The sequence below is a fragment of the Eretmochelys imbricata genome, chromosome 12 (genome assembly GCF_965152235.1).
Source record: "Eretmochelys imbricata isolate rEreImb1 chromosome 12, rEreImb1.hap1, whole genome shotgun sequence".
Classification (NCBI taxonomy): domain Eukaryota; kingdom Metazoa; phylum Chordata; order Testudines; family Cheloniidae; genus Eretmochelys; species Eretmochelys imbricata.
The window spans coordinates 30344991-30489169 of record NC_135583.1 but is presented as its reverse complement, the minus strand read 5'-3'; the positions used below and the strand labels follow the sequence as shown (position 1 = coordinate 30489169).

General features: G+C 40.9%; 1 protein-coding gene across 1 annotated transcript; it reads left to right on the top strand.

The window, feature by feature from the left end:
• Positions 1-26730: 26730 nt before the first annotated feature.
• ADAMTS18 (ADAM metallopeptidase with thrombospondin type 1 motif 18) lies at positions 26731-123886 on the top strand. Its single transcript, XM_077831142.1, has 23 exons — positions 26731-26853; positions 26992-27091; positions 28909-29225; positions 59535-59817; positions 65274-65473; positions 66488-66571; positions 67447-67606; positions 68621-68726; positions 75071-75208; positions 76529-76682; positions 77763-77858; positions 78793-78941; positions 85598-85770; positions 88880-89010; positions 89142-89265; positions 91008-91252; positions 104725-104866; positions 106283-106409; positions 110728-110932; positions 114064-114255; positions 114866-115078; positions 117024-117171; positions 123771-123886. The coding sequence occupies exons 1-23, from the start codon at positions 26731-26733 to the stop codon at positions 123884-123886; spliced, it is 3726 nt and encodes a 1241-aa protein (XP_077687268.1).
• The last annotated feature ends 20293 nt before the right edge of the window (positions 123887-144179 follow it).

The following is a 144179-nucleotide window of genomic DNA, read 5'->3' as shown; positions in this document are numbered from 1 at the left end:
TTAATTCTTTTTCTAACTATGCATTTTATGTAGCTTTTAAAAAATCCTTTGAATTTATCTCCAGTCATTTGCAGGGGGTTTTAATGGCAAAAGAGACATCATTTTAGATCTCCTTTTGTGGTTCTATTACCTAGGGCACAAGGAGACAGTGCACTCTTTGCCAAAAAGCAGAGAACAATGCCCCAGGGAGGCAGGAACAGACTGTTCTTCCTAGGGATGGTATTTTAAATAAAAGGCTTTTATTGTACTGCATTTTCTGACTGTTTGAGGCTTCTGCTGTGTGAGAATGGGCTGTGTATTGTGTGAATCTGGTTTTCTGCTATTATTTTCCCAGCAATGAGTATTTTCTTTAGTGTCCTGCAGGAATATGTGGATCACACATGGTGCCTAAAGCAAGGAAGAGTTGAATGTGGCTTGGAGAGTGACAGGATGGAAATGGAGTGCATGAAAGCCTATTTGTCTTCTAATGTGGGTTAAGGGGCAAAGCAGAGTGGGAAAAGATTCTTCCCTGCTATTATGTTATATCAGATTATTTGGTGAAAGACTGTTTCTTTTCCTTTTCTCTTTTTCTGTTGCCCACCCAAAAATCTAAACATGTAAAACCTCAGTTTGAATAGCAGAATGTACATTGCATTCTTCTCCTGCCTGGTGGGACAATATGTGGGATTGCTGTGGTCATTATTTATCGACCTTGAGTAATTCTGGGAGCTTATTGTAGGAAATTCCAATGTCATATATTGTGTCAAAACTTTGGTTCATTAATTATTTAAATTAATCAGTGGTTTCTACCCCTCTATCAGTATTGAAGAAAGCTAAGGAAACACTTGATAACAGCATATGTATTTTGCGGGCCACTCTTTTCCTCCAGTGTTTTAACAGAATTTTAAATCGTGATATTTGTTTCAGAGAGAAGAGTTTTCCTCTGCAGCAAAAGCAAGTCTCAGAAATGATGGCTCGTTATAATACTAGGAAATTAAATTAAGAGATAGTATATTGCCAAGCATAGCTGCTGCTTCTGTTGTGTTCCTCTATTGTAAATGCATAACTATCTTTTATTTTTTTCTTTACTGTGACTAAAAACAAACAAACCCTAATTGAACGCCCATTTGTGTAGGAAACATCTTTGGCTGGAGTCTGTTCAAATTTCAATTTTCCAACAACATTTTTCATCAATTTTTTTAACTTTGATGGAAAAAAAGGAAAAATAGTGTTGACATAATTGTCTTGAAATATTTTTCTGTTTTTTGTCACCAGTTACAGAATCATAGAAATGTAAGGCTGGAATGAACCTTGAGAGGTCATCAAAGTCCAGTCTCCGTGCTAACACAGGACCAAGTATACCTAGACTAGCCCAGACTGGTGTTTGTCTAACCTATTCTTAAAAACCTCTAGGGATGGAGATTACACAACTTCACATGGAAGCTAGTCCAGTACTTAACTATCCTTATAGTTAGAAAGGTTTTCCTAATATCTAACCTACATTCCCCTTGCTGCAGATTCAGCTTCTTGTCCTACCTTCAGTAGACATAGAGAACAATTGATCACTGTATTCCTTTTAACAGCCCTCATGCTTGTAGCTGATGTTTTTCAAATTCAAAAATTTGATTAAAATATCAATATTTCAAATTTTGATGAAAAAATGAAGATACACCAAGAGAAAAAATTCCAACATTGCAAGACTTCCCCCCACAATATATACATTTTCCTCTCCCCCAGCTATACGTCTGACTGACACAGCAGAACCCTCAGATAATTCCACAATAGCGCCATATTCTGCTTTGCAGTGGACACATATGGCATCCATTGAAATATGTGAGAATTCCCTCATTCCTATTGCTCTTCTGTAACAGTCTCCTCCAAACTGCCTCTGCCTCAGTTTCAGAACTCATGTAAGGTGGTGAGTCAATTCACTGGCCATTGTGCCATTGACGTTCTCACCACTACCAGTATTTCATTTTCTTCTCCAAGGGATGCACTGACTGTTCAGATACAACTCAGTACCAGTAAAGACAGGTCCTACTTCAGTCACTTTCTCCTAAAACCTCTGCCCCTGCATATAGTGCAGGTATCCCCAGCCAGGTCTTTCCCCTACCTGGTAAGGCAAGCTCCCTTTAAGGTCCTTTCCTTGACTAGGGGTCTCATGCAGGACCCTTCCCACTCCCTGAAACTCTCACCACTAAGTGAGCTGCTTGTTGGCCTTCTATCTCACCAACTGATCAGTTACAGGTGGAGGCTAAGCCCATCTCCCTTAAAGGCTATTCCTTACTATGGCACCTTCTATCCGTTATCTGCAGTTGTAAACTTCATTCTCTTGAGATGAAATCTACGGTACCTACACTTGGAAGAAGGGGGCCAGAGAAGAGAGTTAGGGATCACCAAGTTAACAATCTATTCCAAAGTTGAAAGGTTGGGAACCACTAAGAATGGTCAAGCAGAGGAATTTGCTGTGATCAAATTATTGATGATTTTGCAAATGTATGTAGTCAGATTATTTTTTTTAAATATACAAATTAGACATGATTTTCATTTGCTGTAGTACAGCAAAAAAGGAATGTAATGATTCATATGCATTCAAAGTATTACATAAATGATTTAGAAATTACATCCACGTATCTCGAAAATGTACAACTTTTGTAGTACACGTGGTCAAGTATGGTAGATAATTTAATTCACATGTTTTGTGGTCATTCTTAAACAAACAAAGACCACAAACAGGGAGAGGGGCCTAAATATACCTTAATGATTTATAAGGAAAACTTTGAGCCTGCATAAGCAATACTATAAATCTGACACAATAGACATACGTAAAAACAGACATTTTTGCCTTACAGTTTAATGTAACTGTATCCTATAGCAACAATCTGAAAACTCAAGCAGCTGTTCTTCAAATAAATTATTTCATGAAATATGCTTCTCAATTCTTTTAGTCTTTCGAGGGGAAACATCCTCAGCAGGAATTCCTTCTGAATCGAGCCAACATGGAATACACACATAGTCTCAATGGAGTCGAGAACTGTTTATGAAGTAAGGTGCTACCCATCATGTGAAAGGGGATCAGAATCTGGCCCTTTATCTCTTGAGAAAAAGGAGAAATCAGCTTGTGAATTGGAAAACTGAACTTCTGTTTTGTAGGTTACCCTGTTTCATGCCAATGTCTCCTCTAGGTAGAAAACAAGTGCCTGTTAGCTAAAGAGGCTAAGTCATGGCTGCTGTTAGACATATTAACCTAGGGGTGGATATAAGCTACCTCTGCAGGAGAGCACGCCCAGATGTCCCTTTGGACCTATCCCCTTAAATACTTTGAGTCCAGTCTTGTAGAGCTCATACAGATGGATTTGTAAGGGTTACCAGGCAGATGGTTACACTGCAGCAGAGCCAACACTTTCCCATTACTGCATCCCTCTCCTCCCGGCCACATCCAATGGATTTAGATCTCCTCTCCACTTGCAGACACACAGGGAACAATCACACTTGGATTTTAGTTTCATTACTAGCTGAATATTAGATGTTCAGGTGTGTAGTACAGAATTTTGTTTGAATATTGGAGTCAGTGGGCCAAATTCTGCTCCTAGTTACAACTGACTTCAGAGAGGTTGCAAGGAGGGGCAGAAAATAGAGCCACTGTGATTAAGGGGGACATTTTCTGCACAAAAATAAAAAAGAATTAATCAGATCTGAAGACTCTAGTCTAGACAAATTAAAATTAGCTTCACAGCTTCTCATCAACAAAGTTCCACAACCCTCCTTTGCTCCACAGTTGTAACTGTGACAAGCAGTAAACCATTTTCCCTTTCTTTGGTGGCTAAGAATGCAGCCCTCCAAACCTCCAATACGAAAAAAATTGAGCCATTACCAGTGGATTTAGGGAAATCCTCCAGCATGTTCCTCAGTGTCCTAATACTGTGCATGGAGTGTTGCTAGATAATTTGATAGCTGTGTCTTAAATAGCACCATCCATGGAAAGATACACATCCATGTCTGCCTCTCTGATTTCATAGTAGCAGTCGAGGCACAACAGTGGGATATACAGATCACCCTGGATATTTTCAGGGAAATATATAACAGTGAAGAAGGGAAACATGAAGTGGCCTAATCCAACGCCCTTTGAAGTCAAAGGAAAGAATCTCACTGATGTCAATGAGCTTTGCTCAGGTCCTAAGGGATCAATGGTCCTGAAAATTGAATAAAAATAATAAAGAGCTTTAGATTGTTTTATGGATTGAGGGAAAGGAGGTGGTAAATAACCTCTTAAACCAGAAGGTTTTTTGTTCCATGCCCATTGAAAGAAAACCCTCTCTTGTTGACAAAAATTCACAGGACAAGATGGAGTTAACACAGTCTGTAAAGTTCTGTGTTGCGAGCCATAGATCTACTCAACACCTTTCCATGCCTCCAACATTTTTTTTGAAAAGCCTCTGTGGGCAGGTGGATTTCAAGCTGAATCAGCCAGCTGGGTGTGAAGCCAATTTTTCAAGACCTTGCACACCACTGAAGCTGCAAAATACTTTTGTCTGGATAAAAATCTTGGAGTCTAGTGAAGGTTTTGTTTTTTATGTTTTTTAACCTCAAAAATTAATAAAATGTTTACAGAATCCTAACATCCTAAGAAGGCATGTTGAGACAAGCAAGGAGTTATTTAAGCAGGCAAATTGCAGAAAATGTTTAGTTTAATCCACCTGTTGCTTAATTACAGCTCCCTCAAATATCAAGTGGCAAATACTTTTGGGAAAGATTGTGCAGTTAAATGTTTTTTCATTATATGCACGTACCGGGCTTAGCACCATGTGACCCTCATCCTTGATCAGGAACTCTAGGTGCTGCCAAAATGCCAATAATAATAGTGTTATTGTAGCTATGCTGGTCCCAGGAGATTAGGGGGACAAGATGGGTGAGGATTACTTTTAACTGGACCAACTTCTATTGGTCAGAGAGGCAGGCTTGAAGAAGCCTGAAGAAGAGCTCTGTATAATCTCAAAAGCTTGTATCTCTCACCAACAGAAGTTAGTCTAATGAAGGATATTACCTCACCCAACTTGTCTCAATAATAAATAATTCATTATTAATTACTAAATAATATTTAGTGATAGTTTGTCAGCCACTGCAATCCCCATACTGGAAATATGGGAAATATTCAGCTTACTCTAAAAGAGTGAAACTCACCCGTATTATGAAGACTTAAGTGGGACTAAATGGGATGCAGGCCTTGGTCTGGGTCTCTGTGAAGGGGTGAATTTCATCTGGATTGTGTTAACAGCTAAGCAAACCACGTGCATTACTGTTTCTAGGAGGATATGACAGATACTATTTGTTAAGAGCTGTGTGATCTCAAAGATATTTGCAGTGCACAACAGCAACTTTATTGGTCCTATAAACTAGTCACACGATTGGGCCCTAGCTGGGGGGAGGGCGGGGGGGGGGGGGAACATAGCAAAATTGATTTGTTGATAGACTTTCAGGTTCAAGCAGAGAGAATTTCAGAGATCCCTGGCCTGATTCTTGACAAGTAACGATGCAGTTGCTAAATGGTAAATTTATATTTAGTCTTTCCAAAATATCAACTTGTGGGAAAAAAATTCAGAAAGCTCTAAATCTGGAAAAAACAAAACAAAACAAAAACCCAAGTATTTTTTCTTTAGAAATGATTGTCTGTTTGGAGGAGATGTTTATTTATCAGCATCAGACATCTCTTTCCTGTTTGGCAAATGGGTACCATTTTTTATTCATTTTGATTTGATTAATTAGACCACAATGAAGACCCTGGAATAAAATTGACTGGTTGCTTCTTTTTCTTTTATTTGAAAAATAAACATTTGGTTTGAGATCACATTCTTCCACTAGAGCACATGAGACTATGCTTTCATATGCTTGGATTTTTGAAGATTTATTTGTGAAATGTCAAGCATGTTTCTGCTTAGCTTGCCTTGTTTGCAGTTATGATTTCTTTTTTATTAACATGTATTATTGAACCATGGCTAGTTTTCTTTAGAAGTAATAACTGAACTACTTTGTACATGAACTCGCAGCTCCTGAATGCTCCGTTGATGGGAATACATTCAACAATGTTAGAAGAAGAAAATAATGAACCCATCAAAATAAAATGCTCTTCAGAGACTTTAAACCTTTACATCTTAAAAGTTATAGCTGGCATCTCTAACAATTGTTAGGGATTTTATTTGTTTTGTCTGAAGACTGATTTTGTGCTCTGGATGAGAAAAAAACACTTTTTTGCTGATCTAATGGGAGTCAGTCAGTTCCAGTGTCAGTCCTTCCATCCAAACTTTAGGTGCTCATTCATATACCACAGTGATGATGCCTAGATACTCAGATAATGGAGGGAAAATCCTGACTCCATTGAAGTCAAGTGATTACACGAGAATCTCATTTTTCCTTTAATAATGAAATTAAAAGAGAAGTTTCTAATCCTTGTAGTTGTGGAGAAAAGCTTGAAAATGTGAACCCTAAAGGTTGAAAAAGCAGAAAAATCTATTTTTAAAAAATCTGTGACTTTCAGGGCTGAATTACTGATTTTTGAATGTTTGGCGTAAGTGGATAATACTATAAGATAAATGTGGCATAGACCTCTCTGCACAGCAGTGAATTTCACTCAGAGAGAGTATGGATCTGTAGTTTGTAATAATATCAAAAATTCCCAGCACCAAAATGTACCCTACATGGAAATGCTTCATTCCCTCCAAACAGTAAGGCTTGCACCTAGGCCAAAACGGTAGCCCCAAATAGCTCTGTAACAACCAGTAGATGAAGTTTCCTAAGGTACCTCAGAAACATTTATTCCTAAATAAGGGAACTAGAAAGAGTATGGCTATTTCAGTACATGGACTGCAACTGAATAAAAATGTTACTTAGCCTTGGCCCCTAACAATTCTGCTGATATAGTGTACATGAGTTCTCAATATTTGCTCTCCCAAGGGGATTTGAAAGAAAACCAGAGCTTTGTTCTTAAGAGTTCATCTATCTCCTGATGTTTAGTCCCCAACAGGATGTCATGAAGCTTATTGTGACATTGTAATTGGTTTGGGGACAACTGGCCAGGCCTCCAACATACCTCCAGCCCTCTACCCACGGACAAGAATTGCCTTAGTGTCTTTTGAATTGGTCAAGGTGCTGCAGATTTCCCTACTGTGTGTCCTTAGCTGTTTTGCCCTTCCATTCTTTAGGTTAGTGCTGGAGCTGGCTCAAAGTTTCAAGGTTAAGCCCTTAGAGTAGAAAGACTGATTGGGATTTGGACTGGATCCTAAGTATTAGAACTGTTTCAAGAGAGGTAGGTGGGGCCCTTAGAGAGAAAATATGTCCATCAGTTATCTCCATTTACTTTCAATTATTAATTTCTACTCGTCATCTATATTTCATTAGACTGAAGAAAACCTCAAATCATCACAGCAGCCACTTACATCTCTTAACAGTGTGCAAAATATTTATTAAAATCATAAAGCCCAGTGGTCCCAGTAGCTAATTACAAGAAGTGGATGTTTATGGAAATAAACCCAACCATGAAGATTTAATTTTAATGAGTTCTAAAACCCCCTTTCCTTTGGAGATTTTTGTTTTTCTTTTTTAAAATATATCATGTTGGTTTGTAAAGCTTCCTCATTATTTGGGTAATATTGGCACTGTTGATAATAACAGACACTGTTTGTCTTGGTCAAAGGCCAGTATTCAAAGTATGTATCTAATTTGTCCAGACAGTTTTAGGTTCTCTTGAATTAAAATTATAAATTTAACATAAAGAGTTGTAATCTAATTACAGATTACAATGCCAAAGGAGAAGACTCTAAAGAAATAAACTTTGACATTAAGGGCACTATACAAATGTAGTAAGAAATATAAATGTATGGCAATAATAAAGAGACTCAAATAGAGGTTTCAAAGGATTTGGAGAAGTTCACTGACAATTATTTACTTAGGGGAAAAGGATTCAATGTTCTTTCTTAAGGAGTTCACCCAATCTAAGATCATTAATTTTGCCTACACAACACATCAAAGAACTTGACCAGTAATGCTACTGGCTTCTTGGAACCTCAGAATGAAAAGAAGCTGCATACAGAACCTCATTAATTCATGGCTGCAGATTGCTAGGTTTTGAAAGTTAAAGAGAGATTCTCTCTCCCACACTGAGCAAAACTCAGCTTGGCTGGAGGTGGGGCTCATGTAGCCAGCTCAAACTCCTTGATCCTTGGGGCCAATTCTCAAAAAGAAAAGGAGTACTTGTGGCACCTTAGAGACTAACCAATTTATTTGAGCATGAGCTTTCGTGAGCTACAGCTCACTTCATCAGATACATACCGTGGAAACTGCAGCAGACTTTATATATACACAGAGAATATGAAACAATACCTCCTCCCACCCCACTGTCCTGCTGGTAATAGCTTATCTAAAGTAATCGTCAGGTTAGGCCATTTCCAGCACAAATCCAGGTTTTCTCACCCTCCACCCCCCCACACAAATTCACTCTCCTGCTGGTGATAGCCCATCCAAGGTGACAACTCTTTACACAATGTGCATGATAATGAAGTTAGGCCATTTCCTGCACAAATCCAGGTTCTCTCACTCCCTCACCCCCCTCCAAAAACCCACCCCCATACACACACAGACTCACTCTCCTGCTGGTAATAGCTCGTCCAAACTGACCACTCTCCAAGTTTAAATCCAAGTTAAACCAGAACATCTGGGGGGGGGGGGAGGGGAGGAAAAAACAAGAGGAAATAGGCTACCTTGCATAATGACTTAGCCACTCCCAGTCTCTATTTAAGCCTAAATTAATAGTATCCAATTTGCAAATGAATTCCAATTCAGCAGTTTCTCGCTGGAGTCTGGATTTGAAGTTTTTTTGTTTTAAGATAGCAACCTTCATGTCTGTGATTGCGTGACCAGAGAGATTGAAGTGTTCTCCGACTGGTTTATGAATGTTATAATTCTTGACATCTGATTTGTGTCCATTTATTCTTTTACGTAGAGACTGTCCAGTTTGACCAATGTACATGGCAGAGGGGCATTGCTGGCACATGATGGCATAAATCACATTGGTGGATGTGCAGGTGAACGAGCCTCTGATAGTGTGGCTGATGTTATTAGGCCCTGTGATGGTGTCCCCTGAATAGATATGTGGGCACAATTGGCAACGGGCTTTGTTGCAAGGATAAGTTCCTGGGTTAGTGGTTCTGTTGTGTGGTATGTGGTTGTTGGTGAGTATTTGCTTCAGGTTGCGGGGCTGTCTGTAGGCAAGGACTGGCCTGTCTCCCAAGATTTGTGAGAGTGTTGGGTCATCCTTTAGGATAGGTTGTAGATCCTTAATAATGCGTTGGAGGGGTTTTAGTTGGGGGCTGAAGGTGACGGCTAGTGGCGTTCTGTTATTTTCTTTGTTAGGCCTGTCCTGTAGTAGGTAACTTCTGGGAACTCTTCTGGCTCTATCAATCTGTTTCTTTACTTCCGCAGGTGGGTATTGTAGTTGTAAGAAAGCTTGACAGAGATCTTGTAGGTGTTTGTCTCTGTCTGAGGGGTTGGAGCAAATGCGGTTGTATCGCAGAGCTTGGCTGTAGACGATGGATCGTGTGGTGTGGTCAGGGTGAAAGCTGGAGGCATGCAGGTAGGAATAGCGGTCAGTAGGTTTCCGGTATAGGGTGGTGTTTATGTGACCATTGTTTATTAGCACTGTAGTGTCCAGGAAGTGGATCTCTTGTGTGGACTGAACCAGGCTGAGGTTGATGGTGGGATGGATGTCATTTAAGGCTGTTGACAGGCAGCTTTAAGTTGTCTTTGAGTTCATTAACTGAGTCCTAAACTTGTGCAGGATTGATTTGCTAGAGCAGAGCTATGCAACATCCTGTACCTGTCTTGCTCGCTTTTCTCTCCTCTACATGCCCGCTATACTAGGAAGAAATGGGGGCAGGGGGGTAGAAGTTACTGGGCTTGGATCCCAGTGCATCTGCTCCAGCCTGGAGCTTCCCTCTGACAAAATAATTCTGTCCTTACAAATTGCAGCATGTCTCGGTCTTGTGTTTTCTGAATGGTGCAAAGGTGCCAAAAACTGATTACAAAAGCTAGCCCTTTGGGTGGGATTTTCCAAAGGGTCTTTGCTTTAGATGCTTTTATAAATACAATCCTAAACTCTTCACCACTGAAATCAATGGTAAAACTTCCATTGATATCCGTAGTGGAGGACTGGCACATGAGTGAACAAACCACTACAAAAAATCAAAGGTCCTGCATCCCCCAGCTCCATTGATTCATTTATTTTTACAGGTGTAGTTTAAAGTTTTTGTTATTTATTTGTAACAGTATTTCACAGCATGAAATGGATGCATTAGTAAATACTACCACAAGGTAAATTCTTGTCCTTCTCCACGCCTCAAAATTCAAGTACATGCATAGTTACTGTGACCTCCCATGTGTCACTAGCAGAAGTGTGGATAGGCAGCCTTTGCAAATGAAACTCTCTATTGCAGAACTTTCCCCCTTTCACCATTAGAGGGAGTAGAGAGCTTTTTGCTCTCTGGAGCAGCTGGTCATGGTGCTTACAGGATGTTACAAGTTGTTCGTTGGTGCAGCCAATACAAGATATCTGGGATGGATTTGAATACCCCCTTAAAGTTCTTTGCAATCCCTTACTAAAATTATCTGCTGATTTACATTGCTCCAGCTCCATTGTTTCATCACACACTTGAGCAAGTCTGAAATTCCATGTAGTAGTAGATGGCAGTGAAATGTGACTTCAGTGGAGCTGTACCAATTCACACCAGCAGAGAATTTGGCCCCGTGTTCTCAGCAAAAAGGCTGCAAGGAATGAGGGCTCATTTGGAGCTAGGGTTACAATTTCTATGGGTAGGACTCCCTACCCTAGGGTTTCAGTAATGTGATAGGTTTCAGAGTAACAGCCGTGTTAGTCTGTATTCGCAAAAAGAAAAGGAGTACTTGTGGCACCTTAGAGACTAACCAATTTATTTGAGCATGAGCTTTCGTGAGCTACAGCTCACTTCATCGGATGCATACCGTGGAAACTGCAGCAGACTTTACTCAGCCCTGCTATGAATATCAGATCAGCAATGTGGATCTACAAAACATAAATCAGGATAATTCTCCTGCACAAGGAAACTATGTAACAAATACTGGCATCCTCTTCATACATGTATACAATCCCCATCCATATTAGCAGATGTTATGTGACTGCAGCAAGGGGAGATTAGCATTTCTTGGGGCTACTCTTGAAGTTCTCTTACATGCATTATTGCCAACTCTTGCTTGCAAATCTCATATGTGGTGTTCTTCTTAAAGCCCCAGCTTCTGGAGTCATGTTATTTCATGAAAATCTCAGCTTTCGTTTATTTATATAAAAGCAAGTTCCTGGCACTTATGCTTGTGGACAAAAGCTTGAAAATGTGACCAACTTGAATTTCTAAAGCTCAAAAATCAAGAGGCAAATAAAAAGAACCCCAAATGTGTGTGTCGGGGGGGGGGAAGGGGTGAGTTGTTTGTTTGTAAATCTCAGTATTTTTAAACAAATCTCTTGATTTTGGGGGCCTCAGTCATTAATTTTGAATGCTTAGGATTGGCAATACTGCACTTGCCAAATTTCATGCTGACTTCAATATGAGTTCCAGAGTTGGAATATCTGCAGGATTGAGTCCTCAATTGCTTTGTGTTCAGTGAGACTCTAATGCCACACTTAAATGCAGTGAAGTCATACATGGTATTATAGAACTTCCACGATTAAGAGCAGTCTTAGTACAGTGTGAAAACCTACAAAGCTGAACCAGTACTGAAACTATCAGCAGAACTAAGAAAACAAGACATACAAAGTAAATGCTACAAGCTGAGACAGTGGTTTCAAATAGCATCCTGAGGCTTGAGAGTTTAAAGTTGGAAGACAGCCAATAAAAAGGACAAAAGGTCTTCTATATAATCACCCTTGCAGCTGAATATTTATTAATCTTTCAGTAGAGCCAGTTCACTTTTGATTTTTTTATTATATGTCCATCACATTTTTTTGTCTCTTGCCTCTTTTATAAACTAAATTGAGTGCCTTAAAAAGAACAACAACATGTAACATAAAAACTGGTGTGTAAGGGTTACCAGATGGAATTTCAGACCTGCTCAAGTGTGTGAGTGTGTCGCCCTCTAATGGCTGAATCCTAAACAGGCTAGAAATCCCAGTACTATGGCATGTACTGGAAAGTATCCTTTAAGTGAAGTGTAGGCATGTGATATCTGAGTGGATGGTTGTGAGTTCTTTCCACGCTGACAACCATAAAGTCTGTACAGCCATAGGGTGCAGATGAGGTGATGAGCTAGGCTGGTTGGTTGGTTTTGATTGGTCACGTTAAGTCACGCGGTTGTGGCTTCTGTGCTGCTCCATGCTTTGGTGTGTGTGTGTGTATGAGAGAGATTTTTAGGAAGCATCCCCTTGTCTGCACACTATGGCTAATGACCATTATAACTGAAGTATTACAAATAAGTATTTATACTAACTATTGATGCCTATTTGAGATGGTATCCTACAGCCACACATGGAGTATGTAGGGTACATCAACCATTTCAAATACAATTCTTTCCTTCAACCTAACTCTGGCATTATAGCAATGGCACACTCATGAGCACAGAGTTACTGTATCATTTGAGTTTACCTCCTGTTTTACAATTCACGTTTTGTGAATAGTGGTTGTACGATAGAGATGTGTCAGTCTGCCAAAGATTTCAGCATATGGGACCATGGGAGACTAACTCTCACCTGTGGCATATTTCAGCTGGCTTTGGGCTGATTCTAACTATGAATTAGTTGGGGGGCATTCCTATCTTCCTTGAAAATTTAAGTCTTGGGGTCCATGTTTAAGCCCAAGATTTTTAAAGTTACTGGATGTGAAGAACATCTATTTCCCTGTTTAGAAATAATAAGGCCCTTAGTTTTTGATTTTTTTCATGAAACTGCCACAACACATGTTTTTGCCCAGCTCTTAAACATGAAGGAAAGTGGTGCATACTTGTAATCCCTCTCCACAGAATCCTACTGATGTAAAAGGGACTTCTCCATTGGAGACATTGTGGATTCAAGCCCCTTTGTTCTGATATGGTGAGACTGTCATCATTGGTTTTGTTCAATATCTTCATAAATGATCTGGAGGATGGTGTGGATTGCACCCTCAGCAAGTTTGCAGATGACACTAAACTGGGAGGAGAGGTAGATATGCTGGAGGGTAGGGATAGGATACAGAGGAATCTAGACAAATTAAAGGATTGGGCCAAAAGAAATCTGATGAGGTTCAACAAGGACAAGTGCACTTAGGACGGAAGAATCCCATGCACCGCTACAGACTAGGGACTGAATGGCTCGGCAGCAGTTCTACAGAAAAGGACCGAGGGGTTACAGTGGACAAGAAGCTGGATATGAGTCAACAGTGTGCCCTTGTTACCAAGAAGGCCAATGGCATTTTGGGATGTATATGTAGGGGCATTGCCAGCAGATCGAGAGATGTGATCGTTCCCCTCTATTCGACATTGGTGAGGCCTCATCTGAAGTACTGTGTCCAGTTTTGGGTCCCACACTACAAGAAGGATGTGAAAAAATTGGAAAGAGTCCAGCGGAGGGCAACAAAAATGATTAGGGGACTGGAACACATGACTTATGAGGAGAGGTTGAGGGAACTGGGATTGTTTAGTCTGCGGAAGAGAAGAATGAGGCGGGATTTGATAGCTGCTTTCAACTACCTGAAAGGGGGTTACAAAGAGGATGGATCTAGACTGTTCTCAGTGGTAGCAGATGACAGAACAAGGAGTAATGGTCTCAAGTTGCAGTGGGGAAGGTTTAGGTTGAATATTAGGAAAAACTTTTTCACTAGGAGAGTGGTGAAACACTGGAATGCGTTACCTAGGGAGGTGGTAGAATCTCCTTCCTTAGATATTTTTAAGGTCAGGCTTGACAAAGCCCTGGCTGGGATAATTTAGTTGGGGATTGGTCCTGCTTTGAGCAGGGGGTTGGACTAGATGACCTCCTTAGGTCCCTTCCAACCCTGATATTCTATGATTCTATGATCAGATTTTTCATGGGAATGGTCGGATTGTGATCATGCTAATCAGAATTAATACTTTGCACTAATCCGTTTTAGGTATTGTTGTTAAAATAAGAATAAAGGAAAGTCCGAGGGGTTGAATGAATAAGACATTAATGTAGTTTGTATGTATTGCTTTGGGAATAGGATGGGGACTCCTAAGTCTCAACCTAAGTTTCCTCCTGAGTTTTGCGTTAGTAGGGCTTTCCCTACAGGACCCCACTGTCCCTAGTCCCTTCTGAGTCACTCCAAGCCTTCTTATATTGTGGGTGGGAGCTAACTGCATCCACTTGTTCTGGCTGAGGATGAGTCGACAAAAATGTCTGCTCATTTCAGTGTAGGGTCCTGGCATCTGACTACCTGTTAAAAGCAACTTTCTCAAAACTGGGCACAGATTTCCCACTCTAATACTCTTTCACCTTTTGTAGGAAATTTACCTTGGTATATGTTACTTGAACATTTTAAACGTACCGTATTAAAATGAATCTAACACTTGTTCAGCGGTTTCAGATTACCACATGTGAGAGAATGGATCCAAAGGGATTTTTCTTTTGTTGTATGTTGTAATAAATATCAGTCAGTTCATTCTTTTCTGGTCTATTTTAATTATACAATGTTCGCAGTCACAATGAGGCTACAGGACTCAAGGAAAGTATTACAAATGTGCTGCATTTCATGATCATCATCCATTTCTTTTAAAGTTTACCTCTGCAGTTTTTATTCTCATTATGATAATCACTTATTAATGTAATTAAGGACATTCAATGTTGCAATATAAAATCAAGGCATCTGGTAGGCATTAGTATTGGTAAAATACTGCCCTTTTTGATGCTAGTTAGACAAAACCATGGAGATACAAACCTCTCCAATTGATCTGCTGTGAAGAAAGGAGGACGAATACCATACCAATTAAACTGCCCTTGTAGCACTAAAAAAATTTAGCAATGTTTTCCACTTAAATACTTTTACTTGAAAAGCAATTTGCCTCACAGGGGAAAGTTCTCACATTTACAAGTATCACACATAGCTAAAATCTCCCTTTAAAAAAGATGTTTGTGAGCAACAAAGCTGTTCACATTTGGATCTTAGGATGTTTTTTCTTTTTTTCATTTGAAGGTTTGGTGTATAAGTATGTCTGGCATGGTAGTCTGAAAAGGCCAGCAGTCATGAGGTCCTCTAGTAGTTTAGTTTCTGGGCAGCCCATAAGCAATAGATTAGAATAATATGACTCAAATATGAAAGCCTGAGCTTTAACAAGCATTAGGATAATTCAGGGGCTAGCATATACAATCCACATTTTTTACTTAATAAAAAAGCAAGTTTTAGTCATTAATACTGGGTTGCTCCCTTTACATCTATAAAGATAGTTGTCTTAAAAGTTTAATGTTACCGACACTTTATGAAATCTTTGAATCCACAGAAAATGTATCCTGGTGTGTTTTGTCAGCAACAAAAAAGCTATCACAAAAAACCTCTGAAGAACAACAAAACTCACATACTAATAAAGAGTTAAACTCTACGTAGTGAATTGTTCTAGCAGGTTTTTCCTCAACCTAACAGGGCAAGTGTCTGCAGCTCCAAAATAAAGTGGGAAACTGAAGAAAGCTTTGAATTTCAAACATCTTTCAGTAAGGAATTAGTTTAAAAAGACATGCAACAATAAGCCATGAAATGAGTCCAGACACCATAATTCAGGGATGGAATATGCTATAAAACTGGCAGGCTTCCATCCCAGAGCCAGGTGCCTATTTTGGATTTGATTCAAGTGGCCTTAGGCCACCTAGCGAGCTTTCAGGTAGAATCGGAAAGCTGCTCACCTCAGTATGCCCTACTTTAGTTCTCTTTCAGGTACTTGTAAAGGATTCCCAGATGGCTGGCTCCCATCCAAAATAATATGCTTTCAAATCGCATCATCTATATACTGTGATGAGGCAGGATTGAGAAAGAATGTATCTGGAAAAGAAATAATGAACATGATGCTTTCTTTCTACAGCTTGTAGTGTAGCTGGAGCCTGGGAGTGATATTGTTTACACATGATTACAGTATTTGTAACTCATTATGCCTGATACACATATCATTGAGGAATTGCAAGAGAAATGCAGTTCCAGGGGAAAAAATATAACTAAAGGAACATTGATGTTAAAGAAGTAACAGATCTTTTAGAAACAGGTATCTCTAATTTTGTTACATATACTGCCGTAGATTATTAAAAGGAAAAACATTTTTACAATCTAATTCACATTTTACATTTGTGTTCTTTGTTTACCTATTGTTGCATTTCAGTCCCCTTTGGACAATGAAATTAGGCTAGTCAGTTTCATGTTTGTATCTAGTCAGTTTCAACTTTTGGTTTTCAGGACTTTCCACAGTGCTGTAATGCATTGTTAATGCTACAGAGAAAGGTTTGTAGCTTAGTTTTAATCCTGTCTTTCTTAAAAATAAAATGATTGAAAAGACAATGAAATCACTTCTATTAATATTAGGCTTGTACACAATTCAGCAAGGGAGCAGGACAGGAGTGGTTCCACTGCTTTTTGGGCTTGGTATGTTTTGCAAAGGAGAGTGAGGGGCAAGATTAGGCTATTAGGTCCCAACCCAGCAAACATTTATACACATGCTTAAATTTAACCATGTACATAAATATTTGCACAATTAGGGTCTCATGCTGTGAGACTGGGGTTTTCTAAAGGAACCCATTTGTGCCTAACTCTCTTAAGCACTTTTAAAAGATAAGTGCTGAATGGAACATTTATTTTAACATGTAAGGTCCTGAACTATCACTATAAGACCCATTCTGCTCCCATTGAACTCATTTGGAGAGCTGCTGTTAATTTTAGTGCTGTAGGACTGGGTTCTTAACAGTGGAAACTGATTTTATTTCTTTTTCTTCTACCCTCTGCTTCTTATGAATATTAAGATCTCCGGCTTGTTGAAATAAACATTCACCACCGAATGCCCATGCACCAAGAAATTATTAAATACTGCCATTGCAACACTGAGTTGATAAAATAACTGCTCCAGTCATCAACATGCCAAAAAATTTCACTTTGGAAATCAGCACTGCACAGTCAAGTGATAGTTTTGTTTGTAAATTAGGAATTTAAAGAAATGCTGTGGTAAATTAGAAGCTCTTTGGGAGCAGTGGCCATCTTTTGCTCGGTGTTTCTAAAGTAACTAGCTCAATCAGGTTCTGGTCCTTGACTTGGACTCCTAGATACTACAGTAATGCAAATAAAATATTAATAATAGCATAATAAATAATAATTAATACTACCACTACTAACAACATCCATGGCAAAACAAACTTTGGCAAGAAACTCTCCTCTCTCACAGAAACTAAAAATGAGCCTGATTTAATGGAAGGTCACAGAGCATTATTATTATTTTGGTGGAAAAGAACCAAAATAAACATTTAGAGGCTGATTCTCATTTATAGTTGGGCTCTAAAGTGAGTGTATAGTGGGGCAAAGGGGCCTTAGTGAAAATGACAATCAGTCTTCAATTCAAAACAACTCTGCTTTTCCAATGTCCAATTCAAGTTCCTCTCCATCATAGTAGTGAAAGGGTTTGACTCTTTTGGTACATGACCAATAGAACATCTATGTAGCTGCACCAGAAAAAACTCCCTCTCCATATAGTAGAGGCCAAGAATCCATGTAAGCTGTTGTAACTCATGGGATATAGTAGCAGTTGGGGAACAGCTCTGTGCCATGGTTCATTCCGCTACTTCTTGTGGAACTTCCCTGCACAATTACTAGGAGATCAGGATTTGACTCACAATCCTTAGTTAGCCAGAACTCTTCTGAAAGGACTGGGAGTGTTTCCTGAGTAAGGAATGAGAATGGAGAGTGCAGTCAAAATCTTCTTCCAAAAAGGACACACTGAGAACACATCAAAGCAGCAGAGGAAGAATCACATTCCTATAGGAAACAGACTGCTACTTAACTGAAAAGGGATATTACAGGTTATTTGTGATTACAGCCACTAACAAGTATCTGGGTTGGACTGAACAGACTCATGAACTTCTTTGCAATCTACGTTCCCAGCGAGAAGTTAGGAAGTAACAAAGATTCATTGATGTGAAAGACAGGGAATTTTTTAATAGAAGAATCTCAGGAGCCAGCCAAAGAAGCATTATCTTGTATTTTAAAAAAAAATCTGCAAATGATGAAATTAAGAGGTAAGAGAGAAGCTAATTTTCTTTTTTGCCTGGCTCGTGAAACTAGTACCAAATAGAAGAAAAACCACATGTAAAAATGTTTGGAGACTAAACTCAAATGGCGCTGCAGATTCTCGGTGCTCCTGAAAATCAAGCTGACCGAGGAGAATGAACTTTTCATCCCAGAATTCAGACACCCACACCACTACTCAATAGATACAAGCAGGTCCCCTGCAAGAGAGCACATCAGGCATTCCAGGATGATTCTAGTACTCCAGTATTCAGTGATACTAGGCACTAGACCACATGGCTATTATAAATGGAGCGGGATTGTATAAACTCAGGACAGATCAGGACTTGCCAATCCGGAAATGAAATTGAATAGCAAGATAACAGCTCAACCATGAGCAAGAAGCAACAGAAAGAGTGGCAGAAGTGGATAGGAGAACATTCACTTTGGGCTTCTGTTTGTAGGAAGCAAGAGTATGGGCTACTCAGGGAGGATAGCCATGCCCCCTTTCTGCCTAGAACCACCCATTTTGGGGAATGGGCTGGCCTCCTACATTCAGAAAACTCCCCTGAGGTTTTCTGTCTGGGGTGTCTTTGTCCAGGGTTTATGCTCGTGTAGATACTGGGTGAATGTAACTGAGACACTGTACCTTCTTTCTAGCTACCTTATGCTGAAGCATTTTTGGAAATGATACCAGCATCTTATAAGTAAATTGCAATGTTTGAGCTGTATCTTTGGGACTTCTGAGGCTGAAGAGCCTTCAGTAGATGGTCCAAATCAGTATTTAGGAAAAGTGTTTTCAAAGTGGATCTTTGAGCCTGCTGGACCGCATGGTTTCTCCTGTGCCATTTGGATCCATTGTATAAATACAGAGTTTGGCGTGCGCACGACACTATAAACCGTATAATTGTTTTTATTAGAGTTCTGAGAGTTTGGAGGTACCTGTTCTTTAATTACACTTGGCAAGCTTCCAAGAAAACTCTGCTAAAATGTACTACTTGCAAAGCCTTAACATGGACCACCCACAATGACAGCTTTTATTTTCCTCCTATTAGTGATGGACATTTTTATTTAATTTTTGTCTGCGAGTATGACAGAGCCTGCGTGTACTGAAGCACAGCGTCTCTCCTGTGCCTTTGCTGTCTATGGGATGTGTCAGCATGCTAAGGCAGCAACTTGTGATATTTGGCACCAGTCCAAATGAATGGTATTTGCCCACTTTCTAGGTTGTCTTTTTTGCTTCCTTGGTTTGGAATTCCCCTTTAAAAAAAAAAAAAGAAAAAGTGGTGACACTGGAAATGCAAGTCAGTTAATCTCTTCTAAAATCTAAGCATTAGCCTTCAGCAATCACTGAAAAAAAACTGCAGACGATTGCTTTGTGAAGATTCTGTTTATCAGCCACGAGTACCTGGAAGTACAATCTTAGTTCTGGTCCTGAGCTCAGTTGTCCTGCGTAGCAGGCCACAGCAAGTACAATCCTAATGTATCAGCAGGATGACTGGAACTTTTCTCTCAATGCCAGAAAGTAGGATGTCCAGTAAGCACAAATAAATGTGTAGAACTAATCAAATTAGGATGGACATGCTGTGCAGTACAGTGATATTCATGGAAGCAGAAAATTGCTTTTAATATTTGTAATCAAAAGCTTTTATTCTGGACAGTAACAGCCGAGTGCTACATGCTAGTTAGACAAAGGAAAAATGTAAACACAATCTCTTTGATTCCACTGGGAGTTTGGGGTGCAGTGGGAACGTGGAATCAAGTCCCTTTTCCGGTCTCCGTGATTAAAAAAATATGCAACATTAATTTAGGGGTTTATTTACAGAAACTACTACTGTAAATGGTGGTAAAAACCTATTCCACAGAGATTGCTCTTTGCTGCTTGGAGTTTGTCAGGATTCATAGGATGCAATCCTAGAATTGGGGGTTTAGAGCTCATTCAAGGAAATAGATTCACTTCTCACATACTTTTTGAGGCTTCTGCAGAATTTAATACAGAGATTGGGGAAATGGTGGAATTTTATTCTAGGAATCTTCTGGCCCATCAGGCTCATGAATTAATAGAGGAACCATACTAATTCAACCAGTAGATGTTTTTGTTACTTATCCGGTTTCCATGTCAGCTGAAAAATATAGTTATCTGTAAACAGAATAGCCAGTGGCATAGTGTAGCCCGTGCCATAGGTCACTAAAGAATGCCATTAGCCATAATGCAAAAACAACATTAATACAATGGCTTATGTTATAAATGGTACAATGGCAAGGACTCTTGAAATATGCTTTCTTTGTGCTCTTGTCAGTACACTAGGCTATCTTTTCCCTTTCTCGAGACTTTCATAGATAGATTCAGACTCCATGAAAGTAAACACACAAACTGAAAAAAGCATCGCTCTCTCTAATGAGTACCTCTCTTTTGAAATTCAGGGTGGGAATACAGACTAGAAGTGGATGTGCTCTTGACAAAGAGCAGTAGAACCGAGGGTGGAGGAGGGGGGTCTCCTGCAACTCCTGTACTTTGGGATCATCTGGGGACCATTTGAGCCTGCCTGGTGGAAGTCAGAGCAACTTTAGTGTTAATATGACCTTGGCTGGAGGTGTCCAAAGTCTCTGAGGACATGTCTACACTGCAGTTAAAAACCTGTGGCTTGCCTGTGCCAGCTGACTCAGGCTTGCAGGGCTCCGGCTGCGGGCCTGTTTAATTGCAGTGTAGACGTCTGGGCTTGGGCTGGAGCCCAGGCTCTAGGACCTTGTGAGGTGGGAGGGTCCCAGGGCTTGGGCTGCAGCCCAAACCAGAACGTCTGCACCGCAATTAAACAACCCCAGCCAGCTGACACAGGCCAGCGGCGGGCGTCTAATTGCAGTGTAGACGTACCCACTAAAGGCCATGGCAGCCAAAATGCAGCATGCTCCAGCCACGCCCCCCTTCATATCTAGTGTCTGCCCTTTACGTCTGGGGCTGAGAGATAGGCCAGTATCTTTCTCTCTCTCTGCTGGTGGGGGAACTTCCTTATTCTGGGGACATTCCCCAGTAGAAGATGCCCTAGACCAGATCCCCAGCGGGTATAAATCAGCACAACAATGGAGCTACACTGATTTATATCCACTGAGCATCTGGTCTCCTGCCTTTAAAGTGTGGTATGAAATGGCCTTAGGTAACACTGACTGTATTCCTGGCACTAGCGTTATATCACTGTAGAGCTTTCCTTTCACCTCTGTGCGCCTCAGCTTACTCATTTGTTGCTGGAGTCGAATAATATTTACCTGCCTTGCAGCAGTTTTGTGTGAATAAACTACATAAAGTTTACAAATTGCCTTGAGATTCTTGGATGAAGGGTGCGACAGAAGGGCAAAGGATTGTGATTAGCTGTAGTGTGTATGACTGTGACTGTGTCTCTTCCGTGCTTGTGACACATCACTACAAGGAATCTGGAGGCAGCCCAGCAGAGGTTTATTGAGGGTGGTCATCCCTGGCAGTGGGCGGTGGGAGGAAGAGCACTGACTGCAGTAATCTCATTCAGATCAGCGGCAGGTCCCAGGTAGAAAAAATACCCCAGGTCAAAAAAGGAACACAATAGGCTTAGGTAACAAAGTAAACATAATAATCCCACCTTCCCTCAGGGAGGCTCTGACATCTAGCACAGTGAATCTCAACCAGGGGTCCGGAGCCCCCTGGGGGGGGCCATGACCAGGTTTCATGGAGTCCGCCGAGCAGGGCTGGCATTAGACTTGCTGGGGCCCACGGCAGAAAGCCAAAGCCCAACCACATGGGGCTGTAGCCCGGAGCCCCAAGCCCGCCACCTGGTGCTGAAGCCGAAACCTGAGCAGCTTAGCTTCACGGGGCCCCTGTGGCATGGGGCCCAGACCAATTGCTCTGCTTGCTACCCCCTAATGCTGGCTCTGGCTTTAATATGCAGGAAAAAAGAAAAAGGTTGAGAACCACTGATCTAGCAGTCTTTGGTTGGGTCCTGGCCCCAGCCAGACCTTCCTTCAGTGAGCTAGCACAAGAAATTTGCTCTCCCTCACAGCCTCCTCTCAACTGAGCTGGCTGTCTTCTTTTAATGCCCCCCTCCAAGCCTGACAACTCTTGCAGACAAAGCAGGATGGGGCTGATTGAGCCCAGGGCATCTCATTAACCCTTCCCTGGCTAATGTGGGGTTTTTACACTCTATATCACACACTTTCCCCTGCATAAAAGTTCCCAGGATCAGTTCTCCTCCCTACACTTCTGGGTGAAATTCTCTGTTCTGTGTTATGCAGGAGGTCAGACCAGATTATCAGAATCACCTTCTGGCCTTAAAATCTATTAATCTATGAATTGATTATAAAGAGAATAATTTTCAAAGACTTCACTTTCCAGGATGTCTAGGAGAGTCTAGACTAACACGCTGCTCTGTGCAAAGGGCTTGAATCTGCAAGTGGCTGGAGCCTAAGAGTGCTCAGCACTTCATGAAAGAACCTCTCTCCCTGCAGAATCAAGCTCAAAGAGCTCTTAGAGAAACAGCTGGGAGAATACCTCAAAAAGTTCTCCCGGTATATTGCCCTTTTGAATACAAAGCCCACTTGCTTTAGCATTGCTCATGCCCTGGTTGTGTTTGACTACCAGGAATATTTCAGCCGATGTGTTTCCTAGTAGGAAATTATCATGAAAACAGCTGATTGTAAGTAAAATTTGCAGAAAACAAATGCTGAATTAGCAAATGCCAGTCTTTGCTCTGATTCTAATAGTTACACTCCTCCATTAAGGAAACAGAAACAATACTATGTGACTTATGCGTCCAATCATAAGTAGCCATCATTGCCTCATTTTCAAATTTCATCACATCAAACTAATCACAAACGAGAAGAACAAAAATTAATGGTACAAGTAATCCAAACAGATTCTGAACAACAAATACACATATGAAAAAAAAAAATCAAACTCCCAGATAAACTGCTGAAAGAGGAAGAGGCTAAGACTGTAAAATAATGGAGTGCTATGAATTATCACTCAGCTCCACTCAGTGGCAACAAATGTGTTATATGATAAAGAATTTGCTCAAACAAAGAAGCCAAAGCAAACACAATGGCACTTATAGTCAGGACATATTTGTTCTGCATGCTTGTCAGTCCTGTTGCTGTTAATGTGAGTTCTGAATGTGTTTACAGCCCCTTATCATTACCCGACTGCTAGCACTCATGGATTCTTAGGGGAAGCGTTAAATAAGCAAAAAGTCAAGAAAAAGGAATAGTCAAAAATGAGGAAAAAAGAACCAATAATTTAAAATGAACCAACCAACCAATCCAATTGACTCTAGACTGTGACTTGAACTGTCTTTGTACACAAGGAAATATTTAGGAGTAAGAATCCCCTTACACCTCTGCATTGGCTACCCAAAGTATTGGGTGTGGGTGTGTAAGAGTAGACAGAAGAGCTACTTGGAAAATTTTGATCACAACAGTTTTCTGTGGGAAAATTCCATTTTGACAAAACCAAAATTTTTCACTAAATTGCGCTGATTCTGATGAAACTGCATTTAGAAAAAATGTTCTTTTTGAATGTCAAAATAACCTGTTTTGACATTTTCAGAATTAAAAGTTTTTTATTTTTTTTAATGACTTTTCATGGTGCAGTTTACTATATTTTATATTATTGTGTGTGTGTGTGCTTAGAGGTCACTGTACACACAGGCAACAAAAGATAATTCCAGCCCCAAAAGCACTTACAATCTAAATGAGAGACGAGACAACAGGTGAAGACAACAGTCGGGGGAAACCCAGGTAGTAATGAGATAAAACCGGTCAGCATGAAAAGTAGTGGTAACAGCACACCAGCTGCTTAAACAGAATAACAAGTTCAATAACTGATTATATCATCATACACCGCATACAGTTCAGATATGGGGAGAATATGGGCTGACGATACGAGTTGGAAATTACTGAATAGTCACTGAAAAAGTGTAGTGAAATGAATATCAAGGGGTTAACTGAGTTACTAAGTGTATTACATGTTGGAGACATGCTCCACCCTTCCCTTATTTGAACTTCCTGTTTGTTTAGTTGGATGTTTGTAGTTCAGTAAAGCAGCGTGTTCCCAACCTGTGGTAGTGTGTGATTCCTGTGCATTGGGCAGTCCCTTTACAAAATGAAACTGGTATGTGTCCTTAATTTCATTACCCCAGACAGGGGTAGGTTTAGCAAAGTGCATCATTTGGTTACCTTGAGTCACAACGTGAAGTTTTTCTTCTCTACCTTATTATATGGTAACTCTGTTTGCCCTAATTCCTACTAATATTTGGGGAAATTTTACATACAGTCACACAAGGATTGAATCAGTTCTCTTCTTTTATTACTATTATAAACCGAATGTGCTAAATCCCCCAGGTGAAATCCTGTCGCCATTTACATAAATGGCAAAACTTCAGTGGGGCAAAGATCTTGCACCTAGCGCTAGCAGTTATAGGTTTTTATCAATTCCCCTGCCTCCTGCAAAAATTGTATTTTTTAACTCTTTAAATAAAATGAATGAAATTCACAGCAACACAACCTACTGAAAACAACCAAACACGCTTGTACAGCCAGAAGACACAGTAGGTAAAGGGATAGTTGTATATAACTGGTCAAATGTATATCTTCTTCCATAGGCCCTCTTAAGTGAGGCACTTAAGAATGTTTTTAAAGTGATTTTCTGAACTGGGGCCAAGGAAAACTTGCATCCAGAGAATTCTTTTGAATGTTCCCAGCGGGAATTACAGAAAGATCTTGAAGGTTCAGACAGAAGAAAAGACTGTGTGGTAATATATTTAGCAAGGTGACAATGCAAACCACTGGGAAATATAGAGAGGTGAAAGGGAAATTACATTCCCTGGCTGGGGAGTTATGTAATGTTCACAGACAGGAAACAGTTGGGGATATCCCCTTGGTCTGTGTGTCCAACCTCCCAACCAATTACAAAGGAAGCTCTGGTGAAGAGGTAGATAAAAGGCATGTCTTCTCAGATGTGAGTTTTCTCCTCACTATGTATTGGTGGTACGGCCAACACTCACCTCGGACTCCATGGTGCTCCCTAGCCTGCGTGCCAGCCTGAGCAGCTCTTCCTCTAGGATTGGCACAAACTACCAACTGTTTATTCTCACAATGTGATCTTTGAACAGGGCTTGAGTGAGATTTTGGACGTCCCACTGAGATACATGCTGGGAAAACGTCCAGAACAAAAGGAAGATCATGAGATGAGAGATGCTTCTCAAAGTGCAGCCAAACACATCATAAACGAGTTTTGTATCACAAGTCAGCGTCTTTATGGAAATCAGCATTCAACATTACAGTCCTCACTTTCAATATTACTGTTTCAGAGTAACAACCGTGTTAGTCTGTATTCGCAAAAAGAAAAGGAGTACTTGTGGCACCTTAGAGATGAACCAATTTATTTGAGCATAAGCTTTCGTGAGCTACAGCTCACTTCATCGGATGCATACTGTGGAAAGTATAGAAGATCTTACTACAAAAGCTTTTATGGCTATATTTCTCGCCCCTTCCCCCATATAATCAATTAACATATTTATACTGCCTTACAAATGAATGAGAAATAAGGGTATTCGCTCTCCAAATGAATGAGAGGCAGAAAGCTGGATTGTTATTACTGAACTCTTTCTCCTAACCAGTCAGGTTAAGGGCAGGCTTGTGCACAATCCCAGCTCAATGATACCCCCTCCCCCCCGGCCTTTTTTCAAATTTGGAAATAATTACAAATATGGGTGCTAATGCTGATAACGAATAGCCCAGTTACAACCTTCTCTGCCTTATGGTTAGTTATGATTTGTATTACCCTAGCCCCTGGGAGCCCGAGTCAGGGACCCACATTGTGCTAGGGACTGTACAAACACAGAACCAAAGGACAGTCTGGGATTTGCACTGGGTGTAAGGATCATCGGGCCTCGCACCCCTCTGCCCGAGGCTCTCAGGGTGGGGGCACAGCGGGGTAAGCTGGGCATGGCGGGTGAGGATCCAGGCTAGCCCACCCTACTGAAAATTAATGGGGGCGGGGGAAAGGGGCGGTTCCTGCTTATCCAGAGCTAAATGTGTCCAGTGCCTGAGTGACTTGCCGAAAGGGTCACCCAGCAGGTCAGTGCCAGACTCCAGCGGAACCCAGGTGTCCGGGGCACCCGGCGCGGAACTCTCACGCCCCCTCCCCCCCCCCCCCCAGCGCCCTTAGCCCGGAGCACACGCGGCTCCCGCAGCCGGGGCGGGGGCAGCTCGCTCGGCCTCTGCAGCCTCCGGATTGGTCCGCGCCCGCGCTCCCCCTCCCGCGTCCACCCGTCCCGGGGGCTGAGAGCGGAGCCGGGGAGCGGGAGCCGGGGCTGTCATTTGGCGGCCGCAATTTAAAGCCTGCGCGCCGGCCGTGGCTACCTGCGAGCCCCTCCATGGGAGCCGCTGCCCCGGGCGAGGCAGTGGCTCCGCGGTAGCCGACGCGCCCAGGTGACCATGCGGGAGACCCGGCCGCTCCTGCTGGGCATCTGTGGGCGCAGGTAACATGCGAGGTGCCCGGAAGATCATGGACTGGCTCCTGCTCTGCGTGTGGACCGTACCTGCGGCGGTGCTCAGCAGCCGCTCCGTGCCCTTCCCGGCCACCCTGTGGCTGGGCGGCGTTGCAAAGGCAGGTCGAGAGCACTTTCTCTTGCAGTCGCCGGGAGGACCTACATGCCAGGTCGCGGCGCCGTTTCTCTCGGCCTTCCCTTGTCCAGGGACTCTCGCCCAATACCCGCTTGTCTCTTTCTCTCTCTCTCTCTTGCAGACCCTTCAGTTGTGCGGTCTCTGTTGCGTGTCTTTCGCAGCCGCTTTAACCAGCGACGGCGGCGGCGGCGGCGGCGGCGGCATCAGTGGACTGGATCATGGTTTGTATCCGTCTCTCTGTTTTAAAGTCCATGCACGCGTCGTTTTGTGACACGGAACATCCAACCCGAGCCCCAAATGTTGGTCCTTCTTTTCAACGACTTTTCAACGCAACCCAGGCATGCCGCCTACATGCAGATGCCGTGTCTCTGGCGCGCGGGCACAATCAATAGGGCACCAGCTGAAAAATTAACAATAACAAAAGAGACTGTTTTTTAAGTGCCAGGAAAATAAACTAAATTTCCACTCACTTATGGGAAAAATAATAATAGAAAACCAGGGGGAAATAAGCCATGCAACCCAGGCTAAGGGACTGTAACAATCCAGGAAGAAGAAGAAAACTTGTATAACAGGATTATTTTGGTGGTGGTGGTTTTCTGATGTTGTTGCCTATTGGAAGCTTGCAATCTCTCTTTCTATATATTTGCACTTGCTGAGAGTGATAAGTACAGTGCAGTGCACACAGGTTTCAGGAAGGGAAAATACTGCTGCAGTCTATGTTTGCTGGGGGATTCCCTTCTTCCAGCAGCTGCTTGCATTTTTGGCCACCAGCCTGCTTAGTGTCCTGAGCTTCTGCCATTGATTAACACCACTTAAGGAAAGTGAAAGCCCTTGATGTATTGCTTCCACTGTCTACAGCAAACAGAAACCTATCTCTGGCTAAATTTTCAGTGTAATATGCACCCAATAAAATCTGTTCAAAGCAAGGAGATTAATAGTATGCAACATTGGCTACTATATAAGAACATAATTGTATTCCTTATAAAGATGCATTTCAATTTAAGAAAAAAAAACATTTGATTATCAAAGATATGGATATCTTTTGGCATTCTGACCAAGATACACATCAAAAGTTAAGCAGTGTTAGGAAGTAGGCTACTTAATATATGGGTTTTAATGTAAGCCTCGCTGTCATTTGCAGGAGTACCTGCGGTCCTGATTCAGCAAAGAACTTAAATATGTACCTAACTTCAAGGATGTAAGTAGTCATCACCCTGTGAGTAGATTAATGGAACTACTCACATGTTTAAAGTTAGGCACATGCTTAAACACGTAACTGAATCAGGCCCTATATTCTTCTCTTCTCCAGATATTTTGAGTTTATCGTATTTTTCCTCTCCCAAATATGCACAGAATTTCTTTCACATAATTTAGCCAAAACAACTGACAAACAAAGACACTGACATTCAGCTAGCAATGGCTGAATAAAGATTATGAGGTAGTATGTAATCTCTTTCTGCTGAAGGTCAGTTATGATTTGAAAACTAGTCTAATCAAGACATTACAAAAAGATGAGGTCTGACTGTGTTAAGGAATTAACAGATTAATCCTTTAATCCAGTTGAACAAATGGAACAATTCTACAACATCTGTTAAACCAGTACCAAGGTTATAATATTTGCTACACTCTCTTGGAAAAAAACAACAACTACAGACAAAACCCCACTCTTCCCATGTGACAGCAATTAATATAGGGGGAGGGGGGAAATCTATAGACTGGTTAGTGATGACAAATGTCTTCACAAGAATGACTGTGGGAAAGTTCACAGCTATGATAGTCTGTCCCTCTCAGTGGGGCAGAAAGGAAACAAACACTGTATTAGAGTCCGTATGATTTACACGGAACAGCTTGGAGTTGCTTCAGATGAATTTATGCATGCGTTAGATACATGTAGCCCTTGGATTCTAGGTGCCATGCCCTAAACGAGGAAACTTCATGCCACAGTGAAAATCTGCTGCATAAATGAGCGCTATGTTAAAAAATGTCACACTTTATTCATTGAGTACAAAGGCTGATGGTCAACATTTTGCCATTACAGATTACGTATTTGTGACACCTGTCGAAGTGGATTCCAGTGGATCGTACATATCACACGATGTTTTGCACAGCATTAGGAAAAAGAGATCGACTCAAAGTTCAAAAAGTTCCTTGCACTACAAATTTTCAGCATTTGGACAGGAACTGCACTTAGAACTTAAACCTTCTACCATATTTAGCAACAACTTTATTGTCCAGGTACTTGGGAAAGATGGAGTCACAGATTCTCAGGAACGTGAAGTTGAGCGGTGTTTCTATCAGGGATTTATAAGGAACGATAACACCTCCTCAGTAGCAATATCTACATGTGTAGGCTTGGTAAGTGTTTCGTTAAAGCAAATATAGCATTAGATTTTCATATGCAGAAAATACCTATTTTGATTAAGTTATCAGATTCCTGAAACACACAGGATATTTTTCATGCCATGGACCATTTTGCAGATTTTCCTAACATCATTAGCTGACCTAGCATCATCACGTTTAACAAGAGCTCTTTAATGATAGATGATAAACTTTGTCTTTGTCACACTACTGTGTTTTTTCGGGGGTAACTTTTTCGGGGGTAATTTTTAAGAAAAACACAGTTTGATGGCAGATGTGTGTAATAAATTCATGAGAATTTTCATTCATTCTCAGAGAATTCGTGATAGCTATATGCAGTGTCTGATTGCTCTGATAAGGTAAATGCCCTTCTTGCATTTATGAGTAGACCGTATTCTTGCTTCTGTGTTCGGACTACTTATGCAATAAAATTTGCAAGATCATAAAATTATGAGAAAAAATAAACATTATGTCTAGGATTGTCAGGTGCCTGAGGGAGAAATCTGGCACCCAGCTCTCATTGAAATCCAACAGGAGTTAGGTGCTTAGCTCCCTTATATTTCTTTTGGAAGTTTCAAGCCTTCATTGATTAAACAGTCTTAATTGGTGAACCCTGTCCTGAGTGTAAGTATTTTGCTTGCAGTATTTGCTGTTTACCACTGTGTTTTCCAAAATGATGAAAAAAATTTTACTAAAACTTTTTTTTAGACTACATTCTACATTGTTTTATCTCTAAGGAAGTCTTCATTGACTCATTAGTACAATGCAAAAGAACATCCACAGAGTTAAATAGCTCTCGTTATGTCCTAGGATAAAGGTCTTGCTTTCCATGCAATCCTCCTAGAAAAAATGGCTGGTGTGTACCATGGTAAATATTTGGATTGAACAATAACATTCATGGCATTAGAGTATATGAGGGGATACATGGCTTATGAGGTCAGTTAAGATCTGAAATGCAGATGAGGTGTTGAGTGAATCTCCAGTTCCTTCTTTGCAAGGATACTTGGATATATGGCCATCACTACTGTATAACAAGACAGAAGAAAGGCGCATTGAAAACGTTCATTTACTTTGAAAATAAATCCAGTTTCATTTGAAATAAATACTTTTCACATTGGATCACATTCAGCTCCCTGGAAATGGTTGGTCCATAAGGAAGAGCTATAGGATGGTGTTGAGTGCTGCTTGAAATGGGCTGGATTATACTTTGAATGCGATGTTGCTTTTTATTAGTTAGTAACAGCTACTAAAAGGAGTTAGCATCATTTATGTCATCCAACCAGTTGAGACAGAGGCTTTTGCAGCAGGTGCCGGGAGTTGGAATGAAGTTTTCTTTGTTTTTTGTTTTGTTTGTAGTGCTGATGATATCAACAATGACTAAGGTGTTGGGTTTTTTTCTATTAGAGTGGCTTCATTTCTATGATCACCAACTTTCTTCATATTTGTTTGTATACCATTTTCACTTCCCATCATGTTTGTGGTTCCTCTGAGGTTAGATCCCATATCTACTAACAATTATTACATTTTGGATGATCATGGTTGTTTGGGTAAGCTTTGTATTTAACAAATGCATTATTAGAACAATGTGGAATAATGTTTCAATGTGTTTGATTCTTGTCTGGAGAACCAGGGTTCAAGTCTGCCTTAGGTCACAGGGAAACTGAGTTTAGCAATCTTAACTTAGTCTGAAATAGACCTTTGGTCTTATACCACTGTCTTGCTGTACAAAGTGTCATGACTTGCAGTCTTTACTTAGGAGAGACCCAGAATTTGACCAGAAGGGAGAGAATATTGTGATTGAATTGATTTATTTTGGCAGAGCATGCGGTGCTTTCCAGTACCAGGCTGTCTCCAGTCCTGCCCATCACTTTTCTGAATTACAAGGTTCACTAGATTTGCCCTAATAATAGATATTTTAAACTGACAACTTCACTCATTACCCACTCCTAACATGTTATAAAAATTGCAACCAGGCTTTTTTTCCAACCATATAATAACTTCTACACAACCAATGAATAGTAAACATCATCAACAAACTTCTCAGTTCCTGCGTTTACTGGGCTGCTTTGCTTAGAAATATATCATCTGTCCGTCATGAAAATACCAAAATCTTTGATTGCGATCCAAATTCAGTAATCATACGTTAAGTCTGGACGCTGTGCTGTGATCAAGGGTACCTCGTGAATAGCCTCTATATCCTTTTTGCACCAACTACTTTTGTCACTTGGTTGCCCTTCTTTCCTATTTGCTTTGTTCACTGCAATTAAACTGAAAGTGGTGTTTCTTCTATATGGTTGGTAGCACTAATCTTTCCATTGTTCCTTTCATTAGCAGTAGCTTCCCTACAATAAAACTGCAGTGACCCATTCTTTCAAGCCTGGAACACCACAATGTGATTTGGAAGCAATTGCATTTCAATAGACTACAGGGACTCTTTGATCTAATTTTTTGGATGACCTACAGTACTCAGTCATTCAGTTGTCTGTTATGTGCCATTGCCTGCGGAGTGGCAATGGACTGTTAGGTTGAGTGACCCTAGTCGAACAGTAAAAAGGAACAAGGATCCGTTGCTTTGCTGTAGACCTGCTAAGAGAAGTTTACATTGAACTATGTATACCTCAACGAAACCTTGGCATATAGCTTAGCAAGATGCAAGTAATAAAATAGTAGACCCACATTTATTTTTTCATGTTGTTTGTAGACTGTGACCAAATTTTGCCTGCAGAATTAAAGTCAACTCAGGAACATGGATGTGACAGGGCAGAATTTGGCCCATGACCTTTATTCGAAAAGATGGAAACTCCTACGTTCCTAACTTCTTCCTCTGTGACCTCCCCGATACCAACATTGCCCCCATCAACCTTATGCGTGTGTTTTGGCAGAGCATGCAGTGCTTTCCAGTACCAGGCTGTCTCCAGTCCTGCCCATCACTTTTCTGAATTATGGATGTGATTCCCCTGAATTCTGCAGGCAAAATTTGGTCACAGTCTACAAACAACATGAAAAAATAAATGTGGGTCTACTATTTTATTACTTGCATCTTGCTAAGCTATATGCCAAGGTTTCGTTGAGGTATATATAGTTCAATGTAAACTTCTCTTAGCAGGTCTACAGCAAAGCAACGGATCCTTGTTGTGAGCTGTAGCTCACGAAAGCTCATGCTCAAATAAATTGGTTAGTCTCTAAGGTGCCACAAGGACTCCTTTTCTTTTTGCGAATACAGACTAACACGGCTGCTACTCTGAAACCTGTTCGACTAGGGTCACTCAACCTAACAGTCCAAGGTTCACACACACACACACACACACTCTTCAGCTTCGTCCAGCACTCTGATGACATCACTCTGTCTTTAATCCTCCCCCTTTGCTGCCCAGTATGTATATACAGATTGTGTATACTTGTTTGTAAGCTGGTTGGGACAGGGACTGTGTCTGCACTGTCTGAAGAACAGGGAGTTTAAGTGATTCATCTGAGGTCACACAGACAATCAGTGCAGAGTAGAAGAGAATCCAAGTGTTGTACCTGCCAGTCATGTCGTCTAGTGTCATTCTTAGTAATCCTCTATATTTGTCACGTGTGGGCTTACAGAGTAGGACACATTCCCCAGCTATGCCAGCCCCCTTTTTCCCTATAAAGTCAAACCACCATAGAAAGTTTGCGCTGTTGTTCAGTACACGAGGCACCGAAAGTAGGGAAGGTTGTGAATGGATTACTCATTTGTAATCACTTGTCAATTATGTAGATGTTACTTTCTTTGTTGGGAGATACTACGTAAGAGATGCAATGTAAATGCCTCTGGAAGAGAAACCTGGAGAGAGAGATGATTTTATATTCGTGTCTGACTAATAGGAGTTCTCTCACGACTGGTCATTTTGGCAGTATCCCACAGCCAGTTTAAATCAATGAAAAGGCTGCCTTTGACTTCAGTGGGTTTTGGATCAGGACCCTATCCTTGGACCAAATTTAGCCCTAAGCAAGTGTGACATCACTGAGGTCAGAGGAGTTGCACCTGCTTATGCCAGAGCTGAATGTATGCCTTTCTCTCCCTTTTATTTACGTACCTCAATTAGGGCAGAGAAGAGCCAGCTTCATGCATTAGCCAGTGCCCTTCTTTGTTTTTGGTAAGATGTGATTGAATCTTTCATTATGAGGGGCCTCTTTCTCTTGTCTCAAGTTCTGTTGTGTTTGCTGGTGTCTAGTCAAGGGAAGAGAACAAGGAGGAAAGGATGAATCATGTTACAATCACTGAGCTGTCAGAGGAGTCTGTGAATAAAAGGGTTGGTTGTAGCAGTGAGAGATAAACAGGAGATGTATTAATTCAGTGGGAGTTGTGTGTGCATGTCTGAGGGCAGGACTTAGTTCACAGTATCAATGAAGCCACAAAATTAAAGCTTCTCAGTGCAGTCTGGCCACCAAACAGGCACACAGGGAGAGTCATACCCTCGTTCTTCTCAGTCATTCAGTTGCACCCCATATTAGCATTATTGAAATGACTAACAACACCTGTTACTAGTAAAGCTTGCGTTTTATGTTCAGTTAAATATGCTGAGACAAATCCCATGGTACTTGCTCAGTCAAACTGCCAGTGAAATCGATGGGCCAAATTCTGCTCTCACTTATGCTGGTATACACTGAAAGTAACTGTTGATTGTGTGAAGTTGCTTTTGGCTTATACAGGTGCAAAAGGGCAGAATTTGGTCTGGTTGGATGATTAGAAACTGAGCAAGGAACTGAGGATTTGAGTCATTCCCAATAGTATTATTAGTCTATCCACGAGTCAGTAGTAGATACTATAATTATTTCTCCGTTATACCAGAGCAAAGTGAACAATTTGAACTGTGCCTGAAATGTTCACCGCCCCTCTGAATTCACCCCATGCTATAATAGCATGAAAGAGGAGGAAAGAGAGTCTCATTTTTCAGGGAAATCTTCCTGACATTGAATAGAAGCCGCATCCCTGGAGACATTTAAAATTGCACTGGGCAGATCATTAGACAGTGGACTGCAGGGCTGAGGGGGATGAAACTGGCCTTTTCCATCTCTGTGTGCTCGACCCTGCTACCACTGATTTCAACAGTCCAGGATAAGGCACTCTGATTCTTCTACTGCTTTCACGGTGCTTATAACAAAAGTAATTGAGACTTAGGGTTGTGGTAGTGATCTGCCCTCAGTGGGCAGGAGGGAAAAATGCACACTGTGCCTTCAAGGTTGGGGGCACAATGGCTGGGTTACTGGTGTTGTCATACAGGAATATGGCACAATGCTCCATGAAGTTCCCGTTGAGTAGGTGCAGACTCTACATAGGGCTCTACATGGGTAGAGTGGTTCTTGGATATAGCGCAAGTCAGAGGACTCATGCGTAAAGGAACAATTTAGTTCTCTGGACCATATCCTTTCTCCACTACCTTTGCACTGCAGAAATGGCCCAGAGAATGGAAATCAGCTGCAGCTTCTCCTACAGGGGTGTAGAGCAGGCATAACTAACTTCTGTGCCAGTTCCCCTTCAGCTCCCTGAATGTAGGAGGCGTGTTGGGACAGGGAGAGGCCACAGCTAGAGTGCACTGAGCTTCCAGCAATCCCTGATCCATTGGGGGTAACCAGTGTAATTTAGAGCAGCCCTTAGGCTGCTCTGAGTTACACCAGGGACACACTGTTACCATAGCCCCAGGATCAGGAAGCAGCACTGTTCTTGCCCACCCTCTCTCCCTTCAAGAATCTGGCCCTCCGTCTTCATTTATCATTACTTCAGAATACGTGAAGGGGGTTTATATGGATCAGTTTCTCTGTCTAGCCACAAAACAGCAGTCTTTCGCTAGCTGGATCAAAGACTTCCCATGCAACTTTGTTCCCACAGTTTTCCTAGCTAATTTTCAGGGAGATTACACTAAAATACCATATTAAAGGTCAGGAAAGGATGATCTGTCTGGACAGAGACTTGACCTCCTAGTGGCGGGATGTCTTTGATGTAAATGAAGACTTTTATTTTAAGCTGAATTTTTTTTGACATGGACTATAGTACTTATCCGTTGGTCCTGAAACTGGGGAGATATTTTTATCTGCTCTAATTGTATTAGATTTTCAGAAAATACTAAACACTGTTGCTTTTTTTTTTTTAAGTGGCAATTTCTGCAGCTCACACCAATAATTGACCTATACAGGATTTCATTTTTCCCACTTTCAAACAGTGAATTTAGCGCTTGTAAAAGGAGCCAGATTAATAGAATCAGAGAATAAAGCTGTCTATTTCCTCAAAACACAATGACAGCCTGGGAAACAGTAGTTTAAGTTGCCCCTGTCACCCATTTCCACCTCAAGGGCTGTGTAAATGACACACTGTGGTGCATTTTCTGCAGCAGCGTATTGGAGTCATGACCACATTGGTTCTGCTCCGTGCTCTGACTTCAGTCCACTTAATTAAACAGATTTAGTGGTGTCTCCGGCCTGGCCTTGGGGGTAGCCCTTCCCAAAGCATAAGAGGGCAGTTCTTTCCCCAAAGGTATTGATTTTTTAACCTCTCTGTTAAGCCAGTTCATCAATTATGATGCTAGGTTTTTGTGATTTGGACACTTTAATTGAACTGAGAACATAACTTGGTTTCATAAAAGCCACCCAAAAGAGGGCATGGCCAGTCTGTGCTGTGATGGACAGTTCATTACCAACTCCCTGAGTCATCCAGTCCTTTGGGGACTTATTTCTTGTGGTCTTAGTCATAGTTTATGTTTTAGGAATATTTACCATTGCCATCAAATCTTTGGATACATCATTCAAAGCTATACATTGTTGGTAAGCTCTTTGGGACAGGAACTGTCTTTTTGTTGTGTGGTCTGCACTAAACACAGTGGGGCTCTGATCCATGATTGAGGCATCTACAGAAATAGTGTTAAATGATTTATTATTATTATTATTATTATTATTATTCATAAGGTTTGTTTGAAATCTGCAATGTCTGGACATTGTCAGGATAAATCCTGGGACGGATGCCCAGCAGGTGTAAATCAGCATAGTCCGAAAGGTGCTGTATATTTCCTTATCTGTGCTGCTAATCGCACATCTGACTAGTCAAGCTGGCAGAATTTGAAACACCTGATTTATTTGCCATGGTTTAGGCTCATTGTTTGCTGCTTCCACTGCATTCAATAGCAAGAGTAAACAATATAGTAAGTCGTTTCAACACTGTTTATATTTAATTTCACTTTCTGGTTCTCATGGGTAAACTCAATGTTGCTGGTGTTTCCATTCACAACTTCTTAGGGGATTTGTTTAAATAAAAAGAAATCTGTTTTCTATGAATTTGTTTTTCATGATTGCAAGAAAATATTTTTTTTATTGTTGGGCCACATCCTCAGTTGGTGCAAATTGACATCGCTCCACTGAAGTGGAGCTTGTGTTCGCTACAGAATTAACTTGAGTGGTGCCCCAACTTGAGTCCCATCCACACAAAGACCCTTGAGTGAAGTGGCACTTTTCACTTGCATTGGCTGGCCCATCAGGGGGCATAGGCTCAACCTCAAGTTGGCAAACTCGTCAGGTGCTAGTAGAACCACCCTGTGGAGCTCCAGTGAGGCCTGATAGAGCTCTGCTCATTGCCATCATATGAAGATCTGGCTCATTATATTTTGGATTGGGAGAGCTCCATCTAGTTGACAATACCCCTTTAAATAAAACCCTGAATCTGACTTGAACTTTTTTGGATAAATACATTACAAGCAAGGTTTTCCTCTGTCTTTCTGATTATGTCACTGGGTGAAGGAGCTTTGGTTCTTTCTTGCCTTTTCTTATCCCATTTCAATCCAAATTCTGTTGTGGCAGGTCTAGCATAAATTACAATGTGCTAAAGGCATTTCCCGTTGATTTGCACTGACAGTGATTTGACCAGCGATGTGATGGGCTGATGAAAGCAAAATTATTTTTGTTTCAAACAGTAGAGCCTTTTTGAAAATTTAGATGTAGAAATTTAAGGAAACTTGAAATCATAATACTTTGCATTAATAGAGTGTTTGTTAAATTGGACTCTCACAGCAATTTACAAACAAATTAATTAAGCCTCAATACATGCTTATGAATTAGATGTGTTATCTAAGAAGGTAATCCTGGCATATTGTTGTTTGGAAAAAGTCATGTAACATATCTTGCACAGTACTGTAGCTGTGTCAGTCCCAGGATATTAGAGAGACAAGATGGATGAGGTAATATCTTTTATTGGACCACCTCCTGTTGGTGAGAGAAACAAGCATTCAAGCTTACACAGAGCCATTCTTCAGATCTAGGAAACGTACACAGAGTGATCACAGCTAAATAGAAGATGGAAGGGATCGTTTAGCATAAGTAGTTGTAACATATATCTAATAAGTTAGTAACTTTTAATTTACCTCCTCAGAAGTAATTAATATTGAGTGCTGGAGAAATGCAAGCCAATCAGATCATATATTCAATCTTGAATGGCTGCTGCTGAAAACAATTGCCCTATCTTGTGATTCAGAATTATTTTTCCTCACCTTGTAAGTTAATTTATCTTTTATAATGTTCATTTATAAGGAAATCTTTCTAGCAGTTTATACAATAAGATGGAGATTCTAGTCTACCTGTTTGAATGATTACAACACTGAATATATATTATATATATATATATAAAAACAATAATACTTGTCCCCAGTGATGAGCTGCCAAAATCTTAACAACCGGTTCCCTATAAAAAGTTCTGATTTAAGGGATGTGTCCCAGTATGTATTTTTTGTACCAACAGGGTTACCGTACGTCCGTATTTTCCCAGGAGGAATTTTTAAATTTTAAAAATTTTTAAATTTTAAAAATTCCTCCCGGACAGTGATTTAAGAACCAAAAAGCCTGACCTGTTTGGGAAGATACGGATGTGTGTTAACCCTGCTTAAAGTTCTTTTTTAAAAAGATGGGCCTGAACTAGAAATGAGCTCCTTTTCACATGTCCCCGCCACTCCCTGGGGGTGTGCTAGGGTGACCAGATATCCCGATTTTATAGGGACAGTCCCGATTTTGGGGTCTTTTTCTTATATTGGCTCCTATTACCCCCCACCCCCTGTCCTGATTTTTCACACTTGCTATCTGGTGCACATGTGTGGGTCCCAGCTGCTCCCTACCCCCCCCTCATTGAAGCAGGTTTGCAGGGTTACTGCCCTGGGAATTGCAGGGCACCAGTGGACGTGGGGCCAGCTGCAGACAGGGGAGTGGGGCAGGGCTAGCTGGAGGCAGGGGGTGCAGAGCTAGCTGTGGGCAGGACAGGGGGTGCGGAGCTGGCTGGAGACAGGAGGGTGCGGGGTTGGCTTCAGGCAGGGCAGAGGCTGGGTGCAGGGCTGGCTGGAGACAGGGGCGGCTGCGGGCAGGGCAGGGGGTGCAGCAGGGGCTGGTGCGAGCAGGGCAGGGGGTGCGGGGGTGGCTGGAGACAGGTGCTGGCTGCGGGCAGGGTGGTGGGTACTCATGGAGAGAGTAGCAGGACGTAGCTCAGGCCCAGCAGAGCAGCCGGGGACCCACCAGGCAGCATCGGGAGCCCCAGGGCCAGGGAGCAGCAGCAGCAACAGGGCTCCTGCCCAGGGCCAGGCGGCAGCCCACATGGCTCCTGCAGCGCCGCGCCCCCGGCGGTCGGAGGAGGAATTACATCGCTTCCCGGCTGGAGCCCATCAAAGCCTCAACACCCCCTGTAGGGAAGCGGGTTAACAACCGGTTCTAAAACTGCTTCAAAATTTAACAACCGGTTCGCGTGAACTGGTTCCAGCTCATCACTGCTTGTCCCTAAATGGAAATATTGACCAAGGAGTATATCCAAGGTCAAGAAATATTAGTATCTATAGAAACCAGTATGTACTTATTCTAAAACAAATGGAATGCTGCAAGTCAAGTGAGGTGTCTGAAATAGTCCACATCACACCAATGTAAATCAGAAGTAGTTTGGCAACGTGCCATTGGCTGCCCTTGCAGGGCTCTTAGCTATCTAAGCTGGCCCTTATTGGAGTAATGAGGAGCTGGCATATGAGGCTCTTATTGCTTAAGTATACCCATTTAGGAGACGGGCATACTGAGGCAGCGAGGTGATGTGACTGGCACGCTCATATGGTGGGATGTTGTTTTTTTTACCCTTTTGTGGCATTAATGTTTCTTGATTCCCCATCTCTCTCTCTCTCTCTCTCTCTGTTGCATGCACACAGTTTTAGCACATGAGGCTTTATCCTTTGAGGTGTGGGGTCTCTCTGTTCACCATGGGACCACTTTAGTGCATCTGGTTGCCCTAGATATGTTCGGTGAAGCCCTTCTGCATTGCAGCTGATTATTACTATTAATAGAAATGTATTTATAAGACTTTTCAATGGACTTACACAAAACACACTAGACCTACACTAATGTTTTCCTTTTGTTTTTGCAAACCACTGCATAGTATGGCATCCAATTCATTTAAGAGAGTAATAATACATTCTGTGGATAGCAGATACACAAACGAAATATGGATCACTCCTCAGACCTGTTGTCTTTCTGCCACGAGAGAGAATTATTTTATAAAATTGAAATAAAATTAGATTTCCAAAGACATAAAATTAAAACAAGCCTGTTCCAGACATAGTTATTTTAAATGTCTAGAACTTAAATTTTTCACTCACATAATTATATATTTAGAGGGGAAAAAATCAGACCTGTTTTTATGTACCACATCTTCATTATTGCTGTGGGGTTTTTTTGTTTTTTTTTCTAGGAAGTCATTATCAGAACCATAAGTTTTAAATTAATCTAGTCAAAATCTCAGGAAACATTTAAAGTTAATATTGTAGTCAGAAATGTAATACTGTAGGTAAAGATGAAAATGGTCACAGTGAAGGAAATCTGTGAATGACGCAAAACTTCGAGACAGTAGAATGGTGGGAAAGTTTCTTATTTAAAGGAGCAAATTTGGGTTCACAACACTTGTTATATTCACTTTTGACATCTAGGAGTCAGGTGGCCTTCACGGGTTCCCATGAACATCTGTATGGAGATTAAAGCCCCAGTTCTGGAATGTGGTGGAGCCGAGCTTTCTGTAGCCTAGTGGGGGTGGTAGAGAGACAGAGGGGACTGCATACCTTTGCACTTCCCAGACTGTACTGTCTGCAATAGCTCCCTATGTAGTCCTCCTACAGCCCAGGCTAACCAGAGCACTCTCTTCTGCCATCTGGCTTCTCATTGTTAGGAGGGCAACAAAGGGATGTTCTGCTGTCCCTGTGTCATCAGGGATATTGCCCAGTGTAGATAATTGCTGCTTTTATAGCTCCTGTATGCCCACAGAGCTCATCCTGGGTTGCAGAAGACCCCAGAATCAGGGCACTAAATGTGTCAGTAATTATAATTGAATTCCTGCTTGAAAGCTGTGCCATAATGCATCTTGGTTCAGAAGACAGGTCAGGATATGGGTCAGAAGATGGGGGTTGTATTCCTTGCACAAGCACAATCTTGATGAGTAACGTTAGGCAACATGCTTTAATCTTTATAAGCCTGATGTTCAGAGATTCTGAACACCCACAACTCCCGTTGGAAGTCAGTGGGAGAGCTGCAGGTATGCTCCAAACTCAGACCCTAATCTGGCTCAGATTCTCATTTGTAAAGTGGAGATAGTGATGTTTAATACTTAGCAAAAACAACGAGGTGTCCTTGTGGCTTATGTAATAAGCCCAAATAAATATGTTAGTCTCCAAGGTGTCACAAGGACACTTCATTGTTTTTGCTGATACAGATTAACATGACTACCACTTTAAAACTTAGACTGCTTTTCATGTGTAGCTCTCAAAGCACTTTATAAAGGAGTCTGTCATCAATGGTAATTTTTTTGAAGTTTGCCGTGAGATCTTGGATTTGACCTGTACTGTCAGTTTTACCAAAAATAGGGCATTCTTATTGGGACAGTTCCTTAGATGCAAACCTCCACTAGTATGAATTTAAGCGTAAAAATACATTAAGACACAACAAACAATTAAGCAAAGCAGTTATATTTTCTCTGCAGAACAAGCAAGCATGAATTACATTTTCAGAGATAAAAGAAAAGGAGGACTTGTGGCACCTTAGAAACTAACAAATTTATTTGAGCATAAGCTTTCGTGAGCTACAGCTCACTTCATCGGATGTAGGTAGTTTAATAATTCTATTTGCAGTCATAAATATACTGCAGCTATAATTTGGAGATAAACTTTTTTTTAACTTATTCCTGCACTGTACTTTAGGGAACCGTACCGCACTGACTATCTTTTCTTGAATTTTTAGAATTCTGTTTTTCTTGAGCAGGCTAATTCACATACCAGTCACAGTTGTAAAAATATCAGTAATAAATACGTTTCCATGTTAGATTATATGGTATGAAATCAACACTAGCAGGGAAAGTGCATTGGGGATATTCAGTAAAAGGTAACTACAGCCCAGCTAAATTCCACACACAGGAACACACATGGGCCAGATCCTCAGCTGACAAATCAGTATAGCTCCATTGACTATCAGACCATTTGTCCATTAAGTCTGATATCCTACCTCCAGCAGTAATAGCCAGTACTGATCACAAGAGAGGAAGGAAATGAAAAACAAAAAAACCCACCAAACAAAAAGTGCATAATTTTCAAAGATTAGGGTAGGTACCTAAATAAGTGGTCTGATTTCTAGAGCTGCTGGACATCTACAGCTCTCATTGACGTCATCTGATCTATAGCCCCTTCAAGTCAGTAGCAAGACTCTTGTTGATGCCATTGGACTTTGGATCAGGTTCTACATAGGGAAGAGTTTCCTTCTGACCCTGGTGTGATCATGTTACACCTTGAAGCAAGAGATGTACAGTTTCTGTAGCACAGATTATTACCATTATTATTTGGTTTAGCAGATAGACATTGTGCACAGCTGAAAGCATTGCTGACTCATCGAGAAGGTGTGGAATACTGGTAGAAGGACCTGACACAGGAACCTCGTAAATAATCTAAGGTAGCCCCTTATTCTCAAATTTCATTGAATCAGAAGTGAGACTCAGGAAAATAGTCTACTGAAGGACAGGGAAACCCATCTTGCAGGCTGACCCTGTCCTGTTCTCATGGACCTTCCTTACTGACTAACAACAGGGAGAAGTGAAACCAGGCAGGAGGTCAGCCAGCTACCCTGAGAATAGTTGAGGCTGCTGCTATTGGTAGACTACACTGAAATGCTTGGCATTTGGTGCCTGGCCCTGCCAGATACACTTCAGCGCGTTACTGTCAAGTGTATTGATGCTGCAGCCAGAGTATAGCGAGAGCGGAAGGTAAAGGAAATGCACTGAGAACCGCCAGCAACCCTAGGAAGGGAAGCCAAAGAGTAAGTATAATAGTTTACAGGGCCAGATTGTGTTCAGCTCCTGTTCAAATCCCATTGGAGTCAGCACTCCTATTGCTGTCCTTGGCCTTTGGATCAAGCCACAAGTGTGCCAGGGCAAGGAAGGTTTTTAGGAGTTTTGCCGCTGGACAGTTGCACTCACATGAGTACAAGGACTGCACAAGGCTATTATGCATAGCCAGCCTATTGAGAAAATGGAGGAGGCAGGACAGAGCCTCAACATCCTCTTCACAGGCCAGGAGAGCTGGATAGCTGCAGAGGGGAGGATATTGCACCCTCTAAAGGAGTGCTGCAGCTCTGGCATTCAATGCCAGGGAGCTCTGGGTGGCTATTTTACTCCCTGAGGCACAATAGCTCCTGCCGCTTTCTGTGCCCTGGACTATTTCCGTCAGCGTGGTGCCATTCACAAAGAGTACAGAAGCATTCTTGGCCGAGTAGCACGCATTCGGTGCAAGTGTCATTGAACATCATATTGCACCAATCAGATAGTGACAAAGGGCTGCTCTCTCCATAAGCCCGTGTGACAGAATAAATGCCACTGTAAGGACAGTCTGGACTGAGTCAGCGAGAGAGGCTGAGAGACTACAATGGTGAGCTGAATCTGGGGATCAATCACACGGGACGTGATGAGCTCTACATTGCAACCCTTATATCAACATGTTTGTGGCCTTTGGGATGAGTCACCCTGACCGTGGGGGGTTTTTTGTGTGTAATTTCCCAGCCTTTTCTTCTTTTATGGTGTCCAAAATAATAACTTGACAGGAAACAGGATGGCAGTGACTTTGGAGGAGTTGAATTTGGTTGTTGTGGCTCTTCAGATGTATCATTGAATAACTGTAAAGATTTCCAAGGGAAAAAGTAAACATGACACTTTAATAAGTGGAGTGGAAAACCGGAAGGAAAGAGAATATTATTACTGCCTTAGCACTCAGTGTATGAGTGCCTCAGAGAGAAGTACTCTGCTATATAAACCAGTATATATTCCTGATATAAATCAATATACTATATTTCTAAACTGGGTTAAATTTGGGCACATTTGTATGTAGACAAGCACAGGGCATTTGGCTGTAGTGTTAGCTTTCATAATCATCTAAATACACAAAAGCATCTAGAAATCCTGCAAGATGCTACATCCTCTTCGTTACCCATGTGACCACTTTAGTGCCTCTTGATACCCTACACATTCAGTAAAGGTTTAAATGCTAACCCCATATATATATATGCACCTGGTATGCTAATTAATATGAATGGAGATACATATTTAAATGGCACCTAATATACCAGATCAATGCTAATCCTTTACTTTTGCAAACCACAGCACAGTGTTGGTATCCAACCCCTTTAAGACTGTAACATGGTCTGTAGATAACTCCCATGTAATGCTTCTCAGCGCTGTTATCATTTTGCCATTCAACATCATTGGTATTTCACCAGAATAAAATTAATAACGTTTTTAAAAATATTTTTTCTCTACACACAATTATATCTCAGTTAAAACAATGATTTGCTGGGCATAAAGTGCTCCTTGTAGTAACTGAATAGATGCATAGCCCATGGTTAAGAATTTCAAAAAAAATATTACAACTGCTATTACTACAAGGAATACTAAAAATGTATAATTAAAGGAACCATACAATGTCCATGAATTAGTTTGATAACATAGTTAATGGAGTTTCTGAAGAATTAGACATCTATTTAGGAATGGCCAATCCGTATGAGTGCGTAATAATAGAACACATTTTTAAAAAGAATGTGATGTGTGGCCCACCTTAATCCATTTGGTGAATCCAATGTGTAAACACAAATTGGAGTACTGGAGACAGGCAAATACGGTATCTCAGGGCGAAACTTTCAACAGGATGGGGAGTGTAGTTTAAACCTTGTCTTATCTCACTCTCCTCCTACTGCATGATGGTTCTCAGCGGGGAAATTTTTGATGGATTCATAGCAACTGAAGTGCAGTTTAAAATTACACTGCTTTTAATTTGCTTGTTCCTGACAGATAAGGAGGGTGGGCATTTCCTGATTATATGGTATAAATTCAAAGCATTTCAATTCCCTTGGGTGCTATTTGTGACTAATTTACTTCCATAGAACTTTCACATTGCTGGTTTTATACTGTGGGAGGAGTGTATGATGTGAAGAGAGGAAATGTTTCACAACAAGTGGTCCTTCTGGATTTTCCTCTGTTTATGTTACCACCTGGAAAGAAGAAAAGGTGGAATAAATGAGTGATGCTCCAGATGGACTGCCTGAACAGTCACATCTTTAGTCATGACACATTAAGTTGAGTAAATTCATGCTGTGAAGTGGCATGATGGAACAGAATTGCACTTTAACTTCTAGCAGCACGACTAAAGATCACAGAACAAACGCACAGGGGCAAACACTGCTTTGCCTCTCACATGCCAGCAGTCCTACTGAAGTAAATGAGAATGGAATTCACTTTAGCCAGATTAAGACTGAATAATCGGCCTTTGGGTAGGTGACGTGTCGGGTATTAGACTGGGGAAGTGAAATCCATCCAGCACTAACCTGGGCTGCAGGGCAGCTATCCTGTCGTTACTCCAGCCTACAGCTTGGAGTAGCAGTGGTAGCTTCCTTGTAGTGTGTGAGGGCCACTGGATCTGTGCAAACACGGCTCCAGTGGCCTCTCTCCCGCCTTGCTCCCAACCCACCTCCGTTGATACCGGTTAAGCCAGTGCAGAGACCACCACTCTCCACATCCATTCCACATAGTGCCACTGCAGGGCTTAACTGGGGCCTTGAATCTTGACTCACAGAGCCACTGAATTAACAGGACTGCCTGTGTGAGTAAGGCAAACAGGATTTGGCCACAATGATTCCAGGGCCATTGAACTACAATAGAAGGCTTGACATTGTTTTGTTACCTCAGCAATGTTGTGCAGGCACCTAGGCTGGTAGTTTCAAGGGTGCCGGAGGGAATTCAGCACTCTAATCCCAGACTATTACTATGAACACAATAGGTTAAATGATGATCTGTTGTAATTAGACTATGTATTTGAGGTTAAAATTCAGTTTCTTCGACAAGAAATGTTACGGAAGTGTAGTATTTAGTACACACCCAGAGAAGGATGCACAGGTAAAAATGCTGGGGTAAATGTTCAGCTAGGCCTCTCTGAGGTCCCCACATTTGTGAAATTATGCACACACATACTGGCACCCACAGTTTGCAGATGCATATACCCACTATAAAGCCAAACTCTTGCACACTTTAAATATTCTAGCATTTGCACACATAGAAATGTGGACTGACACCTGCAAAACACATGGCAAAGGGTTCTATGAGTAGAAATTCTAATGCTTGCATACACATGGGTTATTAGTGGACTTAAAGTACACATGAAAGTCTTAGACCCTGTCTATATAGAGTTTCTTGCACCAGAGTTTGAAACCAGAATGAGCCACAGCAGTACAAGTCCTTTTTAACAATAGTGTAGCATTCCCACGCTGGGAGTTTGCACTGAAGCAGCTGGTTATGCAGATGTGAGTACATCACTGCACAAAGCCTACGTAGGGACAGAGCCTTAGTTGATGCAGATGTTGGAACCGGCAAAGGGTGGATGCAAATATGTTGTTGTTCAAGTGATCTTTGCAGGCAAAAAGCTGAGTAGAGCCTTTTCCACCTTTAAACTTGGACGTGCAATGTTGTACATGCATATTTTTGACATTTTCTGTCATTTGTAAGGTCACTGGAGTGTTTTGGCACACTGACTTTTTTCCTTACTAGTACACCAAATACACCATGATTCACAGCCAGGTATTGCAGATGTTTCAGCAGCTAGGCCCTGCAGCACTTCTCCAACTGCCTTTAGCTCTCACACTGCTCCAAAGCCTTCCAGAAACCCTTCCTCCTTGACCCACATTCCCCAGCTGCCTGGAACCTTACCCTTCTCCGGACCTATGACCGTTCAGCAGGTGGAAGGTTAGACACTTTGGAAATTTGGTGTCCAAAGTGTTTCTGCTGAAGATTTTTAATTCTGAAGTGTTCTTAAAAGATACATTTTAATACATTTTCAGGGATAAGGAAGATATTGCGTAAAGCAAAAGATGGAATCTCTTCATAGACTGGGAGCACAGAGGTAAAGTTACATGAATTCACATTTTCCTTGTTCCCCTCCATATTAAAGAGTGCAATCAAGATGCAGTGTTAGGATTTGTGATATTAAACAAAAAATGAGGGCTTCAGAATTGGACTCCAAATAATGACATGAGAGATGGGCCCAGACCCCCAGCCTCTGAATACCCACTGAATAGTAAGGATGTTCAGTATCTGAACCTATATCACAATTGTACAATTGGTAGAATATTGTAGGGAGTTTGAAATCTGGATCCTTCTCCAGATGTGACTATTTTGCCTTGAACCCATCTCTTTGTTACATTGGTCCTCACTATGTTAAACTGTCCACAAATTCCACACAAGGTATAGATGGTGTGACCTTCATACATTTGTACTGAGGTTAGAAACCTTTCCAGTAGATCTCTCTTCTTTTTCTTTAGCCCAAACTGTTATTAGAGCTAGGCAAATAATGAATGTCAGCTGACAATTCCGAAAAATCATAAAAAAACCCCAAAACCCAAGCAACTTTTGAATTGAACCCAAACAAAAAATGTTTGGTGAACCAAAAAGTCTAAAAAAAAAAGTACATCTGTTTTGCTCCACCTGTAAATGAAACATTTTGTTTTGATTTTGTGAATTTAATATTTTAAATTAAAAAAAAAATAAAGGAAATTTTGAAATAAAAAGTTGTTTTGAATAAAAAACCAAAATGTTTCATTTCAGAAGTGTCAGCATGATTTCCCGCCACCAAACAAACAATTTAGTGAAACTGACACAAATTTGTGAAACTTTTCAGTTTCACCAAATCTGCATTTGTGTTGGTAGAAAAATGTTGCCCATCTCCACCTATTTGAGAGAGAGATTCCCTTGGAAAAAAAATATTGCTTCCCAACTTTTTCCATATCATTCTCTCTCTCTGTACTGGGAGTCTCCTGCACCATTGCAGGTTCCACAGAGTGGTGGTGGTCCATGTTTTGGGAATATACCAGACAATACATTTAGAAACATTTTACTGTGTAAATGCTTTCATCAAGAAATGCAGTTTACATGCTTGAACCAAACTATCTAACAAATCTTTGCTAGATGCAATGGGAACTAAAGACTTCCCCTCTTGGACTGGCTTATGGACCTTTGTAGAAAAGGGGACTGTTATCTTCTCCACTCAGCTTCTTTTCCATCTTCTGTTCCTACCATCTTGAAATCTCTATAGGATTCAATGTGGCTGATCTCTTCAACTCAGTGAAAGGGAATACATAAATGTTCCCACACAGTTTATCACACTTTTCATAACAACAGTCCCAGCCAAACAGCGTGTTGTAAAAGTCACAGAATGTCACAGACTTATACTCAGTACGATATGTTACACTGAACGTACCCTTTCATTACCATCTTAGTCTTTGGGGCATTTTAAAAAAAACAGGCTATTATATGGATCTGAATCACAACCAGATGTCTGAAACCTGTAAACTTTGAGTGTTAGGAATCCAGAAATGGCTTTAGATCTGAATGATGTGGTTTCAGCCTGTCTCTAGATACTCTGGGCCAGATTCTCAGCAGGGATAGACTGTGCAGTTCAGTTGATTCTAATGAGACTACCTTGATTTTCACCAGCTGCGAACCTGGGCCAATGTTAAATCTAAAAATATTGTTCCAATAACAAAGAGAGTTGCCATGAAGTAGTAAGCAGCTATAAATTCTTGGACAGTCACCATGTGATCAAACGTCTGCCTACTACAGAAGTTGTCGCACTGGCACTTTCTTGAAAATTATTTCTTAGAGAGTTTTCTGGTACACTAATATTAATATTAAATACGTCCTCAGAATAGGCCAAATTTACCCGGGGGTAGCTCAGTTGATTACAGCAAAGTTGCACCAAGGAGATATTTGGCCCATGTCATCCTGTATTTCAGTTATTATGGGTCAATTTTTGCAGACCTGAAGTAGCATCTGTAATCTTGCACCTATGTTTGAATTGTGCCACCGCATCTAATTACTTGCCAGTGGAAGCTACTCGATTCTAGGTAAAAATAAGGGTGAGGTGCCAGAACTCTTCTTTGTGCCCACAAATCACATAAAATTAGGAAGGCATATTTTAGGAGTGCAAATTGTTCTCTCAAAAATTAGGCTTGTTCGTGACATAGAATCAAGATGAAACATGTCCAGTTTAATTTCACCAATAACTCCCTTATTCCAGTTCACGTTTTGTATTAAAATCTGGATGTTATAAGATGTTTCTGTGGCTTACCATACACCTAAAAGATACAGCTGTCATTTTACAGGTTTCTCAGTGTGAAAAGCCATGAGAAAGGGATGAAATCTTATTTTAAACTAGTGGATCTTCAGCAAAATAATGGTGCTGTGCAGTGCAGATTTAGCACAACTTGAATTGCATCCAAAAAGAAATAAAGTTTTACCACTTTATCAGAATTCAAAATCAAAATGGGATTCAGCTGCATCTAGAGTTGTATCTATTTCACATGGGTGATTACACGAAAACAGAGGGAGAGAAAGTGAGGCCTCCTGCACAGATGCCAAGTCAGTAAGCTTTGTGGGCGGGGGGTATGAAGTGGAATAACCTATCTTAGGTACATATATGGTTCCCCTCATTGTAGTATCTGAGCTCCTCACAATACCCCTATGAGGTAGGGAAGTGCCTTTTTACAGAGGGGGAACTGAGGCACAGAGTGGCTAAATGACTTGCCCAAGTCACATAGACTTTCTGTGGCAGAGCATGGAATTGACCTTGGTTCTCTCAAGACCCAGGCTAACTATTGAACCATGCTTCCCCTCAGTGTGTCCTCTGTTCCGGGGAGGCAGGGAGGTGGTAAACCAGGTGTGCTTGTTTTATGGGTGATACTCCAGGCCTATCTGTTCTCCACAGAGTGGCTTGTGGCCATTGTCTGGTGTAACGAACTCATCGCAAGCAGTGTTTCAGCAACAACAAAAATTAAAAGGTTGGGAACCACTGATTTAACCTCTTAGTAAGTAATACACCCAGACACATACATATCACCTGAATCCATAGTCTGGCCTCATTGTTATCGGAGCTGGCTGAACTATTCATAAAAAAATAAAATTAGGTGAGTTTAGTTGGATTTGTTTCATTGCCTGGAATCATTGCAGAGCAGACACTGGCCCAGATTCTCTGCCAACAGCGAGCAGAGTGCCACTCTGGTGCTACACTGCCCACATCTTGCAGCCTTCAGTAAAAAGGATGTAGCTGAGGAAAAGAACATGAGGCCAAAGAACCCTTGTGCTTTGGCAATCTCAGCTGCAGGAACAGCCTCTTGGTGTCGTTGTAGCTGGTGCAATTTAAAGCAGCCCTGAGACTGAGAGCCCCATTGTCTTCGCACTGCCAGAAGCCACCTTTACGGTATATCCAGGGAGATCTAGTCCGAACACTCTCCTGGTCGCGTGTTGTGGGGAGAGAGGCAGCCAAGTCACTTCCAGCTTTGCCAAATCTCACAATCTGATCATGAGTCTCATGACATTGGCTGTCTTTCTTAGACCTCCAGCGGCTGGAATCATGTGGTTACTTGAGAATCTGACCAGTCATTAAAAAAGAAACCAAACAACAATAATAATAATTATTAATAATAAACAGGTACATTTCTAGTCCCCATGGTTGTAGAGAAAAACTTGAAAAAGCCCCTAAAGGCTTGGGAACCAGAAGGGAAATAAGAAGAACCGCTGTTTTTTTAGTTTTAAAACATTTCATGATTTATAAGCCACTCTCATCATTCTGCAGAGCCTGACTCCTGATTATCAATGTCTGGGATTGCATTTCTGATGCAGAAACACATTCCTACTTGGAAACATTAAAGCAAGCATCTGATGAATGCTAAATAGGTATTATGTAAAAGTATTTGCAACTAAGGTCTTTAACATCTGCCAGCAATTCTCTAGCCTAACGTGTTCATTTTCTATTTTATTATTTTCAAATAGTTTTTGTTATTTTTATGTCTATGTCTAAAACACTTATAACAGGATAAAATTCACAAAGAAAATACAACGTTAATAGCACACATCACAAAAATCATTAGGACAGATGTATTCCATCCATTTAAGAATTGTCAGCCATACACACTAAAGAAATATAATCCTAATAATACATTTTTGTTGCACCTTTTCATTGGGGTGGACTGAATAATTCACAGAAAATGCTTTATTGTGGGGGAAATTCAGCCCTGTTCAGAGGTCCAGCACAAGACCTACGCCTCATTTAAGTCCTGTTTGGAAGGCTTTAGTGGGACTTAAATGGTGCACCAGCCCAGTGCTGGAACAGAGGTGAATTTTATCTTCTATAAAAGTTAGTCCCTTGGAAGGTGCTGTTCTAATCACCCTGTCAGCACCACCTATAGGCCCTGATTCAACAAACCACTCAAGCATATCCATAGCTTTAAGCATATGAATAATCCTAATGATTTACTAATGTACATCCTTAAATGGGCTGCTGGATCAGGGCTTTAGCTAACCTGTATCCTTATGTCTAGTTTTCTTGATGCACCACAAGTGTTTAATCAGCTGTTAGACAACACATGACAAATACTGCACTGTCTCCTTTCAGATAAAGTAAGTGAAGCATTAGTACATTCATATAATAATCCCTCTGCTTCCTGTTTGCTTTGTGATGGGTTTCAGAACTGTCATAACTAATAGAATATCTAGATTTTATCTTGTCATCACTGGGGCCTTACTTAAACAGTCCATCCCCAACCACCTGTATAACTGTCAAACCTAACTTGGATCTGTTGCTCATATCTAATTGACTTCTGGATCCATTAGATTAGGACAAGCAAGAGAAAGATAGGTTTCAGCGGGCAAGTTTGCTTGTGTTCAAACTGCTGTGTTGGGCCCACAGTGATAGAATCACTAATGATCCATGTAATCTAGGATGCAACCTGTCAGACTTGTTGACATTTATAGTACAATTTTTGTAATATATATAATGTCATTTCTAATATTTAGTGTTTGCTTGTAAGGCATAAGAGGTGCAGATAGATATGAGCAGGAGTCCTAATTTGCATTTGTGGTAGAGCAATAATCTTAGTATTATTTCTAGAATATGTCATCATTACCCTGCAAAAATTTGTCAGCTTAATATATTTAAACACTGTTGAGGCAGTTCAATTACCTTAACCAGAAAAGCAAATTAGACTATTTCAGTATTTGCTACATGTTGATAGAAGCAGGATGGCACAAAGATGTCTTAAACAAGTTCAGTCAACTGCAAAAATACAAAGGCACTATTCAGAAATAACTTTGCCTTTGTTCATATAGGAATAATTAAAGGAAAGCAATTTTGTTACCTTGGTTCAACAATTGCCAGACGTTCAGAATAATACTCATTTTGTGCAGTTTAACTGAACAGAAGAGTCTTTCATGATGAACTCAGAATGGTTGTTTTAAGGTCCCACTCTCTGTGGACCGTTGATTTGGGATAGCAAAATGCTATGTTGTTAAAATATCTTAACATTTTAAAGTTTAAAAATATAGGCAGTAAGTCAGCTATGTTATGCTTGAAGAGAGAGTTCAGTATTTTTATGATTTATCTGGATTTGAAAGAAAACTTGACAATAGTCAACTCACAATCCAGAATCGGTGGCCAGTGGCTCTCATTTTTCTTTCATTTAAAAATATTTTAATAATGCACGTTGGACATTAAATTAACCTAAATATTCAGAATGGAGGTGGGGGGACAGATCCCCCAAACTACTGGAAATGAGCATAGCTCCACTGAGGTTATTTTCACCAGCTGAAGACCTGGCCTAAGAAAGTGTCTTCTGGCCTTTTTAATTTCCTAATTCTGGTATCATCATCAACAAATGCTACCCACAGTGCAAAAATCTCAACACTTTGTCTGAGGGATGGGTGAATTTGTTTGCATAACATAAAAACTCAGGCAAAGTTTAGTTAACTTACACTCTTTGTTTCTGTGTTTTTTCAGTGCACACATGCCTTAGCATTACCTGGTTTGGCAAGGTATCTAAATGAAAATGAAAATTGAGTGTCACCCATAGAATCTCTGACCTGAGTAAGACAAGTGTACTCTTGGAAATCTCATGAGAGTCCACTCCTACAAAACCCTGGGCCAGATTTCTTGAATAAATTGGTTTGAATACATTCTGAAAAATGATGTATGTGGAGAAATCCTGCCTCCCTCTTCCAGAGGGCAGACACAGGACCCAGATCTGTCATATTTGAGCCAGCAGGGGGTTTGCCTCTGGCAAGGGAATTCTCTGATAAGCAGTTGAGGCCCTTTGTGCCTTCTGAGTGTGCCAAAGGGCCAGAAACTGAGTAGAGATTCAGGCCTTAAAACTACAACCTGAGTGACACTAGGATGAATTGCAGCCAATAGCATTCCCTGAGCTTTCACTCCAGTCTGAGTGAGAAAGCATGCGAGTGTTCTGTGATGTGTCAGTGTCAGATATTATTATGATGGGAATTCCAGGAATGCATGTATCTTCCTAGCTAGATTTCTGCTCATTTGGGATAAGAAAAACTATATATTTTAGATCATCTTTCCTCTCAGGAGGTTTATATTGCAGGGAAGTTCTTCATTTATCTTTTCCTTTTGCTGTAAGCACAACGGAAAGTTGTACTTTTAAGTGCAGTCTGTTTCTGTTATGTGCTGTATCTCTTGTTGTGGTTAATCTGTGTTTGACTCAATATTTTTTTGTAGGAACTGTACGTTGTGGGAAATAGCCCAACAAAAGGCACTGGACTTATGCCCATTGAAGTCAATCGAAGTCTTTAGACTGACTTCAGCTGCCTGTGGAACAAGCCCCAAGTCAACTGCTTTTTGAAACATTGTGTGTAACATTGGAGGACATTTAATGGGTTCAAAAGAGCTCACACTTAACACTCCCTTAAAAAAGATTCTTCACGCTGATTGCATCCATCCCTATGCAATGTTAAATTGTTTATTCACTAAGTGCAGTGGTTGCTGTTAACATATCAGGATTTGCTCACAGTTAAAACAGAGTGGTCATAGGCTTTTTAATAGCTTCAGATGTGTATGCATAACCTAACATCAAATGAAGTGTTATAAGAAATAATTAATGTTGCTTAGAAGGTATTTGTACATATATTTTAGTACTTTGGTACAGTCAAGGTGCTCCTGTTATCATGCAAAGAGTAATTGTACTTGGCATAAGTCTGTGCTAGGTAGTTTTATTTGTTTAGCAGATATTGCAGCTGAGATGTTTGATTGTCCTCTGTGTCCTTAGTTTTGAATTTCACATTGTTTCATTTTTTACCACATTATCTGTGTCTGGATGATGAATCTCATGTAACTCTTAATGCATATGGATGAGCTGTTGCCTGTAATTGAATTAACACATAATGAAGGTGGCTTTATGGAAATATGAAATCCGTAGCCACAATGCTTTCCTCATGTGGGAAAGGGAACAGACTCCATCTCAAAATCTCAGTTTTTAAATATAGACAAGAAAACAACAGTTCTGAGAAGTCCACTCCAGGACGATGAGTCCTTCAGCTACCACTGCAGTGCGTCTCCCTAAGGCCTGGCCTACACCTAAATATTAGATGACCTAGCTATATTGTTCATAGCTGTGAAAACTTTTGCTCCTATGTCACATAGTTAGGAGGACCTAACCTCCTCTGTGGATTCAGTTCAGTCAGTGGAAGAATTCTTCTGTCAACCTCGCTACCATCTCTTGAAACGGTGGGTTAGCTACATGGATGGAACCCCCGCTTCTGTCAATGCAGGGAGTATCTACTCTGCAACAGCTCAGCTGCAGCGCCCTAGCTGTGCTCCTGAAGCACATTCATACCATGGTCCTAAGGCACCTGTGAGACGGTGACCATCCTCCACTCCCTGGGATGTCACAGTGGAAGCGGAGGATGTTTGTAACCCGCAGGAAGTGTTCCATACCTTGCAAGATCAGACAGTAAGGGCGCAGGCCAGCTTCAGTGGGAGTTGATTCAGATTCTAAGCACAGAGAGTACAAGATGTCTTGCATGCTATTTCAATGAGATGCAAATCACCCATTCTTGGAGAGAAAACATTTTAGGATGTGATGTTCAAACACATTCAACTTCCGTCTAACTCTTCTACTGAAAAAAGTGAAAGTTGTACCAATGACTTTAATAGTAGTGGAGTTAGACCAATGTTGAATGTTTTTGAAAAGCCCACTCTTAATCTCTACATAGTAATATAATATCAGTGAAGAAATCCTAAAGCAGATTTGCTTCCTATAATCACCATCTCCAGCTTTCTTTATGAAGTTCCCCTTCCTTTTGAGATTTACCAGGAAAATCTTGGACAAATGCCTTGGTGTTAATACCCCAATGATATAAAATTTTATTAGGAAACATCTCAAACTGAAAATTTCTTTAATGGATCAAAGAACTAAGCAAACAATTAAGAACAAATAATTTATTTAATGAATGTTGTCTTTTTTTGTCTCGTCGTAAATTATCTACAAATAGACTGCAAATTTCCGATTGATTAAGAATTTGCTGAATAATTTCTATGAATGATTCTTGGTTTTAAGCTTGTTCACAAGCTAATACTGGATGCTTGAAATTTGAGCTGTTCTAATTAAACACTTAGGCCAACCTTCCTGCCTTACATATTCCATCCTAAATCCTATAATCTACCTTTCCAAAGGTATGGGAGAGAAGATAGGCCTTACAGTGTTTCTCGAAGGATAGCAAATTTAGGTTCCGGCAGACCAAGGTGGTAGCAATTTTCATTCAAAGACTTTTCCTGGGCCTTGCCTAGGTAAGCATTTTTCTTCAAACTTCTCAAACGGTGCCACTCCCCTCGTGACAGCAACAGTGAAGGTGTAGATCGTCTGCTGGGGTCCAGGGACTTTTCACCACTGTGTTGTTTGGACTTGGTGAAAATGTTGGCACTTGTAACACGGCTTCCTCTGGTGGGGCTATGACAGTGGGAAATTTGAAGAAAAACTGTAGTGTAGACATAGCCATGAAGAATGCCCTGCCCCTTCTCGTCTTAAAGGGTTGGATCTAAAGCACACTTAAGTCAATGGAAAGACTTCCCATTGACTTCAGTGAGCTGTGGTTAAGCTAAGATTGGGTATGCACTTATATTAATGCTGGTCCTGGCAACACAAAGACCTAGCTTCCATTTATCCATAGTAATTTTTACTAATTATACCCACACATCTGCTGAAGTTGCTAATGAGGAGAAACATACTGTATTTAATTCATGACTTCACTTAAACTTCATAGTTCTTTTGAAAAAATTCCAGACTAATAGAGAGATTGGGCTAGAGTCTCTCCCCTTGTTTCTGTCCCCATTGCACTGCTCTGGCAGTGCAAGGTGGCCAGAACCTGCTCTTAATTAGCCCTCTGGGAATTATTCTGGCATGGGAGAGTCTCAGATGGCATAAAGCTAGCATAGCTGGCTCCCCACCTTAACCATTTTTAGGGTATCATATCAACAGTGGGCACATCAGGGGAAGGCATCTGTCCTCATTTCTCAACTGGCATATCCCCTTTGAGGACCATAACCTGCTAACACAAGATTGAGCAGCTCATATGCTGCTCTAATTAACATCAGGTCTGAAGCTAGAGTAGTTGCCACTTGAGAATCAAGGAGCTGTAACCACATACCTAACTGACCACCTGAAATCCAGTCCAGTTTGTGGATCTCCAAGCGGGAGCGATCTGGGCCAATATTTTGTGAATTGTTAGAGATTAGTTAAATATGAATACTGGAAACTTGCTCACAAATTATAGAAATGAACCAGCGGCCTATCTTATAAAGACTGCTCTGTGCTGCAAGACTGCTTGAAACTAGATGTTGTGTTAGAAAAAAGAAAAAGTAGACATTAATTATCCTTCATAACACTTTCCAATTGGAATAATCCTTTCTGATTTACTTTAAAACCCAAAGGGAGTACATCTCATTTGAGGATTCAGCTCTGGTCTCTGCTGGAGAAAAATTTGCAAGGGCTGACCGAATAAGGTTTTTAGGTCACTCACCAGCTAGTTACAGCACATGAAAATCATGCAACAAAATGAATTCAGCACATGGGCCAGAATTCAATTCATCACACATTTCTGGAATTCTCAGTCCACCCTTGTGATGTTAAATATAGAAATTCCATTTGGGACTACAACTTGATGTATATCAGGGACAGTTTCTTACGAGGAAAATGTAGAAAATCCTCTATTCCATATGGTTTGAATCATTTATTAAATGAATCCTGTAGGGGTAATTTCAGACGTGGAAACCTTTAAAATGGAGAAATAAAAAACAGATTTATTATGTTTCTGTTTTCCAATAGAAGGTTGTAAAATCAGTTAGCAGATGCCTAGTTATCAGTGCTGAATAACAGATGATTGCGTGGAAGGTCTCTTCTTGCCCAGAACTGCATTTGAATTGTGTCAGTTCTAAATATCTGATGACATAAATCATAAGGATTAAAATATCAGTTCTCTTCCCTACACGGAAGTGCTTTGTCTTGTCCTATTGTGATGTGACGATTGAAGATTGCCAGTCCATTGAATTGGGCAAGCAAGCTAGCTAAATTCTATATGTGAAGTTCCTCAGTCCTGATCTTTCATTAACTGACATGTTATTGCCTCTTCCTTATAATATGTTGAGCAAATATAGGATGAATGTTGAATGTATTCTGAATTAAGGAAAATGTCTATCACAATATGATCTCTGTTTATGTTCACAGCAACTTTTGGGAAGCAGAAGATCCTCACAATTAGTGTTATAGGAAAGAGTTATTGTTAAAATCCTGGTTGAGTTGTCCATCTATAATAATTGGTAATTGACCACAAAAGGGAAAGCACATATTTTCCCTCTATTTGGAAAAATACAGTAATGAATGTCAATCAGAGGGCTGATGTCTGACTGGTGAGCAGTAAGGACCCATGTCACTAAAATTCCTGATAAATCTGTTTTTTTGTGGATATATCTGATATAAGTGATAGCATTAACTCAGTAGCAAACACTACAGTTAAAGCAATGAGGATTTCATTTACAACTCCCTATTTTCTGAAAAATTCTCCTCCTGGAATGAAGCTCTGGAAGTGCAGAAAGGTCCACAAATCCCAAAGAAACACTCTAGTGAAATCAAGTACTGGTTGAAGTCCCTCTTCCTCTTTATCCTCAAGTCCTAGCCAGTCTGCACATAGGGGCTCATATAAGAAAAAAAATCAATTTCAAGATGGGTGATATGGCGCATATCCAAAATGTGCAATGCTAGGAGCATAGCTCCACCATCTAACATCAGAAAGTATTCTTTGCAAGGAGAGGTGATATCATGGGCTGAGAGAACTAATATATCATATAGCATGGTTGCACTTGCTTATCTGCACATACTTCTGGGAAGCTGTTCATAGAGCTGTGTGGTTCTCGGGGGATGCCACTTTTGGAAAAAGGTACTTTCCATGGGGTAGTGCCTCACTGACCCAAAATAAACTTTGGAAGTAACATTACATATGTACTCATCTAATCAAATTTTTCTTGCCCCACTTGGCTACACACTAATATTTGCTGCATCCATCTCATGGTGAAAAAGAGTGTTTATTTCAACAGCATGAGCTTTCGTGAGCTACAGCTCACTCACGAAAGCTCATGCTCAAATAAATTGGTTAGTCTCTAAGGTGCCACAAGGACTCCTTTTCTTTTTGCGAATACAGACTAACACGGCTGTTACTCTGAAATATTTCAACAGCTTTTACAAAACAAGGGAATGAACAGCGCAACTAGTTTATGACTTGAAAATAAATACTTCCTCATTGCTACCCACATTTCTGATGCTGTCTCTGATCCTGGAAACACTTAAGCATATGTGTAGGTTTATTCATAGTTAAAGCATGAAAAATACAGCGTCTTTCTCCCCAACCTTAACTCTGCCCTCTAGTGACAATGAAAGGGGAAAAATGTGCTAAACACAAAATGTGTTGGTAAAAATACATATGTATTCATTTTTAGTGTACATTGTGTAGCGATCATAGTTAATATTTAATGTGATGATAGTAGTTTAGTGTTGGTGAAAAGGTGATGCACTGACAACCCTGCAACCTGAAGTCTTGTAGTTATTCCACAGAGCTGTAGGGCTCAGGTTGCCGCAGTAACAGCTTTACAACATTGCCTTACTAATAGAGTAGACATATCTTGAAGGATGGAGAGGGTATTCATTGGCCACAGTCCTTCAATCCTGGGTTTCTGCGCTGAGGTTGAAAAAAAGGTGCCAATTAGTGGCAGAGACTTTTCATAGTTTAGGACAAAATTCTGCTCTCTGATCCACCCTAGTGAATACACTTCTGCCATTAGAGATGAAGATTCTGAGATTCTCTGAGAGCAACTGCAGCATTGTCTTGGACTAGAGTCTTCTGGAACACAAGCAAATTGCTGGGGCATGGAGTTCCATGATTAGTCAGAATGCAGTACAGCAAGTGGAATGGAAGCCTAGCCGCTAAGGAAATCTGTTGCTGTCAATTAGAATAGGGAATTCAGAGATTTAATTTACCGGAATCTGATGTCACAGACAGTTGTTTCCTATGGGAATCTGTTAATTGTATAGACCTCTTTTAAGAATCCAAATGGAAAAATTTGCTTTGACAATTTTCCCGGCCATGCTATTTTTTTTTTTTAAAAGGAATGTTGTGCTTCATCTTTGTTCCCTTCTTGTCTATGCAGCACAATCTCATTCATCCTGACCCTATTCAACTGCTGCTGATGACCATATATCCAGAAAACCAGCCTGCAAGCCTGACAATGTGCTAAAAGTCTTCTTTTTGTATAAGAGACTCTGCAATTAAGAGAATAGGTTCAGCTATTTAGAAGGAACCTAGTGCTGAGAAGTGGACACAAATATATTGGTTGTCAAACAGCAAAATATAATGTTCTTTTGTTTAATTTGCTTTTTTTTTTTTAGTCAGGTTTGATAAGGATGCAGGAGAACGAATTCCTTATATCTCCATTACCTCAGCACCTAGCACAGGAACACAACTACACATCACCTGCTGGACATCACCCTCATGTATTATACAAACGGAGAGCAGAGGAGAAAGTGCACCGGTACAAAGTAGATTCCAATTCCAATCACTTTTCCCCGGGTCATCACAGAAATCACACACACCACAAGTATCATGATCAGGCGAATGATTACCACCATGGAAGGTTTCAAAAGCAGCATTTTTGTGGACGTCGAAAGAAATGTATGTAAGGAAACTTTCTCTCTTTGTTTGAGATAGTAGTTCTTAGAGACTTGTAGGTGCTTCTTTTATTGTGGTTTGTAACCACTACTCTGATGGGGGCTGAATTTTTTAAATAGTAGTGCTAACAGAGGAAGTGGAGGACAGATACAAGGAGCTGGATCATGCATTTAAGTTTATGGCACTGTCCATCACTATTATTACAACTCCACCACTAGTCAGTGAGTGACTTTCTTAGGAATGTGGTGCTCAACTTAGAAGATCCATCGCTCTGGTTTTCGTGAGATTGATTTATCTTTTAATGGGCCATTCCTCTTTTTGCTGGTGCTTTAACACTGCCTCTTCTGTACAATTACCAGTTCCAACTCCCTGCTCTATTTTCTCTTAATCTGAGATATGCGATTAGTTTGAAAGATGGAGGAAGGGCATTAGGAATCATTGATTTGGCAAAGGAGGGGGAATAGGTCTTTCACAATCCACCATTTGATAATGACGTTGTCAGCAACTGAGATGATTCAACCATAACCTCCCAAGGAAATTGTTTAAATAAAATTCTGGAGTCACCTCTTAAAAATGTATTGAAACTACATTATCCTACCAACGTCCATTGTGAGGCCATCATTAGGCCCTCAACTTGAAGAATATTTAGGAGCTCCTCAAGGATCCTATAGCTATACTTCTTATGTTCCCTTGATTCTTTTTGTGGGCCTTTATTGAGATTCATGACTAGAGCCCCAAGAATTGAATACAGTAACTGAAAAAGTTGCATCAGCCAAAATATGTCCTGTCCAATTTTTAATTGAGTTTGGGGACAACAAGAGGGTTCCTTTTCAAAAAGGAAAATAAAAAGGGGTTGGGGAACAGAAGGAGAGGAACAAACAGAAGGAAGAGAAGAGGAGAAAATGGGAGGAGAAAATTGAAGGAGGAAGGAGTGAAAGTCTCTGAGCGTTCTGCAGGAAAATATTGATCTGGTTGAAAAGATTGAGAAGTCTTTATATTTTCAATCAATTCATGTTTTTCTTCAATATTGCAGGTCTCTCTGCTACTTTCTTCCCCCTTCCTGCTAAATCTCCCCTAGTCTAAGAAGCCCCAGTACATAATTCTTGTACAAACCGATGGTCATCCTGTTTCAGTCCTTTTTTTTTCTTTTACTGCTATACAATGACTAATGAGAATGGAAGACAGCAGGGTCTACTTTAGAAAGTGAAGTGAGGAATATTGCATTAGCTCATGGTCTTCTCATTTTCCATGACCACCAGGGTGTTTTTTCAAAAGGTTGTTCACTGATTACAAAACCCGTATGATATTGATGGCTTTGATAGAGAGAGTTCCAGGCTCTTCCATGTTGGCCATTTTATCTTATATGGTTCCTATTACTGTAGTACACTAGCACCTCACAATAGTCAATACATTTATCCTCACAGCACCCATTTGAGGTAGGAAAGTGCTGTTATCCTCATTTTACCAGAGGTGCAGAGGGTAGGTGATTTGTCTAAAGTCTCAGAAGGCGTCTGTAGCAGAGTAGGGAACTGAACCCAAGTCTCCCAGCCCCTATGCTAAAGTCCTAATCAGTGGGCCTTTATTCCTTCATGTAAGGGATAGAAAGGACACACAACTCCCTGTACGTTCAAGGGGACAACACAGCAGGAGTAATTTGGACTTGTGGCTAATGCTCTTGCAATTAAAGTTAACTGGATTTTGAAAGTAAAAATGGTACTTTACTGAATCTGTATCCAAACATGGTACTGAAAGAGGACAGGTGGTGCTGTAGGGGGGTTGTTTACACTTTGAAGGTATATAGTTGCTTATATTGCTGAATACAGTTCACTGGCCTTTCTCCTATTTGTTAAAGCAGTGGTTTCTCTACTTTTTCATGTAGCTTGGATATAGATACGACTCCCTCCTGTTTAGCAATATAGGAAGGGTAGGACGGCCATCGCTACTTGACATCTATTTGCGATCCTGGGTTGAGACCCCCTATGTTAAGTGCACAAAATTAAACTTTCAGTTATGTTGACGTTTTTACTAGTGATTGAATTAAATTTAAGACTTTACAAGCACAATGACTTTAATTATGCTGTGTGCAGGAATAAGGCAGGTTACAGGAATCAGGAACAAGACCTTTATATAAATAACACCTGAAAACTCTGTTAAAAGAACATTAAGGCTGCAAAGTCAAGCACTCAGAAGTTAGGAAATGCTAGAATGATAGTTGCTCAAACAGTTATAATCCAGCCCATTGTGCATATGCATTATGATGCAGTCTGTAATTATATGATCACTTGCTGTTTTTTTCCACCAGACCCCTACCTCATTCGTGCACATGATGGACAGTGCCCATTTAATGAGAAGCTATTCGATATTTTGTTTTCTCCTCATTGTTCAATCCAGGGCCCCATGCCTTGTTCACTGTACACTATTCAAACCCTGCTCTGAAGACAGAATTACTAATTTTCTCATGGGTTTTCTATGGTGTTCACTGCTATAGTATCAGAGTGCTTCACAAATATATATTAATCCTCACAACAGCCTCACAATTAATCCTTGTGAAACTAGGTGGTATGACTTTTCCCATTTTGCAGATGGGGAGCTGAGGTTAAAAAATGTCCACTAAGTTTGGTTACCTAAGCTGATGCGCCCACGGCCTGATTTTTCAGAGTACTTGGCACTGTATCAAGCTTTTTATATTCAAAGCGTAGCTTCCATTGACTTCAGTAGGTGCTCAGCTCCATGGCCTCAAGATAGGATTATGTAAAATGAGCAACACACAATTAGTGGCCACCTGTGAAAAGTCTGATGTAAGTAGCTTGCCCAGTATCACACAGGAAGTCTGTGGGAGAGCAGGGACAGAATACAGTTCTCCAGGGCAGCATTCAACAGCCTTAAACACGAGACCTTCCTTTCTCCTCCTGCCATCCCCTGCCTCATTCACTAGAGATCTTCCAACTCCTACAACAAATGAAGCAAGGGGTTCTACATACAATAGCCATCTTCATTATGCAACCCCAGAACAGGTCCATCCAGGGCACTGAATGAGGCAGGGGTCCTGTGAAAAAAAAAATGGAATGTGATCGTACCATTAAAGCCCGTATCATAAAACATTTGCACAAGGGGGCTGAATTAAGGTAGCACAGGCAAAAGTCATGTCACGGGCAGAAGGGCCATGTCCCTGCTCCAACCAATGGCGGTGGTGGCTCTAGAGTTTCTCAATGAAATGGTTATACACATTTTTTTTATCATAGGCAAAACAATGTATTTTTCCTTAACCACATTCTTGGAAACAGGTGAACCATTTTAGCTGAAAATCTCCAAAACATTTCAGTCTCACGTAGACACCTGGCATGGATAATTTCAGCCGCAAAACAAGGTCCTCTAATGAGATGCACCAGGGAGACTTAACTGGAGATGGCCTATACAACAGGGTTAATTAATCCCTAATCCAGAATCTATCCATTTTTGCAGTACAGGAAAAGAGATTATTAGTACGGTGCTGCTTGCAAAGGGATATGCTTGAAGACTTAAAGCTTAACCCTTCTAACTTTCTTTAGTAGCCATGCTGAACATGCAGTTTGTAAGCATGAGCACAGCAGGTAAGCCATCTTTCAGCTATCTCATCACAGGCTAAAAAGTTTGGAGCACAAGAGCTGAACAGATCACCCTCTGTAAGTCATATTTGAGAATAGCTGCTTCTTCTGAATAACTTTTAGTAGTAGTAAAGCAGGTGCAAAAGGGAGGTGAGTCTCGGCGGTGATGAGAGCCACCCACAGTACAGGCCAATATAAAAGAGACTTTTTGTGAATCAAGTGCAAGCCACTTACTTGTGCTGCCTCCTAAACAAGGAATTGCTGTACTTGGGAAATAAATTATGCATTTCGCTGATAGGTGATGCTTGTCTGTACATGCTTTCAGAAGAGGAGACCTCTCTACATTCTTAACAGGATAATAATTCTTGATTGATATTATAACTAAAATATCTTTTATTCATTCATTCATTCGTGTTCTGAAATATAGTTCTGATTAAATGAATTCTCAGAAGTAAATCACTAGGGATATTGCATTGCTACAACTTGTATCTGCTAAATACCAGCATATAGATGCCTACAGCATGTTCACTTAGAATATTAAGGACCAGTCCAGCATTCATTACTATGATTTACTTTTTGTAATATCTGTAGTGCCTAGGAGCTCCAGTCATTGACCTGGACCCCATTGTGCTACTTGCTGTACAAACACAGACCACAAAGACACGCCCTGCCCTCAAGAGTTTACAGTCTAAGTAGCAACTAAACAAGTATAACATTCTAAACACCACAAGCTCTGCAAGGCCGTAGATCAAAGCTCCATCTGAGCATAACTTATTCAGCTTTGAGATGGCCTGCCTTAGAAGACTCTTAAATGAAACTAACTTTGGGTAGACAACTGATGCAAATAAGCTTCCCTACTTACCATCCTGTTTCCCTTGGATTCCTGGTGTCCCCGTGTGACCAAGGAGGAGGTAGATGCCAACCTAGCTCTGTTGTTGGATAACTGTCAGACACAGTCACAGGTAGGGCTTCTAGACAAAGGTGGTTGTTACATTTTTTAATTACCCGAGGCTCCATCACTCATATCATGTTTCATTCCTTTTGCCATAAAGATTTGCAAGGACAACTCCTGTTGTTATCTAACTAGCATTTTCAAATAGTGACTAGTGGGCTGAATTCTGGTTGCCAGGGGCACATAGGCTTATGCAAGAAAAGCCATAAGCAGGAAGAGTATGGAACAAAGGTTTTCTGCCCTAATTCTGGCTTCTTCAAAACCCAGAGAGAGGGTTGACTCTGCAGTCCTTCCCTACACAAGCAGAAGGCATGTCTTGCTTTATTTCTCAGGAAGTATGGACCGCATGTTTATGCACATGGCTTCTGATCCAGCAATGGTCATTATTTTCCACTCTCTGAATTTTGTGCTCCAACCAGGAGTAATCCGTGTGGAGAGTCTCCATGGGGGGCTGTTGCCAGTCAAAATACAGGCACACAGGAACTCTGCTTTTGCAGCATATCTAGTTTCTGTATGTATTTGGAGGAATTTATTAAGGGAGGCAGAATCTGGCCCATACGCTATGTTTGCAGTTGATGCAGGAAGGTGCCAAAATGGTCAAATAGTATATAGCTATTCAGGGAGAAATATTAAGTATTTCTCCCTGCAGTACATGAAACTCATTTTACTAGATTATTTCTTTCCTCTGAATTGCTTATTGTATTCAGGTTTTTTTCTTAAAGAAGAATGAATCAGATCTTAATTAATAATGTATTAGAAGAACTCACCATCTTACAGGCCATATTAATCATTACCTGGCTCTTGCACAATATTGTAAATTCATTTAGGGCTCTATTCCCCAGGCGCTTTACTATCTAACCAAACTGCTCATAAAAATGACCCGTTTTGAACCCTTTCCAAAACCGTGTTCTGTTTGTCTTTAGACACACCTAAGCCACCCACAGAGGATACATACATCCTATCAGATGAATATGGAAGTTCAGCAAGGTTCAAAAGATCAGCTGTTAAAACCCCAAAAAGTGGAAGTCTGAATGTTGAAACGCTTGTTGTGGCGGATAAAAAAATGTTGGAGAAGCATGGCAAGGACAATGTAACCACATATATCTTAACAGTTATGAACATGGTAAGAGCTGGTGTAACTGAAGTGCCATTGGTTTTGTACTCATCTACAGCTGTGGAAAATCTACAAGACAACCAGGAGCTGGGGCTTTAAGAAAAACACCCAACTTGGTGAGACTCATGATAAAATCACAAAAGTTGGCAATACTGAAAACTCCGCTTGTTAAATTGATTTCTGCAAGTCCACATGTGCCAGCCTAGAAATCCCACCCTTGTTTTGTGGTGTGGGTGGAGTTGGGATTTATAATTATTCTGAATGTTTGTGTCAATTTTGCTAATGTAATTTCTTTTAGAATTAGTGGGGTTATATATTGCTCATAGTGTCTTTAATGGCCGGCCTGTAGCTTTACAACCTGCTCTGAATATAGGGTGGTGCATAGCGGACGGGGGCAGATTGGAGACTTCTATCTCAAAGCATCACAGTTTCTCCCTGACTCTCCACTTCCGCTGGAAGGAGAAGTGGGAGTAAGTAACTTCATCCCTACTCTGGCTGATGAGAAGGTGGGGTGAAGCCAGAGCTCCCTCTACTCCCCCCCCCCACTTGTCTGCAGTGGGGAGTAAATAGGCAGATGTCTTGAGTCACAATCTAAGCAGGGCAGTAAAGGGGACCTACTTACTTCCCTGAACAGCTGCCCTAGTGAGCAAAGTGAGTCAGCCAGCTCCTTTTGCCCTATCACAAAAGCTTTGCTTTATTTCCCCTCTTCCCTGCTGCTGGAAAGAGGAGTTATTTGTGTGGGCAGACACAAGAGGATTACCTGCTGTGACTTTGATCCTGCAGAACTGGGGCCTGATCCAAAGCCCATTGAAGTCAGTGGGAATTTTTCAATTAATTTCAATGGGCTATTTGTCGGTCCCTTTGTGCACATTTCTGTTAGATGGAGGTGGGGCTAATCCTGCAATGTGCCGAGTTCCTCTTGACTGTCATTGAAAGTTGGGTCATGATAACTCATTAATTATCTTTAGTCTATTTTTATTACAGATTTATTTATTTATTACCCTCTCCTACATATTCATGCAGGTTTCTAGTCTTTTTAAAGATGGGACAATCGGCAGCGACATAAACATCATTGTTGTGAGCCTTCTTCTTTTGGAACAAGAGCCTGTAAGTGGTGTGTCATTATTCTTTTGTAGCAGAGTGTATCTGAAAGACACTGTTCACAAGGAATATATGGACAAGCCCACACTATGCAAAGGAAATTCCACTGAGGGCTTGTCATGACATTATAAACCACAAGACTCAAGTGTGAGATTTTATGACATCACCAGAACCTTTGATGTTACATTTCCCATATTTTACTGCTCCTAGTTTTTTTTTTTAATAATAGAACCAGGAGTTTAATTAACTCCCCCTTTACCCTTCAGTGTTTCTGACTCTTACTCTAGAATCCTCAAATATTTTATAAGGGCTGTTGCCTTCAGTAGTTATTCATCTAGGACATATTTTTATCAAGAAAACCAAATCAAGAGACCCAAAGACACTTGTACCTCATGCATATTACCAGTGAAAACCAAAAGGGCACAAATTCACAAGTGAAATGATTTCTAAAAGGGGAAGCCAAGCCCCAAAATCATTCAGATTGCAATTAAAGTTTAAAAGAGTTTATGAATCACCTCTTGCTATTGAAATACTGTTGGGGAATTTTCAAAGGCACAGTTAGGTGTCCAACTCCTACTGAAAGTCAGCGGGAATTGGATACCTAAACTCCATCCGTGCCTTAGAAAATATCCCTGGGTCTGAGTTTCTTCAGGTTCATTTTATAATTATGATTGATTGATTGACTTGAAATAGTTATTTCAGGCAGGTGTGTCAAATATATAGTGACATAGGAAATGGAGAGGTGACATTTCTTCACATCTAGTCATATAACTAAAGTAATTCCCCTTCCTCCAACCCCGACCCCAGTTCTTCTTCCTTCAATCACCTTCCTCAGCTGCCGGTAGAAGCATCTTATTTCTGTGTCTATGAAATATCTGTAGGGTGGATTAATGATCAACCATCACGCGGACCAGTCATTAAATAGCTTTTGTCAGTGGCAATCTGCTCTGGTTGGAAAGAATGGAAAGCGTCACGACCATGCCATCTTGCTTACAGGATTTGATATCTGCTCTTGGAAAAATGAACCCTGTGACACTTTAGGTATGGTAAGAAAATATGCTCTGCAAAACTGATGAATGTCAACTGACAGCATCTCGATTAATAAAATAAAGAAATCCCAATTTTGTGGCTAATGAGAATGTTTGAAGATGTGGTAAAGGAACAGTCAAGGTGGAAAGTAACATGTTAATGAGAGGAAGGATGGTCCAGCCATTAGAGAACTAGCCTAGGACTTGGGAGAATCACGTTCAGTTCCCTGCCCTGCCACAGACTTCTTGTGTGACCTTGTGTGTGTCTTTTCGCCTCACTGGGTCCAAGTTCCCCACTTCTGAAATGGGGAGAATTCCCATTTTACAGGTAGGAAACTTGGGCACAGAGAGGCTAAATGCACTTCCCTACGTCACGGAGGTGCTATGAGAATAAACCCATTAAAGACTGTGAGGTGCTTTGAGATCTACTGAAAAGCTCTATACAAGAGTGTTAGTTTTTTCTTTTAAAAACTTTAAAAAACTTAAAAAAACCCATATTGCCAGTATTTTGGCCACTGCCAGAGAGACCTTCAAAAGACATATTTTAGGATCTCTACTGCAGTCAGGAAATTTTCTCCACCACTGATCTCATTTTGCATTTCAAAAATACATCTGGGCCACATGGACCTTCTTTGTTATCCCTGAGTGACCTTCAGAAAGGAGCTGTCCCCTTTTAAATGGCTTTGTCAGCTGACTTGACTGAGGTTGAGTCACCTGCACTAAAAATGAGCCTGTGTTAAAACTTGTGTAGGCCAGCATCTACAGAATGAATTCCTTCTGGATTGGGCCCAGTGTGTGCATATATCGATGTGTGTATAGGCACATGTGTGCACTTCTCTATACAACACTCCCTTTTTTGTTAAACGTAGCTCTGCCTACAATTCCTGGTGCTCCAAAATGAACTGAACTTTCCTCACACATCAAAATAAGCATGTACTCATGAAAACATGTAGTATCCATCACAATGAGATGTATGTATCTTACAGTATTTGAAATAACATCTCTTCTGCCTTTCCTCCTCCCCCAGGCTTTGCCCCTATTAGTGGCATGTGCAGTAAATACCGTAGCTGTACCATCAATGAAGATACAGGGCTTGGCTTGGCTTTTACTATTGCCCATGAATCTGGACACAAGTAAGCTATTTTTCTCGTGAGTCCTTCCCCCTATATATATATTATAGATATATACGTTTATTTATATTATAGATAAATCTTTCCCTCCTGTATCTATATTATGGATAAACATATCAATGAATGGAAACTGAATGTCTGCTGCGATTATGAAAAGGCTGATACACCACTGAAAAATTCTATAGATCATTTACAGAGAGGGGTCATGTGGTTAGAACAGGGGACCGTTAGAGCTCCTGGATTCTGTTCCCATTTTATATATGCATCTTGTTAGAATACAACCAATGTGTCATATTTTGTAATCACCATAAGTCTAAGTCATGATCATCCACTCAGCTGCCGTGAGTTGAGGAGACCCTACTGTGGCATATCTTGCCTGCGGAACACAAAAAGGGGGACCAATGCCACTTGCATGTCGCTGTTCTTACCTCTGTGGGATTCTATGGAATCTCCTCTGCTGAGTAAGAATTAGGGCTCCCTGGGATGTGAGGGGAGTATCCTGGAGTGGTAAGTGGAGGAACTGATGCCCGTGATGCTGTTCTTCCTTCTTGTTGTGGCTATTCTAGTTGATAGCTGTGCCAAAGTGAATCTTGCCTGAAGTGCCTGAAGTAACTGTACAGCACAAGTATACTCCCCCAGGGAGGGAGATCTTGTCCAGGTGGAGGATTGACTGCCTAGGTCTTGCCGTAGAAGGAAGGGACACAGCAGATAGCAGTGTGGAGGAACAGCCCCTTTGTGCGTGATTGAATGATCTCTGTCTCAGCAGATCCTGGGATTCATAGGGTTTAATAGCCATTTCCCTACCATCCTCCTTTGCCTCTTACTCCTCCCCATTTAGGGTAAGATTTGGTGGAAGGTAGTCTTTCTAGAGGTTCTCAGGCCACTTGTCACCTTCTTGCAGGTATTTCCACTGGACTTTTATTTCTATAGTAGGAATTCGTCCCATATTTTCTAACATCTGCTGATCTTCTGCCACTAACATTAGGTGCCTGCCATTGATCTTCTATTCTCTTAGATGTTGACATAGAGTATCTATTCAGAACTTTTCCTTTGTCAATGACAGCGGTACTGGATTCTGCTGTTCAGTTGTTACATGAATCCCTCTGATTCTGCATGACTGAACTGGGGCTATTCAGTTTTCATTGTATAAATATACTTTCCAGCATACACTATGACCTAATGTCTACATGAGCGTCCCTTTCACAGGTTTCTGTACATCTGAAGGGAAATAAGGAATTAGGGAATAATCCATCTCTTAATGAAGTCAGTGGGAGTTTTGCCAGTGATTTCAATGGGACCAAATAAGTAAAATATATAGGGCCTGATTCTCCTCACTTACATCAGCATAACTCTACTGATTTCAGTAGAGTTACTCCTGATATGGCATGCTGTTCTAGAATTATTCTTCTCGTATCTTAATTCTCTTTCCTTCTTGTTTGTTTTCTTCATTCTCTTTTAAATAATATATTTGTAGCTGTTAAGTTTTGCTTGTCATCTCTACTGCTTTTCTAATCTTTATATTCTTTGGCTTCTCTTTGATTACTTCTGTATTTCTGCATCCTGACAGGAAGGATGTCTTTCCAAACTAAATAAATATAGCATCCTGGAAAGATTGCCATCTTTACTCTGCAATAACAGGTAGAAAATTTCCCTGCTGTCATTCATCCAAGCTTGTGTTCCTGAAAGAGCTTTGTATGGGAAAAGCAGAATTTGGTAGCAATGGTGCCTGGAAGCAGACTATCCTTAGAAATATTGCCTGATGATCTTATTGACAATCAGGTAGCAATACTAGGTGGGAAAGTGCATTTGAAACAAATACAAGATTTCATCATATAAATGCAATGGACTTTAATATTAGCAATATTAAATTAAATATTAATAATACTTCCTTCTGAAAATCAAAGTTACTACTAATGTAATCTCAGTTTAATTAACAGCTCCAGGTACACGCTAAAGATTTGCATTTGTGAAATGGTGATTCACAGGTATGAAAAAAATCTATCAATGAACAAGTGTACCTGGTTTAGTTTTACTAATGGGGCTCATGGGCATGCATTGCTTAAAAGTTGCAAAGCTGTGCATTATAGAAACGAGTGGCCTATATCACTGTGTGAAATGGGGCTGAATGCGATTATGTAAGAACAGAATGTGATCCTTTACATATGATTGACCAATGCAATGGAATTTCCCTACCCTGTACAGGGAGAGTACTCCTGTAGCGGGATTTATCAACTTTAGGGCAGGTTTGTACTGCTAGAGAAGTGCAAAGCACAAATATAGCTGAGGATCTGGCCCTGTAATCCGCAGTTTAGAATGGTTTTAAGCAAGAATCTTCATTTATTTTAACATATTATTTAACATTTTAACATTTATATGAAAATTTCCATTATTCAAGACTACTGAGAGCAAAAAAGAAAACAATACCCCATGGGAACGTCTGTAAGTTCAGGTCATTTCAAAGTATTGCTCACATGACAGAGCAGTACTCATTCATAGGAGTCGGCACAGTCCCTTGTGCATTCAGTGTCTTTTCAAGTCACGCAGTATCTGACCCCTCCTCCCCCGACCTTGGTCCCATTGACATTAGGGGAAAGTACTGATCCAGATCTAAGTCTGAACTTTGTTTTTGCTCCTCTCTCTACAGTGAACCTCCAGACTTGGGGAAATTTCAGACCTCTGTCCAAAACCTTCTGCTTTTCTAATCCCTAATGATCCTGACTATAAATACAGGATTCATTAAAGCACACAGTGTGTATCTGATAAACTGGTGTGATTGTTCTGAAGTTGCTGAGGTTTATTGTGAAAATACTAAACTAAGGATTTCTTACTATGTGTATTATATACTCGGTAGATCACACTGAGATCCTTGAGAATGGCTATTATTGTTAAACATTTTTATGGTCTTCTTTAAATAGTTTATGTTTTTACCTAGCGTTTAATAGCTCTTTGGGGAGTCGATGATCTATTGTGTCATTGAGCATTAAATCCGTGGATTCTTTGGCTGCAAAGCAAGTGAACTAAATTTTTATTCCACTAACTATTAATAAAATATTTGCTCAACTGGGATTTTTTGTCCATTTGCTAAGTGAACAATTTTCTCAGCAGGGCCAGATGCTCAGCTGGTGGAAGCGGTCTGGTGACTTTGATGGGCCTACACTGATTTACAGCAGCTGAGCATCTAGTCTTCCCTCCCTCCCCCGCACACACCCATTACATGCTCAAAACTGCCAATGCACGAACTGAAGTAGGAGACCGTGAAATTTCTATTCAAAACACACTGAAATTCTCAGATGTACCATATATAAAATAAATATAAAGTAGAGAATTAGAAAGATGTGAAACTATTAACTTTTGTGTAGCCATAAATTCCACATTTAGCATTTTAATGGACGTTTTATTATTGCTTATTATTATTTATATTATGGTAGTACCTACCATATTCAAATCAGGGTACTATTGCCTAGACATCTGGCAAAACATCTAGTAAGAGACACTCCCTCCTCCAAAGAGGTACAGTCTAAACAGACAAGATGTACTATTGGAGGAATGGGAAAGCAGGATAATGAAAGGAGAAGTGAATCTCCCAAGGTCCCAGATTGGGTCAGTGGCAGAGGCACTCTAAGCTTGGGCTCTGACTCAGGTTTGAGCATAAGTCTCCCTTCCATCCACACACAGATCAGTCTGACTCAGGTTAGCAAGCACTCAGGGCCTGGGTCCTAGGACCCTGTTAGGGGCGTGAGTCAGAGCCCAAGTTCTGCTGTGACTCCGGTCCAAGCCCTGTCGTTTTGCAGCATGGATGAATTAGCACAGCCGTGAGACCTGAATCCAGCAATTGTAAGCCCAAGTTTACCATGCAGTGTGCACGTACAAGCAAGTTCCCAGACCCAAGTTTACAATGTAGTGTAGATGTACCTAAATAGAACAGGTCTTCTGACCCCCAGTCCAGTGCTCTATCCACTAGACACACTGCCTCTGTTGCATTTTGGTTCATATTTGACGGTAGGTGAATATGTTTGGTTACCCCCTCAAATTAGTGTGGCAGGATGAAGGTTCTCTATAAATAGACTGTGAAGATTCACAAAAAGAAAAGGAGTACTTGTGGCACCTTAGAGACTAACCAGTTTATTTGAGCATGAGCTTTCGTGAGCTACAGCTCACTTCATCAGATACATACCGTGGAAACTGCAGCAGACTTTATATATACACAGAGAATATGAAACAATACCTCCTCCCACCCCACTGTCCTGCTGGTAATAGCTTATCTAAAGTAATCGTCAGGTTAGGCCATTTCCAGCACAAATCCAGGTTTTCTCACCCTCCACCCCCTCACACAAATTCACTCTCCTGCTGGTGATAGCCCATCCAAAGTGACAACTCTTTACACAATGTGCATGATAATGAAGTTAGGCCATTTCCTGCACAAACAGGCCTAACAAAGAAAATAACAGAACGCCACTAGCCGTCACCTTCAGCCCCCAACTAAAACCCCTCCAACGCATTATTAAGGATCTACAACCTATCCTAAAGGATGACCCAACACTCTCACAAATCTTGGGAGACAGGCCAGTCCTTGCCTACAGACAGCCCCGCAACCTGAAGCAAATACTCACCAACAACCACATACCACACAACAGAACCACTAACCCAGGAACTTATCCTTGCAACAAAGCCCGTTGCCAATTGTGCCCACATATCTATTCAGGGGACACCATCACAGGGCCTAATAACATCAGCCACACTATCAGAGGCTCGTTCACCTGCACATCCACCAATGTGATTTATGCCATCATGTGCCAGCAATGCCCCTCTGCCATGTACATTGGTCAAACTGGACAGTCTCTACGTAAAAGAATAAATGGACACAAATCAGATGTCAAGAATTATAACATTCATAAACCAGTCGGAGAACACTTCAATCTCTCTGGTCACGCAATCACAGACATGAAGGTCGCTATCTTAAAACAAAAAAACTTCAAATCCAGACTCCAGCGAGAAACTGCTGAATTGGAATTCATTTGCAAATTGGATACTATTAATTTAGGCTTAAATAGAGACTGGGAGTGGCTAAGTCATTATGCAAGGTAGCCTATTTCCTCTTGTTTTTTCCTCCCCCCCCCCCCCCAGATGTTCTGGTTTAACTTGGATTTAAACTTGGAGAGTGGTCAGTTTGGACGAGCTATTACCAGCAGGAGAGTGAGTCTGTGTGTGTATGGGGGTGGGTTTTTGGAGGGGAGTGAGGGAGTGAGAGAACCTGGATTTGTGCAGGAAATGGCCTAACTTCATTATCATGCACATTGTGTAAAGAGTTGTCACTTTGGATGGGCTATCACCAGCAGGAGAGTGAATTTGTGTGAGGGGGTGGAGGGTGAGAAAACCTGGATTTGTGCTGGAAATGGCCTAACCTGACGATTACTTTAGATAAGCTATTACCAGCAGGACAGTGGGGTGGGAGGAGGTATTGTTTCATATTCTCTGTGTATATATAAAGTCTGCTGCAGTTTCCACGGTATGTATCTGATGAAGTGAGCTGTAGCTCACGAAAGCTCATGCTCAAATAAACTGGTTAGTCTCTAAGGTGCCACAAGTACTCCTTTTCTTTTTGCGAATACAGACTAACACGGCTGTTACTCTGAAACCTGTGAAGATTCAGTGTCTCATAAGCTGAAAAGAGACATATGGGGTGAAATTCTGGCCCCAGTTAGTGGGAGTTTTGCTATTGAATTCAGTGGGGCCAGTACTGCACCCAGGGATTTGTGTTGCAGATTTAACATGTCCGCTTGTGAATGAGAGTTCAGTTCACCACTAGCATAACTCAGTCCACAGTAGATGTGTTAGCAATTGCAGTAGGTACTGTGGTGTGAGGAAAAAAATAATCTCCCCTGAGCAGAGGAATGAGGTTGCACCTTATTTTGCATGGGCCACCAAACAGCTGACAATTGTTTCATTAGCAAACTGATGTGCAGGAAGGAGAACTTTATTAAGCAGGCTGAGATGCTGGTGTTACATGCTGATGTTCTGGTGTTTGTGTACTGGCAGCCTGGGGGTTTGATTTATGTTCCTGAACCCCTGATGCCTCGCCAAACTAGATTTCCCCTGAAACTCAACCTTCTTTGTCCGGTTCCATGTACTGTACTGCAAAAATAAATTTCAATCTCTATCAACCTGGGCTTGACTAGTGACCATTGTTGTGTTCATTTATTTCTGGCTTGTACATTTTTTCATCCCTTTGTGGACTTCGTTGATAGAATTATTGCATAAAATAACAGGGTCTCTTTCTCCTTAAAAGCTGTCTCTTGTTTCTGGCATTTTGTTTCTGGTGCCCCTCTCATTTGTGGTTCTCTTTCTAGCTTTGGCATGATTCACGATGGAGAAGGAAATCCCTGTAGAAAAGCCGAAGGTAACATTATGTCTCCCACGCTTACAGGAAACAATGGGGTGTTTTCCTGGTCTGTATGCAGCAGGCAGTATCTCAATAAATTCCTCAGGTAGGTCAGATATAAGTCAGGATCTTCCATAGGAGGGTGGCAACTCTTACAATTGGCTTTCTGGTGCAAATACTCATGATTAGAAATTAAAATTTAACTTTGGTATGGATTTCATCTCTGTGAAGAAGGCCAATACAAAACCAGTGTACCAGATGAGCCCACAAACTTTGGTTTGTATGGGACATAAGTGGTACTATAGGCCTTTGTGCTGGCTCTCTGTGAATATGCTGCAATATTCACTTGCATTTCATTCTTTCCCCAAACATTATTGTCAAACAGGTTTATTAGAATATTAGTGAAAATTGAATATAAGAGGGGTGTTGACTGTGGAAATGAATGAATATTTGTGGATTTTTTCCTGACCTAGTCATAGCTGATTGTCATGCTTTCAATAAGCGTATTTTACAGAGCTGCTGAAAAAAAATGGTACCCCATTATTTCCCTTATGGTACAAACCATGTATGCTGATAAAGGAGCAGCCTTTAGTTCTAGCATTTAGAATCACCAGAATTGCAATCTCTGCAATATAAGTTCTTGCTTTTATTACATGAACCCCACAATGGCATAATATGCATACATTGCCATTGAATATAGGAGTGGACACTTAGATACCAAACTGGTTTACCAGATCAGGGGAAAGGAAAGATGACAGAGTTTGGGGTGATTTTCTCAGCCACAATAAGTAATATTGCTATAGGAAAATTATTAATCCACTTTGGGGTATTCAAGCATTTAGTATGGTCCAACAGACGCATAGTTGGACGACAAACTGTAGATAGATTGAACTTCCATACTCACGGAACCACAAGCACTAAGGAGGAAGAATGATGGATAATAATATGTAATTTTGGTGTTAACGTGTGCCCAACCAGCAAAAAAAACCAAAACAATGCTGATTGATCTCTCAATTAAAACACTGTGGCCTTTTTGTGTGGCCTTTCACATGAAGAATACGCAGAAATGAGACACTGCACATATGGGTTCCACTTCTGGAAAGCGTAGTCTAGGGAGATCTCCTTGCTCTTGGTTACACTCACATAAGGAAGGGAGAATAGGAAATTGACACCATTTATACCTAAAATTACCATAATCCTAGAGCCTGGAAATTCCTGCTTCCTAAAACTTTGCAGGTCAGGCTACCAAGGAGAAGTCAACATCTCTTGGCTCCTGCAGCAAATATTCTCATTCAGTGCATGCCTACAAAGCTAGAGAAAGGTACTGTATGCAATAGCATGTGTTTTTGCTGTTCTCTAGCAAATAAAAGTATTTTTCATAAAAAAGATCAACATCATGATTAATAAATATACATTCTCATTGTAGTACAGCTCAAGCTGCTTGCCTGATTGATGAACCTAAACAAACAGGACAATATAAATACCCTGATAAACTGCCAGGGCAGATCTATGATGCTGATACCCAGTGCAAATGGCAATTTGGAATGAAAGCAAAACTATGCAACCTCAGTTTTGTGAAGGTACCTCTTAATATTTTTTAACAAAGTTAGAACTGACATTAGAAAACTGTAATGTTCTATAAATGAGTGCAAGTAGTACAATGAGCAACAAGGTCTGGATTATTTTTGAACCTGAAATTGCTTGGCATGCTTGTCATATGCTCTGAAGGTTCTAGCCTGTTAGGGAGTTGCACAACCCCAGAGGGAGCTTCAGAAGGGACTGTGCCTCTGAGATGCAAAATCTTTCCAGGATCTACAAGAAGTGCAGGTTGAATGCACAAGCTTCACCATCCATTAGGATGCTACAGCATGCTCTTTTCTCCAGGGACCAGGGTGGTGTGGCTACAACTCAGGGGAAACTAAGTGCTGCAATTGTGTCACTTGTACAGAGGGTGCAAGGAAAGGAAGATTTTATATGCTCCTTCAGTCCTTACGCATTTGCAAAAAGGCCTGGCACAATCTAGCTCCTCATGAGAAGATTATTTCGGAGTAATAAAAATGCAGCTTTCCATCCTTAGCTTTTTGATGTAGGATGTAGTCATATTAATCCAATATTTACGCAGGTGGCTGTTCCAGTCTCTTCGATTTCTTTAAGAAAGGTGTTCTGTTAAAATCACAATATGGCCATTCTGAAGATGTGTTGTCATTATTATTTATTTATTATTATTATTATGGCTCTGCTGCAACATTTGGGATTATTTTATGTTAACCAGCATTTTGCCAGGTGACAACAAATTTTTTCTACACAGTCTTTCCAAACATTTCATGTGTGTTTCAAGAAAATTGATTCCCTCCACATTTTTAGAAGGCCTGTAGAGTTGTTCATGTTGTGCCCTTGGAGTTTTAATAGCTATTTGGTTCTTTTATAGTCTCACTTTGAAAAGACAAGAAAATAATCAGAGAACCAAACTTCTAGAAATATGAAGTCAGTAGACCAGCAAGTAATCATTATGCTATACAATGTAGAACTAGTTCTTTGTTCAGAAATGGGTCTAATTCATAGGGCTTTTGTGACAGCAAAGGAATGCTTTGATGAAGTGTCACTCATGAAAACTTCTCGACATCAGCATACAATGGGGGAATTCTCTGATTTTTTTCTAGGATATATGCAAATCACTCTGGTGTCATAAAGTAGGTCATAGATGTGAGACAAAGTTCATGCCAGCCGCGGAAGGGACAGCTTGTGGCATAAGTATGGTAAGTAACTTAATTAGTGGAGCTACAGTATTCTAACTTGTATTAGAATACAGTGGACCAAGGGCCAACTGCAACTTTCATTTAAGATGCTGAAAAACATCCAATGCTTTTAATAGGAGTTAGATGAAGGCTGCAAATTCAGGCATGCCAGAAGCAGCATATATTTTACTGTAGCTGCTTATGCTGGGAATGCATTTGGCCCATAGTCTATAGATGTATTATCTTTATTGATCAGCCTATTGGAAGGAGTCTGAGTCTACGTTCATTTGCTTTACCATGATACTGTAATTGCAAGTATGAGAGATAATAATAGTTGCTATTAGTGCATGTGATTCAATAATTACTGATAGTTTATTTTACTGTAATTTGTAATTTGTATTAGATATTGTAATTTTCAAGAGCCTGATTTGTTTCCTTGCTATATTTGAGAATCTTTCTTCATTTCCCCCTTTCTCGTATTGCAATAACAGTAAATTAGTAGCTAGAGGGGAAAATGGCTTCTAATTTTTATATGCCCAACTCTGAATGTCTGGGGCTGATTTAGAGGTGCTATGCACCCACAGCAGCTGTTAACATCAGCTGGAGTTTTTGGTACTCATCACTTCTGAAAATCAGACATAGGGTGTCTGGAGATGGCCATCCAAAATTGAAGCACGCCAAATTAGAGACCACTTTTGAAAATGTGGTCCTCAACGTAGGCAGAGTCTCAAAGCTAGACAAGTGCTAGAGTTTTTCTTTGTATGTCATCTTATTTATCTTGGTACTACTCAGGGCCCCAATCCTGCTAACACTTGAATTCAATGGGACTTCTAATTTATATAGAATTAAATGAATACTTAAGGGATGGCAGGATTGGCACCTGGGTCTTTTCTTCTCAGCAGCTTACTAGGTAGCACCAGCTGTGACGGGACATTTGTTGACATTCTTTTGACAGTGGTGTCGAAGAGGTCAGTGTGTCAGATATGGCGATCATGGACCCAAGCCTGTTAACGGCCAATGGGCTGCGTGGTCCGAGTGGTCCAAGTGTTCTCGGATCTGTGGAGGTGGAGTCACCTATCAGGAGAGACACTGCAATAACCCAAAGTAAGACATTGCTGTGGAAAGGTATTATTTTTATAATAATTATTTCTGATATTATAACAAAAAAGGGGAAAGAGTAGATTTTGTTGCAAATTCACATGGGGTCTCCTTCTGAGACTCTCGGAGAGCTCCGCAGCACGCTGTGAGCAGTCAGTTACAAATCAGTAGGGTGGAGAGCTGTGAAAGATGGAGGATATTCCGATATCAGGAACTAAGGGCCTGTCCAAAGCCCACTGACATAAGTGAATAGACACCCATTGACATCAATAGATTTTTGATCAGGCCTGACTGAGTTTTAAATAGAACTGGTTGAAACGTATCAAAATGTTTAGAATAAAAAAGGGACAAAATTTTGGCAAAAAACAACAACCATTTTTTGACCAGCTATAGTTTTAAAGTAGCTCTAATGTCTGTTTTAATATATACATTTTACTGTTATATAGTGTACATGCTCCCACACTGCCTTCCCAGCTTTCACTAATCTGTACCTTAATTGGCATTTCTGTCCAAAAGGCAAAGATTACATTGGCCTGTAGATTGCAAAAACCCTCTCATGGCTTAGAATTGCCAGTTCAGATGAGTGACAAAGGGCGATCAATCCAACATCTTGTTCAAGTATTCAATTCAGTTTAGCTTGCAGGAAAAAAAAATGGTTCACTGGTTTATTCTGGACACATCTCTAGACAGGCATAGACACACATACTCTCCATCGCAGCCCATGAAATGATTATTTAAATCATGGCCAATAAAAAGACAAAGAATGACAGATTTTATATGAAACTGTAAAGTAGCATACACACCTCCTATATAATATGAAAGTAGCAATATTCACACTTCACATTTTATAGTATGGGAACATGTGGCTTAGTGATAACAGTCTCTGTTGCCCTTCAATTAATGGAACTAATCCTTAAAAAATCGTGGCAGGGCACTTGCTTAACTTTTTCTGTTGTGTCTCCGTGTTATTGGATAGACACAGGATTCATGGTATATATGAATTCACAGCAGTCTCTAGACGTGCACAAATGGATTCTCAATGGAGAGTCACATAAACATTTGATTTTTTTTTACATTGGTCCATTTGTATCACAATTTTAATGCAGGTAGATAGATGTTAGTTTTTATGCTGAAGTTTCCATGGGATCTATGTATATACCATCTATCTATCTACTTAGTGCTCTTTTCTCAAGTTCTTGTATGGCTATCTCGGCACAGCATAGAATATAGAAGGGGGACCTCTACTAATTGAAATGTTTCAACTAGCTTGAGTACTTTGACTTACATTTTAGCCAGTGTTATAAGTAAACCATTCCAACTGGAACCGTGTGTGACTGCAGTATATTGTATTTAAACCATAATTAAGAAATGTGTGTTATGGACTCTGGTATGAACACGTTATGTTCAGTGCCAGTACTTGATCTTGTCTCTGCCTACTCTAATTACATTAGGTTAGTGATACTTCACTTAGAGCCAAGAGGACTAACTGTAAAATCTCTATCAGAATTAGACTTATGAAACCCCAACACTATAAAAAACACTGTCTACAGAACATCCTGTTCCAGGATGAACAAATATACATATAGATGTATTTCACATCCCTGACCAATAGTGATTTTAAAATAAAGGTGAATTCATTGGAAAGAGTCTTTAGCTAGTTACACTGTGGAAACACAGTTAAAAACAATGACGACACATTCACTGTATTCTGTGCATGTGCACAGGCATGAAATCCTAATGATTCTGACGTAAATCTTCAAAATTCCCGAAATCCATTTCCGTTTCCCAAATCCAAACTGCGTGTGGAAAACTAAATTTGTTTCTCCCACTTTGATTTTTCAAAGGTTTTGGATGACACCAAGGCATTCAGCGAATTTAGCCTTAACTCTGTTGGTGAAATTCAGTCTTCAGCATCATGAGTATGCCCCACTGAAGCTTCATTTCAGCCCTCAAAATAGGTCTTCTAAATACATGGCCTGATTTTCAAACGCATTGAGTCTCCAATGACTTCAGTAGGAACTACTGGATGTTCAGTGCGTTTAAAGATCAGATCACTTATTTGGAGCTTAAATATGAAATACATTTAGATTCCTGGTTTTGAAAATCTCGTCCTTTGTGCGCGCACACGTCTGTGTGTGAGTATGAGTCTCTTCCTGTAAATAATACCCAACCAATTCAATTTCCTTTTTGTTGATGCTTGTAAGACAGTCACTGTGGTCCTGCTCTACAGTCTGCTGAAACATAGTCTGAATGACTGTCTGAGGTAAGCATGAATTTACAGTACCAAACACCTACTGAGGTCAGCTATAGTATACTGAGAGCTATGCAGATTTGCTAAACTCATTACGCTTGTATAAATTGCCACAGCATAATTTCAGGGATCTGGTTTTCATACATCACAACATTTTACAATTAAGATAGTTTCCCAAGAAATAGATTACATAATTTAATAGTTCAGCTGGTAAAGAGCCTAAATAGTGCCCAAGAGATTTAAGTTAATACCTAAATCATATTGGTGGGATTGTGTCCTTTCCTACCTGCTTCATAATTGTGCACTGGTTGCTAAAAATATTAGAATACAGTTTTAGGCATGTGCGTAATAAAAAGACTAAAATAAGAATTATTTATTAACTAAAACAACTTTTTATTCTTTTGTATTCAATTATTTTAAGAATGATCACAAGCACTGAAAATTTAAAGTAATAATGCAGTTTGAAACAGTAACTAATCAAATTTTATAAGGACCATGAAAGAATTCTGTAGACCATTGACTTCATATAGGAAAAAATGATACTTTAGCATTGTAATACTATTAATAGCATTTAGGCCAATGCTGAAGTGTGCACATCTAGATGTAAACTATTCCAAAATTTGAAGGACTTGGGAGCCAGCACTTCATGGTCTAGTCACCATTATTAATTGTACTGCATTGAACAGCATCTCTGTAAAGAGCAGTGTACACATCATTGCAGTGTATTGTTTGTATTCCATCTTTCAGCTTCAAGTGAGTAGTCATCCCAGATCTTTTAATTACTGTCACATCTGCTCCAACAAGGTATTGACTACATGTCTATTTGTTTTTGTTTTTTGCAGAAGATATGACTTCATAATCAATCATTTAGCTACTACTATAATGATGGAATGTGCATATGGTAACACATATATATACACCGCTAGGGCTGCTTAAAATAGTTTTGGAGTGGAGGCATTGGCTTTGCTATGGGTATTGCAGATGGGCAAATTCATTTAAGCCACACTAATAATATTTTAATACCTTAGGTCTTTTATCAATTGTGTTATTTATTAGTACATTTATTGGAGTCTTTGTGCTTGGACTCTTTGAGATGGTTTATAAATTAGTCTTTGGAGTCTATTCTCTGCAGCCCCAACTTCAAAACTCCTTGCGTGTTTTGGTATCCCCTTTGTTCTTCCATTGTCTGAATCCAGAAAACACCTAGACACGCGAGTAACTTTACTCCTATGTATAAAGTTATGAATGTGTTTGTGTGGATCAGGGCCTTCAATTGTAAGCACTTTGAACAGAGACTGTGCACTCCTATTTGTATTGTGAGGCGTGTAGCAAACTATTTGGTTCTGCTAAATAAATAAAAACAACAACAATAATATGAGTTGATTAGTACATTGAGATTTACATGTAAATCTCTGTGCTTAGCCTCTCCCCATCCCGAACATCCATAGGACAACACAGCCAGCCTTCTTTTTGTAAAGATTACCCCTTCCACATAGTAACAGCGCAGGGTTAGATTGTTTGTAGCCCTTACTTAGCACTCCAGTCCTCTTAGACAGCCCATGTAAGGGCTTCCCACAGGTGAGGGGGTCTTCTAATTAGTTTTTCCCCTCTGGGAGTGACTCGTTGATAAGGGGCAGAGACAGGTGAGGAGAAAGCAGAACCCTACCCATACCCTGCCTCCCGCTTACTCACTGACTAGCAGTTTGGCAGAGAGTGGAGTATACTGCACCATTTAAAGTTCTGTAGCACAAATGGAAAACTAGAATGCTTCTCTCAGTGCTCCTCTAGGTTGGTGGAACCATCCTCAAATGCAGGGCTGGGGCTAAAAGCCACAATCTAACCCTAAATGACTCTGTTATTTTGCTTGTTTGGTGGCTTGTACTTGGGCAGGGACTTGCTTCCTTTCCCCTGCTTACATATAGAGAGTCTTGTTCCCTAGGCCAGAGGAACTAAAAGAAATCATACATGCTGTAGAGGAAAGGTGTCTGAACAGAAATTAGTATGGGCCCAACAACTTTTCCTACTTTACTCAGGCAAAACTGAGTCAACATATATTCTCTCTGAACTGAAGAATAGTTTTGGCTGAACTGAACGGCTGCCAATCAGGATGGGAAGCATGCCCTAATTCACTATAGGCCCAGTGTTAAGATGGCTAGTAACAATTCTAGTCCAGCCCTCGGGTGAGGTCAGTGCAAGATTGTTCCCTACAGCACATTTCCCTAGTGCTCTGCCCAGTTTTAAATGGGCTAACAGATGGATTTCCACCACTTCCTTTGAGAGACTCTTCTGTTGTCCAGTATTCACTAAAGACTTCTGAAAAAGCCAGCTATTGTATTGCCTTCAAAGCAGTAATGCTGATTCAAGACATGAAAACAGACTCCAGCTTGTTTTACAAATGTATGAGGATTAGAATATAGGAATAAGCAAATAGTATAAAAATATAATTGCAAAATGCACCTGGAATCTCTTATCCATATTTTACCTAGTTGTCCCCTCAGCATCACTCCACAATGGATTCAACAGGAAAGTGTGTTAACATAAGTTACAAGATATACTGGACATGGGGTACATTTATAATACAGTGTGTAGGGATTTAAACAAACTACTCCCATTATCCTAGTTAGGAACTGTACAAATACTGCACCAGGTACATTATTCTGAAAGTGTTTCCCTTGATGTATGTGTAACATAGCCAAGCCATTCACTAAAAGACCATAACATACATTCCAAGTGTATATTTTCCCTAACATTTTAAACCATCATTAGACAAATGTATGCAGGTGCAGAATTGGAACAATAGTTCTACTTACATCTTTTTCACTAGAAGCAAAGCTAAGTAGAATAATACAAAATACTTGACAATGGTTAGGCTGCTGGTTTGCTGAGAACATAGCCTATCATGCTGACCAATCCAGTCAGATTGTTTCCTTGTATTCCCCTGTCCATCTGTCTATATCCATCTATTTTCTCTTGTATTATATTTAGACTGTAAGCTTTTTAGGGTAGGTTTCAGAGTAACAGCCGTGTTAGTCTGTATTCGCAAAAAGAAAAGGAGTACTTGTGGCACCTTAGAGACTAACTAATTTATTTGAGCATAAGCTTTCATGAGCTACAGCTCACTTCATGCATCTGATGCATGCATTCAAAGTATGCATCCGATGAAGTGAGCTGTAGCTCACAAAAGCTTATGCTCAAATAAATTGGTTAGTCTCTAAGGTGCCACAAGTACTCCTTTTCTTTTTAGGGTAGGGACTGTTTTTTTGTCCTGTGTTCGTACAGCACCTAGCACAATGGGGTTCTGGTCCATGCCTGGGGCTCCTAGGTACTATGAAAATACAAATAAATAATACTAACAACAACAATAAAATCACATAGTTTTGGGCACAGTGGTATATTGGAAATCTGCAAAATTGTACATTGAAACCATAACATCAGTAGATTTCTATGTAGATCTGCATGGAATAGAGAGGTGACTAAATACAGTAATCAACTGCTCAGCTCTCGCAGGCATTCTGAAAAAAGAGCAAGGCTAACATTTTTAATTTGTTTATATTATACACACCCAATAGCAGTTAAAAATCTAATTATATAATTAATATATGAATAATAGCAAACTAATGATATTGTTTAACTTCGTACTAGTCCAAATTTAGAAAAGCATCACTATTCAGAAGGGTATTCAAGTGCACAATTAAAGTCCATTGAAGTCAGTGTGCCTTAAACATGTGTGTAAAGTTAAACATGTACATAAATGCTTTCCTACATCAAAACAACTGTGCACAATCCCTTGTTCTCCTGTAAGAGTTGAGCTGCTGGGTAACTATTTAAAGGCACATTTCTACATATCGTAGTACTAACAATATCAGAATGCAATTGTTCATTCAATGTATGTTTGATTCGTTTTACGTTATCTGTTACATTTTCCTTTATTAAGCACTATTATGGTAAATAATTATTGTTGCATACATGAGAATTCCTGGATCACGGTAGACTGAAAACTGGCATATAGCAAGTCAGTACATTGATACTATTTACTTCCACAGGTCAATAATTCTGAGATCTGTAATTGTGTTGACCAATCAGATCATACATGCAAATAAAAATATCCTGACTGGCAAGACTTTAATTCAATGAAAACATTATTCACTTCTAGATGGGCACATGGTTAAATAGATATATAATGATCCAAGCAGATAGCGTTTGTTGACTACTTTGCTTGATTTTGGTGATGATTAAAATTCATTGTCTCTTGAGAGAAATAATGACCTTTTGGGTCAATAAGTCATGATATTTAGCTCAACAGAAGTCAATAGAATGATGCTTCTTAATGAACTGTCATTGAATGTATTTAACAGGTGTCAATCATATCCACTTTTGGTTTTGCAAAATATTTTTTTTTCTTTCTTTGCAGGCCACAGTATGGTGGCAAGTTCTGTCAGGGCTCCGGTCGTATTTATCAGCTTTGCAATATTCAGCCATGTCCACCCAGTAGTCTGGATTTCCGTGCCCAGCAGTGTGCGGAATTTAACAGCAAGCCTTTCCGTGGGTGGTACTACAGTTGGAAGCCCTATACTAAAGTTGAAGGTAATTTGGCCATGGTTCTGATTGACAAAATGATTTGCATGAGGCAGGCTACCTCGTTATAATTCATTGATATACTCTGGGCCAAATGCAGCGCCTCAAATGTGTGGAAATCCAGAGAGACTTCTGTGGAGCTGCACATGCTTTCTAGCAAGGTTGAATTTGGTCTTTGGTGTAACGTCATGTGTAAGAGCCTGCAGAGAAGTTGGCTTTGATTGTGAATTTAGATCTCTATCCTCTGTTCCCTGACCATGCTCTCCCTCACTTTTGTTTTATATTGCCTTTTTTTGTTGTTAAAACAAAACAAAAATAAAAAAAACAAAAGGAAACCCGAACAACAAACCACCTTTTCCCATGAATTTCTCTATATGGGAACCACCAACTCCTACAATAACATGCCAGAATCTTAATTCATTTGGAATGTTCTCAGATTTCTAAATGTAACAGTAAATCAACCCTTTCGAGTTTCCTACTGTTATATTCTCCTGAGAATTGTTGCTGGGGCTTTATAAGACTCATGACTCAGTAAATATTCCTTGTCTGTTGCTCAAGTTTAAGTTTATTTTTCCTGCATACGCCTCAATTTTGTAAACATCCAGTATCATTATTAGGATTTTATTGGATAGTTAATAGCTACAAATACTTCCCTGTAGTTTCAAAGCACAGTGAATATTTGTGATTGCTATTTCTTAAATGAAAGTGGTGGGTATAGGTCATATTGTGGCTGCTTTGTCTACAATTCACAGAAGTTGCCTTCAAATACCTTGAGAGGGCATACTTTTATATACATATATATTTTTAAATATGCTTTTATTTGTGGTCTGCTTAAATATTCTTTAGAGGATAGTCAACATTAGCTGGGAATACAGTGATTTAAGCCATCTTTATTTATATAGACATGTTATAAGTAGTTTGATTACTGTTTAGAAGCCTGCATTCTGATATAACCATTGTGGCTGGGAGGAATGTGTAAAACTAAAGAGGAGTGATCTAGTTGGAGTGGGTTTCAGAACTAGGTGGCAATGTCTATTGCATTAAATCCTTCATATGATGTATCTTGTTTAATATTTACGATCATTGTGACACATTTATTTTAAACAGATGGGACAAGATTTTCAAAAATAGGAGCCTACTTTTAGGCATTAACGGAAAAAAATTCAAAAGCACCAGAGGGATTTAGGAGCACAAGTACTGTTGAAAGTAAATAGGATTTACACACCTAAAGCCCTATTTGTGCTTTTCAAAATCTCCCCTGAAGTCTGTATTTAGACTTAAGGAGGTGGGCTGATTTTCAAAACTGCTGAACAGCTTTTACTTTCTATGGAAACTTCTGGGTCCTGAAAATTAGAATACATGGGGTATATCTGCACTGCAAAAAACCACCGACCTCAGTAAGTCTCAGAGCCTGGGTCTACAGATTCGGGGTCACAGTACAGCGCTAAAAATAGCAGTGCAGGTGTTCCTGCTCGGGCTGGAGTTTGAGCTCTGAGACACAGCCCCACCACACACCTCTGGGTTTCAGAGCCCAAGCTCTAGCCCAAGCAGGGATATCTAACACTCTATTTTTAACACCGTAGCATGAGCCCTGTGAGCTTGAGTCTGGAGACCAGGGATCTGAGACTCACTGACGCGGGTGTTTTTTTGCAGTGTAGACATACCCTTAGTTAGAAGCCTAAATATAGATTTAGCTGTCTAAGTTTAGCCTCCTGTTTTTTGAAATCTTGACCATAGTGCTTAATATTGATAGCGAGTGACTCAATAATATTGTCCAGTCTATGAAAAGCAATCATTACAATACAATTATTGAATTTTCCAATATTTAACCAATCAATTCCCTTGTAGGCATAATGTGTGATCTGTGTATAAGAAGGACTTGATTGGCAGCTAACTGTGCGTAGGGATGACCCGAGATCAAATGGCACCCCAAGCGAGGAGTGTCTTTGGTGCCCCTTCCCCCCATTTATTAAATTTTTGAATACCTTATTTTTTATTGCATTTGTAGCCCATTTCACAACTTTGATGCACAACTTTCATGCATGATTTATCCCTGTCAGAGCCTGGAAGATGATAGCTTTACCCATTGTTTTCCAGGGGTGTGCTGGGGTATCCTCATCATCCATTGTCTTCTTAGTGGTGACCATTCTCCTGGAATTCAAGCATTACATTCCATTAACCCTAATATGAGTTAGATCAATACAGTCACACAGGAAATTCTAATAACCCACCATAGTTATACAATAACTTTTCCTGATTGACCACGTCACATGCAGAGTTGATAAAATTAGTACATAGCAGTATTCTTAGATTATTACAGAGCAGCTCCACCTCTGTCACAGTAGTACTTTGTACCCCATTGTGTATCTAAGAACATAAGAATGGCCACACTGGGTCAGACCAATGGTCCATCTAGCCCAGGATTCTGTCTTCCAACAGTGGCCAATGCCAGGTGCTTCAGAGGGAATGAACAGAAGAAAAAGCAATCATTGAGTGATCCATCCCTGGTCATCCACTCCCAGCTTTTGGCAGACAGAGGCTAGGCATACCCAGAGCATGGGATTGCATCTCTGACCATCTTGGCTAATAGCCCTCCATGGCCCTATCCTCCAGGAACTTATCTAGTTCTTTTTTGAACCCTGTTATAAGTTTGCAATGAGTTCCACAGGTTGACTGTGCATTGTGTGAAGAACTACTTTCTTTTGTTTGTTTTAAACCTTCTGCCTGTTAATTTCATTGGGTGACCCCTGGTTCTTGTGTTATGTGACGGAGTACATAACACTTCCTTATTCTCTTTCTCTGCACCATTCATGATTCTGCCATATCCCCCCTGAGTCACCTCTTTTCCAAGCTGAAAAGTCCCAGTCTTTTTAATCTCTCCTTATATGGAGAAGCTGTTCCATACTCTTAATCATTTTTGTTCCTCTTCTCTGCACCTTTTCCAATTCTAATATAATCTTTTTTGAGATGGGGCGACCAGAACTGCATGCAGTATTCAAAGTCAGGGTGTACCATGGATTTATATAGTGACATTATGCTATTTAATGTCTTATTATCTATCCCTTTCCTAATGTCTATCTATCCCTTTCCTAATCTACTTGTCTCTTCATGTTTTCAGAGGAAGATAGATGTAAATTGTACTGCACAGCTGAAGACTTTGACTTTTTCTTTGCAATGTCCAGCAAAGTGAAAGATGGAACCTTATGCTCCCAGAACAAACATGATGTTTGCATTGATGGAATTTGTGAAGTAAGATAAACTGAAGTTTCTTTCAGTAACAATGTCATTTTTAAGTGAACAATTTACTCCATAATAGAAAATGCAGCTGTTACTGAAATTCCCTTGTGTCTGAGTCCTTCACTTCTGCCTTTTGCTTTCAGCAAGTAGGGTGTGACCGTGGACTTGGTTCAAAAGCTGCTTTGGATGCCTGTGGAGTTTGTAAAGGAGATAATTCAACATGCAAGTTCTTTAAAGGCCAGTACTTGATCCAGCACAAAGCTAATGGTAAGGAAAGCTGTTCCACATGATCATCAGCTCATTGCTCTGCTGGATCTCCATGTAGTATATATGGCTCTTTGCTCATTAGGGCAATGGCTCAAGGTCCAGATGTAAACTGAAATTCACGGGGCGAGTGAGTAAGAGTTCATATCTCCATTGTTCCTAGACTACAAGAAAACCATAAGTCTTCCTTAGTTAAACTGCAATTATTTTATTGTTACTTAAGCCACTTTCCACGCTCACCTGTTTGTTTTTCTTTAATGACAAAAAAGAGTTTAAAGCAGTGGTGAGCAACCTGCGGTCTGTCAGGGTAATCTGCTGGCGGGCCGCGAGACAGTGTTTACATTGACTATCCGCAGGCATGGCCACCCGCAGCTCCTAGTGGCCACGGTTCACTGTTCCTGGCCAATGGAAGCTGCGGGAAGCAGCAGCCAGCATGTCCCTGCGGCCCGCGCCGCTTCCCGCAGCTCCCATTGGTAGGGAATGGGGACCTGAGGCCACTGGGAGCTGCGGGTGGCCGTGCCTGCGGACAATCAATGTTAACAAACTGTCTTGTGGCACACCAGTGGTTTACACTGACGGGCCACGTGTGGCCCATGGGCCACAGGTTGCCCACCACTGGTTTAAAGGGTGGAGGGTTCAAGGTCACAGGTGAGTGAAAAATATCTGAACTATTTTGTCTTGAATGAGATTGTGGAAGATATAAAAAGTTGTTCACAGACTAATGACAAACATGCAGGTGCTTCTTGTTCTATTTAGAACCAAAAACAATTTATGTATACTTTGTGATGTACCTTGATTGGAACCTTTCAACTGGGTTCTGTGGATGGGCCAGTATTTAGCGTGCAAGTCTGGGACTCAGGAAAGTCATCTTCAGTTGAGAGAGGAAGGATGGACCAGTGGTTAAGATCCTAGTGGAGGGATTGGGAAACCCAGGTTGAATTCTTTGCTCCCCCACAGACTTCTTATGTGACTTTGGGCAAGTCACTTAGTCTCCTTTAGTTTTGCCATGTGTGAAATGGGGATAATAGCACTTCCCTAGCTCACAGGCATGTTCTGAGGCTAAATACATTAAAATTGTGAGGTGGTCAGATTCTGTGGTAATGGGACCAGATATCGAGATATAGCATTACAATGTTATATTGGGAAATCAAGTGGCCTGTGCAATTACAGAAGCAATACACCACTGGGAGTTATAGTCCAAGTGATTTGTAGTGTGTGACCAGAGTGCAGAATGGGTGAAATTTTGGGTGAGGGCCAGCATAAATCCTTACTGTATGAATAGGTAAAACACAATTTCATTCCAATGGAAATGGCCTGTATATAAGGCAGATCCCCAATAACTGGAAGATCTAGTTCTGTCTAGGACCTTGCACACACACTCTGCATTTTGTTGCATTTCACCCCAAAAGTGTATTGGTCCTGTTAGATTATAGGCATTACAGAGAAAATGTGGTAAAACAACTGAAACAGATTGATTGTTCCTGATATGTATTAAAAAAGAATTTGATTTTCTTGTCTTCAGGAAGAAAAAAATAATAGAATTCCAGGGACTGATTCACCCACTAAATTGCTCTAATTATAAGCTGGTGTAGAACCTTTAAAATCAATGTTGTTACACTATCATAAATCTAAAGCAACAATTTGATGGATCAGGACTGCTGTCTATATAGTCCCTGGTTTACTCAAAATAGGGAACTTTATTTTATTACAATTGGGAAAAATATTGCTTAATTCTTTCATTGTAGACTATTATCCAGTGGTCACCATTCCAGCAGGAGCACGTAGTATTGAAATCCAGGAATTGCACATCTCCACCAGCTATCTTGCAGCGCGCAACCTGAATAAGAAGTATTATCTAACAGGGGACTGGACAATTGACTGGCCAGGAAAGTTTTCCTTTGCTGGGACAATTTTTGATTATCAACGCTCTTTTAATCATCCAGAGAGTCTATATGCAGCAGGGCCAACTAATGAGACACTGGTCTTTGAAGTAAGCTTTCTTCTGTTTATTCTATCATTGATGTCTATTACAGAATTAGCAACGACAGCTTTAGCTCAGTGCTGTAGCTCTCACACAGATTAAAGAATAGCATTGAGTCATGGTACTATTCAGACTTAATTGTATAGTCATGCTAGACTGAAAGGCCTTTCACCAGTTTGTTGAGGTCTGGGATTTAGTAAACTGTCACAAGGCTAGTGAAAAGGAAAATGTGTAAAACAAACTACACCGCGTTATTTCTCAGTTGCCACACAATTGTAATGGAGATTATAGTCTCATTCAATAAATGTTATACAATACAATTCAGTGACGTGCAAACTAAATACCAAACAGCATGGTAAAGCGTAAGAGCCACATTTTCAAATATTTCCTCTGAAGCTATATGCACATACAGGCTTTTGTGCATGAGGATTAGGTCATTGATTGTCTAAACACTACTCGTGGATGCCTAGGCAATTTTCATTCGTGCAGTTTTGTAGCTAACGCCAAGTGGGGGGGGGGGGAAAGATTTTTCACAATCAAGGCACTACCGCCTGGTCTGTCTGCCACGTGTTCTGAGTCAGAGATCAGTACAGCAGAAAGTGAACTTAGTGCTCAGATCATTTTTGATTTGGTTTTGTTTTAGAATTGCAGCACTTTTGCTCTGGGTAAGGAAAATCCTTTCCCTACCCAGTTGCTTTACCAGACTTTCCTTTAATGTGTCCCAGAACAATTGATGGTCAACTGCTAGTTGATGATAATTACAGAGGCCCTAGCTACATTATTTTACTTCTTTCCCTGGAAATCTCTGATAAGTCTCTGGAACCTCTAGCTTGTCCATTTGGCATGTTTTGACTCATCCTTCACTGTCAGAGTGGGGAAGCAGCTCTTCCCTTAGGGAATTCAACTCTTTCCCACCCCGTGCACTAGTGCCCAGATTAGATCACTACCAAATACATTATTTTGCCTTCAGTGCACATGTGGAGGATGACATTCAGTGTTGTACATCTTTCTCTGAGGCAGCCGTGTCTGGTCCTACACCCCATTACATTCAAAATACTTGTAATATGAAAAAAAGTGGTATCCTGCTGAAACTTAGCCGCGATGATTAACAAGCCCAGAGCTTCACATCTCACCTCTCCTTCATTTCTTTGTGCAGGAAAACGAAGCCACAATAAGGTCTCTTTACACCACAGTGTGAAATTTCTGCTTTCTTGGCTTCTTTCAGTATTAGCCAGACCTTTACATTTATTTAGTATAGTTTTTATCTGGAATATTTAATAGTTGAGTTAAGTCTTATTTAGTCTTTAAGGCTCTAATTCAGGGAAATATTTAAGTCTGTACTTAATTTTGTTCTTAAATCCCATCAAAACCAATGGGATTTAAGCCTGTGCTTGAGTGCTTTGCTTTGGGAGGGATTGCTGAAAGGGGCCAAAAGAATTTTCTTGTATTACAGTATATCTTGATATTCTGTGCTTTTTAAAAGCTACTAATTTCTTTCATTCTCTGTATATTTGTCTATTGACATGAACATTTTAGCCTTTAGGAGTGAAACGTTTCAGACGCGAAGCCCAGTCTGTGCAGTCATGTCCAAAATAGCTTTATACCAAAGCTCCAAGTATACGTACAAATACTAAGAAATATTACACTGAAATCTGGGGAATCTAATTTATCGTAATGCAGTGTAATTTGAGCTATATTGTTATAATCTTGCAACTGAAGTATGAATAGTAAATTGACATAGAAAGTGACTTGTTTTGTTGCAGATTATGCAAATACTCTGCAAAAATATTTTTTAAAAATCTGGTTTTAATGCCAGATAACTCGTCTATTTTCATCCTATCAAATTATGCTGAAGAGCTTTGCTTAGGTTTCACATTTAGCTTCAGGCTATTGCTCCTATGAGAGGTTATTTAAACTTCCCATGTATTTTTATTGAAATACCTACACTACTAGCATTGGCAACCAGGGATTTTAATGACTAAAAAAGTTACAGTGCATGTAGGACTATGTATTCCAAAAATATATAATCTATGGACTGTTGTTAATATATATAGATATATTTACCATCTATAATTTAAGTGACATTCAATGGACTTTATTCTTAAGCAATGCGAAGCATGTTGCTTTCAAAGAGGTACACTATTTTGGCTCCATCAATTACTCTAAGCTATGAAAAAGCCAGTCCAAAATCTAAACAAACACAAATCCATTCTTAGAAACCAGGCATGCACCTAAAACGTAACATGACAATTTACTATTTCAGTACAAATGATGAAGCAGATCCTGCTTCAACGATACAGACCTAAGATAGGCAGACAGCATATCACAAGGGGTATTTGAACATGCCCCTGTTCAGAGAAGCATGCACAGCCAGCTTGGGGGCCCAATCCTGCCAACATTTTTCTCACAAAGGTAGTTTTTATTTCCATGAAATAAGCATTTGTAGGATCAGGCCCCTATATAGTGACAACTTTTTGTCTAAAAAATTGGGTCTGCTTTTTAAAATGTATATGAGATGTATACAGATTATATACAGTGTTGTTGTAGCCACGTCAGTCCCAGAATATTAGCAAGACAAGGTGGGTAAGGTAATTTCTTTTATTGGACCAACTTCTGTTGGTGAGAGAGACCAGCTTTCAAGAGACACAAAGTTCTTCCTCAGATCTGGGACAGGTACTCAGACCTTTCCCAGACCCGAAGAAGAGTTCTGTGTAGCTCAAAAGCTGGTCTCTCTCACCAACAGAAGTTGGTCCAATAAAAGGTATTACCTCCCCCATCTTGTCTCTATGATGCTTTATTATTGTCAGTATTCTTCCAAGACCCAAGAGCAATTCAATTACTAGTTTCTGGAGAAGATTTCTATAGGAGGGTACAATGGGTGTCCTTGTAAAAACCCACAGTGCATGCATTACTGGCATTTGCATGTGTAAATTGAGTAAATGCATGCACATATAAAGGAGTGAGGTTCCTACATCTGCCAATGCAAGGTTTTGTGAGTGCACTGGTTGCATCATCCAGTATGATCCTTTGCATGGTAGATTCACATTGCTTGAGTTTACTTATCTGTGCATTCCAGCACTCTCCAAAATGTCTCTATGATATCCAGTTTGTACAGTATGACGCATGTTTTAAGAGGTGGGAAGGTGATTTAAGCAAGATGAATTCATTTTACATTTTTTGTTTGCTGACAATTTTTAAGGTCCCTGGATTGTTTCTCTGTCACATACATACCTTATTTCCCCTTTACTTTCAGGAGATAAAGTATTAAAAATCACTGAAGGCCACATTAATGAATTACCACATTCCCTCAGTAAGGGGCATCACACACTTGCACCATTTGGCCCATAGTTCTCCCTCTTCCTCCAAACGGGAAGTATCTGGGATCAGCCCTTTATCCCATTACCTTAACCAGTGCCTGCTTGGCTGTGCTGGCTGCAGCCCTGTGGGGCCAGATAAAGGTTCCATCCACTCGTTGCCCCTGCCTCCTCACTCCCAGCCAATCTATCTTCTTCTAAGGAGTAGAAGAAATGTGGATGCTGCTCTCCCCTTTTCTTATGACGTGCAAGGAAGCAAGTGGGACCTTATGCTTCCTTACTTCCCTTCCTGGATATGCTAAAAAGTGACAATCTTGCCCTAAGATTCCACTAAATATTTCATGAAAAGTTCACCTAGGGGATTTTGGTTTTCCACCCCGTCAGAGTTCAGCTGAGCACCTCATTTAATCTAAAACTTGACAGTATTCATGAAAATACTATTCAAAAATTGGTGAAAGGCAAGAAAAGCATGATGCAGCACTTTTCATATTTACATTGGAATATTACAAATATATATATAATTACGGGAACCAGTTATACCAAGGAAGGCAAACAGGAGTGAATCTATAATTTAGCTGGGTTGCGGGGGGAAAAATATGAACTTCCATGGCCAACTATTTTTTGGTGGAAGAGAATAAAATTGTGATGAGAACAAGGAATGAAATGTGTGAGGGCAGTGGTGTTTCATTACACGCTTTGTTAAAAGTGCAAAAGCTCAATGAGATTTCAAAATCCACCAGAGCTTTTCCAGATAGGGCAGTGAGTGGAATCTCAGGTGATAAAGTGCAGCAGTTACTCTGTATGCCAGTGCTTCTTGGAATCAGTGGAAAGTCCTGAAGTTACAGCTTACAGTTAGTAATATTTATAGTTTGCTGATTTGGGTTTAGAGAAGCCAATGAAAACTGAAACAACAAAAGCCGAGATTCACTGTGGATTCACAAACTAGCTCCACAAATGGCCAGATTTTGGCTGGATGAAAAAATAGACAAAGCTTTGTGGTGGTAGAAATGTGATAGTTAAATGATAATCTGGGATCAGGAATGAATACTAGGCTTTTAACATATGGTTTTGGTAAGGCAATTGTGTCATCTTAAGTAAAGACATACTAGAATTTTTTTAAATGAAGTTCAGTGCTTGACGCTATTACAATTGTCTGAGATTCAGACATAGGTAATTTAAGGTCACCTGGTTTCAATTTAAAGAAGTTGTCAGCATTTTTCAAAGAATTTAGCAAGAGATTTAGCTCAAGAAAGAATTTATTGTGGGTTCAACACTCCATTTGCCTAGCCTTACAAATCAGGCCTGACAATGGTGGGAAGTAAGCAGTGAAAATATGTTCTCCATATTAGGTTAGCATCAGTAAGCAGAATAGCAAGGAGAACTTGGTCATCAAAAATTATGCAGATTTCCAAAGGAGCTTGCAATGGTCACTGACTTCCAGTGGCTCAGAATACTCAGTCACTCCCCACCATTGGCTAGAATTGTGGGTAAGGGTTTAAACTAAATGCCACTATTTAGTTTAAATTTATCATAGATGTGAGAGAGAATAAAGTAGTTTGATCATGGATTGATAAATTGATTGGAATTCAAGATAATGTAATAACACATTTGCCTATTTATCAGTGAAATGTGCTACCATATCACCTGCTTTATATCCATATGTGAAAGCACAGTGACTTTCTCAGGATGACGTGACATAAAATAATTGGGAACATTAAAGTCTTCAGCAAACATACCTGAAATATTGAATCAAGGAAAAATGAAAACTCTGTGAAAGAAGATGGGTTTATCTCAACAGCAATAACTAACAGATGGATGGGATGTTTTACAAAGAGGCGAACATTCACAGGAAGAGAAGGTGAATGTAGCTTCAAAGCAGGAAAAGATGTCTAATTAAAATCAATAAATCACTTCCTCTTTGTTGAATGGGGAAAAGGGAAAGGAAGCCAGGTGGAACGACTTTACTGATTATCTAACTGCCACTAGGAGACAGGCAGGTTGCAGTTATAAAGCGTTACATTTGTTGTTAGCTACCAGATGTATTGATTTCTCCTAAAGAGAAAGTGAGTTGAAGAGAGCAGAGATGTGCTTATAAGATACAGATGTAGATCCTACAGAAGGGATAAAAGGATCCTGCTTTAGTGAAAAGAGATTAGCTGGACAGTATCCCTTAAAATAGTGCATTTAGCATGTGAACAGTAAAAAGAAGGAGACCCAATAACAAAAGAGGATAAATCTGAAACAGCTGCAAGTAGGAATGAAATCATACAGGACTTTCCAAGGATACCTCTTGTTTATTTTTAAATGACCTTAGAGGAATTGGCTGAAGAGTCCTGATTTCTCATAAGCTAATTGTAAGATATTATGATGCCTTCTAGAAATTTTTAAAAGGATATAAATAAACCCTTGAGTTTCACAGCTTAAGCCAACCACCAAATGACAGGTGGAAGAAAGACCCTTCCTCTTCTGTAGTTGTCCACTCCAGGGTTTTTGTGCTTTCCTCTGAAGCATCTGGTATTAGCCACTCTCAGAGACAGGAAACTAGATGGACCCCTCTAATATGGCATTCCTGTATTCCTAATAGGCTTTTCTGGCAGCCTCCCACAGCATACAGTACATGAGATTCTGGTCTCATTTACACCAATGAAAACAGAGTAAATTCTGTTGAAATCAGTGGAATAACTCAAGATTTATGAAGATGTAAATGAAATAAGAATCTGGCTCAGTATGTTGAAAATGAACAGGAAGTAAAGGTTTTTTTTGTGTAACTAAGCTGCCAAAGAAATGTATTTGATTTGTAACCTACTAGGAATGCCAGTCCATTAAATGTCAGATTGGTTCACAATAGGTGAAAAGTGCAGTGATCTTTCCAAGAACACTACCAGTTCAACAAAATACTAACCTCCCCCACACAGAAGCCTGCAGACTCACTGGTCTGCCATCATTGGTGATACCTCACCTATAGAAATGACCAATCAGTGCCAGAGATGGAAGTGATCACAAAATCTGGATCCATATCTAAAACTTCTCAAAACTTGGGTGAGGTAGTAGGATTCAGAGTTTTGATTCAAGCCCATCTATGAACATTACACAGATGCAGTATGAGAAAATATAAAAAATATTTAGTGATGATTGGTGGTTCTAAAGAGTTGACAAAATGAATGATTATTTCTATAAAGGGCAGGTAGGCAATAAGTATCATGACAGCTTTTTGTGGTTCTTGTTTTAAAATATATTTATTTCTAATGATAACTTTTGTCTACCTGCCCTTCCCAGAAATATTAATTCATTTTCTCGACTAGCTACAAGCACCATTTGTAAGTTGTCCTGTACATCATGCGCTGTCAGGCTTTTATCTTAAGTCAGTGAAATTAATAAATATATTACCAGTGGCTTAATTTATGCTTCTTATATGAAAACCCAGTTTTAAAACTAAAAAAGCCAGTCATGGAAAGGATGTATTAATAGACATTTAAAAGGTTTGACTCACAAATTTAGGTCTTACATGGGAAACCTGGGATAGCAATGAAAAAAGGGCCTTAAACAGAGAAGCAGATGCACAGCTGGTTTAGAAAATTTATTGTTTTAGCTTTGAAATCAAAATTAGCAGCAAAAGAAAAGGTTTATTTACTCAAGAGAATTCAATTTATCCATTGTTTTAACATTTTATGCCCTAAGCAAAAGCTGCAGTCTTCTTTCTTCAGAATAGATTTGGCAGATTCCAGCCAGAGAGCCTGTGGTTTTCAGACTCAAGAAGCTGTAAATTTTATAACTCTGCGCACTGTGGTCCGAGCTGCTGAGTGTTGTGTCTGAAGTCAGGTGGTTGGTGTGTTAAAGGTAGACATTAAACAGTTCTACAGAGGACCTGGAAATGTTTAAGAAGGTTGTTTGCCAGCTGTAAATTTGGGAGCAAATGCCAGTTGGCTGAAAAGTCTCTGGAATGAATCCAGTTAAGTAGACTGAAACTGGAGGTCTTTCCAAATTTGTAGGTCTAACAACTTGGCTATATATGCAGACTTTAAATATTGGGTTATTAAGGAAGGGCTTTATAGAGAATGTTTGAAAATATGATAGAAGAGCTATGTATATGCTTGTTTCTTTGGCAAATTGAAACTTTCATTGATGATAACTTAGATGAGCATTACACAATATGTTTAACATGAATACCATGGAATATAAATTATATTTATGCAATTTTAAGTTGTACAATACCTGGTCTGCAATATTTTAATACAGCTAGATTATTCTCCCGTTACTAGGCTGAGCAGGGGTGTAAGGAGGCATTAGGTCCCTCCCTCCCCTTGCTCAGCATACCCAGCTCTTACATCCAAATCTGCTGCAGAATGCAGTCCCTGCTCTCCCAGTATCTCCTCGTGGGATCGAGTGGTTAAGGAGGGGTTCTAACTTAGGCTGCTTACTGGCCAGAGTAGCTGAGCAGGTATAAATAGGGAATTAACATCTACTCTTCCACTGGCTGCAGTAATTTATTCTCCTTTATTCATCTTCCCCAACAGCTTCTAACACCTATTTTTAAAACCATCAGCAGTCCAAGGCTGCATGTAAAAAAAAATAAATAGACTCATTTGCAAAAGCAAACATTTGTAGAAATAAATAATAGCTAATTAGTATTGGTAGTGTCACTTAGCATCAGAGTCCTATTGTGCTGGGCACAATGTAATTACACCAGTGGACCTGGTCTCGGACTATATATATGTCAGATTATCACTGTGTCACTGGCACCTGTCCTCTTACGGGAAGGTCCGACAAGGTATGATATTGTTACAAAAGGGGCATAAAGCCTTTATGAATCAATTTGCATGTCATATGGCAGCATTTGGTCACCTGAGCAGGGCTAATGAGAGCTATCTTTGGAGACTGCAGTAAATATAAAACATCCCTTTGTGTAAGGTCTTTGGGGCAGGGACTGTCTTCTTTATTTGTAAAACATGTAGCACAGAGGAGTCCTAGTTCATGATTAGAACGCCCATGTGCTACTGCAATAGAGTTAATAAATTATTATTATTGAATTTCTTTTGCATGCTAACAAATCCTTCACAGTAGCCTTTCAGTTTCTTTTATAGGCCAATCTGGTAGCACTGACATATGGCCTGACATGGCCCATTGTGAGACCCTAATTTAGTTGCTTATATCGTTGCCAAACTTTAATAATTTGGGCTGAGGTTTCTGCCTCAGGATTCGGGGGAGGGGAGGTTTGTTTTCTTTTTTGGAAAATTTCAGCCAAAAGAGCTCAGCCCTTTCTGAGAGCGAGGACAGAGGGGGAGAAAATTGATGTTTTGACCATGTTAAAATTTTTTTGGTGACCTTTAATTGGAAAGCTGTAGCACTCCCAGGCTTTGGGGCAGGGATTTGAAATTTGGCAGGGAGGTGGCCTTCAGGTCAGGGATTTTCCCTGTGAAAATCTGCCCGAATTTGGCCACGTTATAAACCTTTGGAAAAAAAACATAGTTTGCGATGCTCAGAAGAGATTTGTCAGAGCACCATAGCTAAACTCCCCAGAGATTCTGTCTGAACTGAGCATGCTTCAGCCCAGGCCTGAGTAGGACTTTCCCTGCAATTGTAACTCTAGGATGCTGTGTGCGGGAGAGGAGCACCAGAACTGAGATCAGGATTCTCGGTGCCCCCTGCTGTTGCCCAGGCAGCAGCATGGTCAGTTGCATATTCCCAGAACACCAGACATTGGGTGCTAGTGGATATGGCATTGGCCTGCCCCTGCTGGCATGACCCCCCATTGGCGTGACCTAACACACACAGTACATGAGAGGTCACACTGCCCAGGGGATGCCATTTTAAAGACCGAGCATACCACTGGCATGGCCATGCACACATGCTGTGCATGAGAGGTCATGGTGGCAGGGATGCAGGAGCGGCACATCGTACATTATGGTGTCCTCCATCTGATAACAGACAAAACCACATCCGATTTTGTCTCAGAACCAGATGGAGGACAAACATTACAAAAGTAGGACTGTCTGGTTTAAAAATTGGCCAGCCTACCAGGCAGCGAGGAGGAGGAAATTGCCTGATTCAAATGCACAGGGGACAAGAGCCAGACCTGGGAGTGGTGGGGGGAGATTGAGTTAGGGAGTCTGGGTGAGGGGAACGGAGACTGCTACTGGAGGTTGACAAGAGTGTGAAATTGGACATAGGAGTTGAGGTGGAGAGTTGGCTTCCAGGGCAAGGAGACTGGGACTGAGAGCCAGTGGGGATGGAGAACATGGGTGAGGGCAACTGGAGGCTTGGGGGCAAAAGAGACAGATTGAATAAGGAGCCTGGAGGAGGGAACTGGGAGTGGTTGAGCATAAAGACTGGGGACAAGAAGCCAGTGGGGCAGGGGGAACTGGGACTGGAATGAGAAGCCTGAGGAGTGGAGACTGGCTCTGGCAAGTGAGGAGAATGGGACTGGGATGAGGAGCCAGGGGTGGGAAAGATACAGGACTGGGACAGTGACAAGTTGGAGGAGATGGCTGAAGGGGTCAAGCTTGGATTAAATGGGCCCACTAGAGCACGCCTCCTTGCAGAGGCTGGAATGGAACCCAAGATCCCTGCATCTCAATTCTTCTGCCGTCAGCAAGAAAACCACTGGAACAGCTGTGTCTCTCATCCCTCTGTAAAGCTGGTCTACATAACAATTTGCAACTTACTATTGCTATCAGTTACTCTGTTAGCTGAGGTGACAGGGATCTTTTTGGTGGATCTAAAGGTTCCAACCCTGCTGGTGGCTCGTGCAGGTGTCAATATGATGGTACATGATAGAATTTCTGTTTATTCAGTTTGCTTTTTTAAAAACCTAGCAAATTATACACCTAGACACATTAAAAGAGCATTATTAAGGTTGCAAAGTCACGCAGTTGAAAATTAGGAAATGCCAGAAATAAGGTTGCCTGGGCAACACTAATTTTTCCCTCCTGCGCCCCACCTCGTGCATGTGCGTTATGATACAGTCTTTAATTACGTGATCACATGCTATCTTCTGACAGGACCCCTGCCTCATTCAGTGCACAGAATGGACCTGCTCTGGGGACGGAATAGGGCTGTACAGTGAAGGAACCTGTTGTCTGTAGGACTTCTGCTTTATTTGTTACAGAAGCTGGAAGGTGTGTAGTGAATGAAGCAGGGTATTGTAGGAAGAAAAAGGGTGGTCTCATGTTAAAGGCAGTAGAATGGTGCCCTGCAAAATTGGATTCTATCCCTGCCTCTGCCACAGAGTTACTGTGTGATGCTGGGCAAGTCACTTACGCCAAACATTTCACAGGTGGCCACTAATGGTGTGTTTCTCATTTTATGAAAGTCCAGCTTGAGACCATGGGGCTGATCTCTCTCCACTGCAACTGAAGTCAATTGGAATTGTGCTTTGAACATATAAAGTGCTCTATGATACCTACAATAAAAAATCAGGTCCTAGGTGTCTCAGATTGGGCACCAAAAAGTAATGGACATTTTTGACCTAAATCTCTCTGTACTTCAGCTTCCTATCAGTAAAATGGGGATGATACCCCACTGTTATTTTACTGGGGTGTTGAGAAAATTATTAATGTTTGTGAAGAACCCACATGCTATAGCTATGGAAAAGTCGATGACAAAATTAATAGTTCTACCTTCTAAGCATGGTTTGATCATTGTGCAGTAAATAGGGCATGGAGCCACACATTAAACAGTGAGGATAAAACTAAATATAAAATAGAAGCTCATAAAGCAAACATCACCCATTGTGTGCACCAAGAAAGGCAGGGTTCCTGTGGACAAATAGTATGTGATCATGTAGTTAAAGACTGTATCATAATATATATGCACGGAAAGGCCAAATTAAGGTTACACAGACAACCTTAATTCCAGTATTTCCTAACTTTTGAGTGTTTGACTTTGCAGCCTGAATCATGTAGTTTTTCTGAGTATTATTACTAGAAGGTGACACTTGATTCTATCTTCATATGTGTACTATAAACGTTAATATTGACTATTTTTTAAAATGTGAGAATGGATAATTACTTTAAATACTATTACACACATGCATACAAAACATATCCTAGTATTGCCATGAATCAAACTCTGTGCTCGTAGCCATATGTTGTTTCCACCACTGGTTTCACATAAAATACCCAAACTTAAACTCATCTGAGTATTAGGTGTTTTGTATCTGAATCTTGCAATAAACCAGAGTATGCTATTATTCTGCTGGATTAATATATTTTGCCTGTTACAGACCTGAACTCCTATATTCCCAGTTTGGATCAATATCAAGATTCACAAACTGAAATAAAATATCTGGCTAGTAGCAATGGAAAATATATCATCCATTTTTTTCCTGCAGATGTAAATAGCACTCTGTCCAGATCCTTCATATGTTCAACGTTATTGCACTGGAGTTCATGTACATTTCTTCTAAATTTTTCACTGTCATGGGTCATTTCTTTTTTCCAATATATACATTTTCAGAATAGTTTAAATCCCTTGACTGCCTTTAAAATATTTATTATGTTGCTCTTGATCATAAAAAGATACAATGAAAGTTTGCTGCTGGTTTTTGAAACCCCTCTGTTTAGCAATGACTGCTACCTACATAGATCTACTCGTGCAGACATTTGGTGATACTGACTGCCCACCATATTTGATTAATGTCCCTGAAGTGAGTTATTAACATAGACCGGAATCCTATTTTAAACTCTAATGCGTATCAAACCCTGTGGTTAGGAAGTGAAGTTAACTGCACCTGCTCTCTATCTTTGGAGTGGCTATATTGTTCAAGGAATAAAACTTAACAGAACATTGTAATTTTAGAAGTATTCTATGCAAGGCACAGTTTCTACTGAACATGGATACTAGTGTATTTTAGCTGCTAAAACTCCCCTAACTAAAAGAAATATTATAAAATGGAAATTTCTGCTTCAGTTCAAATTTGAGTTCAAATATGTGTCAGGCTTTTATGAAGCTTGTATTTATTTTATTTTTTTGTTGGAATGACTGCAGTCAATTTTAGGAAGTTGTTCCCATGAAAGGTGTAATGTAATTCACCAGTAATATATTAAATATAGTGAAGACACACACTGAGGAGCACCACCAGCAGCCAGACCACCCGAATGAAGTGGTCACAGCATTATTATAATCAAAAGACCTGTTTTCTATAAAATTTCTACTGTGGGCCAGGTCTTCCCAGACCAAAAATAGGATGGGCGATATGCCAATGCACAAGGGAGCGATACAGACTTCTCCATATTAGACATGCTTGGGCAGATCTTGGGTGATGTAATTGTCATAGCTCCATTGACTTCAGCCACCCTCCGCCCCGCAAACTTCTCACCAGCAACTGTATTTGCTGTGGATTTACTGTGTGACTATAAGCATGCAGGAGTACCTGTTTAGAGGCAAAACAGCTATTTTGTGTCCCCTGGATCCAAAAGCAAGAGAGAGATCTTCAACCACATCTGCGCCAACCTTCACCCACATTCCTACTTCACTCACTCAGACTCTATGTTAGCAAGGTATTTAGCACTGAAGCAATGGGACTTAAACGCCTTGCTGAACTGGAGTTCAGTGCTGGAAAGGATCAGTTAGCTTAACATTCTGAATAGCATGGGACACTGAGTTTCACCCAGCATCAGAGACTGTGGCTTCAAGCAAGCAGCTGAAACACCACAAGAAAAGTCCAGTACCTGTACAGAACCCCAGTGGATTGAGGGATCCACATTTTAAAGAGGCATTTATTCTGAGTAGCCAAGGAACATGTGGGGCAAGACCATACTGAGAAAAATATTTATCATGGTGCCTTTGGTGTCACCTCATACTAGCAGATGCTATTTCCACTTCCTGAACCTGATATAACTCCCACTGAACTCAGTGGGCTCTTTCCATTGACTTCCAAGGGTGTTGAATCATGCCCCACATTGCGCGCAATATTCCACTGTGTTCCCTGTTGCATGAAGTGCCATCCCCGCCAAGGTTTGGCCATATCACACCACTATTGGAACCAGGACATTTCAGTGTTACAAAGGTGCATTGTAGCTGCAGGAGTTAGTTCTGAATACTCTTTCAGAAATGTAACATGTATAAAAATACTCCATATAGACATCTTTAAACATTCTCAGCTACCTTAAGAATTCCAGAATTTGCATATTTTTTAATTCCCCTCTTTTCCCCCCCTATACTATTTAGATCCTGTTACAAGGCAAAAATCCAGGTATTGCTTGGGAATACACATTCCCCAAGATCATCAATGAGAACAAGACATCTGCCAAAAGACATAGCTACTCCTGGGTGACAGTGCAGTCAGACTGCTCAGCTTCCTGTGGCGGGGGTAGGTAGTTCTCTTACATCCCATCCTTTCTTTCTTTCATTCCTTTTTAAAACACACTCCACTCCAAATCCCTGTAGCTTTGTAAAGGTCTAAAACATCATGTTCAGGAGGCAATAGAGAGCATGTGTAAATTTAATCCCAAATAGCTGAGTTCATCAAAGTCTATCTCTGAAAGTCCATGTAGCTGAATGATAAACCTTTCCTTTCTTTTTCAAGGAAAGATTTTATTATACATTTATTTACTTTTTCTAAATCCTGGAAATTCTGTCATTAAACCTAATTCTGGGACAAAGAGTGGAGACAGGCAACAGGCATGTGAGAACATGTAGATAGAAAATCTAAGCGAGGCTCATGAAAATATTTTGTAAGTTTCATTGATATATTTACCAGCAAATCAGTGGAATTACTCATGGAGAAAGGTGCTATTCAGCATGAGTAAAGATATCAGAATCTGCCCCCCTGGGAGTAGCATACAGGTAAAATCTCTATTTAAAAAATAGATAGCAGTAGCCCGAAATGCCTTTGTATTTCCCAGATTTCTCTTTGTTGTACCCACAGACTGTATGTGAAGTAAGTTACAAAGTAGAAAAGTAAATCTATGGAATGCTCTTAAATCATTCGCAGCCCCAAATGAAATCAATGGACTATCTCTTTATGGAATGAGCCTCGTATATGTTCCACAGAAAGTTTCAATGGGATTATTTGTGTGAAGTAGGGTGAGAAGAGTTTGGCTCAGAATAAGTTCACTTGCAATCAAGAGCATACAGCTGTTTTGCACATTTACCAGAGTTCGGGTCAGAACTGCTTCATCAGTTCAGAAGGCCCGGAAGTTCCAAATGGTTTGGGTTCAGATCAGTACAGTTTTCCTATGATTAAATCTTAATATGTTGAACTCATAGGCAAAGTTCCCAATTGACTTTTCCCAGCAAATATGGTTCAAAGTAGATATGCACCAGGAACAGCAGCCTCAAAGATCGTAAAGATAGCTATAAAGGTAGAATAAAAAGTTGACAAAAGGGTTTGATGGACAGTTTCTAAACACCCGAGAAAAGCTCTAAGAAATTTTCTCTGCTCGTTTCTGCAGGTAGACAGAACTCAAAGAGTGGCTTGGTGTTTGAGTCTTACATTTACATCTTACGATCTACCTGTGGTTTTAATTTCTGCCAATAGATTGTTTGTCATAAAAATGAAATACCTGAGTTCAGTGGCAGCCGTCGCACCTATATTGCAGAAAAGTGAATTAACATTAATACAAGTGGCCAATTTGCCCCCACCCATGTTACTCCATTGACATCCATGGAATTGTACTAGGGATGAGTCTGGTCTATGTTACTTAACCTTCTACACCAATACCCTAAATATAAGGAGCAAATGTAACAATTTATTTTATTGTATTTCTTTTTAATATCTCCTTAGGGCACATTACAGCAAAAGCTGTTTGTTTACAAGATCATCGTACACGAGTTAATTCCTCCTTTTGTGGCCCAAGGACAAAGCCTTTAACTGAAACAAAACTGTGCAATGCTAATCCCTGCCCAGCATAGTAAGTGTTATTTATTTCTGTAGCGTTACCTTGTGTTTGCTGTACTTTCTGATAGGCACATAGAACTGTATATCTCGCTAATTGGCTGAACCCACCATAGACCTGATTATTATATCAACTCAGCACATTTAGTGAAATTTAATGGGATTTGTTTCCCCATCCAGGAATATGTTGGTGGGATAAGTCAAAAAGATTTGCACTGTGGAATGGCCTTGGTTTAGTTAAAGTCTATAGTTTGTAATACATTTAACACCCTTAAAAGTGGTTCAGTAATAGTTTGAAATTTCTTGCAAAATTTTAAAATTATAACACAGGACATTAAATCCAAATGGCAAATTATACAGTAGAGGCACAAAAAAATAGAGATAAGGTTTAAATAGTGGTAGCATATCACGTGAGAGCCCCATATGCCTGCTTCAGCAGTTTCCTTGGTTTGACTTTAGCCACACTATTGTCTGAATACTAATTTTAAGTAATCTTCCTAACCAAACAAAATCTGTTTGTATGTGACTTATCTTCTGCCAAATGTATTTTTATCCAATGGACTCAATTTCTTGTAGACAGAAAAAACAATCTCTGATGTTTCCAGCAGTCTTTTTTAGTTATTTATAAATGCCTTCATATCGACTTGGCATTGTCTTCGTATAATGTTTCTAAAATATAACATTTATTTTAATCATGCAACAGGCCACGTATGCAACTGCCTTACTATTAATGGGAGCTTTCCATGCCCTTTGAAGCTAGTATGTCAGACATACTGCTAATAAGAATTAATAGTGAATAAAAACATTTTTGACATACAACATCATTCGTCCATGCTGCATTAAATAGATATTCTCAGATTCAGTAGTGTAAGATGGGCAGTTGATGTATTTTAACAGAAAAACAGATTGTTTTGTAGCATAACACAGAACACAAAGTTCAGAATATTTGGCATTCATTAAATGCATATTTGAGCTATGTATAGGACCATATCTTCAGCTGGTGAAAATAACTCCCGTGAACTCAATGAAGATTGTATCATTTGAGGATGTAGACCATTATGTTACAGTGTGCAATAGCTTCCACTCAATTCATGCTGTAAATGCCCAGATATTTACGGTAATACATGATATTGAGAAATCAAAGAATAACAAGTGGTAAGCAGAATATAAAACATGTATAAATTTGGTAGGCATAATAGGCAAGAGATAAAGACAAATGTGTCTTACTTATCATTTAAGTTAATATGATATTGACATGACATCATAAAAAAAGAAGACAAAGCTTTAAGGTTCAAGGAAAAATCCTTACTGCACAATGAGAACAAAGACTCAATATGAGAAGGAATAAAATTACTACTCACTTCATGCAGCAAGAATACACAAAGGCATCGGAACTGCATACTATTATGATTGGAGAAAGGGCTGCCAAATCTAGTCATAATTATTGAGTTTATTTGAACTAATGGACGATACTCTTGAAACATAGCCAAGATACTCTTGGAAAATGGCAGTTTACAAGAGGCATAAAGCAGGTTTATTGAACTCTTCTGTATGAAAAGGTAGATTTTCTAGGCCACTACTGTATGTAGGCTCTTAAAACTAACAATTTTTTTTTTGGCTGGTTTACCTATCAAACTGATCAGTACCATTAGTATAACTAATTAAAACCTATAGAATTGATTAGAACCAAGACTTTTCCAGAAGCATATGTTTCAAGGTAGGCTACACAGGAGAAGACAGTTCTTGAATCCTAGTATTGACCAGATTTACTTGAAATAAGTGTTATTTTCCCAATTTGAAAAAACATTTATTTCCTGACAGTGCTATTGTCAAAAAGCAGAGAGAAATCCAGGCTGAGTGAAAGCAGGTTGTTAATCAGGATGAAAGTCTAGGTTTTTCAGATTCCCACTAGAGTGTTAAAAGGCAACTTCCATGCTTCTTTATTGTTTCCTTAGAAAAGTCTTCCAAGCTTTCCATATCCGTTTCCATATTTAGTCCAAAAGCAGCAGACCACCGCAGTCCTGAAATTGTATGGAATGCCTTTGGTGCATGATGTGTGTGTTAAAATTCCTTTGTCCTTAGAATTGGTAGCTTTGAAAACTTCCCACAGCTTTTGGTACCTGGAGATCTGGATTGTGATTCAGGAGTTCTTCTTTTCCCAGAGGAAATCTCCCAAGGGAGCCATCATGCATTTTTAAACATGCAAATTAATTTTGATTTCACGCAGATCTGAAATACAGTCTGGTGAAATGGGTGCTCATCTTCCACATAGTTACAAGAGTTCAAATACTTTCTGTTTGATATAAGCAGCTGCTCTGGTTGCCATAGGGCTTATGCTGTGATTGTGGGTGGGAGAGTTGGTGGCCCATGCAGTTGTGAATTAAAAGGGACAATCTTGATGGGTCCATATAATAAAAAAGAGTGAGAATTCCTATTTTAAAAGATTCAGTTTAAATTCAGAGCTTGATATTGGGAGAAGGTTTTGGAGACTCATTAATTTGATTGGATCAGTTCATGGTTCTCCCATAGGCGCAGGATTTGTTTATATGTTTCCTTGTGCTCCCTCCATCTGTTCATTGCATCCACCTGCTATCTATAGTCTTTCACGTAGATTGTGAGCTCTTTGGGACAGGGACTGTCTCTTTGTTATCTGTTGTATGCCTAGCACAATGGGGCTCTGCACTGTACTACAAATAATATTGCTCATTTTCAAAAGTGAACCCCGCCTGTGCAGTTCAACAATACACCTGAGGACCCTGTGTGATTTTTAGTGACGATATGCATCAGGGAACCTTGTTGGGTGACTGGAGTAGTAGTAGTCAGCTGGTTAATTTGATAATGTTTTATTTAGATTTCATATAATCTGGCTGGTTAAACTGCCAAAAGTATTTGTCTTGGGACATCATCTAAATCCTCTTAACTTTAACGACAGGGTTACTGAATTTAGCAAACCATCTCTTTGTTGCTTTATTTTAAAGAGCAAGAGAACTTTGTAAACAGATTTATTATCCAAAGCAAAGAGAGGAAGACTAGAATTGTGCAGCACCAATAATACACGTAGGTCCATGTGCATTAGCATCCATATGCTTATACATTGTGGGTTGCATGCATGGAGGCTGAGCATCTAGAAAATGGTGCTTTTGAAAAATTTGGTCCTTAGTGTTCTCCTTCTGCCATACTGGCTTCTCCTTCAGAGTCTGTTTTGATAGGTCCTCTCTTTCTTTTCCAACACTCCTTTAGGGTTTCACAAGGTTTTGTCCTTGGCCTCCTCCTCTCTTTCCAGTCTCTCATTTTCTCACAAGCCTTCAACGAATATCTCTATCTGGCCACATCTGACCTGTTTTTTCTCTACCATAACCTGTCCCCCCCTCTGGCTGCTCCTGCTGGAAATCTCACCATCAACTAAAACTGAACATGGCCAAAATCAAACTCCTTATCTTTTCTCCAAAGCCAAGCCTGTTTTTAGCCAAACAGGTTTAAATTAAAAAAGAAGACCGGACTTCAAAAAGAAAGATGACTGCGGTAGGGAGGACTTGTTAGCTAGGTTAGTTGATTTTCTGGGAATCATATTCTTTATCTGCCCAAAGAGAGAATGTGGTAGATTCTCTGTAGAATTCAAAATTCCATTCTTTATGCGCAGGCCCATAGGTGTGTTGACATGCATGTGCCCTAGCAGAACAAGCACCAGTAGAATTTAAATATTCGGCCAAATCCCGTAGTCTTAATTCCAGCTCAGCTAACACCCCCATTGAGTTCTCTGTGAGGCCCGCACAAAATCAATCAACAAATGATGGCCCAGTTATGTAGCGTTCAGGGAGAGTTGGTTTTATTTATTTTAAAAAACCCATCTTTCTGATGAGTTGAACCCATCAAGTTGTCCAACATCAACCTGTGTGACTGCATGAGATTTTAGTGTGCCCTTTGTTCCTCCCCTCTCTCCTACTGTTTGTTGCACTCACATGTTGTGTCTTGTTTCATATTAGATTAAACACTCTCTGGGGCAGGGAATGTGTTTCTCCTTGTGGTTGTACAGCATCTACCACAATAGGATCCCTAATCCTGATTGAACCTTAGGGCACTGCCACAATGCAAATAAAAATAATAATTACTGGGAGTTGTTCCTGAGCAAGGGCTGCAAGATTTATTCTTCTTGCATTTCAAAATGTTCTTGCAGATGGACTGCATGAGTCTTGCGCAAATTATTTAACGGCAACACCGGTCAAATGGATTGAATAGATTGGATTGTGCATTTGAACTTAATCTTCACTATACTGATTGTATATGGTGCATTATAGTCATGTGTTTGTAAGAAATAATTCATTCTCTCCTATCAGCTGGTCGACAGGTGAATGGAGTGTATGCAGCAAGTCTTGTGGTGGAGGGCAACAAAGTCGCCCAATTCAATGCGCCCAGAAAAAGACTTTTCAAAAGGAAGAGGTGGTAGCACATTCTCTTTGTCCAGTCAGCACTCCAGCCCAAGTACAGAAATGTAATACCCAAGACTGCCCACCTGAATGGAGCCCTGGACCGTGGACTCAGGTAATCTAGAGAAATAGTCAGAATGTTTTCTTTTGACAGAGGTAGCTGGAATGAATGTGTATAGAATAGTTTTCCTGACATAGTTGTATCCTGCCTACCTTGGAAGGTCTGTGTAGGAAAATAATAAAAATAATCTGCTTTGTTTTTAGATAGCAATTGTACTAAACTAATCAGAAAGCATGGCTGGTATAAGTGGATGCATGGACTTGCATCTGTCTACCCTAATTTGGAATTTGTCCCTCAATCAGCAGAGGGAAAAGGAGGAGCTTCCTAGTACACACAAACAGAGCCACAGGATTCTCTGGTTTTCTGAAGGACAAGTCTCTGTGGTTTCCTTAAAGCCATAGCCCGCCCCCCACCCCTTTCTGACATTAGTTCATACAGCAATATTAACATTTCTCAGAGAAGAATATCGGCAGAGGTACCACTAATGGAAAAAGAATGGGGTTAGAATGGCACATCAGTGCACACATGCATTTTTGAAATGCGGACAGATGAAGTTATGTTTTACTCAATGATACGTGTAGTAATCACATATTTACTTTGGTTAGTGTAGCCCATTCCAAGTAAGTAATTTAGTAGTGCAGTAAATTATTATTAGTGGCATAAGTCAGTAGCAACGGGCCCCCAGGCAGATTTCTGTGTATATACACCCTTTTTCAGAAATGTATGAAAAGTATGAATACTCTGAAGTTAAAAACTCATTTCTGCTATTTTTGCAATGATGCTTGTGCTGGCACATAGTGAATGTTAATTTAAGGGTAAATGAACTGCTGTGAGAACTGACACTGTGGGCCTATGTCAAAAGAAGCAAAGTCCATTTTAAGTTCTTCGGTCTTCATTTAATGAGCTACAAGATTGATACAAATCTGTTGTAAAAACGAACGTTTTTTAATTGTAGTACTCTTTGTGAGAGTTTAGAGAGGACTGGATCTAGGTGGTCACAGTCACAGAGGACATAATGCCTTTTGAGGAGAACAGAACTTCTCATTATCCTATCAGATTGCACAAGAAGAACAAAGCTGCTCAATGGGCTGCAGTCTTAGAATGGTCAAAAAGAATTACTATTTGTTTTTCAGTGTATAAGCAAATCTCTGGAATTCACTGTTGCAGAAGGTTGTGAAATCAGATATTATGGCTAATTTTTTAAAGGATATGGACAATGTTTTCAACACCGACAAAGTTTGCAGTTACAAAAACAAAAATAAAGGAAATAAAATTCCCCAGTTGGCAAGATACATGATAGAGGTTTCTATTGAAGCTAAACAGTTATCAACAAAGATAAAAAATGGAAGAGTGTTTAACTGTGGGACCAAAGATACCTTTCCCTTCTCAAAAAGAAAAGGAGTCCTTGTGGCACCTTAGAGACTAACCAATTTATTTGAGCATGAGCTTTCGTGAGCTACAGCTCACTTCATCATGCATCTGATGAAGTGAGCTGTAGCTCACGAAAGCTCATGCTCAAATAAATTGGTTAGTCTCTAAGGTGCCACAAGGACTCCTTTTCTTTTTGCGAATACAGACTAACACGGCTGTTACTCTGAAACCTTTCCCTTCTCAGTTATTCATCTTTTACTTTTGACTTTGGTGTTGTCATTTCACTAGTCATGCAGTCATTAAGGTGTTTCAGGACCAGAATTTCTAATGTTAAAAACAAATTTAAAAATAGCTTTTCTTCGGGGCAAGAGGGAGGGGTGGGCAGGGCTTGAGAACCTTTCAGATTTTCTTTTACATCATACAGAAGCAAAAAGAGAAACCCAATCTTTCCCCCTTTGCTATACATCTGTGAATTTGCTGTTTCAGTTTGGGATTTCCAAAGGGACTTAAGAAAATTAGGCTAAACTCCTATCAAAATATAATGGCAGTTGGGCACATAACTTCTTTAGGTCTCTCTGAAAAGCTCAGTCTCCATCTATCATGTTGCAGACTCTAAATACATAAATAAAAGTGTACCCCTCACAATGTCAAATCTCTTCACAGACAGATAGGGAGAATTCAGCTCAGTTTATGGGAAGACAACAAATCCAAGCTTTTCAGCGAGCACAGGTTACTGTGCACTGAATTTGGATAGAATGTTTTTAAAATGTCCATAGTCTAATATGCACTTTGGTAGCACAGTACACAGGCTTTTACATGCGTATGATTAACCCAATGAACTCTGGTAAAAAAGTAACAAACGGAAAGCAAGTACAGGATGGTAGGAAATGTGCAGAGTTATCTCAGGGCTTTCATAATTCTGCAATTTCTGCTCTAGAATATATTCAGTTGGTGCATTTTGTTTCAGCCACAAAAAGCATATTTTAGATTTTAAATCAACATAATAACAAACAAAAAATAAGAATAACTCAATATTTATAATGTTTTCTAACCACAGCCAAAATATCCCGACTTCTAGTCATGGCTTTGCCAAATAACTTGCTTTGTGGCTTTGGCTAAGGCAAGCATATGCCATTCTCTGTCCCAGGTTTTCTTTTGAACTGAGATCCATTCTCTGAAGGAGCAAGCGGGGGCTATCAGTGAGTTTGTTACGTCTCCCTGATTTGCAAGCTTCACCTGCTCTAGCCCTGGCCCTAGCAGAAATTGGAGCAGCCTTGGAGCCGCTGTAACTTACAGCAGCTGGCTGTGGCCTTCAAGGGACCAAACACTAATTGAGATTTGGAAGAGTACAGCTGCCATCTACCTCCTCCCATCCTCTATGCCAGGGTGGGTTTGGGTAACATAGGAACCCGCTAGTGTAGCTTTACACTAGCTGAGAGCGCTCTGCACTAGGGAGATTCTCAGCTGGGCAGTTAGGGCCAGATTTCAGCCCCTTTGTGTTGCCAAGGGCTGAGAGAATCTCTCTTTCTGCTTCAGTTCCCCACAGATAGAACAGAGAATGCTTATCTTCCGTAGTGGAGGGCTGTGAGGGTTAGTTAAGGCTACACAATAAAATGTTTAACTCCAGGTTTGAAAAATAAAAAGTACCACAGAAGTATGTTTATTACATTACATTTTCCATAACAGAATTACAGGTTTAAGTTAACAGCAGTAGCTACAGATAAGATTCATTATGGCTTCTGTGTTCTGCTGTAAATACAAAAATCTCAATTTTAAGTGTCCCAAACTCAAATGAATATTTCTTTCTGCCAAAGTGTTCCAAGACCTGTGGGAGAGGCATGAAGAAACGGGAAGTCCATTGCAAAAGCACCAGCCCTTCCAAGCTGAAGATCGTACCAGAAAGTATGTGCAGCACAGATCACAAGCCAGAATCCCAACAGACCTGTGTACTGGGACGATGTCCCAAAAACGATCGGCTCCAGTGGGTGGTTTCTTCTTGGAGTGAGGTACAGTACCACAATCTGAATGACGGTCTTGCTCTCTGCAGAGCTCATAAAAGAGTGCTGAAACACAAGCATGCATGGAGCATATGAGAGGGGGAAAAGTGCTATGGATTCAGTAAGGGTCATGATCTGATGAAAATACAAACTCTGGATCAGTCATTTATCAGGGTTTTGCCTGTAACTAATATAGTCCAAATTTTAAAAAATAACTAGTAATTTGTGGCACCTTACTTTTTAGGTGCCCTACTTAAAATACCTGGAGAGGCCTGATTTTCAGAACGTGTTAGGGCACCTTCCCTCCCTTTAAGATGTTTCAATTTGGGCATCTAAAAGATTGAGGTACTCAAAGTCAATTTTGAAAATTTACATCTTCTTGTCTCAAAACACTTGGCTGTATCCTGCTGTCAGTTTTTATGCCCGATCCCCCCTGGCTTCACAGTGGTTTCCAAGATGGCAGAATTCATACTAGTATGGAAATATCTTCCCATGATCTTTATGTTTTTATTTTCCATGAGGCATTCATATTTCGACAAAAGTTTATCCAGTCTTTAGTGGAACCGATATTAATTTATGGCAATGTATTATTTTAAAAGCATGTGCTTCGTTTTTTTAGTGCTCAGCCTCCTGTGGCTCAGGTATTAAAAAGCGGGAAATGAAGTGCAGCGAGAAAAGCATCCATGGAAAATGGATCACTTTCCCTCAGCGAAGATGTCGGAACATAAAGAAACCAAACATAGAACTAGAAGAAGCATGTAACAAAGGGGCTTGTCCACTGCAAAGGTTATACCGCATGGTGTCTGGATGGTATTCCTCACCCTGGCAGCAGGTATGACAAAAAAAGTCAGCCTGGAGGATTTGAAGTAGGTTACTCCTTTCTCTCCCAACTCAGAGCTCTCCATTCCTAATGCCACTTTGTCTTTGGGCGTTTATGGAGTCAGTAGGGAGTGTACAGTCCCCTCCGTGTGGTAGATCTAACACTGTTCTCCCACAATTGGTCACTGTGGAATGGAGAACCTCGCATTCATCACGTGGGTCACCTTGATGACCAGAACAATAACCCTCCCAGTTCAGTCCTCTTTGAACACAACCACACATTGTAGTCAGCTGTCAGAGTTAGAAATATCAGGCCAAATTGTGTTCTCCATTACATCCAGGCAGCCCCACTGGCCTAACATGTGGTAATAGGACATGATGTAACCAGTGAGTGGGAATGGCTGGTACGTAGGGCAGTCAGTCCAAAAAGTTGACTGGGGCATGGTGAAGTCAGTGCGCAGGCAGCATTGGTGTTTGGTGAAACACCTTCTGAATCATGGGTAATGCCCAGGGAAACTGCACAAGCAGACCATGCATAGTTGTGCAGCCATTCCAAAGAGAGGGCTAGAATAGAGTATAATCAGCCATAATGGGACTGTTGTATTTTAATGTTGATAGCCCACAGGAGTCTTCTGCATATAGTCATAAGAACATAAGAATAGCCATGTTGGGTCAGACTAATGGTCCATCTAGCCCAGTATCCTTTCTTCCGACAGTGGCCGGCCGTCAGATGCTTCAGAGGGAATGAAAAGAACAGGGCAATTATCAAGTGATCCATCCTGTTGTCCAGTCTCAGCTTCTGGCAATATTCCATAGATCTTGGACCATGCAGATAGTTTGGTATGATGTAGCTAGCTCCATATTCCTGCATTTTGGTGTAGCTAGTTCCTTTATGCTAAAATTGAAGAATCTCAGCTCTTACTTGTGGTGTCCCTAGCCACTGTTTGCCAGAAGCTGGGAATGGGCAGCAGGGGATGGATCACTTGATGATTACCGGTTCTGTTCATTCCCTGTAAAGCATCTGGCGTTGGTCACTGTTGGAAGACAGGATACTGAGCTCGATGGTCCTTTGGTCTGACCCAGTGTGACCGTTCTTATGTTCTTATATGTGTTGCAGTTGCACTACATTCTATGCCATTTCCAAACTCCATCTTTCCATTCTTCTTGGAAGTGCACTGTAGATGAACCATTACATATCTATATTTACAATGTATTAGAGCATCTGCACAGATTGTCTAAAATTCCTTAAATACTATGATTAATTACTGGATCAGCCTGTATTTGTTTCTACATTCTTGCAAACAAGCTTCTGTATTTCTGGAACTGATCTACTTTATGAGTCACATATCTATGAGACACGTATTCGTTTAACATTGTAGACTTGCAACAATGTATGCCTGACAATTTTAATCAGATTATACCAATCACATCTGTCTTGTCATACTTGTCATGAAGCACATGCAAGTAAAAACTCACTTACTTCATAATAATTCAGAGATCTTCTTGAAAATACTTGTTTTTTTTCCAGATATTTCCACAAGTATGGCTTCACTGGGAATTTTACCTGCATTGGGACAGCACAACTGGGCCCAGAGAATCAAGTTTCAAAACAGATCAGCACACAAAATTGGGGCTAGATTTTCTAAAAATCTCATCTCCCATTTAGGTACCTAAATAAGTAACCAGATTTTCAGAGGTGTTCAGTGCAAGTTGGATACAGGGCTCTTTTGAAAATCTGGCACTTGCTTTAGTGGCTCAATGGGAGCTGAGCTCACTTGAAAATCTGGCTCTGACTGTGGGTGCTGAGCACCAGGACAACTGGCTCTGTGCTCTTTTGAAAATTTGGCCCTTAGGCTCTTTACAATTTGTAGGCCTCATCCAAAGCCCTGGACACTTCAAGGGCCTTGGAAGACCATCTGTGTTCTAGAATGTGGCTTCTCATCTTTCCTTTTCTGCAGTGTACAGTAACGTGTGGTGGGGGAGTGCAAATCCGTAGCGTGCAGTGCCTCCGGCAGGGGCAACCGGCAGCTGGGTGTCTGCCACATCAGAAACCAGCTGTGTCGAGAGCCTGCAATACTAACTTCTGCCCAGCTCCAGAGAAAAAAGGTAAAACATCAAACTCTGCGTTGTGAATTACATTCAATGGTGGGTTTAGTTCCTTGGAATTGTATAGCCTGACAAACATCACCTTTGCTAGGTATGTTCTCAGAATAGGTGTGCGGGGGTTGTATCTTCCTGTGTAAATTCAGTATCACCTTTGCGCTCTGCAATATATTAAATTTGGAAGTGCATCATCTCTCTTCACAAGCAGACATAAGGGGCTAGCTGCTAGGTCTGATATGTTCAAGAGGGGACAGATGTTTTTAAATGCAGGAACATGTTGAATCATAAAGGATATGTCTTTTTTTTTTCTTTTTTTTTTTTTTTTGCAGTTCGGGTTTGAGTTGTTTCTCCAGCTCCGGTTAAGTAAAGATTGGGCTGCACTGTGCATTACCTTAACCTCCACCCTCTTACAGTGCCTTCTATTGATGGGAACATCCCATAATGACATTGGCATAAAGTTAAAATAGTGACTTTTTTTATAGAGCAAGGGCAAACTGTTCTTGCTGCTGCAGAGCGGAGGCCCCTCATAGCTTCAGTTTTCTTTCATTTGTCTCTCTGTGGCTTCCAAGTCATGATGAATAATAACAGAAGTAAGTCTTAATATGTACAACCCTGCAATTTTTCCTGTAGCTGTCACTTATGGCCCAGTTATGCCCTGTAGGCCCAGCTTACAGTGAACAGGCAGTGTGGAGTCACACCTCTCCAGTAGGGTTGACAATTTTCTAATCCCACCAAACCGAACACTTTAGCCTCGCCCCGTCCCCGAGGCCACACACCCCTGCTCCGCTCCTTCCCTGAGGCCTTGCCCCCCTTGCTCACTACATTCCCCTGCCCTCGGTGGCTCACTCTCCCCCACCCTCTCTCACTTTCACTGGGTTGGGACAGGGGGTGGGGGTTGGGGTGTGGGAGGGGGTGAGAGCTCTAACTGGGGATGCAGGCTCCAGGGTGGGGCTAGAAATGAGGGGTTCAGGGTGCAGGAGGGGGCTGCAGGTTGTCTGGGGTGGGGCAGAGGGGTTAAGAGTGTGGGAAGGGCCTCTGGGCTGGGACAGGGGTTTGGGGGCAGGAGGGGGTGAGGCCTCTGTCTAGGGATGCAGGCTCTGGGTGGGGACAGGGATGAGGGGTTTGGGGTGCAGGAGGCAGCCACAGGCTGGGGGGTAGAGCAGAGGTATTCAGAGTGTGGGAGGGAGCTCGGGGCTGGGGCAGGGAATTGGGGTGCAGGGCAGGTGAGGGATCCTCTGGGGGTGCAGGCCCTAGGATGGGGTCAGGGATGTGGGGTTTGAGGTGCAGGGGGGGCTCCAGGTTTGGGGGTGGCTCACAGCTGTGGCAGGGGGTTGGAGCTCAGAGTTGGGGCACAGGCTTATCTCCAGCAGCTCCCAGTCAGTGGTGCAGTGTGGGGGCTAAGGCAGGCTTCGTGTCTGTCCTGGAACCGCGCTATGCCCCGGAAGCAGCCAGCAGGTCCGGCTCCTAGGCAGGGAGAGCCATGAGGCTCTGCATGCTGCTCTTGCTCGCAGGCACCACCCCCTAGGTCCCACTGGCCTGGAACCGGTGAATGGAAGTGCGAAGCTGGTGCTCGGGATGGGGGCAGCATGCAGAGCCTTATGGTCCCCCTCCTAGGAGCTGGACCTGCTGGCCGCTTCCGGGGCACAGCACGGAGCCAGGACAGGTAGGGACTAGCCTGTCTTAGCCCTGCAGCACCGCTGATCAGACTTAATGGCCCCATTAACGGTGCTGACTAGAGCCTCCAGGGTCCCTTTTCGATGGGTGTTCCGGTCAAAAATCAGACACATGGTCACCCTACTCTCCAGTCAGAATGTCCTGTCCCAGGGAGACTGCCACCTTGAGCTCTCAGGCATTCACATGCTGCATGCCTTCTATAGGGCACAGCTAGCTCTCCCCTACGCTATTGGCTAGCTCTCCCCTACACTGTTGGCTAGCTCTGCTGGCAGGTACATGGTGTGTGGGGACCTAGACATGGAACTATGCTCTGGTCTCTCCATGCTATCTTTGGGGTGTTTTGAAGCTCTAGCGGAGTGGGGCGGAAGCAGTCTCTGTGCTCCTCTGGGTGCAGGGGCTGAAATTCTCCCTGGCCCATACATGTGGCATGCAAAGAGGGGGAGGTTTCTTACATCTTCCTCCCTTCTCTCCTTCCCCGCCCCCATTGTGCATTATTGTAAGGACCAGGCAAAATTTCAAGTCTTTAACTGGATAAAATTCTCACTGCAGCCAGCATTTGGCCTGTATCATGCTATTCATCCCCGCATCCCAAAGTACTTTACAAACATTAATTCTCAAAAGACCCCTGGTGAGGGATTTTAGCGTTAGTATACCCATTTTACACATAGGAGCTGAAAATAGAGGTGGTGCCCTGGTTGAAAAAACAAAAGCCAGTGCCAGGTCATAGTTGACTTTCTTCAGGTCCTAGAGCAAGGTCATAGCAGCACTTGGACAAGAACACAGGCATCCGTACTCCCTGTCTCCTGCTCTAACCATCAGACAGTATTCTCTCTCATCCATATTGATTCCTGAAGCTTCACTGTGTGTGGAAAACCTATAAAATGCATTGATACATCAGCCACCAGGCCTTTGGGAAACATAATATTGCATGAGCCCAAGAGGCAAGACAGGTACAGAAATAATATCAATACTGCTTTATCTGCTTTATCTGCGCAAAGTCCATCCTCAGGATTCATCAATCAGCTGCAACCAGCCCGGGTAGGAGGAATGGATGAATCAGGTCTAAACGGGATAAGTAAATAACTGAACAAGTTTGAAAAGTGACTAAACAGTTCTAAAGACTTAGGAGTTAGTTCCAAATCTTCTGGGAAGTTCTGCTGTGCTTCAGAATTTGTTTTGTGAATTTATTAAATCACTTTCTCTCATGTATAGCAAACCCATCACCCCCCAACACGTCTTCCCCCAACCATATTTCATGTCTGGGCTGGTGTCTGTTATTCATTTTGGTCTTGGCCAGTTTCTCTCCCTCCCCACAGCTGTAGAAGCTCTGTTTTGTAACTGGTTCTTCAGACTCTGGAGATCAATTCTCTCTCCACTGCTCTTTAACTCTCCATCCAAATCAGCGCATGGAGAAGGGGCCAGCTGTGCTGCAATCACATGGAAGCAAATCACTCTCAATTAACAGCCGCACAGCTCCAGCTCTGAGAGCCATTAGGGAGAAATCGTGGAGAAGAAATGAATGTTTCAGGGATAGTTGTCATGCTCTCCTAGACAATGTGGGTCTCCCTTCTAGCAATTTTTTCTCATTTTCATCACTCCACCAGAGACAGCAACAGGTACTGTAACGTATAGCCAGTAAATCCAAGCTACTTGGAGCATCTTAAAAGGAAAACTAGGGACCATACTAACTGGAATCAATGGGAGTTGTTCCATTGACTTCAGTGGTCTCTGGGTTAGGTCCTAAAAGTAATTCTTTTCAAGTGCCTAAATCCCATCCTCAGAAGGGACTTATGTGCTATGGGTTTTGTTATGTTCCATTGACTGTGAACGCTCCCAAGTGCCTAGGTCACTTCTGAAAATGAGACTCAATCACTTTTTAAAATTTACCCTAAGCGACTAAGGAGCCTGACTGGGTTAGAAAATGTGTTGTGAGAACTTTCCCCTCATAATTCTGCATATACCTCTCAGTCATCACTTGCAATGCCCTTCCCCCTGAAGTCACAAGTCCTGTCTTGAGCATTCACTGTCAGACTTGGTTAATTGTGTGGTGGTTTTGTCTTGGTATGGTGGATAATGGGCCAAACGGTGCAAAGCTGGGACCATCTCCTTCCTACTGGACATTCAAATTGGAATTTAAAACCGGACTCTAGGGCGGAAATGCTACAGCATGGGATGTGCCACCTACTTCCCAGAGTGCAGTTTGTCCAGCGCCAGTCTGTTATTATGTGATGTTGCTTGCAATGTGTTATTGTGGGGGAAAGCATGTTATTAGACAATGATGTCTCATGTCAGATGATGTGCCTCATGCACATCATCTTTTGAGGGGGTTTCAAAACAAAACACTTAATCCTTCTTTAAAAAGAAGCCAATACAGTGAAGTGGCAGCGAATAAAAAAAGGGGTGTGTTGCTGCATAACTCTGGTGTTACAGATATGAGGGAGTCTGTATGGTCTGAGAGTAAGAGCATTTTTTTTATGTGCCACCCCTTTAGTAGCTGAACTGAGAACACAGCCACCGGTAGCTAGATTTTTTTTAATAAGAATCCTTGTAAATTCCCTTTAGTGACCATGTGTACAGTAGTTGTGAAGGCAGAATGGAATGTTTTCCCATGCTCATTTAAGAGTTCAGTTTAGCTATAAATTTTTCTAAACCTCACTTCATGCTTCTTATGCTTTTTCAATTTGTTTATAAATCATCCATATGAATCATCACTATGCACTTTAAAAGAAGCATAAAGCAGCCACTGCAAACATGTAGAATGGGATGGCCATGAAATATTTTTTAACCAACTGAGCTGTGTGTGTGTGAATCATATACAGAACTACATGAAGCCAAAAATTCATCTGCATTTTAGTGTCTGATTTTTTTTTTAAATTAAAGGTGGGATTTTCAAACACACAAAGTTGGCCTAACTCTGCTCCCGTTAAAGTCAATGAGAATGTCACCACTTGAAGTGGGAGCAGAGCAAGGCCGATATTAAGCATTTTTGAAAAATTCCACCCTAAATTACTGTGTCATATAATCTGATAAAAACCTTGATTATTACATTGGGGCCCCCTTCAGATTTTAATGAATGAAACATTCATATAAATGGCAGAATTTAGATGTCTCCCCATTTGAGGGTGCAAACTTGGGTCTCAAAAGTAGGGACCTTACAATAGATTTTGCTTTTTGGGTGCGAATTTTAACCCTTCTGTGCACTTAGGCTTAGATCATTGAAAATGAACCCTCCTCCCCACACCCGTAAAATGTGGGTACATGCATGTACACAAGCAATTTTGTGCACACACATACAGAGCTTGTGGTCTGAACATATAGATTTATTTCTGTAGAGTGTGTATACAAACACACACACACACTCTCAGAGCCTGAGCTATTTTCTCTGCAGATCAAAGAAAGGGTAGAGTAATATTCATTACTAGATTGTCTAGTCTAGGCTAGATTGTCGGGCTCAACGGGTAGTGATCAATGGCTCCATGTCTGGTTGGCAGCCGGTGTCAAGTGGAGTGCCCCAGGGGTCGGTCTTGGGGCTGGTTTTGTTCAATATTTTCATAAATGATCTGGAGGATGGTATGGATTGCACTCTCAGCAAATTTGCGGATGATACTAAACTGGGAGGAGTGGTAGATACGCTGGAGGGCAGGGATAGGATACAGAGGGCCCTAGACAAATTGGAGGATTGGGCCAAAAGAAATCTGATGAGGTTCAATAAGGATAAGTGCAGGGTCCTGCACTTAGGACGGAAGAACCCAATGCACAGCTACAGACTAGGGACCAAATGGCTAGGCAGTAGTTCTGTGGAAAAGGACCTAGGGGTGACAGTGGACGAGAAGCTGGATATGAGTCAGCAGTGTGCCCTTGTTGCCAAGAAGGCCAATGGCATTTTGGGATGTATAAGTAGGGGCATAGCGAGCAGATCGAGGGACATGATCATTCCCCTCTATTCGACATTGGTGAGGCCTCATCTGGAGTACTGTGTCCAGTTTTGGGCCCCACACTACAAAAAGGATGTGGATAAATTGGAGAGAGTCCAGCGAAGGGCAACAAAAATGATTAGGGGTCTGGAACACATGACTTATGAGGAGAGGCTGAGGGAACTGGGATTGTTTAGTCTGCAGAAGAGAAGAATGAGGGGGGATTTGATACCTGCTTTCAACTACCTGAGAGGTGGTTCCAGAGAGGATGGTTCTAGACTATTCTCAGTGGTAGAAGAGGACAGGACAAGGAGTAATGGTCTCAAGTTGCAGTGGGGGAGGTTTAGGTTGGATATTAGGAAAAACTTTTTCACTAGGAGGGTGGTGAAACACTGGAATGCGTTACCTAGGGAGGTGTTAGAATCTCCTTCCTTAGAAGTTTTTAAGGTCAGGCTTGACAAAGCCCTGGCTGGGATGATTTAATTGGGGATTGGTCCTGCTTTGAGCAGGGGGTTGGACTAGCTGACCTCCTGAGGTCCCTTCCAACCCTGATATTCTATGAGTCTATGAATCTATGATTCATTAGCACAGGGCTCAGTGGTGGACCCATTTGTGTAAATAGTTGGTTTTATTGCAGTGGTTATAATCTGTAAAATAATATAGTGATAAGGGATGAAATCTTGGCTTCAGTAAAGCCAATAGTTGAAACTCTCATTGACTTCAGTGGGCCAAGGATTTCACCCTAGGTTATTTTTAAAATATTGTGTTATAAACTATTTCATTTACCTCTCCTAATGCCACAGTGTATGACATCAGAAGTAGAGCTAATAAATTAAAAAGAAAGTGATATTGGAAAAAAAAGAGTGTACAAGGCCTCCTCCTTCTTTAACTGGAGTCATCCCTCATGTTTACATCATTGGCAAGTGTGTAGAAATCAATAAGCAGAAGTCTTGCCTCATTTGCAGAATTGCTGAAATACACGCTAAACATAGTGATTGGATTTCCCTCTTTCAGATGATCCCTCTTGTCTGGATTTCTTCCCTTGGTGTCATCTGGTCCCCCAGCATGGTGTCTGCAACCACAAATTTTATGGCAAGCAGTGCTGTAAATCATGCACAAGGAAGAACTGATTGCAATATTTTATTGCAAGCCTGCAATGTCAGGATTCTCCCTTCTGGTTTACATTGAAATTCAATTGACTTTAAGGCAGGACCTGGTGCCACATAAGCCACTGATGGAAGAGAGACGTATGGTGGAGTACCTTTCTAGGGGACTATCTGAGGTACAGTAATTATTAGATAAATGGTGATCCAGGACTGGGTTTTTTTGCTGACCTCCCTAAAGTACAGAGTAATATGGATCACTTGAACACTCCCAAGCAAGGGCACTTCTTCCCGTCACTCTTTAAATCTGTCATTGTGCACTGTCATACGTGATAAGGAAGAAAATAAGGTAAGCAATGCTCATCTGGATAATTTATCAGAATGTGAGCAAAAGAGATTGAGAATTCCATGCTGGAGGTTACAGTGTGGCAGTGTACTATATCTCAGTCTATCACCATTGCTTCTTTTCAATATTTGTTATGATAATGTCCATTCAAAGTAAGGAGGAGGTTTACTACCATTCTCATGAGAGAGAGGATGATATGGCTGTTGCTGGGAGCATGCAGTGTCACACATCACAGGTGTTGTGACCACACTAAGTAAATAGTGCACTACGAAGATAAATGGTGCTTCTGTATTAGACTTGCTGCTGGAAAAGCAAGTTTGGCATCATGCTAATGTTTTTATTGTTTTGAAAAATTACACTTTCTGCTTAATGTAGAAACTCAGAGGTGGTTAACTAGCAACTTGAAATGTACTCCTAGAAATATTCAGCCAGTAGAATATGTGGGACTTTTAGTATTGCTGTGTAATACAGGTAAAACAGAATTTCACATTTTGACTAACTCAAGGAACTCAAAGATTTATTGAGCTCAATGGTTATATCGTTTTCAACATTCTAAGCACGTTAGGTAAATCATTTTAAGGTTTAAATTTTTTTAAATAATAAAACTTCAAAATATGTTTTTCAGAAGATAAATTGTTTAAATGCCAATCTGCTGAAGAGTAACTTATTTTTATCTCAACTTTCTCTGCGAATTTTGGTTCATCAGTCAGCAAAAGAGAAATAGCAGGAATAGGATAGTCTGTTAATTCACATACACTTCTCAGAATCGTTAACTATTGATACATGAAATATCATCAGCTGGAAAAATAAGATAATCAGAAAAATCAAATTCAATTATATTTTTAGACATTTTCATAATCCTCAAAATACACTTTTTTAGATCAGGCTCCTTAAACATTTTATAGCACTTGCAATGATATTTGTAGTCATTCAGTATCCAGCAGTCAGTAGATATCATATATCAAAAGGTACCATTTAAAATGTTTCTGCATTGGAAAAAACACACAATCTGTTTGCCAAAACCATTGTAACTGAAACAGGGCTGTGTCCTACTGTAATTTTCTGGGGAGTGGCTATAAGGGACATATTTATCTAATTCCACCCAATCCCACAACTTCTTTTGATGAATGTAGCTCAATTTTCCTGCTTTTTAAAGTATCATTTCAAACTAGGATTAGCCATCTCAGCACTAATGCCAGACAGTGGTCAGTTAAAATTAGCAGTTCCTTTTGCAACAATTTAAATGAAAAACATGTATTCTCTGATACTTTAAGAAATGTTGATTGGAAACATATCTCAATCAACTAGGCTCTGTCTTGATATTCGACTTTGTATAATTATAACTTTTTTTCTTGGAAAACTGCAAGGGTTTTTTTTGTTTTGTTTTGTTTTTATAATTGTGTCCTTTTATTATTTGATGTAAAATAATTAATTTATTAATGCATAGCTTTTCCTTTATATTTCATCACTTACTTCCTTAAGTAAGTGACAACAGTTCAGAAGAGAAAATGATAGTGTCAGAAAGTATGGATTATGGTGTAAAAAAGGCAAAAATATAAGTGTAATATTTAATTATTTTATAAGTTTTATAATAAAGTACTCTAACTGGTTCACTATATTTGGAATTGTAAAATTCTTGAATAAAATATGGAAGCTATAAATAGATGCCGAGACATGTAAATGGTGTATGTGTTTATCTGTATTAATGCAAATAATCCCGGACTGTTCTAGATTAAGACAAATACAGTATACTAGTCTGACAAGCCCCATGGCCCCTCCCTAACACCATAATCCCACCCCTGTGCTGTTGACCTTCCTCATGCTGTGGATTTACCAAAGCCTGCTGTGGTAGAAGCAAGGACCGCCCTTACAAGACCTGTCTACTGGGTGGATGTAGGGGGAACGAACACTGCTGGCTAGGCCCTTCCCATTCCACATAGCATTGCTCCCTATCTCCAGCCCCTGTTATCCAAGACTGTGTGGGTGGGTTTGGGAGAGACTCCCTCCCAATACCAGTCCAGCAGAGCCTGATGGGATGGCTGCAGAAAGGGCCCTTGTCCCCAAGTGTCCTGAGACAGGATGATGTTTGTGAGGGATTCCCACAGCAGTGGGTTTGAGTGTTAACAACCCATTATGATGAATGGGGCACAGTTTACTCCTCCTCAGAGGTATTGTTTCAGGCTCTGCAAAGTCAGGTGGACATTACTGTATCAGTAACATTTGAATCATATTTTCAAGCTTTCCTTTGCCAACATGAGGGCTAGAAACAGTCCCTCCTCCCCTACCCCATGATGCCAGATAAAGCATCCCCATTAATTCTGAGGACCTGATCCTTAAACTAATTAGCATGTACATAAATTTACATATAAGAATAAGAGAGAAAGGGCTTCAAATTACGTTACAGATACATTAAGACAGACATACAATCTAAGTACCATACAAGAAAGTCATGGGGGAATGGCTGGATTTTTTTATCCTTTACTTATATCCAGGACAAGCAAGAATCTAGCAGTCGGCTGCCAATATCATAGAAGATTAGGGATGGAAGAGACCTCAGGAGATTATCTAGTCCAATCCCCTGCTCAGATTAGGAACAACCCCAACTAAATCATCCCAGCCAGGGCTTTGTCAAGCCGGGCCTTATAAACCTCTAAGGATGGAGATTCCAACACCTCCATAGGTAACCCATTCCAGTGCTTTACCACCCTCCTAGTGAAATAGTGTTTCCTAATATCTAACCTAGACCTCCTGCACTGCAACTTGTGACCATTGCTCCTTGTTCTGTCATCTGCCATCACTGAGAACAGCCTAGCTCCATCCACTTTGGAACCTCCCTTCAGGTAGTTGAAGGCTGCTATCAAATCCCGCCCCCCCCATTCTTCTCTTCTGCAGACTAAATAAGCCTAGTTCCCTCAGCCTCTCCTCAGAAGTCATGTGTCCCATCCCCCTAATCATTTTTGTTGTCCTCTGCTGGCCTCTCTCCACTTTGTCCACTGTGTAGTGACTATGGATTACACCGAGATTCTGAGATAAAATTAAGAGAGTTTCAACTAGGACAGGATAGATGGAATTCAATGCAGCAGGACTGATGCATAACTTTCATGAATTAGGCTAGATATTAGATTCCACTTGAAATTGGAAGGACGTATGGTGTTCACCTTTTTGGTAGATCTATCTGAAATGTACCATAGTTTACTCAACAGATTGAGCACAATGTTTCTGCCAATTTGACTGTGTATGGTAAAAGGTGCAGCTTGTTTGAATTACTACTGTGCAGTGAATGGAGTTTAGATTTCAAACACTAAAAGAGCCTGAACTGATATAGCTTATGGTTTTATTAGCATGATGGCAGGACAATCACAAAAAAAACCTCCTGTGTTCAGGAGGTCATGTTTGGTTCACTTGATCTCCTTGGCCTATCCAGTTAGCAGTTGCACTGGGTGAGAAACTGCATTTGCTATCAAGAAAAATCTCCCATTACCTCACTTGACTTGCCTGTAGAGCATCTTAACATTTTTCAGTAGGATCTTCCAGTTGTTGGGACAGAAGTATCACCTGTGTGCACTCAGTTTACATGCACAGAAATAAAATATGGAGCCAAACACTGGAAAAAAGACAACATTGCATAAATGTGTATGGTTATGCTGCTGGATAAACCCCAAATTTATATATATCAATTACAGAACTGCTGAATCCTCATACTGATATTTGGTTTGCAAAGTTTGGCAATTTTCAATGAGTTAGTTGCTCCAAGGCTCACTTTACAAAGCAGAATGGCGGCTTTTGAAAAAAGAACACCTGCATTTCCCATACTCAGATTTCATCACACTGCTGAAACTGAACAGATAGTTAATCAATGGTTTGATTGTTTTAATCAAACGCAACTACCTGAGGTGCCTGGAAATCATGAACTGTTGCTGGAGGCAGATGAGCATTTTGCTGTATGTGGTTTTATAGCAACGTGAGCCAAAATTGCTGGTTTCCTTTTTAAAGCGAATCCCGTTCAGAAGCATCAACACAATAAATTACAGTCTTTATTATTTCTATTGTAATAGCCCATAGGTGCCGCACAATCAGTGACTGGGGCCCCACTGTACACTGCACACACATACAATGAAAACACAGTCCCTGACCCAAAGCGTTACAGTCAGTTACATGATGAGAAATAAGGAGTGGATGCAGCAAGCAGACAGGAGGAGCACAAACTAAGTGAGATAATTATGATTGTGTAATAAAGCCTTGGTCATAGTACACCAGCTGCCTGGCCATCGTTGAGCATTTTGTGGGCCTCACCACACAGGTGAATTTTAAGTGGGGATTTGAAGAGCACAGTGCATGACCCATTGAGTAACATAGCTTTGTCTTTAACTTTAGAAAGCAGTACACATCACTGCCAAGGTCTGAGAGGATAACTGAGGAGAGATGGAGAAACAAAGTGGGATAAGCAAGGGAATGAGTCAAAACAAAAAAGGAGTTAGAGATGAGTGCAAGTTAGGTGCTGAGTCATAAATAGAGATAATGACTATCAGTAGTGGAAATTAATAAACTTAGAGCATTCAGGGAGTTATCCTGTCAGTAAACGGACTGCAAAGAGCTCTTGGCATGACAGGATGCCTCAGTTCCGTCAAAAGACATTTGAAAATAAGAAGTTATAACTTCCAGAAAGAATGCCCTGAATGCTTCACTAGCCAATCTCATGTGAACAAGAGCCAAATCAGTCTGGATTTCCTTTCCATTTCCTGAACAATGTATGCCACTTTTCACAGAGGTTTTCAATCTGTTCTTCAAAACTGCTGAAGAATATTAGTCAATGCTGAGATGTCATGCCTGTACCTTCACTTCTTTCAGAAATTTTACAACTTGGGGACACAAACATTACTTGACTCCCATCAGCATAGCCATTGACTGGCAGAATATAGGGCAGATCTGTACTTTTGTCTTGCTTCATCTGTCTGCTGAATTTCTGCAGAGTCGGATCCAGCAGACCCTTTTAATGTTTGGACTTGCTTTTGTTTAACCTCAAGCCACTTTAGCTCATCAGCCCATAAAAGTGAAACTAAAGCAGAAGGCTAAATTAATTAACTAAATAGCTAAAAATTTGATTTAAATAATGCAACTGAAAGACTAACATGGTATAAATAAAAGTGGCAACATGAGATGGTAGACTAAACAGTTTTAGACAATTTCACTCGTTAGTAACGGCCATCCAGAACCCCTCGCAGCTGCTTTCTTCCACCACTTATCGTTATGCAGTGAACTCTAACTAGTGAAAATACTTTTTTTGTCCCTCTGGACCATAGTGTACTTTCATTTTAAATCTCTTTAAAAAAAACCAAAAAAACAAGACTACATGTAATTTAAATTAGCATCTGAATTAAAACCACAGTGTCAAGAACATTCAGAATTCAGATAGCAATTCAGTCGTTAAGTTTTCCTTTTGTGTAGAGATATTGTAATCTGTAAGGTGTGATACACTGTTGGTATATGCTGAGAGCAGGAACAGGGAACTAAAATGTTTTGTGGCCATTACATGCAAAAATGGTGGACAGGATGAGGCGGCTTTGCATTATCTGGAAAAGTAAAGGTATTTCCTTCAGAAGGAAGGGTTCTATACCAGATGTCAGCTATGGGTCTCAAATTCAAGCACCAGGGAAAAATACTTCAATAGTTTCTAATGGTTCATGGCAAGTAATGTAAGGAAAATGGTGAGACATGGTTCAGAAAACCACCTCCCATAAAAGAACTAGACAACCTCATTGAAGTGATTTGAACAACCACAAATGAGGCTAGTGGTTTGGGCAAATGATGCATTTGGGAAAAAGAACACATCTGTAAAAGTGTCACTCAGGACCTCTATCTGCTCCCTATCGGAAAGAGATGAAAAAGACTGTATGGGTTGCAATAGACAGATAAAGAAATAATTGTACAGGAAACAGTCTCCTGGACCTTCATGGAAGAATATTTCAGATTGTGAATGACACAAAATTCAGTTGGTATTGATACTTGTCATTATTAAATTTATATTGTAGTGGCTCCTGGAATCCCCCACCAAGGCTACTTTCCCACTGTGCCAGACACAGTGTCTGTCTCAAACAGCTTACATTCTAAATAGACAAGACATGCAAAGGAAGTAATCACATTTCCATTTTACAGATAGGGAACTGAGGCACAGAGAGCATGAGTGACTTGCCCAAAGTCACACAGGAAGTACATGGCAGGGCTGGGTTTGAATCCCAGATCTCCTGACCCCCTGTCCAAAGCGTTAACGTCAAGACCATCCTTCCCATTATATGCCATGAAAAGTAAGACCTATCTTTCCTATAGTAGCTATGTAATATTTCATGCAATGAAATGATACATTACATATTTTTATAGCTCATTGGTTCTCAAACTTTTGTACTGGTGACCCCTTTCAAATAGCAAGCCTATGAGTGTGACCCCCCTCTTATAAATTAAAAACACTTTTAAAATATATTTAACACCATTATAAATGCTGGATGCAAGCGGGGTTTGGGGTGGAGGCTGACAGCTTGTGACCCCCCCATGTAATAATCTCATGACCCCCGGAGGGTTTCCAACCCCCAGTTTGAGAACCCCTGTTATAGCTGAACATATATAAAGTATTCAACCACAAAGCGACTCGGTTTTAATGCCTCAATTTTGCCCACAGAGGCAAAGACATTTGGATAAGCCTCAACATTTGAACTCATCCTCCAGAATTAAGTCAAGCCACTGTCACCCAATATTTCAGCCTTAACATGGAATTTCTGTGCTCGTCAGAGTTTAAAATAGTCTCTTAGCATCATTTAAATGACTTCAGGTGGCTGAGGATGAATTTCATTTTGTTTTGGTGTTCATTAATCCTCTCATAATGATATATGAGAGCTGACACAATAGCTTTTTGGAAAAGGTTTATGGGGATTTTTATAAAAGAAATACTAGCTCAGATCATTGCTTTCCATGGAAAAGCAAGCAGGAGTGAGGGTGGTAGCAGGAAGATTCTGTGAAGATTCCCTCCCTGAGTTCTCCCCATGACATCCTGTCTAACAGGAAAGGCCTCGGGGCCCACCCCAAATCAGGGATGCACAGGGATGCCTCCATATTAGCTGTGGACCACAGGAGCTCGATTGCTATCATGCTACCAGGGACTTGTGCAAGTCACATAGGAGCCCAGGATTGCAGAAGGGCCCCAGGATTTTTTGACTAATTTTCATAGACAACAATGTGATTCAGCCAGTCTCCAGCAGTGGTTTGCCCACTCCCTGCTCTCTGCCATTGTAGGAGACATGTCAGGAGTTCTCTGCAGGGGCCACAGAGATGGGGGATAATGATATGGAAGCACAAAGTTCTCCTAGGTGGAAGGGGGAGAGAAATCGACTCAAATACTTTCCTCTCTGGATGCAGATCTACTGACATGACCCAGTCCATTAAGAAAAACTACAGCAGCATCACCCATTAAGAACTACAATTTGCTTATCCATATGGGACATCTACTAGGGCAGGTTGAAATCTTTTCTTTTCTCTTCTTTTTTTTTAATTTTCAAAAACAAAAATTGTTTTGGTTGTTTTTGGCTTTCCACAAGTGAAAAATGTTCACTTTATTTCTGTCAGAAAAGCCATAAAAAATGTCCAAAGAAATGAATTTTGATTAAAAATAGACCAATTTTCATTTGAAAAACCAATATATTTCATCCTGCTATACGCAAGGGAACAAGCCTGCCTGGGTTAGGCACAGTGTTAATGACCTATTGTTCTTTTTCTAAAACAATGGAATCACAACAAGACATTTACCATAGATTATTCTCACCTCCTCAAATAACTGAACTCATTAAAGAGTCTGAACTTTCAAAGCAACAATTTTAACAATATAATTCTCTGGGGATGAGACCTGCAGAACATGTCGTCTGACCTCCCGTATATCACAGGCCACCAAGACCCGCCAGCCTACTCCACACCAAACCCAAAAACCATAATTAGACCAAAGTATTACATCCTTCAGGAAACAAAACTATTATATGCCACACAGGGAGAATAGATGCACCTATGTCCAATTAATAGGACTGTCTCAGCATCAGCAGTTGCAACTTTTCGAGCAGCTGACATCACCTGTAAGCAGAAGAGCATATGCTTAGATACTTTTTAAAATTAATTGTCAAATGTTCAAATACTGTCTAATGTATTACTGGTAGGGATACTGACAGATCCTCAGCTGGTATAAATGCTATACCGACATTAGCTGAAGATCTGGCCAATAATATTAAATATGCAGAAGTATATTAAGTGAAGTAGCATCAACAGCTTTCTAGATGACACATCTGCACTTTGCTAGGATTAAAATCAGAGCAGTTAGGGAAGATTGTTATTCTTGGGGCTGACTTTTGTACACCCCCTTTCCTAATTTTCTCATTAATTTTCTGCACCCATTGCCTGTTGGAGCCCAGCCAGCTCCCTTCAAACACCAAAAGGCTTCTCTGAAAGGCGAGTCTGCACTTCCGTTTTCAGGACATCTTTGTTCTTTGTGTCATTGTAAGGCTCTAAATAGATGGAAGAGACACAAATTGGAGGCAGTTTCTTTTTGCATCTAGTGGTTTAAACGTATTTGGCTGCAAAGAGATTTGTTAATAATCCATGTGACGTCCAATCCTTAAATCTTTGTGACTGTTTGGCGCAGAACTCTGTATATCTCTCTCTTAGTTCCATCCCTTTCTCTGTGCATTCCCTCCCTCCCTGACCCCCTTGAAACTGTTGGAGGGGGTGGGTTCTGTAGTGCAGTGTTTTGCAATAATCCACTTTGACAGAGGAACTATGCTGATTTAAAGTCATGGCTTTGGAACAGTAAGGCCCCCACTGCCATTTATATTGGAATCCATGAACAAGATGCTGCTCCCCGTTTAAATCATAACAGTCACATCTAATCAAGAGAAAAGAAGAACATTTTAATGACTTCCCTAAGAAAAAATTCCCCTCAGGTGTAGCTTGTAAGGGCTGATTGGCTCCAGCATCATGTTTTAACTTTTCATAGTAATCCTGCAGGTTTTGAGCCAAGAATGCTGGCTTTTCATATATGTATGGTGGAAAGACGAAAAAAAAACCAAAACCCTGTAACTTGGTACTGCTCCACTTACACTTGCAATAGGCAAATTAGTACTCATGGCAACCAAAGGCCTACATCATGCATTTATGTGTATGTGTAAGAGCGGGGTGCAGGTGGCTGCATCATGCCAGGAAATGAACAGAGCTGGTTGAAAATCAGAATTTCCTAAACTACTTCTTTCACGCTGCACCACAGTCAGATACATCGCATTGGTTCAAACAGAGCAGAGACCATGGTTCTTCACGGAAGAGGCTGTCCAGGTAGGGAGCCCAGTCCACAGGGGAGAGTAAATGCATGAGACACCGAAATTACAACTCCTGAGGCATCATCGCAGTTCAGGTGAAGGTTAAAATGACACAAAATGAAACCTTTAGATTCAGCTTGACAAACTGAAAGGCTTTGATCTGGGTCGCATATTAGAGGGAATATGGAAAACGTTTCAGCTAACTCGTAATTTCCACTGGGAAAATTCAATTCTGCAGAAGCTGCATTTTCCTTTAAAAAACCTCAAACACTTTGGCAGAAAATTCGTGACCAGCTCTAGAAAGAACCTTTCCTTTCTTCTCTTTTGCTCCACACCAGTAGCAGATTCCTACTGCCTATCAACTACCAACCCCTGGCTGATTCAGCTGTGCCAGCCAGCACTTCATGGGGAAGAGGCAAGACAGTGCACACCCCTGGCCCAAGCGCATGTGGAGATAGTGCAGGACATGAAGCTCTTGTAATTGTCCTGTGCCTGAAAAAAAGATGCAGGGAGGCTGCACAGGGTTGCATTTGCATGTGACCATGTTTCCCCTTTATGCTCCCGTGTCACTGGATTGAAGTCATTGCGACACTTCATGGTCTTTCACTTAGGTTCCTACAGAGAAGTTCCTTGATGAGCTAAGGCCTCCATTCAGAAAAGCTCTCAAAAGCATGGATGTTTATCCAAAGTTTATCTGAACTCTCTTGAGCCTCTGGGGTCTGATTCTCATCTCAGTTACATCTCTGTAAATCAAGGATGACATCACTGCAGCCAATGAAGTATACCCATGTCAAACCGATGTGTTTAATGTCAGAATCAAGTCCTGGACACTGTCAAGTTAGATTTCCTCCAGGGTATTTGCGACTTCCTTGATCCTGGAATAACCACCAGAACAGCTTTCTCGCAGTACTCCGGCACTTCTGTTTACACATATCGATCCCTGTAGTGACTGTCCCTTCAGCTGGGAAGAATGGAGGGAGGAAGATGGTTCAAGAGATGGGAGATGATTCTCCCAATCCCCATTTCCTGATCTGTGAAAGAACCATGGGCAATTACAGTCTCTGATCCTAGGGACTCACAGGGACTTCTCCCTCCTTACATTCCCAGTGGTAGGAGGAGATAGGACAATAGTCAAGACTGTGCACCAATGAGTGATTGTGGCTCCTGCTCTCTCTCCTTGAGACCCGCATCCTCAATACAGGGCCGTGCCTTAAAGGACTAGGGCAGCGGAAGGCAGGCACTCCGATCTACAGTGGGGGGGCGGGGGGGGAGCAAAAATGAAAAATTATGACCAATGGTTAGTACTCAAGAAAGGCCCAGCCAAAAAAATTCATACTCAGCAATGATCAAACTCCTCTGTCCTCACAGTAGCGCCTATTCCACCTGGGTGTCAGGTAAATGGCTGGGTGAGTTCTGATTTTTCCAGGGCCCATCCCTACGTGCCAGCCCACAAGTTGCAATCTTTGAAAGCTACTTGTTAACTTACTGTCACTAGATATTATAAGAGTCAATATACATATAGTTTCTGCCTTGCCCACAGTTTTCACTTTAATATATCATAGAATCCTGGAAACTAAGCCAGGGAAATCACAGCCAGGTCACCAAACACCAGCCTTTGCAACATGGCGGGTGGGAGGCAGGGGGATTCCTATCCTATGTAATCAACATGTCTATTCCTTTTAATTCTGCCTTTTACAATTTTTCCCTGTCTTGGTAACATGTAAGACATTCATTCAAAGGAATTTGATTTAAACTATTGATTTGGATCTATTACTACTGCTCAGCAAGATACAGCCAGTGTAGCTGGCATTATCTGTACCTCTATATCAGGGGTAGGCAACCTATGGCACGCATGCCAAAGGCGGCACGGGAGCTGATTTTCAGTGGCACTCACACTGCCCGGGTCCTGGCCACCGGTCCAGGGGCTCTGCATTTTAATTTAATTTTAAATGAACCTTCCTAAACATTTTTAAAACCTTATTTACTTTACATACAACAATAGTTTAGTTATATATTATAGACTTATAGAAAGAGACCTTCTAAAAATGTTAAAATGTATTACTGGCACACGAAACCTTAAATTAGAGTGAATAATTGAAGACTTGGCACACCACTTCTAAAAGGTTGCAGACCCCTGCTCTATATGATGCTTTTGCTGGGAGACTGCACTCTAGTGTATGATCAGAATAGGACACAAAGTTAAACCCTAACATATTTTGCCAGCAGAAAAGTATGTGTGTTCCTAGACGGCCACCCAGTGGACATGTTTAGAAATGACCCTGGTGAGGACATTTAATAAATAGAATAAAGAAAAGGAGTACTTGTGGCACCTTAGAGACTAACCAATTTATTTGAGCATAAGTTTTTGTGAGCTACAGCTCACTTTTGTAGCTCACGAAAGCTTATGCTCAAATAAATTGGTTAGTCTCTAAGGTGCCACAAGTACTCCTTTTCTTTTTGCGAATACAGACTAACACGACTGTTACTCTGAAACCTAATAAATAGAATGTTTTTTGTTAGAAAGCTGGAACTGCTCTATAAACAAAACAATATACCTAGCGATGATTTTCAGTGATTCTCTGGACAAACACAGCACAAATTATCTTGAATTCTTTAACGTTTAGAGACAGGATTTTGAATTTCTTTATGACTAACTCAGATTGTTTTTCAGCAGTTTATTACTAACAGGCAAAACGTTTCTAGACTTTTAGCCTAACTGAGGGTTTATTAGAAAAAACTAAGATAAACAGACACATCTATACTAGTTCCTGAAAGTAATTTTATATCTAAGGTGCCTATCCCAGCATCTAAGCCCCGATGTCAATTAACTCCCACATCAAATTATATAGCCAACATTTCAAAGAGGTCCTGCTCTGGCCTTCAAAATAGCCCCTGTGAATTTGCATACATACTATGTTAACATTTGGATAGTTGCATGTTTACAATTGCATGTCAACACTTTTGCAACCATAAACCTCAAATATGTGTGTGAAAATTGTAATAGTTCCTGTCAGTGTTCCCTCTAATTTTTCCCGCCCATGTGCAGAATGAATTTTGTGTGAAACATCACCTCCATATTGGTGCACATAACAAAATTCATGTGGTGGGGGTGGGGCTGAGGGGTTTGGAGTGTGGGAGGGGGCTCAGGGTTGGGGCAGAGGATTGGGGTGGAAGGCTGAGGGTTCTGGCTGCGGGTACAGGCTCTGGGGTGGAGCCGGGGATGAGGGGCTCAGGACTGAGGCAGAGGGTTGGGGTGAAGAGGGGTGAGGGCTCCAGCTGAAGGTGCGGGCTCTGGGGTGGGACTGGGGATGAGGGGTTTTGGGTGCAGGCTTCCCCGGGGCTACGGCAAGGAGAGAGGACTCCCTGCAGCTCTCGCTCCCCGCAGCAGCACCTGGACTGGGGTGGGGAGAGGTTCCTCTTCTCTGGCCACGGCAGGTCCGGGCCAAGGCTGGCTTGGGTCTGGGGGAAGAGACATCTCTCCCCGCCACAGCCTGAGCACATGAGCAGCACTTAAAAGGCTGCTGCATGAACCCACAGCTTAGAGGGAACTTAGGTTCCTGTAAATTGTGCAGTAAGACTTCTTGCAATGGATACATCACTTCTAGCCAACTACTCCCCCAGTGTCAATCTTCCATTTCTGAGCAAGCTCAGAGAAACTAGCTAAAAGCCAACTACAAGATCATCTAACTGAAGATAACGTTTTAGACCTGGCATAATCTGTGTTTACCCCAGGACCTGGAACTGAAAGTGCTATAATGCCACCGATGGTTGACCTCCTCCTGCCCATAGATAAAGGCCAGAGATCCATTTTCATCCTCCTGGATCTCTCTGCAACATTCATCACTGTCAACCATAAGATACTGCTGCCTCGCCTTACAGCTGGGCTGGAGGTCCAGGGTGATGCACTACAATAATTTGAGGGCTTCCTGAAAGGATCTACCCAAGGAATAGTGATGGTAAACTAACTCCACTACTAGACCCCTCACTTGTGGAGTCCCACAAGGATAGATTCTCGCCTCGGTCCCTTTCAACATCTACATGCAACCAACAGATGACCTGGTCAGATGATGTGGATGCAGATGATACATGCAGATGATATACAATGTGACCTATACTTGTGACCATACACTACCACTGAGATGGCTTTAATGAGATCAACTCATGGATGAAGAACAGCTGGTTGAAGATGAACCTAAGCAAGACAGAGGTGATGCTGGCAGGGCCGCCCCCAGCTATTCTGGAGCCCTACGCAGCCCCCCCATGGGGCGGGGGCGCAGGCCTCCATGGGGCGGAGGCTGGCTTGGAGGGCAGGAGGAGCCACTCCCCAGCACTCACTGGCGGCGCAGCTGGGGCCAGGTTGCTACACTTCCCGCCAGCGGGTTTGCAGGCACGGCCCTGCTGCAGTCCTCAGAGGAGTGGGGGCAGGGCTGGGATGGAGCAGGGGCGGGGGCCAAGAGGAAGAGGCGGAGCAGAGGCTGGAGCAGCACGCAGCTGCGCAGGGCACATGGAAATTTGTGTAGGGTAGGGACGGCCCTGGATGCTGGTGGGCACAGGAAACCATTTCGAAGAATTTGCAGCTAAGGTGCAGTCTCTGTGGGTTGAAGATAGATACACTCCCAGAATTGGTCAATTCAATCTGTAGTTTAAAATTACTCCTGGATTCTTCACTGATACTAAGCACTTGCACAGCAGCATCCATGAGTAACACTTTCTACCATCTCCATTTGGCTAGGAGACTCCATTCCATCCTGGAGGACAATAACCGGGCCTCAGTTATTCACGTCTTCATCAGCTCTTGGCTGGAGTACAGCAGTATGATACTTGAGCATGAAGCCTCCACTGTCTAGGTACTAACTAGTACAAAACTGTGCAGCATATTGCCCCAGGACTACAGACTACTATGAGCAGATCAAACTTGTCCTCTGCTTCCTACGCTGGCTTCCAACAGGACACCAAATCAAGTTCAAGGTCTTAGTTCTTATCTTCAAGGAGTTCCATAACCTAAGCCCAGACTATCTAAAAGACTGCATAAAGCTCTCAGATGAAGACTGGTTAACACCTACAACTCTGACACAATGGAATGCTCTACAATTCGGGCAAAGCTCATCTGAGAGCTTCCTCAGGGGCCGTGAGACTGCGCAACGAGTTCCCCAAGGAATTAAGGACCGTCACAAATCTAACTGCCTTCCGTTCCAAGTGCAAGATCCATTTCTTTGATCTGCTTTCTGTAACATAAACACAGAGCAACAGGTATATTAAACAAACAAACCCAAACTACCCAAACTACTGTTGGAGGAGAAGGTATTTGTGTGTGCTTGGTTTTGTATTGGTAGTATTTGTATGTGTAGAGGTTTGTAGGGGCTTTGTGCTGGGAGAGAAGCTGAGCCCTGATTAGGGGGCGGGGCTTCACTGACTAGGGGTCCTATAAAGGTAGCAGCCAGTCAGGCAGCGGCACAGGAGCCAGCAAACAGAGGTGTAAACAGGGGAGTTTGAGTGGGAGTTTGAAAGGGGAGTTTGTCTTGCGGTGCTTGTGTTGGGTTTGGTTTTGCTGTGGGTGGTGGTGTTTTGGTGTGGTTTGTGTTTCCCAGATTAACAGGATTTAGGTGGGAAGGATATGACAGATACAGAGGTGGCAGTGGGAGTGACCCATGTAGCAGAAGACACAATGAAGATGACTGGATGTGGAAGCTGTGGTATGTACATGATCCTGGAGGGGGCACCTGGTAAGAGTTTTGTCTGCATGAAGTGCCGTCTGATAGAGCTGATGGAGGAAAAGATCCGAGGTTTGGAGATGCAGGTGGAAAGTCTGGTAGAGTTTAGGAAGGGGTTTGAGCAGATTATGGAGCAAAGACATGAGGTATCTGAAGGGAAAAGCTCAGACTTGCAGATGGAAGCAGGACTAGGGAATTCTGAGGGGAGACTGGGTGAGGAAAGTGGTCAGTGGAAGCATGTGACTAAAAGAACTAGGCAGAGGAAAAGACGGGCTAGTGAAGGAGAAATAGAGCTTAAGAATAGGTTTGCAGAGTTGGAAAATGAGGAAGGGGCTCAGCAGGTAGTCACTGAAGGTGACAGGGCAAGGAAGAAGAGAAGAGAGGTTAGTCCTATAGGAAAAGGGGAGGAGTTAATGGAGATTACACCAAATATGAGCCCCAGGAGGATACAGGATGGGTTAAAAAGGATTACAAGGGAGAATGGGAATGGAAAGAACTTGCAGCCAGAGGGAACAGGGGATAGACTGGAGAATAGCACAGTCACTAGGAAAAGGCAGGTCTATGTGATTGGGGACTCTTTACTGAGAAGAATAGATAGGCCTGTAACCAGAGCTGATCCAGAAAATAGGAGGGTGTGCTGTCTTCCGGGTGCTAAGATACGGGATGTAGACCTGAGGTTGAAAAGGATTCTAAAGGGAGCGGGAAAGAATCCCCTAATTATCCTTCATGTGGGAACAAATGATACGGCTAGATTCTCGCTGGAAAGTATTAAGGGAGACTATGCTAGGCTGGGGAGGACGCTTAAGGAAATTGAGGCTCAGGTGATCTTTAGTGGGATTCTGCCTGTTCCTAGAGAAGGGCAACAAAGGTGTGACAAGATTATGACTATCAATAGATGGCTTAGGCAGTGGTGCTATAAGGAGGGCTTTGGGATGTATGGCCATTGGGAGGCATTCATGGATAGAGGACAGTTCTCTCGGGATGGACTTCATCTGAGTAGGGAAGGAAATAGACTTCTAGGATGGAGGCTGGCACAACTGATTAAGAGAGCTTTAAACTAGGAATTTGGGGGAGATGGTTGGGAGATGTCCAGGTAATCTCCACGCCAGAATTAAGCATAGAGTGGAAAGAAAATGAAGTAAGAGTGGATACAGCTGTAGGTAGGAGGAAGGGCAGTGTAGATACAAGTCTAATAGGTTATACTGGTAGTAAAATAACCGTGCCTAATAGGGTACAGAATGTGAGTGAGGCTAAACAGCAAAAATTAAGATGTTTGTACACTAATGCAAGGAGCCTAGGTAACAAAATGGAGGAACTAGAGTTACTGGTGCAGGAAGTGAAACCAGATATTATAGGTATAACAGAGACCTGGTGGAATAGTAGTCATGACTGGGCTACAGGTATTGAAGGGTATGTGCTGTTTAGGAAAGACCGAAATAAAGGTAAAGGTGGTGGAGTAGCACTGTATATCAATGATGAGATAGAATGTAAAGAAATAAGAAGCGATGAAATGGATATGACTGAGTCTGTCTGGGCAAAAATTAAATTGGGGAAGAAAACTATTAGAGCCTCCCCTGGGATAGTGCTTGGGGTGTGCTATAGACCGCCGGGATCTAATTTGGATATGGATAGAGCCCTTTTTAATGTTTTTAATAAAGTAAATACTAATGGAAACTGTGTGATCATGGGAGAATTTAACTTCCCAGATATAGACTGGAGGACGAGTGCTAGTAATAATAATAGGGCTCAGATTTTCCTAGATGCGATAGCTGATGGATTCCTTCAGCAAGTAGTTGCTGAACCGACTAGAGGGGATGCTATTTTAGATTTGGTCTTGGTGAGTAATGAGGACCTCATAGAGGAAATGGTTGTAGGGGATAATCTTGGCTCAAGTGATCATGAGCTAATTCAGTTCAAACTGAATGGAAGGATTAACAAAAATAAATCTGCAACTAAGGTTTTTGATTTCAAAAGGGCTGACTTTCAAAAATTAAGGAAATTAGTTAGGGAAGTGGATTGGACTGAAGAATTTATGGGTTTAAAGGTAGAGGAGGCCTGGGATTATTTTAAATTAAAGCTGCAGAAGCTATCGGAAGCCTGCATCCCAAGAAAGGGGAAAAAATTCATAGGCAGGAGTTGTAGACCAAGCTGGATGAGCAAGCATCTTAGAGAGGTAATTAAGAAAAAGCAGAAAGCATATAGGGAGTGGAAGAAGGGAGGGATCAGTAAGGCAAGCTACCTTATTGAGGTCAGAATATGTAGGGATAAAGTGAGACAGGCTAAAAGTCAAGTAGAGTTGGACCTTGCAAAGGGAATTAAAACCAATAGTAAAAGGTTCTATAGTCATATAAATAGGAAGAAAACAAAGAAAGAAGAAGTGGGACCGCTAAAAACTGAGGATGGAGTGGAGGTCAAGGATAATCTAGGCATGGCCCAATATCTAAACAAATACTTTGCCTCAGTCTTTAATAAGACTAAAGAGGATCTTAGGGATAATGGTAGCATGATAAATGGGAATGAGGATATGGAGGTAGACATCACCATATCTGAGGTAGAAGCGAAACTCAAACAGCTTAATGGGACTAAATCGGGGGGCCCAGATAATCTTCATCCAAGAATATTAAAAGAATTGGCACAAGAAATTGCAAGCCCATTAGCAAGAATTTTTAATGAATCTGTAAACTCAGGGGTTGTACCGTATGATTGGAGGATTGCTAACATAGTTCCTATTTTTAAGAAAGGGAAAAAAAGTGATCCAAGTAATTATAGGCCTGTTAGTTTGACATCTGTAGTATGCAAGGTCTTGGAAAAAATTTTGAAGGAGAAGGTAGTTAAGGACATTGAAGTCAATGGTAATTGGGACAAAATACAACATGGTTTTACAAAAGGTAGATCGTGCCAAACCAACCTGATCTCCTTCTTTGAGAAAGTAACAGATTTTTTAGATAAAGGAAACGCAGTGGATCTAATTTACTTAGATTTTAGTAAGGCGTTTGATACGGTGCCACATGGGGAATTATTAGTTAAATTGGATAAGATGGGCATCAATAGGAATATTGAAAGGTGGATAGGGAATTGGTTAAAGGGGAGACTACAACGGGTCCTACTGAAAGGTGAACTGTCAAGTTGGAGGGAGGTTACCAGTGGAGTTCCTCAGGGATCGGTTTTGGGACCAATCTTATTTAATCTTTTTATTACTGACCTGGGCACAAAAAGTGGGAGTGTGCTAATAAAGTTTGCAGATGATACAAAGCTGGGAGGTATTGCTAATTTAGAGAAGGACAGGGATACCCTACAGAAGGATCTGGATGACCTTGTAAACTGGAGTAATAGGAATAGGATGAAATTTAATAGTGAGAAGTGTAAGGTCATGCATTTAGGGATTAATAACAAGAATTTTAGTTATAAGCTAGGGACGCATCAACTAGAAGTAACGGAGGAGGAAAAGGACCTTGGAGTATTGGTTGATCATAGGATGACTATGAGCTGCCAATGTGATATGGCTGTGAAAAAAGCTAATGTCATCTTGGGATGCATCAGGAGAGGTATTTCCAGTAGGGATAAGGAGGTTTTAGTACCGTTATATAAGGCACTGGTGAGACCTCACCTGGAGTACTGTGTGCAGTTCTGGTCTCCCATGTTTAAGAAGGATGAATTCAAACGAACAGGTACAGAGAAGGGCTACTAGGATGATCCGAGGAATGGAAAACTTGTCTTATGAAAGGAGACTCAGGGAGCTTGGCTTGTTTAGCCTAACTAAAAGAAGGCTGAGGGGAGATATGATTGCTCTCTATAAATATATCAGAGGGATAAATACCAGAGAGGGAGAGGAATTATTTAAACTCAGTACCAATGTGGACACAAGAACAAATGGATATAAACTGGCCACTAGGAAATTTAGATTAGAAATTAGACGAAGGTTTCTAACCATCAGAGGAGTGAAGTTTTGGAATAGCCTTCCGAGGGAAGTAGTGGGGGCAAAAGATCTATCTTGCTTTAAGATTAAACTCGATAAGTTTATGGAGGAGATGGTATGATGGGATAACATGGTTTTGGTAATTAAATATTCATGGTAAATAGGCCCAATGGCCTGTGATGGGTTTTAGATGGGGTAAGATCCAAGTTACCTGGGAAAGAATTTTCTGTAGTATCTGGCTGATGAATCTTGCCCATATGCTCAGGGTTTAGCTGATCGCCATATTTGGGGTCGGGAAGGAATTTTCCTCCAGGGCAGATTGGAAGAGGCCCTGGAGGTTTTTCGCCTTCCTCTGTAGCATGGGGCACGGGTCACTTGCTGGAGGATTCTCTGCTCCTTGAGGTCTTTAAACTACAATTTGAGGACTTCAATAGCACAGATATAGGTGTGAGGTTTTTTTTTGTAAGAGTGGTGGGTGAAATTCTGTGGCCTGCGTTGTGCAGGAGGTCAGACTAGATGATCATAATGGTCCCTTCTGACCTAAATATCTATGAAAACAAGACCTCTGTTGTACATGCTTCTCCCCCACGGAAAGTATAAGAGAGAAAACAACACGTAATAGATACGTACATAAAAGTATGCAGCTGCAATTCTAGAGAATTTGGCCCAGTATGTACATCCAACAAAGTTATGCATTTAAGGCTTGATAGCACTGTGTGGCTTTTTATAGCACGGTATACTATATATAGGTTCCAATAAGCATTCAACTTTATCCCCATATTATATACACTCAGTGAATGCAGTATTAAGATGCAACAGCCCCAGAGGTTGCAGTTTGTTTCTCAAGCATTTAAGATGCAACAGTTTCTGGGTCTGGGGCAGTAAAGATCATTCTCTATTTGGTCAAGCACTTTTGCTTAGAAGCCTGCTTGTTCACTGAAAATTAAAAACTAAAAGTGAGATAAGCTCTCAGGCACTCCCTCTGTCCAGAAATGCTCTGTGAGCCAAA

Excerpts from the sequence above, each read along its gene's own strand:
- ADAMTS18 (XM_077831142.1), top strand. The coding sequence starts at position 26,731 with ATGCGAGGTGCCCGGAAGATCATGGACTGGCTCCTGCTCTGCGTGTGG. Across the intron at positions 65,474-66,487 it reads TCTTAACAGTTATGAACATG|GTTTCTAGTCTTTTTAAAGA; the intron begins GTAAGAGCTGGT and ends ATATTCATGCAG. Across the intron at positions 110,933-114,063 it reads GCCCTGGACCGTGGACTCAG|TGTTCCAAGACCTGTGGGAG; the intron begins GTAATCTAGAGA and ends TTTCTGCCAAAG.